This window comes from Dendropsophus ebraccatus, chromosome 1, assembly GCF_027789765.1.
Source record: "Dendropsophus ebraccatus isolate aDenEbr1 chromosome 1, aDenEbr1.pat, whole genome shotgun sequence".
Taxonomy (NCBI): Eukaryota; Metazoa; Chordata; class Amphibia; order Anura; family Hylidae; genus Dendropsophus; species Dendropsophus ebraccatus.
In genome coordinates this window covers 140,890,306-141,034,484 of record NC_091454.1, presented here as the reverse complement: position 1 = coordinate 141,034,484, position 144,179 = coordinate 140,890,306, and the positions used below count along the sequence as shown (strand labels likewise).

The window sequence follows — 144,179 nt, the reverse complement described above, 5'->3', positions numbered from 1 at the left end:
AGGTTCCCAGGATTGGATTTTGGTCATGTGATCAAGTCAATGGCATCAATGTGTTTGTAATCCAGGAATAGCTTGTACACTGTGGCCACTTTGGATGGTCACTGTCAGACACCAAGAGAAATCCAGGGCTCACTGCCCTATTATAAGGACTAACAGTGGCTCTAAGAATTTCATCCCAATACCTGACAGGGGTTATGGTACCACTATTAATTGGAAGTATGTGTGGCCCTCTGAAGATAAGCTTCCCCAGACCAGACTGTCCCATCACCAAACCAGTCATGCTAGACTATGTTGCAGGCAGTAAAAAGTTCACCACACCATCTCCAGACTCTTTGAAATCTGTCACATGTGCTCAGTGAACCTGCTGTCATCTGTGAAGAGAAAGGGGTGCCAATGGTGGACCTGCTATTTCTACAATTCTCTAGCAAATGCTGCATTTTGCGGTGGGCACAGAATCCCAACAGAGGATGTTGGGTCCCCATGTCACCCTCATGGAGTCTGTTTCTGACAGTTTGCACAGAAAATGCACACCAGTAGCCAACTGAAGGCAATTCTACATGGCTCCATCAGTGCTTCTCCTGTTCCTCCATGCACAATAGATCAGATACAATGATCCCTCAAGTTACAATGTAGTGGCCTGTGTCAAGGTATTTGTTCCACGCTCTTGAGACTGTGCCCGAAAACACAGCAAAACTTCTTGCGACAGCATGTATGGATGTAGCTGGAATACCTGTGCAACCTTAAAGAGTTGCATATACTACCTTATGCTAGCAGTAACAAGGACACTAGTAAAACACAAAACTAGATGACTAGACTACCATGTCAAGATTACAGAAAATTCTGAAAGAAGTGAAAAACATTTGTTCAAAACAATGAATCAAAAAGCATTACAAAGCCATATTCTAAGACTGCACCCAAATAATCACAGAATCTGAGAACACAAAAGATTTAGAATTAGTACTGAATTTGTACATGGGAGAGTATTAGAACTGACACTACAGCTTTCCAAGAGTAACATCAATGCTTGTCTCGCGTGAAAAACACCTGAATGTTTTCTAAGTCATTCTAGATACTTTCCATGAACAAAATAATAATACTTAGAAAAAAAGGCACTAAAATGTAAAAGTATTTCTTAGATTCCTTCTAATTCACATTATATCCAGTATCACAAATGGAAATAGCAGGAGATATTCACAAATACTAATTCTTAGTGTATATTTAATTATTAACAATAATTCTTTATCTTATATATGGTTGTACATATTGTTCTACATCTCCACTGGTATTGTACGGGTTACATTCTATGTTTTGATGCATCCTCTAGAGTATACCAGCTGCACCTGTAGCATGATATCCTAGTTCTTTCATGCATATTACGTACTCACATACACCTGCGCACTATAAACAAATTGCCACCTTGGACAATGGAGGGTTAAGTCCTGCATACAGTGTAAACACGTGTGTTACTCCTCACAAGCCTGCTGCCCCCCTCCCAGAGCACCTACTATATAAAGTGACTGAGAGTGAGGGCAGAGAAGAGAGATCAGTACACACATCCCTCAGACGCACACATCTCCACAGAACGCAAAGCACAGACATGTCTGCAGTTCCTCTCACCAGAATCCTGCCCATCGGGTTCCTTGCTCACCTACTTCTCTTCTCTTTTGTGTCACTCACGGTCTGCGTGGAGTTCACTGAAGAAACTGGCAAACTAGGCAAAATTAACGTACTTCAGAGAGGAGGCAACCAGTGGGCAATTGGTAAGTAGAACTTTTACAATTTGCAGATGTAAAGCTCACCAGTAATGAATTGTTCTTTAGGTTATAGGGTCAGTACCATGTAGGAGAAGTGCATTGACAGCGAGGTCTTACAATTTTTTTTGTTAAGAGCTAATAAAGTGAAACGAGTTCTATCTTAAAAAACAGATCTATAGACATGCAAATAACCTAATAACAATGACCTATTCTGTGGCCTTGTAAGAAAATGGTGTTGAGATAACATGGTATCCAGACAAAAAAAGAGAGTCCCTGCGGTGTGCTTACAGAGATGGATTGCCACTTCTTAAGGACTGTATTGTGTAGCATTAAATGGTCCAAATAACAGGCAAATGAGTAGTGTAAAAGGTTAATGTCTTCCATAGGGTGATAATGCAGTAATGACACAAATTATGTAACGAAGGGGGGGGGAGGGCTGTTAGGAAAATTAGTAATCTTAGGGAGAACCAAAAAATATGTAAATTGAACCATAAATCCTATCAGAAAAGACTTAAGGATTTGAATCTGTTTTGATTGGAAGAAAGAAGGGAAAGGGGGACATGACCGAAACCTTTATATGTTAAAAGGCTTAAAAAGGTTCAAGAGGGAAGTGTTTTTAATAAATAAAAAAAATACTGAACTTAGAAACAAGAGGACACAGTGAAAGGTTAGTTGGTGGAAAGAACAGAAGCAACATGAGAAAATATTGCTTTATTGAAAGAGTAGTAGATGGTTGGAATACTCTTCCAGCAGATGTGGTAGGTAAATCTACAATAACAGACTTGAAACATGCCTGGGATAAACATATATCTATCCTAAGATAATAAGAAAGGAAATAATATAAGGGCAGACTAGATGGACCAGATGGTCTTTATCTTCTATGGTTCTAAATGAATATAAGATTAAATACTCTTAGTACTCTGTACATTTATGCATGACACATTATACTTGAACCTTGTGGGGCCAGAACTCTGAAACAGCTGTCTACAGGCAGGTGATTCTTCCTTCTGGAGGAGACTCTAGTTTGGCTTGTATGAGTCTTTCTTCTGAAGGAGAGCCAATGTGCACACATTAAGATATACAATCTGATACATGAACATAAGGAGCTCATGTTCCCCTATACCATTGATTCCATATACTGCTTACAATCATACATCCCCTGGGTAAATGAGACTTGCATGCTATACACTGTAACCTATAAAGAGGCATAGCTTGAAGAGAAGGCTTTATTTTAAGCACTGATGCTAACTTGGATTAGAAATGCTGTTCTGACAACTTAGGATGAGCATTGGTGATAAGCCTGTAATAAATATGACTATAATAATGAAACTGTTGTTCCATTGGCTGGTTCCAGAGTTGAAACTATTTATTGGTAACTGATCATAAATACTACACGTGAACCCTTTAATAAAGACCACCATGTGAACAATGCTTGCAAAAGTTGTTTTCCATGTGGAAAGTCTTCTCTTTTAATGATCTCAAAAAATGTTGGACCGCTGTTCAGGTCAGGTTTTTTACTTCTATAACTTTCTTTACTTGTGTTGTATGTTGTGTACATTTTATCAGTATGGCACATTAAAAAACTGTATTCCTGAAAAAAAAGGAAGAAAACTTGTTGTAGAAAGAGGCTGACCGATTGCAATTTTATTGTTTACTCAATTCAGAAAACATGAAACATGAAAACTATGATTACATACAAAATGATATTTTCACACAGTTCATAAGCCTTTAATACAGATATTTGTGGGAGAAAAGGAGGGCAGTGGGGTAAGTGAGGGCAAGGTAAAGATATTCATATCACCCACCGCCAACCAAACCATCCATCTAAAGACAGACTCATAATACACATTAATGTATGTATAGGCATGGCATCAGGTGAGATCTATATAAAATAAAACTGATCTGGCTGGAACTGATATATGTGAACTCAGACTAAGCCCTTTCCGATGAGCTGGAAAGTACATTTTCATTATGTGCCATGAGGTCTATAATAAAATTGCTACAATGGTTTCTTAAAAATCCTTTGGTTTAAAGGGTTATTTTGCTTCAATTTTTTCTTTAGATTTTGCAAGGGCTGCTGGGAAAAACCTACTCCCATTTTCTGCAGCTCTCATTGCAGATCCTTCTGTTCCCCTGCTAATTGTCTTTTCTCCCTGCTCCTGAGATGTGAAGCAGGAAGACCTAACAGCTCAGCCAAGTGTTGGCCACATTTGTGTCTTGTCAGTGCTTGGCTGAGCAGGAAGGTCCTGGTCCAACCTTTCGTCTCAAAACAGACAGACTATGTGAGCAGAGGGGAGCCGAAGGAGGGGCAATGGAAGCTCTGGGGGACTGGGGTAGGTAAGTATGGCTTCTTTTTTTTTACAGCAGTTACAGCAAAATATATTTTTTTTACTTTGCCAAAAATACCCTGTTAACCATAGATATAATTCTAATGCTTTAGGTTTCAACAACTTCATCCCTTGAAGATATAATCAATAAGCTATATTGCCCAAAATATGTAGCTGTCAGGTAACCCGAGGAGCTATCAGTGACTATAAATTATTCAATGAGTATTTTTAATGCTTACATATATTATTTATGTATCTTTATAGATACTGAACAGTTTATGAACTGACTTGCATTACTTTTAGTGGCATGACACACATGGCTCTACAGCTTTTGGCATGACATGATAGCCTGTGGTTTCATCATATGCTGGGGCACCATTTTCCCTATAGCTAGAAAGTTAAAGGTTGCATTGCACGTATGAAAATATGTAGGGCATATTAACTACCATGTGTGCTCATTACATCCCATACATACCTTATTATTCTTCAAAATACTGATTAAGGCTATGTTCACATTACTTGAACACCGGCCGTTCCATGACTTAAGTACCGGCCGGGTGATCTTTCTGGCCGCGGAGCTCTGATACGCCCGCATCAGAGCTTCCCATAGCACACACTGAAGCAAGCGTCCCGAGCTGCTTGCTTCACTGTGTGAACTGACAGGTCTTTCTGCGGCCGGAATTCACTGAATTCCGGCTGGAGAAAACTGACATGTCAGTTTTTTCCGGCGCCGCATGGGATCCCGGCCGGAGCGCATACGATGTGTGTACGCTCCGGCCGGGATCCGATTGAAAAAAAGGCTATGTTACACACCGCAAAATTACGGCCGTAGTTCTGCGGCGAGAACTACGGCCGTAGTTTTACGTAGTGTGAACATAGCCTAAATGAGATTGAGATTATGGACTATATGCACGAGTCAGATGTCCATGACTTCAAGAGAAGATTGATAAGACATTATGTGAATCTTTGTTTTAGGAAATGTTGTATTTTGCTCCTTTAAAAACTACATTGGAAATGGCGGTGTATACTCTGCAAGGCAATCACTATCTAGAACTCTGCAGTCATGTAGAAAGCCGCCACCAAATAAAGCAATTTGTGTGCATTGTCCAATAGCTGCCTGATGTCACCACAACATGTGTAATATCAGGCAGTGATTGAACAATGCACACAACATGCACCCATCCCCTCTTGTCTTGGAAATTATCATATGAAACGGTCGGAGGGAGGAAGTGCAGCGCTGGAGAGTAGAACAGGTAGAACCTTTTCTGCTCCCCAAATAACCCAATTAAAGAACATCTGTCACTTGATTCTCCAATGTTATAAATCTCTTATTTTTAGTATCCCATTGAGCAGTAAAGGGAGTCTAAAGGTTGGAGCTTTATTAAGGGTTTTCATAAATTATATTCTTGTGCTGTTAAGGCTATATTTAGGGAATATACTACCCTTGAATTGTAATGTGCCCAGTCTATTTCTCACCAACATATCATAAAGTGGTAACAACCATCAGGGCCGATTCTAGGTTTTATGCTGAGGCGAAACCCAAAATGGAGCCCTTCAATGCCCACGCCACCCCATCCCCCCCATCCCCAAGCCTATAGAAAATCATAAGCAGCTAAGTTATGTGTGCAGAAAACCTGCAGCTTATAATAATAAGTGCACACACAATCCAGCACTTGGTGAGGACAAAACAGAAAAAAAATTGAAAGTTTCTAATTCTTTGTGTGTGTAAACAATTCTTCAATCTTTATTGTGTCTCCAAGAATAAAAGCACCAGACATATACAAGAGTCAATGCATTGTGACTACTCCTGGTGTTCTTATTCATGCTTATATCACCATTACACCTTGTGCTCCATATATAGGGGTAGTGATCACTTGTAGGGTAGTGATGTCTGAAGCTTATAACAATACCTGCAGAGTGTTTCCAGTCCTGACTTCCTTGCATTCTGTGTCTATGTCCAGCTATCATTTACAGATCATGAGGTCAATGACGTCTGTTGTATGTAGCAGACAGTATAATTTATAGCCATTACATAAAATCTAATATAAAGCTGCCACCTGAGCAACTAATTTCGCCTCATGGCAGAAACGGCCCTGACAACCATGTATAATAGGGTAAATGGGATGCAAACCATTGGCCACCTAGTATAATGACATATTCATGAAGTCATCTTACACTGAAGATAAATACAAAACTTTCCAAAAATTTCCTATTTGTGGTTACCTAATGTTTTTGCTTGGTCCGTGTCTTTGAGTTTTCATGACCTGAATATAATTGTCCCACATTTACTATTTCTATCCAGACAGTTTAGTGTTGGCATTTGCTATATACATTTGGTGTACTTTGCTATACATTTTTGCTATACACAAATTGTGACAACCCAATCAATCCCACAAATTGCATTTGTAGCCTGATAAGGTTGTTGTATTCTCAGGTTCTTCTACAGATTTATTATTGAAACACACATAAAAATGCAATTCCTTTAAACCCTAATTGAAGTAAGATGCCAAATGTGTCAGGGACATGCATTAGTAAATCTGGTAAAAAAAAGACGAGTCTGATAGAATAAAAAACAAACAAAAAACTAAAGACCTGCAACAGTAATGCTATGTCCACACACAGTCAAAATGGGGGTAGTCTTTATTAGACAGCAATTAGCCTTTAAATGATGGCCATCCAATAAAAAAAGCCGTCATTTTGACAGCATAGCCTAAATCTGGGCTATTATGTGACTTTGGCTTGGTAGTAGCCAGCTCTAAAGGCCTTTTCACATGGGTCATTTCTTGGTCAAATAAGCATTGCTCAGAACATGCCCTATAATTGGTTGATGTAAGGCTGTGTTCACACATTGCGATACTGTTGCAGGCTGCATGACTGATTGAGCCTTGTGCTGATCAGCACTCGTCATCTGCAGCCCACCAATTTTATTTTGATTCAAATGAAGACTGAGGCTATGTTCACACACTGTCAAAATGATGGCCGTTTTTATTGGACGGACGTCATTTAACAGAAAAATATGTTTGTTATTTTTATAATAATGGCCGTTATTTGCCGTTAAACAATGGCCGGTCAATAAAAGCAGCCATCATTTTGACAGTGTGTGAACATAGCCTCAGTCTTCATTTGAATCACAACAATAAAACTAGTGTTTAAAACAGAAAGGATTCCTTTGGGTGAATTTTCAGAATCAGCTGTTTTGTGAGCACATAAATAGTTTTTCAACAGTTTCCTCTCTGCCATTCCTAATTCTCATTTGTCAGTTTTTCCTGAGCCAAGTATATCTCCCTAAAGCCCCCTTCACAAGTCAGGAAAATAGATTTCCTGACCCACAGGGTTCAATTGGGCCCAGACACCCTTTAGTATTTTTCATGAAGGCTGTCTGTTCTGGAAAATGTCAGGCAATTATAGAACCTGTTCTATTTTCATCCTAATTCCATCAAAGATGCCTCTATAGAAGTCTATGGGAGTGTCCTGAATTACGGACAATACAACACATTTTATTTTTCCTGATCAGGAAATCCTGAAAGCACTCCTGGTGGTTTCCTGACTGTGAATACTGTTTACTGTCAAGGAAATACTAATTGTTTCTTGAAGCCTCCTGATCAGGATTTCCTAACAGTAAAAATCTTTACCTGATTGCGGTGCAGTCGCTCCTGACACTGGATGATCAGGTTACTTCAGATATACTTATGCTGGGGGAGTTCTTTTTACGATCCCTATTAAATCAGAACAGGGCTTGTGCACGAAACTCACCCGGTGTGGTCATATCCATAGTAACCTGATCTTCCAGCGGCAAGACCAACTGCTTGTGGATTGGGTAAAGATTCATAATGACAGGTACCCTTTTAAGGTACGTGTTTTATACTCTTAGAGCCCTATTATACAGACCGATAATTAGCCGGATCTGCTACCGCCTGGACCAGGAAGCTGCAAAGCACAGGAGAGACCAGAAGCGGGGAGAGGTAAGTTATCAGGTGTTTGGGCAAGGGCTCATGGATATCACTAACGATGTCCATGCAGCCCTTAATACCCGATTATCGGGCCATCTAAAAGGTCCAGTAAATTAATATCTAATAGGTCCAGTTTACTAAAATGATTGGGCCATAGACGGCCCGTGTAATAGGACCCTTGGCCTATTCAGCGGCCACCTCCAGCCAGCACAGCCAGGCTGGATGGTGTCATGGGGCATTATTGTCATGATATTTGGGGTCTTCAGAGAGACGACATGCCATAAATGTCTGTGATGGAAATATACCTTTAAAGCAGGTGTTGTTTTAACAGAAAGTGGAAAATAGGGGCTAAAAATTCTTTACATTTCTCTAAAATTGCATTTACCTATCTAATATAAGATAATGATCAGTTACGCTGTCTTAGATCTTCCTTTGCACCCATAGCAAACCAATAATAAAATATTTCATAAATAATAAGATTGTTACAGGGTTAAAAATCATACGTAAGACGTGAGAATAATCTTGTGCTGGGAATTTGTTATTAATGCTCACCACATCATGTACAATGTGAAACTTGTGTTTCATGCAGAACATTATAAAGGTGTCTGCCCTGCCTTATTAGTCAGTCCAGTGCCAGCCCTGAACTATTTCACACATTTGAGCTAAACAGAGTTTTTAATCACAGTAATTGTTGAGTACCACTGGAATACACATGAATTATTTATCATACAATTCCTTCAGCTAGAAAAGACATCCCAAACTGCTTATAGAGCTATGTAAGTAGAGATTCTATGCATACCTTAATTGTAGTCGTGTGAGGCTGCAATCACCTAAAAAAAGATTTTTATATTACTGCTCTTCAGTGCCATAGAGGTGTGGCCAAACGTAAAGTGCAATAAATATCCCTGGCCACACCTCTAAGACACTTCAGAGCTGCAAAAAGCATTCTGTACATTCTAACATATTGTTGGCCGTTCTTCCACTTTAAACATTGCACAGCACTAATTTAAATACACTACTTGGTGACATGCTGAAGGACAAAGAGGACAGCTGTGCAGATGTATTGTGGTTTAAACATATTTAAAGAAACAAAACAAAAGTTTAACAGTTTAAAAATTAGTGCTTAAAAGGGTGGCAGCTAGGAGAAGAATAAATACCTTTCCTTGACAAGCCTCACCAGAGAGACATTGTTAGGTTAATGAACTTGTCAAATAATGTAAAGGTTAGAAATGTACAGTAAATCTCTCTTCTGCCACCTCTGTCTGTGTGAGGAACTGTCCATAGCAGTAGTAAGTCCCCATTGAAAATCTCTACTGCTCTGGACAGTGTCTGTCACGGTCCAAAGTGGCAGCAAAAAGCACTGTGTCAGACTTCCTGCAAGACATACAGCAGCTGATAAGTAATGGAGGACTTGATATTTTTAAATAGTTATTTACAAATCTGTATAACAATCTGGTACCAGTTAATAAAAAAGAAATTTTCTCTGGAGTATCCCTTTAAAGTTTATTTATAAATCTATAAATGCAGGTCACAAAATGTCTCTCTACAAAAAACTGTGACATGTTTTTCCACATGAATTAATGCACGAATAAAGATGGTCTACTATACGGTGAGTGCCCACAGCCTTTCTTTTTTCTTTTGCCAAAAAACTGTGATCTTATGCACGTCCCTTCTCGCAGTCTATCTTCAATAGTTGATGGCCGAACACATTCTGCCAGCAGCAATTTCTCCTGAATTCCTCATAGACATAAATGCTCCGCTCAGCTGCATGTTCATGTGTTTGCAGTAAGCAGCAGGATATCTCTATTATCTATTCAACCTGCCCAATTATTCTCTTCTCAGATCATCTGTCATTCAGAGTCCTCCATACACATTAGACAGCCAGTCCCAGCAAAATCTATGACTTTTCACTTATATCTATAGGGGCATTATGTTGTGAATGGATATGCCAAGGATTTTAACATATGTGTGCCGTAAACAGTTGCAATTGTAATCACATCATGTAGGGCCCTATTACACCAGCAGATTATCTGACAGGTTTTTTTTGAGCCAAAGCCAGGAATGGACTATAAACAGAGATCAGGTAACAAATGAAAGACTGGGAGTTCTCTTTTTTTCAAATCCATTCCTGGCTTTGGCTTCAATGATCTGTCAAATAATCTGTTGGTATGATAGGGCCCTTATTCTGCTGATTACACAATGATGTTATCACACAAGACAAAACTTTATGACCATATGTTTATATGTCTACAATTTTATTATTTAGATCCTGCATATGTGTAAGTCATCATATAAAGTACTATGTGATATTATTGACGGCTAGGTGTTGGGTTCAAGTAAGTAATTCCTTATTGTAAACTATGTATGAAATGCAGAAGTCAGATGTAATTGTGAGACTATTTAGTTTTATAACATGAATCTATATATGTATCTATATAAATGTTCTATATATAAAAAGCATGTAGCTCATCTGGGCTTGAGAAGGGTGCGCAACTAATCTCTAATATTTTGAACAAAGAAAGGCTATTTTCAAACGTTTTCTATGCTCCGTTTAAAACTACGTCCGTTATTTTGAGTCTAAAATAACGGATGTTATTTAGCAGCCTGGCCTCCCCTTAGTGCAATGACTGGTGTTTGTACATTATTCTAGTTTGTGATTACTAATTGCTATTTGTGTATAGCTCAATTGAAAAGTCCTTTGAATGTAATAGTAAAAACGGAAAAAGAACGGTGACAACTGTATTTGAACAACTAATAAAAAACGTCCGCTGTTTGCAAAAGACGTCCGAAAATGATCATGTTCATTATTTTGCCGTCCGCGGTAAAAACGTCCGTTATTCAATAAATTGTGAGCATTGGACGTCTGTCTTCCCATTTACTTCAATGCATTGCCATTACAGTCAGTAAAATCGTGGCAAAAACAGGCGCTTTTTTTTTTCTTTATTTTTGACGGTGTGTGAACATAGCCAAAAAGTCCTTTAGCCACCTCTCCAATAAAATATTTACTTTAATTTATTAATCCTTAAAACCTTTACATAAATAAATATGTATTTTTCTATTATACATGGGTTACCCATCTGTTAGGATGCCCGTCTGGCAGAACCAACTGGGACCATTTTCAGCCATGGTTGGTTGGAGTTCAGATGGTGAATACATCGAGAGGACATCTGACATGTTTACCTCACCTGTAAAAAATGCTAACTTAATGAATAGAGGAGCATGATCAGTAAGCAAGCAGCTCTCATGGATTCGAGTAAACCAGCTAATACTGTGACAAGATGGGAAATCATTGTATATAAACAGAGATATGCAAACTACATGGTATATAAAACTGGCAAGTCGCTGAGCTGAAAGCGGACTTTTGTTCTATAATCACTGCTTTAAAGCGACTCTGTACCCACACTCTGTCCCCCCCCAAACCACTTGTACCTTCGGATAGCTGCTTTTAATCCAAGATCTGTCCTAGGGTCCGTTCGGCAGGTGCCTCCCCACCCTCTTCATCATTAGGAATGCTCCAGGCAGATTGCCTCCTATTCCCCACCTGTGTCAGCACGGCACATGGGCTGGATCATTAAGGATCTGTGCAATGTTCAGCATGGAGAAAATGTTCCAGTGGCATTCCTAATGATGAAGAGGGTGGGGAGGAGGGACGGAGGGGTGGTGCAAAGTTAGGGCACAGATACTCCCGTTTGGCACAGGCTTTAAGTTTAAAAGTATTTTTTTTAAGACAATAACTGCATCACCTGCCGAACGGACCACAGGACAGATCTTGGATTAAAAGCAGCTATACAAAAGGTACAAGTGGTTTGGGAGGGGTCAGATTGTGGGTACAGAGTCACTTTAAAGGGGAACTCCAGGTAGAGGTTAAAAAATGAAATTTCTGCAGAAGCATATAGCATTGCTTACCTGTCTATCGCAGTTTTGAAACTATCAAAAATCCATTTGTTTGTTTTTTTTTTGTTCTGTATTGTGTTTCTTTCTGGTTGAGCAGTTCCCAGAATGCAATGCTTTCCCTCAGCTGATCATCACAGTCCCCCACCCATTACAATCAGTAAAATTAGTGCAGCAGCTGCTTCTAGTAATTCAGAGATCTTGGATCACTCAGGGGATTGGGCGATCCAGCCAAGCCCCCTGTGACATCACGCCCTGCCCCCTGTCTGCATCATCCGCCTGTGCTCAGCAAACACACACAATGTGAGACAGAGGCATGGAATATTTGTCTCCTAAGGGGGCATAGCAGAAGGAGCAGGAGACAATGTGATTAGGCACAGAGGCCATTTTTTTTCACTTCCTGGATCAGCTACCAGTGTGGCAGAACCGCACAGATACGGTAATACATTGTATAGACACATCTATATAACTTTTAATGTACTTTTAATAGAAAACAAGTTTTTCTTATCCTGAGTTCCCCTTTAATGTCATATTTTTATACTGGTTGTGTTTTAGAGCTTAAATTCCCACTGATCTCTCGATATGGCTGGGATTAGCGCAATTCATTCCCGGGCATTTATGAAATCTGTATCCTGCAATAATCCACAGATCCAAACTTTTAACATATCTGTGTTAACATGTCAAATGTTTTTATAGTAATGCTTAAATAGTAATGCTTAAAAAGACAGTAATGCTTAAAGAGCTCTTACACCGCAGAAGCAATGCAAAAAATGACAAATGTAATATAATGATGTAGTAAGAATATAAAGTCATAACAAAAGGCCAGCTGCCTGTTCACTGCCATTGGATTTAAAATACAAAATGAAGAATGAACTTTGCAAACAGTCAATTAAATCTCCTACTGTTCTGTGTCCACCTCGACTACTGAAGGCGGGCATTATTACTAAGTGTGGGGGCTGTACACAGCCGGTGGCAGTATTACAGTGGGTGGGGGCTGTACACAACAGGGGGCAGTATTACTATCCTTCAGCGGTGCATAGCAGTGGACATTATAACTATGTAGACAAGACAAAGGAGAGATATCCGATGCTACTTGTGACACAGTCAATGGTGTATAAACCTCTATGGCTATGGCAGGTCAATATGCAGTACTGACTTATGGTGCTCAGCAAGAAGCAACAGTCCGAAATCAAATCCAAAGCACAAAAGATAAATATAATGTGCCACTCACCAGTACTTCTAGTCTTCTTTATTCACAAAACCACATAAAACCGAGGAGAGGGAGGATGGATGCTCAGTCTATTGCAGCGACGATCGTTTCGTGCACAAACTTCATCTGGCTGTTAAACTAATGAGTGAGTGGACCTTAGTGACCACCCACTATAATCACATAATGCAAACAATGCAAGAAATAAAAACATTACAGCAAATCATTCAATTCATTCCTATTGTTGAGACCTAGCGGGCCTACCGCATCAAAATGAGAAATTAGAGCGGCTTCTTTTTCCTAAAGGCTTTAGGAGAAATACCACTATAGGGCAGCTTAACAAAGGTACTTCTACTAATAATAGGACTTGGTTTACAGCGTCCCCAGGTTACAAAAAATGTAATCAGTGCCCACAATGCAAATATAATGCAGTGGTACAACTTATAAAAATAGGGGGAAAAGAATGGAAGATTAAACACTATTACTTGTAAATCCTCATATGCCGCCTATATGATCTTCTGTACCTGTGGGCGCTATTATACAGGCAGAACAATGCTCCGTATAAATGTTAGAAAACATTTAGAAAACAATGTGCATCCATAAAATCAGGAAGATTTATAAGCCATAAGAGAGAGGAACATAACATGCAGAAAGGAGGTAGAGCAAGGCATAGAACTTTATTGCAAAAAGAAGCTGCTCTAATTTCCCATTGATGCAGTAGCCCCCACTAGTTCGCAAGGAATGAATTGAATGCCTTCCTGTAATAGTTTTATTTCTTTTAACATTGTTTGCATTATGTGATTTTAGTGGGAGGTCACTAAGGTCTGCTCATTCATAAGATGCATCTGGGTGTCTCAGTTTCCTTAAAGCCAGGTGAAGTGCGCGTTTGTGCATGAAACGCACTCTCTGCAATAGACTGAGCGCCCATCCTCCCTCACCTTGGTTGTGTGTATCTGCGCCTCTTTCTGCTCAGAACACGTGACTGTTCAGCTTAGCCATATTCAGGGATTGGGGGCTATTGAAGGGCACCTCAAGACAACTGGGTTCCTACAGACTGACTGTCAGTTAGAAAGATGTGGTTAGTAGGTGGTATATACCTAGCAAGTTGACTACAGTCAAGGCACGTAATTCACCAGAAAACAAGACAACGTTCATTAGCGAGACAACATCAATAATGCAGGTATTTGTGAATGAGTATCTGGGCCCATGTGGCTGTCTGCTACGTGTGGTTTATTCATCATTTACAACAGACATATTAAAAAGCATGAATCTGAGAAGTACAAAGTCATGTCAATGCCTCTGGTTATGTGCTAATGTGCTCCCTTCATTTCCCAGTACACACCATGACCTTTCTCTTTTTTTGATTTCTTGTTCAAAATCAAGCAGTCTGACAAGGATCAATGCCATGTTACATAAACAGTGCTTCTAGACAAATCTTCTTTTTTAACATTTCTTTTTTCTACCTGTTACATAAATATATTACTATAGTGCATGAACAAAATATTTTATACTCTAGCCTCTCCTTTGTCAAAATCATTTTACCTACATTGCACCTTATACTAAAATGAACAAAGAGAAACCACTTCCTTGTAAATAACTAATGCCTGATGTACATTACTACCATGTTTTTCTACAAATAAGACAGGGTCCTATATTATTTTTTTCTTTGAAAAACAGGGCTAGGACTTATTTTTGGGTAGGTCTTAGGTAGCCCAACTCTATACGGTAGTTGGTCACCATACTGTATGTTCCACCCAGGGTCAGGGATCTGGTCAACTGACTGTAACTCTGGCTTATTTTTGGATTAAGGTCTTATTTCCCGTTGCGTATTTTATGGATGTATGGACAGGGAAGCCCTGAAATGTAGTGTTTTCCCGCTTGGCATGATGTATCAGTATCATTCCGGGAGCGGGGAAACTGTTTAAATCTCCGAGGCACTGTAATAACAGAGCCAAATGGTTCTGTCACTACAGTGCCATGGAGATTCAAACAGTTTTAATCATGTGATTTAATTACTATCTACAGATACCTGGTTGAAAAAGGTCAATGTGGGGTATACTTACAGCCTGTGAAAGGATTATGTACCAACCTATGTAAGATGTGCATGGATGGTGTAAGTAGCAGGATCTCTGGAGTCGTGTGCGGATGATACATTGATATATCATTTCTCTCACCAGGACACTTTATGGGTAAGAAGAGCCTTCAGGACACATATAGACTTAGTGAACAAGATTTGGAGGAATCTGCTATCTTCCCTCCACGCACAATGGAGAGCATGAGAGCTAGTCTCTTACAAGAGCAACGCAGAGCATTGTCACCCATTCAACTTCAGGGAGCACAGGTATGAAAAACAAACTATGGGTGTACCCATGTAAAACAACACAAGGGTCCATTGTGGTTATGCCATGGTATACATTAGCATACTGCTCTTCTAACATGCTGATACATTCTCCAAACATAAACCACTTTATTATTGTAGCTGCCCTCCTTATAGCTGCCCTCTGTCAGAGGTGCATTAAAATCTATGAAAACTCTAAGAGAAACAGGTGCGGTTTGCAATTCAGCTCGATTCACTTCAATGGAACTGAGCTAAAAAACCTGCATCCAAACTGGAGACAAAAGCGGTGCTGTCTCTGCAAGAAAGTGGCCATGTTTTTCTAATGTCGGATAACCCCTTAAAAAGAAATTGAATTTTGAAATATAAAACTAGCTGAATTCTTAATTATGATCGAAATTACAATCAAATTAGGATTGAAAATTAGGATTTGTAGAATTAAACCAAATAAACAATGTGTTTTTCAGCTAACATTACAGTCATATCTGATCTTTGAAGGCCTAGGAAAGTTTCAGTACTGTATTTCTCTCTAGATGTACAACGTGTTTCTGGTCGTCTTGTGCTAATCATGTTCTTTTTATTTTCCAGCGAATACTAAGGAAACTCCTGGAGCAGTATTTTAAAATGTCCCAGAAGTAGAGAAGATATTTATTTTCTTGTACATAGAAAACATATATATATATATTTGTGCCTGAGATACCGAACTTATTTCAGACATTCCAAAGGCTATTGTTTACAAATAAAAAGAAAATCCTAATGAAAATGCGAGTGTGTTCATTCACAACCTGACATTTCAGTTCTTTATGTGAAGTGATAACAAGTAGTTATTTTCATGTTAAGCATATGTATAGTCTATTTTCTGCCATTTTACACAGTGTTCTATCTAAGCAAAACTGTAAATAAAAGGCATTCTTTGCACACAAAGTAGAACATCATTCTCTCTGTACTAATGGAATATTATGATGTATTACACATTTAAGCACTTTAGGAGGATAACACATGGGAATACAACAAAGAAGTGAATCAATAATTAAACTGTATAATTCATACATACTTATGTTGTACTAGGAAGGCTTAAGTATGGAAAAACTGCCTTAAACTTTGGCCCAGGTTTATCAATGCTATCTATGACTTAGAAGTCAGGTTTATCAATGCTATCTACGACTTAGATGTCAGGTTTGTCAATGCTATCTACGACTTTAGTGTAAACTATAACTAGACAATCTGGAACTAGACAAACTAGACAATGTGGCTCATCCCTAGATGGATTGTGTATTCTATTTGAGCCACGTCCATTTATGATGAAGCCATGGTCCTCCCCATTAAGCCACACGCCCGCCGCACGAGTCACAGAGTGTCTGAAATACTAATTTTGGTACAAAGTCGAGGACAACACACATTAGTAAAATAACAATAAAATCAGTTGTATCAGTTGTATGTTATTGAATAGGTCAACATCCCATGACAGCTATAGGAAATTACATTTTTGCACTTAAGATTTTCTATCCAGTACCTAGTGCTGGCGTCATTGAAATTGTTCTAGCTAAAGTGATTTCATAGTAAAATGTGAGCTCAGAATAGGACTTAAAAATGCATCCTTCTAACCTGGCTATACACACAGGCTTCTAACCTGGCTATACACACAGGCTTCTAACCTGGCTATACACACAGGCTTCCAACCTGGCTATACACACAGGCTTCTCACCTGGCTATACACACAGGCTTCTCACCTGGCTATACACACAGGCTTCTAACCTGGCTATAAACACAGGCTTCTAACCTGGCTATACACACAGGCTTCCAACCTGGCTATACACACAGGCTTCTAACCTGGCTATACACACAGGCTTCTAACCTGGCTATACACACAGGCTTCTAACCTGGCTATACACACAGGCTTCTAACCTGGCTATACACACAGGCTTCTCACCTGGCTATACACAGAGGCTTCTCACCTGGCTATACACAGAGGCTTCTCACCTGGCTATACACACAGGCTTCTAACCTGGCTATACACACAGGCTTCTAACCTGGCTATAAACACAGGCTTCTAACCTGGCTATACACACAGGCTTCTAACCTGGCTATAAACACAGGCTTCTAACCTGGCTATACACACAGGCTTCTAACCTGGCTATACACACAGGCTTCTAACCTGGCTATACACACAGGCTTCTAACCTGGCTATACACACAGGCTTCTAACCTGGCTATACACACAGGCTTCTCACCTGGCTATACACACAGGCTTCTAACCTGGCTATACACACAGGCTTCTAACCTGGCTATACACACAGGCTTCTCACCTGGCTATACACAGAGGCTTCTCACCTGGCTATACACACAGGCTTCTAACCTGGCTATACACACAGGCTTCTAACCTGGCTATACACACAGGCTTCCAACCTGGCTATACACACAGGCTTCTAACCTGGCTATACACACAGGCTTCTCACCTGGCTATACACACAGGCTTCTAACCTGGCTATACACACAGGCTTCTAACCTGGCTACACACACAGGCTTCTAACCTGGCTATACACACAGTCTTCTAACCTGGCTACACACACAGGCTTCTAACCTGGCTATACACACAGGCTAGCTGCCAGCTGAGATTCTAGCAATCTTTCATGGCTCGCCCGCAAACATGCATGCTGAGATATGCAAAGGGCATTTATTTATTTTAATATGGAGAATGGAAAAGCTACTTCTACAGACCCCCGGAAGCAGCTTATTTACCAGGGAACTATTGGCATGTTGAAAACCAACAAGCCCGAATTCTTTTGATCTCAGATAAAACAATGAGTTGCCCCAGTCAATGGGTATAGCTGGCAGACAGGGATACAATGCCATCCTCTCCTCACTGGCCCGCTCACAGACTGACATCTAGTCATGATACACTGGTCTTGCTTCATATACTCCAAGTAAAGATCAGTTAACCATGAGTCTTTAACACAACAGACTAATTTAGTTTTTTATGCTCCCTCTTAACAACTTTAAACACTTTTATTTGGAAAGTGAAAGGAAAGTGGAATAGCTAGCGAGATGATATTTCAGACAGGCATTCATACTCTAATACTATTTGGCTAGATTAACACTAAAAACTAGTCGTATGATTGTGGTATATGTTGGCAAAATGTAAAAGTTGTACACTTGCCACATTTTGAGTTTACACTGGGGGGGGGGGGGGTCTCCATATTAAAATACGTCTGTGCTTTTTGGTCTCACAAAAAAACATATGCTCAAACGGTTGGGTTTGCCATGGCTGCAGCTATAAAACAATGGCTATGAAATTATGTAGGCCAAGTAATAGTACATAACTGCATAAAGCCACAGAATGATATTAAAAGGTAATGTCCACTCACATGTATATATACAATCCTAAGAAATCAAACAGCAGTGCCCATAAAGTTGAACTTGTAAAGCATTATCCATGCAACCATGCAATAGCAGAACAAAGAAATTCTATTACATAGTAGTGTTTGGCATTTGACTCCTAGTGGCTCAAGAAGTAGGATAAAGCCCTAGGGAGTCCTCAAAAACATGGATACAGTCTTAGGCTACGTTCACACAACATATTTTTTCGTATTTATACGGCCATTGTTGGCGATTACAATAACGGGCGTAGTTAATACGAGAAAATACGTTGGCTGGGACCCCTAGCGGCACTGCAAACAACTGACATGTCAGTTTTCTGCGTCCGCTATTCAGTGAATAGTGGCCGTAGGAAACCATGTCAGTGCACACTATGAAGCGAGTGGCTGCGGCCGCAAGCTTCATAGTGTGCTGTGGGGAGTTCTGATGTAGGCGCGCACGGATGCGCCCGCATCAGAACTCTGCGGCTTGAAAGATCATCCGGCCGGGCCAAAATGATCTTTGCAGAGACCGGCCGCTCAGTGACCCGGCTGGGTCACGGAACGGCCGGTCTCTTACGCCATGTGAACATGGCCTTAGGCTATGTTCTTACTACATACTAACAATGGCCGTTCTTTAGAGAACGGCTGTTGTTTAAGGCTAAACCACAGCCGTTGTTGTAAAACTACGGCCGTTATAAATTATCCTGAACATTAATTCCAGACATGGTTCAACAACAACGGTCGCTGTTTGCGTTCATCTGTATGTAGTGGGAACATGGTTATAGGCCGTATCCATGTTTTCCTGGCAGCCCTAGGGCTGCATCCAACTTCTCCAGCCAACGGGAATCAACGGGAATCAAATGCCAAATTTTCGGGTTCAGACAAACCCAAATATTCTGCAATTTGGCTCATCAATACTTACAATATGTTTTTAGTCATTTATCTTTACCCATTAATAATGTCCATAAATAGCAACAGCCTTTTGGTAAAACCCATTCCAAAGGTCGCTTGCATGTTACTCTTTGCCAATTTCTATCATTAGAGATTGCCTCTAAGGCTGGTTTCACACTGTCTAAACTTTTTTGGCTCTGTGTATTTTCCAAAATGTAGCAAGGTTAGGGTTTGGCGTTTTTTTCTGCAAACTGTGGTGCTTCTCTCCCATAGAGTTCAATGACATTTCTTCTATTTGTCTCAAGAAAGCAAAAGGCACCTAAAGTCAAAAACACCAAAATAATCTTTGGCAGTTTTTCTGGCAGTTTTTTTTTAAGACCAGAAAAACGCCATTTAAAAGCTTAGTTGTCTGTGTACCCGAAGTGGTTGACTGAGAAATTTCTGTATTCTGCATTGTGTTTCCTCACTCCAGGACACCACAAAAGACTATCACTTTATCTTACAGACATTTGGGCCATGAGCATACGTAGCATATGTAGAAAGGTCTGCATGGGATTAACTATTTTACATAATTGCAATTTACATAAAAGCAAAACTTTGAAGAGAATTTCATGTAATTTTTTTTGTAATACATAAACATTATAATCTGTTCCTAAATTATAATTAAATAAAAAATATGGCTTCCTGTTCTTCTCTATTAAGAGTCTTAAAATAAAAAAAGAAACAAGAAAAAAACAGATGCCACATTAACACTTCTCTCTGACATTTGCGAGTTTTTAAATAGCTTCTGAATACGTACTTGTATCGGAAGCATGCTGTGAATCACCTTACTTTCCCTTCTTTTTCACCATCTGTTTTTTCCTACTAAGATCTTAAAGTAACTTGTCTTTGCTCCTTTAGGCTATGTTCACACACAGTATAATAACGGTCATTGCTAAGCAGTGACCGTTGTTATACTGGCTGAACACTGTCCGGTGTTTAGCATGTTCCTGCATCCGTCAGAGCCCTTTTGGGGTATATATGTAAATCAATTAAGCATTGATTTCCATACACACCATGGATGACCAGATTGCATGCGTGTGTGCATGGAAGGTTATTAACGTCCGCTGTTGGTGCGGCATTGATTTCAAAGCAATGCCTCCCAGGCTGAAAAGAACATTGTGTGAACATACTCTAAGGGTGCCTTCACACACACTGGATCTGCAGCATATTTCACACTGCGAATTCGCATTGAAATCCGCTGCAGATCCAGTGTCAGTGCATCCCTGTGAGAATACATACTCGCAGCGGGATTGACATCCCACTGCGTGTATGTAAGTTAACCACCCAGCGGCCAGAGCATACATCCCCTCCTCCGCGCTCCGGTTTGCTTCGGGGGTTCCCGGCGTCTGCTCATCCCGCTCAGCCAATCGGTGCACTGCCCCGCCGCAGTGCACTGATTGGCTGAGCGGGACGTCCAGCCGAGAACCCCCGAAGAAAGCCGGAGCGGGGAGGAGGTGATGTATGCTCCACCTGCCGGGGGTTAACTAACATACACGCAGTGGGATGTCAATCCCGCTGCGAGTATGTATTCTCACAGGGATGCACTGACACTGAATCTGCAGCGGATTTCAATGCGAATCCGCACTGCCGGATTAAAAGTCGTTTTTAAAATAATAACTGCATCACCTGCCGAACGAACCCCAGGACAGATCTTGAATTAAAAGCAGCTATCCGAAGTGGTTTGGGGGGGACAGATTGTGGGTACAGAGTCGCTTTAAGAGTGTGTTCCACAGTGGGAACATACCCTACTGGGTTCACACTACGTATATTTCAGTCAGTATATGTATATTTCAGTCAGTATTGCAACCAAAACCAGGAGTGGATTGAAAACACAGAAAGGCTCTGTTCACACAATGTTGTAATTGAGTGGATGGCCGCCATTTAATGGCAAATATTTGCTGTTATTTTAAAACAACGGCTGTTATAATGAAATAATGGCAGTTATTTACTGTTATATGGCGGCCATCCACTCAATTTCACCATTGTGTGAACAGAGCCTTTCTGTGTTTTTAATCTACTCCTGGTTTTGGTTGCAATATGAGGACCACAATACAGCTGCATGTTTTTTGATATCCAGATTTATCAATCTGTCTGAGAAAGAAATCTCACACATTTTTGCCTTAAATAGCAACTAATGATTGATGCTTGATATGATTGATAGTGATGAATGTTATGAGTGAATTAAAGCCCTTTTACATGGCCCGATTATCAGCAAGATGTGTTACCAGAAATGCTTCTTCGGTTGATGACCGTCTCTGATGTTAAAGTGTAAATAATACGCCCGATCCTCGGCTGATCGCATCTTTTCAGCTGCCCTTAAAATCGTAGTTTACAGCCTGCACATCTTCCTGTGTAAACAGTAGATGTGTGGCCGATAATTATTAATTAAAAATGCCCACATGAACGATACAGGCCACTTGTTTAGTTGTGCCATGAGAAGGCAATGCAAGCAAGTGCTGATCTTGCATATTTGTGGCCGTGGATTTATGCCCGGTTTGACTGATGAAAATTGATGCATCTGAAAGGACCCTTACATAGGATAGCAAAGCTGCAGTTTACCCGGGGTAAATCTCTGGGTTATTCCAGTAGCAGCCAAGTGGATAAGATATTACAAATCACATCCATACATTTAAATTCTGCTTATAAAGAATGCTGTGGATTTTTAAATCTTTAAAACTTCTTTTTGATTTAGATTGTTTTAACCTCTGTCAATAAAGCATAAATGAAATCCTCACCTGTCAGACAAGTTAATTTTCTGACAGGTGGGGAAAAAATATTCATCATTGTCCTTTCCTAAGTTTATACCATAAGTTCAGGCCAATGCACTATACAGAAACACACTAGAAAGGGACAGTTTTCCTCTGGATTTCTTTGGATTGTGTTTATGGCGTATCTTCCTCTCTAATTAGAAGGTATCAGACAAGCTAAGTAGAAAGAAAAACCATGCGGCACTCACCAAATATGAATATATCTTTGATGCTTTTATTTCTCCATACATGCACAGGGTAGAGAGGTGTGGAGGGGACCGGATTATTCTTCTTTCTACTTCGCTTGTGGTGTTATGGACTGTGTTCATTAGTTATGAGAACTGACTAATTCATCCTATGGCTATGTTCACACACTGTCTTTTTTTGGCCATTTGACCACTGCCTGTTTGGACAGCCATCATCATGAGTCCAAATAATGAATGTAATTGTACAAATACTTGAACTGACTTATTCAGCTTCAGAGGTGTCAAGCCCTAAGCATGACACTTTAAAGAGGTGAGTGTGATGTTCCTGTACTGTGTGTCCAATGTGTTTTTGTGCACTATCCTCTCTCTTCTTTGGCTGCTGTCAGAGTGACACGTGTTTTTTCTCTCACTATTGCATTATTTCAACTATGTTAACTGGGGCCCCTTTTTTTGGGGGGAGGCAGTGGCAGTTTTTTCAATATGTTGCAAACCATGGCTGAGGTGTTTCTCTCTCATAGACCTCTATAGGTTAAAAAAAACACCTAGAAAAAAATTGCATATACTAAGGCACACTATTTTGGGGTAAAAAAAGAAAACACCACAAAAGTAATATCATGAAGCATGTGAAAAAGTCCAGGTTTTTGTGGCATTTATTGAAGGTGAAGAATTGCTATAAAAATATAAAAAATGCAAATGTATGTGAAGAAAGCCTTTGTTGTCCTACTATTTCTCCAGACAAACATTAGTATGCTATCCGATGTACGGACCCTGCCTTCTCCAGCATCGCCTTTTCACAAGGTCATTGCTGCAACTCCCAATATCATGCAAAGAAAATAGCTAAATCATAAATATGCATCTAAAAGTAACAAATTATGTTTATGTTTAAAAGCCAAAAGTAAAGGAAAATCAAATTATATCAATGTGCACAAATTGTACATAATAAGGAACAAATTATTTGCCTGTGCAGCTTGCCCTGACATTAAGATAAAAGTGCTGCAGGTTTTCATATTAAGCTGCTTTATTACATTATAATGTTCTGTGGTCTGAAATGACGGATTTCAGGAACAGAATATTTTAAGATCCTTGTAAAAGTTTGGTGTTTACAGATGCCTTTCTGGGAAGGTCAAGGACATATAATTGGGGGAAATTGCAACAATTTAGCCGCATAAAGCCATTATGATCAAAACATGAGATGGCAGGTAGCTCTCATCACACATTATTTCAGGTAAATGCAGGGCTGGATTAGGGTTGGCAGAGGCTCCTAGGCGGAAATCTGCCCCCCCCCCTCCAACAGACAATAGTGAGTTTTTAACTTACAATTTACATTTAAAATATACAAAACAAAAAATATATACATACTAATATGTTGGTGAATATAATTGCATCTTACATGGTGACAGATTCAGCTCTGCTTCATTTGCTTTAGCCACAACATTAAAACTTAAAGGGGTACTGTTTCTTGTTGTTTTGGTTTTTTTTTGCTAATATATTCCTTTAATAAATTTATATTTATTTTGTACTATAGCTTTATTTAAAAAAAAAGGATTTTTTTACCTATATATCCACTTCCATTGAGTGGCAGCAGTAAGGGCTGACATGGCCCCCTCTGCTGCCACCAGTGTAGTAGGGTACAGTGGTACCTTGGTTTAAGAGTAACTTGGTTTAAGAGCATTTTGGTTTAAGAGCTCACAGTTTTTCAAAATTGTGACTTGGTTTAAGAGCATTGCTTTGGTTTAAGAGCTCCCTGTGCTGGGTGGGGGCGCGAGTAGAGGAGGGGCATGGTCTGCATAGTGGGGTCTACAGCTCTGTACTCTGACCCAGGAAGTCTCCCCCACCTTCCAAATCCTAGCAGATCCACTTCAGGCTGAGGCTTAAATCCGGGGACAGGACTGTGGGGGATAATCTCTTCATAGCTGTAACCCCTCTCTCCCAGGACAGAGACCGCTGCTATACTGTGCCCACATCTGTCCTGCTCATTCCCTTATGCTCCCTGCAGTCTCTGTCCGCCCTTGTGTTTTCCATCCTCTCCATTACTGTACAGTAACTTATAATATCACATATTCTGATGTTTCTGAATGTTTGTTTCATCTGTTTTACACTACCGTTCAAAAGTTTGGGGTCACATTGAAATGTCCTTATTTTTGAAGGAAAAGCACTGTACTTTTCAATGAAGATAACTTTAAAGTAGTCCTAACTTTAAAGAAATACACTCTATACATTGCTAATGTGGTAAATGACTATTCTAGCTGCAAATATCTGGTTTTTGGTGCAATATCTACATAGGTGTATAGAGGCCCATTTCCAGCAACTATCACTCCAGTGTTCTAATGGTACAATGTGTTTGCTCATTGGCTCAGAAGGCTAATTGATGATTAGAAAACCCTTGTGCAATCATGTTCACACATCTGAAAACAGTCTAGCTCGTTACAGAAGACACAAAACTGACCTTCCTTTGAGCAGATTGTGTTTCTGGAGCATCACATTTGTAGGGTCAATTAAACGCTCAAAATGGCCAGAAAAAGAAAACTTTCATCTGAAACTCGACAGTCTATTCTTGTTCTTAGAAATTAAGGCTATTCCATGCGAGAAATTGCTAAGATATTGAAGATTTCCTACAACGGTGTGTACTACTGCCTTCAGAGGACAGCACAAACAGGCTCTAACCAGAGTAGAAAAAGAAGTGAGAGGCCACGTTGCACAACTAAGCAAGAAGATAAGCACATTAGAGTCTCTAGTTAGAGAAACAGACGCCTCACAGGTCCCCAACTGGCATCTTCATTAAATAGTACCCGCAAAACACCAGTGTCAACATCTACAGTGAAGAGGCGGCTGCGGGATTTTGGGCTTCAGGGCACAGTGGCAAAGAAAAAGCCATATCTGAGACTGGCCAATAAAAGAAAAAGATTAAGATGGGCAAAAGAACACAGATATTGGACAGAGGAAGACTGGAAAAAAGTGTTGTGGACGGATGAATCCAAGTTTGAGGTGTTTGGATCACAAAGAAGAACGTTTGTGAGACGCAGAACAAATGAAAAGATGCTGGAAGAATGCCTGACGCCATCTGTTAAGCATGATGGAGGTAATGTGATGGTCTGGGGTTGCTTTGGTGCTGGTAAGGTGGGAGATTTGTACAGGGTAAAAGGGATTCTGAATAAGGAAGGCTATCCCTCAATTTTGCAACGCCATACCCAGTGGACAGCGCTTGATTGGAGCCAATTTCATCCTACAACAGGACAATGACCCTAAACACACCTCCAAATTGTGCAAGAACTATTTACAGCAGAAGCAGGCAGCTGGTATTCTATCGGTAATGGAGTGGCCAGCGCAGTCACCAGATCTGAACCCTATTGAGCTGTTGTGGGAGCAGCTTGACCGTATGGTACGCCAGAAGTGCCCATCCAACCAATCCAACTTGTGGGAGCTGCTTCTATAAGCGTGAGGTGCAATTTCTCCAGCTTACCTCAACAGATTAATAGCTAGAATGCCAAAGGTGTGCAATGCTGTAATTGCTGCAAAAGGTGGATTCTTTGACGAAAGCAAAGTTTGATGTAAAAACAATGTTATTTCAAATACAAATCATTATTTCTAACCTTGTCAATGTCTTGACTCTATTTTCTACTCATTTCACAATGTATGGTGGTGAAGAAGTGTGACTTTTCATGGAAAACACAAAATTGTTTGGGTGACCCCAAACTTTTGAACGGTAGTGTACATGTACATGTAGTGTACATGTTAGTGTACAGAATAATAAAACATTAATTTTGGGGTGTGGAACCAATTGTCTGCGTTTCTATGATTTCTTATGGGAAAATTTGGTTTAAGAGTGTATTTGGATTACAAGCACGGTCCCGGAACCAATTATGCTTCGTATTCCAAGGCACCACTGTACTTGGTAAGTGTAAAAGTAACACCCACATTAATAGCAGGACCCAAGGATTTTCAGCAGAACGTTGCCCCAAGTAAGCCACACACACACACACACACACAAGTTGTTTACAAAAATGTGACTCACCAGACCTTTCCACCTTTGCTTGCTCCAGGGTTCAGTTCTGATGCTCACATTCCCATTGTCAGGTTATTTGGTCACTCAGTATGGACTGAGATTTACTTAAATCATGCACTGGAATTGGATGCCATTATTTTCTGTCCATTAGGTACCCAATCAGATCAGGTAAATGTTTATAATTCATGCTGGTGTCACAGGCTTACTTGTCCATGCTTCCTCGTTATCTCCCACATGGGAGACAGGATACCATTTTTAGGGACATTCGGCCTTCACAAGGCATCCAGTCGGCCTCCAGGGGCGTGCTAGACTGACTGCGCTGAGTGAAGTTGTGGGCCAGCAGCATATTAGGAAGTCCAGAGCATTGAGACAATCACAGACAGCCCATTACTCTGAAATGACAGCATGTGGGAAATTTAAAGGGGCAGCTATGTCTCATAGCTACCTATAATTGTTATGCTGATTTTACACATAGCAGGTTTTTTTTTTAAAGAAATGAACCAAAATTGTTGTTGTCCTACTATTTCTACAGACAAACATTAGTATGCTAACCTGTGTACGGACCTGCCTTCTCCAGCATCCCCTCTACAGGAGATCAGTGCTACAACTCCCAATATCATGCAAAGAAAATAGCTAAATCATAAATATGCATCTTAAAGTTACAAATTACTGTGTTTATGTTCAAAAGCCAAAAGGAATCACGGAATGAATCATGGTTAATGCTGAATCAGTTTAAGGCCCTATTCCCACGTTCCTTGTTTCACGGATGACACAGTCATGGAAGACCTGTAGTGGAATACCCCCCACCCCATTTCCAATATGATGCTAAGAGCAGGGAAACTGTATGAATATCCGCACCACTGTAATGAAGCAGCCGCGCGGCTGTGTCATTATAGTGTCGCACATTTTCATACAGTTTTCACGCTCCTAGCATCATATTAGAAATGCTGCCATGCGGGGGGGGCGGAGGGATTCCACTACAGGCCTTCCATGTCTGTACCATCCGTGAAACACAGAATGTGGGAATAGGGCCTAAGGGGGAGATTTATCAAAGGGTGAAAAATTTAGACTGGTGCAAACTGCCCACAGCAACCAATCACAGCTCAGCTTTCCTTTCAGCACTGCCTAAAGCTGATCTGTGATTGGTTGCTGTGGGTAGTTTGCACCAGTCTAAATTTTACACCCTTTGATAAATCTCCCCCTAAATCTTTACCCAACAACCCTGACACAGCTGCTCTGTGTTGAACCTCTAACAGGCCTCTTTGCCCGTCAATCTCCTTTGCAGAGCGCATTGACGGACAGAGAGCCATGACTAGCCAGATGACTATTTCACGTCTTTCCACCTGCACATGCCCTGGATTAAGCAACATTTTACCAGGATATAATGCTACCAAGAAACGAGCACCAGATATGGTAGGAGATCTGCCAGCAACATCTGTGCAGTGTTGCTGGGAGCTTAATCAGCACAACTGGACTGATTGGTTCCCTTTAAATACAAGTAACTAATGAATTTGTATAACTTTCTGCCACCAGGACACTCTTTGTAAAGAGCTGGAAACCAATAGAGTTAAGCTTTCATTTCTCATATTCCCCTAGTAAAATCTTTGCCACGGCCCAGGGGGACAAAGAGACCGGACAACAGGGCCCTAAAGCTAGTATCCGCGGCATGCACACACACACACACACACACACACACACACACACACACACACACACACACACACACATCAAGCCGGCTCCCTCCCTGCTGTGATCGCACATGATGTAGCAGAGCTGAGCAGACTTAGTGAGTGGTACCTGAGAGGAGGGGGGCGGAGGGTACAATTGCATTAAGGTTGCAGCTGTCCTGTCATTTGTGTGCTAGGGGTGGAGGCGGTGGCTTCGCAAAAGCACCAGGGAGGAAGCCGGCCTGACATGTGTGCAGGCAGGGGGTGCAATCGCAGCACAGCATGAGGGGGGCTGGGGGGTACAATTGCAGTAGCGAGGGAGCCAGCCTGATGTGCGATGCGCATATGATGTAGCAGAGCCAATCATGTGCACCAGTCATGGGTGCATCGTCTCTGCTACATCATCTAGTATGGAATACATATTAGGGTGATGCAAACTCTGTGAAAAAACAGTCCTGTGTTTACTGTGCAATATTAGTGACAGTAGTGGGCAGGAAAGAAAGCTAAGGGGGCGGGTATGCAAACGGACCAATCAGGGAGAAGCATGATGGGAAATGTAGTTTCCTGGCCGACACCATCTTGTAACTCAGGAACAGCAGCAGCTAAAAAGCTCAAAATAATCAGAGGGTGAATAAGAGCAGCTAGGTTTGGGAGAATTTAATTTTTTTAGCTCTTGGGTGGAATACCCCTTAAAAGATCAGGAAACCAGAAACAGTGAATGCAAGACAAAATGCTAGTTCAGGGACTGAGCAATTCTCGCTAAATTGTTGAAGAAAGATTTCTGTTTGACATTCCTCTCCTATTCTGCTCTGGCTGAATAGGAGAATTTGAGCGGACTGCAAGCAGAATTTCGAATATAATTTACGCCCCATTGACTTATATAGGATTCCTCTAGTGGAATCTGCCCAAAGAATTGACAAGTCAATTCTTTGGGCAGAACGCGGAATCCAGACAGAAATGTCCTCTTTGTGCATTAACACCTGGGTGACCTGGGACGTGCCGGAGGTCTCTTACCTTAATCCGTGTGGTCTGATCGGCTTGCTGCTCATTGAGTCTGACACAGGCAGGCTCAATGAGCAGAATGCCTATAACACTGATCAATGCTGTGCCTATGGCATAGCAATGATCAGTGTATGCAATCAAAGTATTGCATGTAAAAGTCCCCCAAGGGGACTTAAAATGAGCGTTTTTATAAATACCCCAAAGCCCCTCCCCTAAATTAAAGTTAAAATCACCCCCCTTTCCCATTATATAAATAAAACATATAAAAACATACCATAAACATATTATATACCGTAGCGTGCGTAGTTGTCCGATCTATTAAAATATAACAAGCGTCATCACTAACGACGAACGGCGTAAACGAAAAGAGCGAAAAAAGTGCCAGGATTACCTATTTTTTGTAACATTATATATAAACAAAAATGTATTAAAAAGTGATCAAAATGTCCGAGCTACACAATTATGGTATCAGTAAAAACTAGAGATCATGGTGGAAAAAATTACACCCCATACAGCCCCATAAGTGAAAAACTAAAACCATTCTAAGAGTCACAAGAGGACTATTTTATAAATAATTTATTGCAAAAAAAAAGGATTTATAGCGACTCACAATCTGACCCCCCACAACCACTTGTACCTTCGGATAGCTGCTTTTAATCCAAGATCTGTGCAGGGGATGCAGTTATTGTCCTTAAAAACAACTTTTAAACTTGCAGCCCGTGCCAAATGGGAGTATCTGTGCCCTAACTTTGCACCACCTCTCCATCCCTCCTCCCCACCCTCTTCATCCTTAGGAATGCCACTGGAACATTTTCTCCATGCTGAACACTGCACAGGTCCTTAACAATCCAGCCCATGTGCTGTGCTCACACAGCTGACGAATAGGAGGCAATCTGCCTGGAGCATTCCTAATGATGAGGAGGGCGGGAAGGAGGGAAAGAGAGGTTGTGCCAGCCTAATGCATACACAATCTAAGCCCCGGCCATTAGGCTCAGGGCTGCAAGTTTAAGAGTTGTCTTTTAGGACAATAACTGCATCACCTGCCGAACGGACCCCAGGACAGATCTTGGATTAAAAGCAGCTATCTGAAGGTACAAGCGGTTTGGAGGGGTCAGATTGTGGGTGCAGAGTCACTTTAAGGGTGCTAACACACACGACCGATGAACAGCAGATAAGCAGCAGATCCGCAGCAGAAAATTCACTGCGATACGGTGTGTGTGAAGCTATCCTAATTAAAAAAAAAATACCATTTGAGAATCTGTGTAACCTGCATATGGTTGTGTTCGGACTGACCTATAGAATAATGGTATCATGTCGCTTTTACCATATAGTGCATTACGTAGACACAGGAACCCCCCAAACGTTACCATATTGCATTCTTTTTTACAATCTCACCAATTTATATCTTCATAAACAATAATTTTGGGGTTCCATCATACATGGTATGGTAGAATGAAAGATGCCAATACAAAGTACAACTATTCCTGTAACAAACAAGCACTTACATGGCCTTGTAGATAAAAAACTGAAAGTGCTAGAGCTCTTAGAAGGGGAGGAGGAAAAAACGAAACCGTAAAAATGAAAATTTGTGTGATCCACTGGGTCATTTTGGGCTTGGTCTTTAAAGGGTTAAAAGTGTTCACCAGCGAAAATCTTTTTCTTTCAAATCAACTGATATCAGAAAGTTATATAGATGTGTAATTTACTTCTATTAAAAAATCCATACTTATCACCTGATGTATGTCCTACAGGAAATGTTTTCTTTTCGGTCTGACACAGTGCTCTTTGCTGACATCTCTGTCCGAGACAGGAACTCCGTCTCGGTTTTCTAAGAATCCCCATAGAAAACCTCTCCTTCTCTGGACAGTTCCTGTCTTGACCAGAGATGTCAGCAGAGAGCACTGTGTCAGACTTAAAATAAAACATTTCCTACAGGACATAAAGCAGCTAATAAGTATGAGAAGACTGAAGATCTTTAATAGAAGTAAATTACAAATCTATATAACTTTTTGACACCAGTTGATCTAAAAGAAAAATATTTTCGCTGTACAACCCCTTTAACCCCTAGACGACCAAGGACGTACCTATACGCCTTGGATGCCTGTCCCCAGACGACCCTAGGTGTACAGGTATGTCCTGTGTTATGAAGCGCGCTCCAGAGCGGAGCACGCTTCATAGGAGGTGGGGGCCGGCTGCAATCAGCAGCCGGGCCCTTACTGTTAATGGCAGGCTGCAATGTTCACGCTGCAGCCTGTCATTAACCCCTTAAACGGCGCAGCGTTTAAGTGTAAGGGGCAGCTTCAGTCACTTTGTGACTTCGGGGTCTCGTTCGCTGTGTCGGACCGCCGGAGGTTTCTTACCTTCCTCAGTGCGGTCCGATCGGCGATTTGCCGCAGGCTCAATGAGCAGAGCGCCTATTACACAGATCAATGCTATGCCTATGGCATAGCAATGATCAGTGTATGCAATATAATGATTGCATGTAAAAGTCCCCCAGGGGGACTTAAAGTGTGTAAAAAAAAAAGTAAAAATGTTTAAAAAAAAAAAAAAAAAATACCCCAAAGCCCCTCCCCCAATAAAAGTCACCCCCCCTATCCCATAATATAAAAAAAAAAACATTTAAAAATAATTAAATAGATAAACATAATATATACCGTAGAGTGCATAATTGTCCCAACTATTAAATTATATCAATCGCTATCTTGTACGGTGAACGGCATTAACAAAAAGCAGGAAAAAAGTCCCAGGATTACCGATTTTTTGTTACATTATACATATAACAAAAATTAATAAAAAGTGATCAAAACATCCAATCTACACAAATATGGTATTAATAAAAAGTAGAGATAATGGCGCAAAAAATTTTCATAAAAAAAAAATAAAACACAAGAAAATCTGTATAAACCTACATATGGTTGTGTTCAGACTGATCTATAGAATAATGGTATCATGTCGGTTTTACCGTATAGTGCAGTCATGTCAATCTCTATCCTGTGGGCCAAATCTGGCCAGCAGTGCCATTATTTTTCGCCCGCTGAGCTTTTCCTGCTGTATTAAATCTGGCCCGTCTGACATTGCAGCAGATTATAAGAGACTATTGGGGAGGGCTGGCTACTGTATAAGACACTTTTGGGGAGGGCTGGCTTCTACATAAGAGACTATTGGGAGATCTGGCTACTTTTAAGACTATTGGAGAGAGCTGTCTATTATATAAAACTATGGGCGAGGAGTGGTTTTGTATAAGAGACTATTTTAGGGACTGGCTTCTATATAACAGACTATTGGGGAGGGCTGGCTACTATATTAGAGACTATTTTAGGGACTGGCTTCTATATAAGACACTATTGGGGAGGGCTAGCTACTATATAAGAGACTATTGGGAGGGCTTGCAACTATATTGGGCACTATTGAAAGGGCTGGCTACTATATAAGACACTATTGGAAGGCCTGGCTACTATATAAGACACTATTGGAAGGCCTGGCTACTATGTGGGGCTCTAATAGTAGGCCTGCCTAGTATGTGGGGCACTATTGAAATGGCTGGCTACTAGGGCTGGGCGGTATACCACAAAAATACCGATACCGTCACTGGCATCGGATAACCGACCTCAACCTAGCCAGGACGGTAACTGCGGTAATTTTGTATTTTTATCTCCCAGAGTGCCCTCTCCTGTCTCCTCAGAGCGCTCCTGCACCCAAACTCGCGGCTCGGCGTTTTCGCTGCGGCAGAGTCCAGGGGAGAATATGCCTAAATGCATAGCCCTTCCCCGGCACCAATCCCGTCTGAGCGCCCACCCTCCCCATCTGTCTGTTCCGAGGCCCGTCCCGCCGCACCTGTCCCGTCCTGCGTCCCTGCATACATAGGACATTAAATGAGCAGCGCTCGGCGGCGGGGATGGGGAGGGGCGCTCGGACGGGACTAGTGCCGGTATCCCCCCCACCCCACCGGCACCAGTCCAGTCCAAGCGATCCCCCCCCCCCCACACCCGGCCGCCGAGCGCTGCACATCAATGTCTTGTGTAGGCAGGAACACCGGCATGTGAGAGCTGAAGGTGGAGAAGCAGCATTAGGGGGCGGCTGTGGCTGACCTGTACTTCCCTAAGTAACAGTACAGGACTGTAACATAGGAGGAATAATGGGCTGCAGCAGGCAGGATAAGTTATTGCTGTGTGTGGCATCCTGCCTGCTGCAGCCCATCCATTCCTCCTATGTTACAGCCCTGTACTGTTACAGAGGGAACTACAGTTCCCAGCATGCAGCTTCCTGTATAGTAATACACCCCTGCCCGCCCACCTATATAGCAATACACCCCTGTCCGCCCCTCCTGCAGTCATACACCCGTCTGCCCCCCCTGTAGTCATACACCCCTGTCCGCCCCCCCTGTATACTAATACACCCCTGTCCGCCCCCCCCCCCGTAGTCATACACCCCTGTCTGCCCCCCGTATACTCATACAACCCTGTCCTCCCCCCCGTATACTCATACACCCCTGTCCGCCCCCCGTATACTCATACACCCCTGTCCGCTCAGTGAGCTTTTACTTTTTTGAATCAAAATATCACCAGTTTTGCATGGTAAGCGGGTGTGATTTGCAAAAAGGGGCGTGTCATATTAATCGTTCAATTATCGTTACCGCGGCTATATGTGCGATGAACCGCGATATTGATTTAGGCCATTATCGCCCCGGACCTACTGGCTACTATATAAGACACTATTGGGAGGGCTGGCTACTATATGAGACACTATTGGGAGGGCTGGCTACTATATAAGACACTATTGGGAGGGCTGGCTACTATATAAGACATTATTGGAAGGGCTGGCTACTATGCGGGGCTCTAATAGTGGGCCTGCCTAGTATGTGGGACACTATTGGGGGGGGGGATACTACATGGGCCACAATTATGGGATTAACTACTGCTTGAGGGATATAATGGGTAACTACCATGTGGGGACAATTAATTTAGGATAGGCAGTGCCAGGAACGCCGCTCTGACAGTGCCAGAAACGCAGCATGCACTCTTTATTAAATATTAAGGTTGCCCTGCGACTTTCTCCAATTTTTTTTATTTTGGCCCACTGTGTATTTGAGTTTGACACCCCTGGTATAGTGCATTACGTAGACACAGGAACCCCCCAAAAGTTACCATATTGCATTTTTTTCCGGTTTCACCAATTTATATCTTCATAAATAATAATTTTGGGGTTCCAAAAACTCAAACTGAAACGGACTAAGCTAGTCAAAGCTATCAAGAGCACTGGATAGAAGGAAGGAAAATTCCTTTATGGGAAACCGAGTCCCGGGCACAAATCATATAGGTCCAGGCAGAGAAACACAGCAGACACAATTAGTAGCAAGGCAAGAGCAAAGGTAAGTGCAGGGAGAACTGAAAAATATGGAACGGACAACTGAAACAAAGAGGAAAGCAAGTAACACACAGAACAAACACAAATTCACAGGCAAAAGCGCAGTCTCGGTCGCACCTTAAGGAAAGAGGACCCCGCAAAGGTCCCAACAGGCACAGTCATAACACTGTTCTTTACGATTATTGCCACGTGGTTCAGTGTGAGAAAGTTTACATTTCCCCTAAGTACAAACACACACGACTTATACGCTGCGTATTTACTGCTGCGATACGCAGCAGATTAGATCTAAATAACTGAACACAGTATCAAATCTGCTGCGTATTTGCTGCGTATCTGCTGAGTGAGTTTGTACCCTAAGAGCACAAACCCACACACCGTATACGCAGCGTATTTACTGCTGCGATACGCAGCAAATACGCAACAGATTAGATCTAAATAACTGAACACAGCATCAAATCTGCTGCGTATTTGCTGCGTATCTGCTGAGTGTGTTTGTACCCTAAGGGTACAAACCCACACACCGTATACGCAGCAAATACGCAGCAGATCTGCAGCAGATTTGATGGTGCAGATTTGATGCTGTGTTTAGTTATTTAGATCTAATCTGCTGTGTATCTGCTGCGTATTTGCTGCGTATCGCAGCAGTAAATACGCTGTGTATACGGTGTGTGTGTGTTTGTACCCTCATGCATTATTTATCCTACATGCTAAAGTGTGGAAGAGGATGTGCTAACAAGCTTTGGGGCACTCTGGTAATATGAGATGATGACATTTGTGTGACCTCTGACATCTTATTCTGACCTCATCCCCTAAGATCTACCATGTACGCCTGGATTGCCCCGTTATATCCTTATCATGCCACTTCATATCCTTCCTAATGGTATATGTTATTTACCCTGATGATATACATATGCTTCATCCCACTGCATATAGTGGGTAACCCCATGCAGAACTGTACATACTCTCCTGCCTAGCACCATCTATATACCTGACTGACAGGCAGCTCTCCCCATAGCGCACAGTGGCTGCAGGCGTGCTATTAGCCCCGCCCCGCTCCGCCTCTACTGGTCGCTGTCTCCTCCGATCACATAGGTATCACTACAATGACAATTCATCACGTGCTCCATCCCAGCCGCTCACGTGATCCCTCTCCTCCTATCACCTTCCTCGCTGAGCTTTGGCTTCCTGTTTCTCCCATGTGCCGCTGGTTATGGTCAGACAGTCTTCTTACGCGTTACAGTCGGGTATGTCTGCTCCCTTGCTGCTGTCTTCTTAGTTCTCCACTGTTCCACATGGCCATGTTGTAGCAAGTCTCTACTGCAGACTAATATGCTGCATTGTAGATTATGTAGTAGTAGCTGCAAGCCATTGTGTTCTGATGACTATTGGTATACAGTATCTGTATAATTATATATACTCTTTTAGCTGGCTGCTACTGATTATAGGTGGACACCACCACTTAGTAGTTCCTATTTATTCTCATATGTGTTACTTTAGTGTCTCCCTTGTGCTTCAGATGATGGGACGGTGCAGCATATGTACAGCTGTCATTCATTTATTCCTACAATGTGTAGTGGTCTCCTGCTCTTCCATTGTGAAAAACCATGATGGAACCCACTTTTTAGGTGGAAAGAATTGATAAATATGTCAGGAAATCTGGAAGATGCCTCCCCTTTTTCGTGTTTTCCATGCAATCTGGTGGCTTGTCATTCTGGCGCAGTCACATTGCGCCAAAGTCTATGTACAGTTGGGATGTTTTACAGTCTGGTAGTAAATTGGGGCCATTATTTTCACCCTTGAACTAGCAGTGTGTGTAGAAGTCCTCGGATTTGTGGTATACGGGACATACTAAAAAACATGAAGATTATTTCCGATGGGGAAAGATGTAAAGTAAGGTTTTAATTGTTTTTATGAGTTAGAAAGACCCAGAATGAACAGGATATATCTGTAGTGCACAGTGGGTCTATCTTGCACAAGGTGCTGCACCTCTTTTTCTATGGAATATGCCCTCATTTCACTATAGATCATATTCATTCCAGGTATATCTTGTACAGGTAAGGTATTACACATCGGTATCTATGGTATATACGCTCATTCCACTGTGCACTACAGATATATCCTGTTCATTCTGTGTCTATCTTGCACGGGGAAAGCACTACACCTTTTTTTCTATGGAATACACCCTCATTTCACTATATATGGTATTCATTCCAGGTGTATCTGGGGCAGGTGAGGTATTACACATTGGTTTCTATGGTATATAAACTCATTCCATTGTGCATTACAGATATAACCTATTCATTCTAGGTGTATCTTGCACGAATAAGGTATTACACATTGTTTTCTATGGCATATACGCTCATTCCACTGTGCACTGCAGATAAATCCTGTTCGTTCCGGGTCTATCTTGCACGAATAAGGTATTACACATTGTTTTCTATGGTATATACGCTCATTCCACTGTGCACTACATTTATATCCTGTTTATTCTGGGTCTAGCTAACTCATAAAAACAATTAAAACCTCATTTTACATCTTTCCCCATTGGAAATAATGTTCATTTTTTTTTGTTCATGCTTTTTAGTATGTCCCATGGCAAACACTACATTGACCAAGAAGTTGGGCACATGGGTTGGATTTTTATAAAGTCCTTTCTACTCCAGGTGAGTGAGGGGCAGCAGTATTTTGAGGAGGTTTAGGGTAAATTCACACGGGCGGATCCGCTGGGAGTCTCACACACGAAATCCACAGCTAATGCGCAGCTAATCAGCACTACACATATTAAAGGGAACCATTCACCCCGTGGCCCCCGGCAGAAACTGACATACAGTGACATAAAGGTCAATATACTTACCACATCGCTCCCGGTCCCGTCCCGGATCCCGTTGTTGACACGGAGAAACCGACGATTCTTCTTCTCCCGCCCATTATGATAATGAGCTGAGATGAGTCCAACCTCCATAGGAAACGACGGACGAGTCCAACTTATTCATGAGGTCCTCTTCTCGTCGCCGCCCATCCACGCCTCCTGGAACTTGATTGACGTCTTCAGTCTTCTGACGAATTCCCGCGCAGGCGCCGTTGCGATGGTCTCGTCACCTCTTCTGCGCATGCGCGGTAAACAGGATACGTGTTCGAGACAATCGGCGCACACGCAGTAAACAGTGAAGCTGCGGAGTGGCTTCAATTGTGAACTGCGCATGCGCTGAAAACGACTGTCACGGCGCCTGCGCGGGATCCGTCGAGAAGAAAGAAGACTAGGAGGAAGAGGACCCGGCGTCAATCAAGTGTCGGAGGCGGGGAGAAGGCTGGACTTCAGACCCGGCGGCGCTCATTACCATAATGGGCGCGAGAAGAAGAATCGCCAATTTCTCCGTATCAACAACTGGATCCGGGACGGGACCGGGAGCGATGTGGTAAGTATATTGACCTTTATGTCACTGTATGTCAGTTTCTGCCGGGGGCCATGGGGTGAATGGTTCCCTTTAATAGTGATAAGAATAATATGTGTATTGCGGATTTCGTGCGTGAGACTCCCGGCGGATCCACCCGTGTGAATTTACCCTTAAAGTGACTGTACCACCAGGCCCAGGCTGAAGCACTGGAGGCCGGCCGACCCACCCTTAGTGGGAAGAAACTCCAGCCCCTCCATGACGTGACTCCATTAGAATCAATGGAACCCTATCATAGAGGGGCTAGGGTTTCCTCCCAGTAAGGGTGAGTCGGCTCGCCTCCAGTGCTTCAGCCTGAGCCTGGTGGTACAGTCACTTTAATAAGAAATTGACATAAACTGGATCTGACATCTACATTGGCTTGTAACTGATGTATATCTCTGTGGCATTCAGATGCTACTTGTTTATTAAGAGCCTGCTATTAAATTTGTCACATATGCTTCAATGTATATTTCCTCTAGATCGACACAGAAAATTTCAGTCTTAAGTAAATCCCCTCTATTGTACATTAGAAAAGTTGCAAATCTTATTATTCATATAGTCATTATGCAGTATTGACCAGTATAATAATGTGACCTATGCTGAGGACATAGGTAACGTGACATGGAAAGGTCACATGTAGTAGAAATTCTGTGGAATTTATTATTTAGTATACAATATGTCAATGCTAGACGGATCTGAATGTAGGTTGTGTTTTTACAGTACTGTACATGTGGCTCCCTTAGTTTCTCTTAAAAAAAAAATAGAAATATTCATTTTAAACTGATCTGTTTAATAAGAACCATAAAGTACATCTAAAATGCTCAGGTTTGAGCTTGTTAAGTATTGCCTTTGCTCTGATAGTTTGATGTGTTTATTCCAGCAGGCTGATTCTAACAATGCCACTTGTTGTGATGTGCGGATTCCCTTGCAGCGGAAAGAGTCGTAGAGCATTAGAGCTGAAGGAACACTTGGAGCAGAAGGGAAGAAAAGTTTATATTGCTGGAGACCATGTTCTAGGAGTAGATAGGAATTCTGTTTATGCAGGTGGGTACAATTTATATAGGGGATTGTCCAGGAATACAATTTATTTCAAAATAGAGGGTAAAGTTGGCTTTGAAAAGAAATACCCACCTGTACATCCCCTCTCCCTGTCATAACAAGGATGAAATGCAGTGACACACGTCAACTATTGATTAGCTGAGTGGTCAGTAAGGCAAGATAGAGACAAGAAAGTGAGTCGTAACGACAGTGGCAGGTGAGTAACCTGTTATAAGGCTGATTGTAGCTTCAATACTACCTAAGACGAAAAATGAAATGCCCTCCCCCATTTACAATTAAAAGTAAAGCTTCTTGTTTAGAAAATCTGCAATATATAACAGAACCAGCCAACTGAACTGTATATAATAATTCCAGCTAGTTATATGGGTGCAATTGGGGTCAATACTGGAGGAAGGTACTGTTGTTGGCAATATTGGCAAATCCAGTTCAGGGACCCGCATGTATTTTTAGTTTGAGGGCTTCTCGAGTTACATGGAGTTATAGTCAATGGAAGTTACGCAAATTGTTGAGCTCATTGGCTTCAGCTGTTCTTGGCTTTCCAACCACCTCCGATGCAACAGGACAGAGGGGGTTGGGAAATCCTTGATCTGAAGACAGAGACCTTTATCTAGGGGACATTATTCAAGTTGAAAGCAGGAAGGCCATGTTCACACAACATATGTTTTACATAAATTACAGCTGTTGTTGTAATTTGCAACAACGGCCATGATTTATGCAAAACATATGTTGCATTTGAATGACATTTAAATACACATAGTTTGTGCTCCGGCTGGAATTCCATCCGGCCTCACAAAAAAACAGACATGTCAGTTTTCTGCGGCCGCTATTCATTAAATAGCGGCCCCAGAGAACCTGTCAGCTCACACAATAGAGTGCTGCTGCGGCTGCATGCTCCATTGTGTGCAGCGGTGAATTGGGATGTAGGTGCACGCGGGGACGCCCGCTTCCCAATTCATCAGAAATCAAGATCATCCGGCCAGTACTGCAGTACCGGCCGAGATCATCTTCTCTGACACCGGCTGTTCTGTGACCCGGCCAGTGTCTTACCCCATGTGAACATGGCTTAAAGCGAATGTACCACTTGGCGTATGGAAAAAAAATTACTTATCACTTGGTCGGTGCCAGTGTGATTCATTTTTCAAACCACTTGGCTCCTCCATCCGCTCCGATATCTCCCATCTGCAGTTATTGCCAATGGGAATGCTGGGCCTGCATCCAGTGCACCGAGGGGGCCTGATTGCAGATGGCGGGAACTGGGCAGGGGTGTGAAAAATGGACAGTGCTGCCACCGACCAGGTCATTTGAGAAACAAATTTTTTGTAAGCTAAGTGGTATTTTCACTTTAGGTCCTGTCCCTTGTCACTTCTGTATTGCACAGTGCTATTTAGGAGCACCACAAGGCGACTTCTCCCGCTACTGGTTCACCATGTAGGTATCAGTGCCTCCTCTCAGGGACCCTGCAATCTGCTACCTGAGGCAAGATGCCCATTCCACCTCATGACAGATAAGGCCCCGCCCCATTAATAAAGTAATACACTTGCTGCTAGGTTTCTGTGGAAATTACCGCTCATCAGTAGGGGTCACAGCAGGCTCTTAGTTTCTGAGCAATGTCATCTGGGATTCTGTCTGCAGTGTGAAGAGAGTGACGTGGCTAGGTAGCATGTATAGATTTCCGCCAATATACTGTACATCTGTGCCTATATTTCTGAAGCTGTGTTCCTCTGCATTCAGGGTTCACTATAATATACTGACTGTACTAGTAAGTTGGAGCATTTTATGTCCTTCCTTCACTTATTATCTGCCAATAACATTCTTTTTCTGAAGTGATTCTAGCTTGTTTTCTTGGTGGTATTGTCTTCATGCTGGAGGTAGTGGAAGGTCTGGATATATTTTTGGAATAGAGCTGTCAAGTCAGTTCAGGTTGACTACTCTGCTCATTGGTTCATGGTGCTGACTATGATGTCACTAGGGGCTCCAATATGACAGATGAGTCAGGTTCTTAAGCACTGCAGTACAATAAAGATCTCGGACCATATCTAAAAACCTTTTGGAGAGATGAAATCTCTCTTGTAGTGTGCGCCACCAAAACTCTGTGACACAAGCACAATAAGATATGAATGATAAGAATATTAGAAGTCACTGAGGATTTCCATGACTATGAAAGCGGGAGGGTTCGGGCTGAGAGCATTTATACTAATGTTTTTTATGATTTATATAGTAAGTGGCACATTATTTCTTATAATATATACCTCTGCTCCTGCAGAACTTCTTTTTAAAGACTAAAGAGTTTTTTTTTCTCTACAGCAGCAGAGACACAGGACTGAATTTTAGTTTTGTTTCAGTTTTGTTAAATGCCCCCAAAGTCCGCAGTGGGATGAGCCAGTGAAAAATCTTTTTCGTAATAAATTTAGTAGCCAAAGAGACCCCCCCTCCCCATCTTTTCTTTAGGTAGTTTGTGTGAGTGACATAGCTGGTCCCCATGCAGTCAGGTTGTGAGCTCAGGGAAAACTGACTTACAAACGTAGGCCTTGTTCTGTGTGTAGTGTAGTGCTGTCCATGGCCGCTGACCTGTAGCTTCAGACAGCACCAGAGATGTGCATCCATAACCGGCCACATTAGCACTGGGAATGGGTAGGACACAATGGTTTGCCTGTGTGAAAGGGGCCTGAGTCTGCAGATAGGGGGAAACTGCAAATAAATGAAGGATACAAGTCATATAAAGGTTCGATATACTGTTATTCCTGTATACACACAACAGCTTATACTGATTCTTCTGACAACAGAATCAATGGCAACAGTGTGAATACAGACCTATATGAATGGTGCATTCTGATGTCTGACTACCCAGCTTTGCTTGTATTAGCTGGCTGTATAGGTATCAGAGCGGACATTGGGTAGCTATAGTTGCTAGGAGACTTGGTAAGTGTGAAATGTTATTAATGCAGGTAAAAAGCTTGGCATGAAAACCTGTGTTACTGACGGCCGTCTGTACAAGTAGTAATTGCTGTTTCCTGGATATATTCATTGTGGTAGGGTGCTGTAAATGTATTTGTTATTTAGAAAAATGGGACTAGACAATGACATTAAATAGAAAACTTTTTTGGTGTGTGTTAAGGGTTCATTCATACTTAAAGGATCTCCTGCAGATGTTAATGTAACTAAGTGATAGAACACAGCATCAGATCTGCAACACATCCTGCATGTGTGAATGGACTTTAAAACAAACAAAAAAAAAAAGAAATAACAAATAGTTGATAAATTATACTTATTTCCATTGCAAGATTTTTTTTTAGATCTACATTGCCTAGCTATTGTGATTCTAATATGAGGAGAAAAGAAGATGAAATCTTTGTATTACAGATTCCCGAAAAGAGAAGGATCTACGTGGAGCATTAAGGGCTGAAGTTGAAAGGTGATAAAATCATTTACTTTGTGGGTCATGTTGGTGATTATAACAATTCATGTTCTTCTTTATGATGGTTTTCTTCTTTGTTTTGGTTAATTGTGTCACCATTTTACATATAAGGAAAAGCATTAAAATATTGTTCTTGCCCCATGTGTTCGTGTTTATTCTATGCCTTATTTCCCCTAATTGCTTAGATACCACCTAAGGCTACATTCACACGTCCCATTAAATTTTAGGGACCATTAAAGTAAATGCAGCCATTCACGTGATCCGTGCCGCGACCCGCACTGCTAAAAAATAGGACATGTCCTAGTGTGGATCGCGGCACGTTTCCCCCACCCTTTCCCTGTGCTCTCCTGTCATTGCATCTAATACTCACCTATTCCCCCGTGCTGACTGGCATACATGTTAACTGGAAGGGGCCTGGACTATGATGCTTGTTATATACTGTTTACATACAGTTTACAAGTCAGTAGGAGTTATGCAAATTGCATAAAACAGCCAGTTTGTGAAAAGAATGAAAAGTTGCCAGCTATTTTGTGTTGTTGTACGTGAGGATTTTGCCTATGCGTTTCATGTCATCTTTGTCACAATCTATAGCCCTTGCGTTATGTTGCATTCCGTGGATATCCAGGTGTGGGGTAATGGTCCTGAAGCAACATTGTGCAGCAGTGTTGAAATGTCCTAATAAAATACATTTTTGTTCAAGGCCTTTTGGATGGGTTACATGCAGTGATATGATTATGGTAACACACAAGCAATTGTAGGCATTGGTTTCATTATCAGTATTGGCTATATGAGAACACAAAGGTTCATAGCAAACCATGAATATTTGTATTTTTGGAAACAAATATTTTATCTCTCTAGTTCTCCAAAAAGGAATAGCATGATGTGCATTTAGCTAATACACTACAAGTGGAAAGCACTGTTACTGTTTGGAAATGTACAGAATTCTAATAAAATTATTACAGCTTTCGATGAGATTTCTGCCCAAATCCCGTCTTCTTGCATACAGGAGAATATAATTATATATTGTATTTGAGAAGTTTTATAATAGGTTTACTGGTAGGAAGCCACCACTTAATATTGCAAATTATTAATTACTTTTGTAATGTCTTAACCCTCTATGTTTCCTTCACCAGTGCTCTTACTACGGAACAAATCAAATTTGTTGGTGTTCATTGTCTGGGGATTGAGCTGGATTAGATTGTGAAGAATTTTATTCTCCTTTCCTAAAATATATTATGGTTTTCTGCTATTTTAGGAAATTAAATAAAGAAGATGTTGTCATTCTGGATTCCCTCAACTATATTAAAGGTGACTTCTTATCTTTCAGTGCCTTCTGCATAAAGGAAACAAATGTATTTTTTACTAATTAAATCCAGATACTGCTACCTATTTTTTTTTCTTTTTATCTTTCTTCTTTTTATTTTATAATACAAATACCTTTTTAAATTCTATTATCTGTACATGATTCTATGTACACCCTTAGTAAATCTGGAAGGTTCTTCACAGGACAAAACCAAAACCCAACCATCCTGCCACAGTAGAAGTGGCAGATTTTTAGAATAGAAAATTTTGTAAGAAAAAAAACTTTCTTTAATAAATCTGTTTGTTTCAGTGGGTGTTTAAACGACATGTGGTGGGTTTTTGGACAAAAATGACAGATTTGTTGGGTTAACCTGGTAGAAAAACACCACTTAATATTGCAGATGACACACCCACTACAAGTCCACTTGGCGGGTTTTTGGACAATTGTAAATATATTGGAACAAAAAGCCGACAGGGAACATGTTAGTAAATCAGCCCTATTGCATTCTGAGGCAGAGTTTTCTAGGCATGCACTCTGACCTGTGCAAAGAGGGGGAGGAGTCACCTTTTGTGAATTCGTGATATCTAATATAGGTTAAATTTCAACTTAGTCCTGCTTTTAATGATAATGAGGAAACAGCTAAAACAGCTTCTTTACAGAAGGGGCAGCAAGTGTCAGATTTAAACAGTAGGTCTTACGACACATTCCCTTCAAACAATAACAATAGGATGTGTAGGATAGATAAATGACCTGCCCCTGATCACTATCCTGTACCCATAGACTTTGACTAGAGGGGCACTTGGTTCATGCTTGGTCATCGCTCCATTCAAACTCCTCCTCGCTGCAGTGAGAAGAAGTGATAGACTAGGGAGAAAACTGTAGTGATTGCTGGGGAGAGAACACAGACACGTCACTATAACACTTTTTTTTTTTTTTTTTTTTTTGTAGTCTAACCTCTAAACTAGTCTAAGCAGCATATGCTATCGGTAAATGTAGCCAAGCCGAAGATCATATGACAGACCGCAGATGGTAACTACATATTTAAGAGTGATGGGTGTAGATAATGAGTCCAGCTTATTACATGACCAATTACAATAAAACATTCTGTCTGAAGTATGGAGGAATGACCTTTGTTCTAGTTGCTATAATGATAATGTAATAACCAAATCATTACAGACTTTAGATATTCTATCATGTTCACCCCATGTATAACACCTGTTCTGTTTCATAGCTGTCAGTCCCGGACTAGTCTCTCTTTTAATACACTAAGGCAGGGTTTATATTCCCTTTCAAAGAGATGCCAATCTATACTGCGACCTAAGTTAGCGGGTCAATTCAGTTTTTTATTGGCCTAAACATAGCCAACTAGTGGCATATGGGACACTTTGCATGTGTGTAGATTAAAATACTCCATAATAATTTATAATGGTCATGTAAAGAAATTATAGATGTCAGATTTTTTTATTTTTTTTTTTGGGGGGGGGGTCAATTTATCACTCAAGTGTTTTGAAAGCTCACATAATGGTGTCCCCAATGGCCATCTTAGTTGTCCCTGCTTATGAGATGTAGGTTCCACCAGAGACTTTCTTTCTCTTATCTAGTAGTAGTCAAGGAGGCATCAAGCAAAGCAACTAAATTGTTAGGGACTATACTGGGAATACGGTTTTTATATGCTGGCATGAGGATGGTGAAAGCATATAACCTTATCTCAGTTCCTAGACTCATGTAACACTGAAACTAGGTAAGTGTGAACTTGAGGTTACGCATATATTGAGTTATAAAACTGTGACATTACGTAAAATGGCTATTGGGTCACAACATTACAGCATCTACAGACCTGTCAGTATAAATCATACATACACCATTGAAGTTTCTGGCAGCCTGAAGCCAAGAGCTAAATAATTAAAATGCTGCACTGTCATACATAATAATTCAAAAGCGAGATTTGTGAGATTTCTGTAAAGTAGTTAAGATTGCCATTGTTAAACTTAAAGGGAATTTGTCATGCTAAAAATGCAGTCCAATCTGCAGGTGTAATGTTACAGAGCTGGAGGAGCTGAGCTGATTGATTTATAGGTGTGTGGGAAAAGATCTAGGATAACTGGGTAAAGTAGTCCATGCACTGTCTATGCATCCTTATCCACAGATAGCTGCCAACCTAGCCAAGAGTGATTGGAAATTTACATTTATCAATGGTAAGTCAAACTGGAACTTCTTCCACAAAACTGTGGGAGGGGATTTATTAAGAATGGTGTCTCTATGCCACTTTTAAAGAGGATGTACCATCAGGTACATTCTCTTTAATCTGACCCACGGATAGAACGGCGCCATCGCGGGAAAGCCGGCGCTGGTTCTTATTTTACATTGGTGGGGATCCGGTACACTTTCAACGGGACAGGTGTGGGAAAGGGGTCAATTTGTCTTGTTAGTTTGCAGTACCATGTGTTCCTTTTGATCATTGGTGGTCACTGTCATTTCTGTCCCTGTAACCTTCTCCTCACCACCATCCAGTGCTGAAATCTATGCCCATTGTGATGTTGCAGGAGTTGCGGGATGATACAGATGTGCCACAAGTGCCATTTTTTCCTCTCTGTGGAGCAGGCGCAGTATGGCAGTGAAGTCTGTTTACCTTCTCTCACCAGGCCTGGGCCATAGAGGCAGAAATCCAATCACCCCACCACCCCCAGCTCCTTCAACATCACAAGGGCCATAGATTTCAGCAGCAGATTTGGAGTGGCCGGAAAATATACCCTATTGACACCCCCCTCCCCCCCATATCTTCTGATATTTAACACAGATGCAGTTTGTAAAAAGAGGGTCCATTCCTCAGTTTCAGTAGTATAGTGGTCAGCAAGCTGTAGGAGGTTTCCTGGGCTGATGCAGGCTGGCGGCGCTGTCCCTCGCGAGGGAGAAGAGCTGGGAGGTGCAGCTTTTTGAATTTGGCAGCGGGGGGCTGAGGGAGTCTTCCCAGGGCCCTGTCCCAGAGTGTCTTCAGCGGTGGCTAATTGAACTTGGCGCTCCCACTGACAGAGGATGAGCTGGGGGAGGCCTGCAGGGGCAGGCCGGGAGCAGTGTACCCTGCCTCCCGGAGAGCAGGCATCTGTAGACAATTGAATTCTGCAGTGGCTGGCGCTGGAGGAGGCTGGGCCACGTTGGCAGTGATGTCCCCCACAGTGGGCAGAAGCAAGAGCTGCATTTGGTAATTTTCTTACATGAGTTGATCTGAATGCATTTTTTTCTCCAGAGTACCCCTTTAAGAGGTGCACACGGCTTAATAAATTTCAGTGCAGAGCTACATACATTTACACTACAATTTACGCCTACTACGGTAACGCCAGGTCCCTCTAGCAGTGAAGCTCAGATCAGTTTTCCGACTCTTGATCTGTGCCAGGTGCAAGAGTTAATACCCCCTCCAATGTATATATCTGTCTGAAGATTGGGCTTCATTTTCAGTGTGACAGGTCCCCTCAAATGTTGATAAACCTATCGTTTCATGGAATTGGGGGAAGTTAGCCTGTAGACGTTATAGTCGTGCATAGAAACTTTCCAGCAGTCTTAACTTTGACGGAACAAGCCCACAAATAATGGTATTTATGCAATCCTTACCCAAAAGTGAGATGTATTGGCGACATTCTAGAGAGTGTGCTTATATGTAATACAGAATCAATCATTTCTACACATACACCAGTGCTTTAATTTGTACCTGTATTCAGCTGTCACTAAGGATAACACATACTGTATAGGAAGAATAACAATTGCTCTATACACTGTCTACCTAATAACAGTGAAAGGAAATTGTAAAGGCAATTCTAATTTCCAGCCCTATGATCTATCTGGGCTAGTGCAAATTAAAAACAGTTTGCCGGCTAAGGCAAATAAGCAATGTTGTGTTAAATCACAATTTGCAGCTTAATTTCCAAGCCATCTATTATTTACGCAACCACTAGTGGGTTCTGTGATTGTTACACAAGATCCTCAGACTACTTCAATGTCTTACAGTAATTATAGTGTCTAGTAGATGATTGACTCCCAGTCACAGGATGCCTCACTAATGTATGCAGTGTATGGCTGTATCTATGTTTTCCTGGACTCCCTAGGGCTGCATCCAACTTCATCCACCGGCATTCAAATGCTAAACGATCAGACTGGAGATTAGTATAGAACCTGCATATAGCCACTCCTTTTAGGTAAATAGTCAGCCATGTGATGCATGAAGAGCCTGGGTCTGTCGACACAGAAGCTGCTATCAGTTTTGGCAGCACCCATATAAAGGACCCCCCTCTAAGTAATCAAACTAAAAATAAATACAAGACATTCCCTTTAACATTTCTCTACAAGTATGACATTCTGATAATTTTGCAGCATGCATTATAAAAGGTATGCAAATAAAGGAACTAGATCTGTTCAGCATGGAAACTCATTCATATCTTATTAGCTCTTGTGTTGCAGGTTTGAGTTTACAATGTCCTCTTGTCTAAACGTTTCCTGTACTTGTGAACCTTGCCCTGTAAGATGGTCAGAAGACTGCCTGTTATAAATAAGTGTGTAATGTTAATGCTAGGTTTACATCTGTGTGTTGTGTTGCTCGGCTGGATTGCCCACACCTTGTCTGTGAATCTTATTATAGCTTTCTTTTGAATAAAGCCTGGATTTTAGTTTGACGTTTTGCTGGAATATCTTTCTTTTTGGACGTATAAAAGAACCCTTAGTCTAAAGGAGCTCTGCATGTTCCCGAAACGGTATTGCAGAGAACACAGGTTTTACATTTCTCTGGACAACCTCCATTTGTGACTGACATAACCCTAGGGATGTTTCTTAGTGTTACTGTCATTATATCTTTTAACATTTAAATCAACAGGGAATGTGACACAAAGCAAGTTTGCAATTTACATTCAATATTTTTTCTTTTTTTAGTTATCCTTTAAAGTAAAGCTATACTTACCAGAAATCCAGGTCCAGTCTCCTTAAGGCAGATTTTTTGTCTTGTGCTGGTTGAAAAAAGGGGACCAAACACAGGAAGTCCTGGTCATTTGATTGATGGATGCATTGAGCCTATGGCACTCTGTACTGTTCGGGACTTCCTGCGTTTCGTCTTTTTTCTTCAACCAACACAAGACTACTGTCTTAACAGCTCTGTCATAGTGTACCGCCCCATCACTGATCTTACCCCAGTACAGGGCCGGGTAAGAATACTTTGTTTAATATTTTAACGCACCACCCTGGCTTTATCCCTTCTTTAAAGCCAGCATTTGTAAGCTTTACTTAATAAAGGCATACAGGTACGGCATGGGTTATCTGGTGTCAGGCACCCATGTTGTACCTTTATGGCATGGGTCATCTAGGTGTTAAAAACATTTTTTTTTTTTTTTTAAGTTTTCATTTTTTTAAAAGCAGTCAAATAAAATAAGTTATGTAGATTGCCTATTTGTATAAATAGATAAAGTGACTCTGTACCCACAATGTGAACCCCCCCCCCCCCCCCCCAAACCACTTGTACCTTCGGATAGCTGCTTTTAATCCAACAAGATCTGTCCTGGGGTCCGTTCAGCAGGTGATGCAGTTATTGTCCTAAAAAACAACTTTTAAACTTGCAGCCCTGTGCCCAATGGCCAGGGCCTACAGTATCTGTGCCCTAACTTTGCACCCCCCCCCCCCCCTCTGTCCCTCCTTCCCACCCTCTTCATCATTATGAATGCCACTGGAACATTTTTTCCTGTCTGAACATTGCACAGTTGCCTTAATGATCCAGCCCATGTGCTGTGCTGACACAGCTGATGAATAGGAGACAATCTTCTTGGAGCATTCCTAATGATGAGGAGGGCAGGGAGGAGGGACAGAGAGGTTGTGCCAGCCTAATGCATACACAATCTAAGCCACGGCTGTTGGGCACGGGGCTGCCAGTTTAAAAGTAGTTTTTTTCTAGGAACATAACTGCATCACTTGCCAAATGGACCCCAGGACAGATCTTGGATTAAAAGCAGCTATCTGAAGGTACAAGTGGTTTGGGGGGGGGTCAGATTGTGGGTACAGAGTTGCTTTAACATGTCAGGCTTTCCACAAAGTGAACAGGAAAAGGAAATAGTGGTGAGTGGCGAATTTTACACTTATGCTCTTCATATTGTCTTGACACTTGTTTTGGTTTGGAGCACCCTACTGTAACCTTTGTAATATAGCCTTATTAAAATTAAATGTATAGTTTTTTTATTTACATATGCACAGTTCCTGATACAAATGATGATCGCAGCAGAGGGGTCCAAGTCATCCCTTACTGCTGCCAGTCAATGTAAGTGCAAATGTTAATTTAAAAAAAAATGCATTTACTTTAATAAACTTATATTACAAAGTAATTTAACTTTATTAAAGCAAGGTATTGGAAAATAAAAAAAAAATCTTCTCCAGAGTACCCCTTTAAGTAATAAAATTGTGATCTTTTTTTTATCATGTAATAGAGTACAGCAAGTAAATTTTTTCCTCTTTCTTTTCCAGGTTATAGGTATGAGCTGTTTTGTCTTATCAAACATGTACAGACCCCACACTGCCTGGTATGAGATGATACTACTTTTATTAGTATTTTTTCCTTTTTGAGCCAGTTATCAGATAATTATTCTATACTGAGTTTGTATTTCATATGTGTAATAATAATAATAAATAAAATGTATGATGCTGTAATGGAGCACCTACATTTATAGCATACCACAAGTCCATGTCAGTTTTTTACATTTGGGAAATCATCTGATGAAGTCTTCCCTGAGCTTCCATAAACTTCTATGGGCCATCCATTCAGCAAATCCTGATGAAGACATGTTCTATAATTTCTTGAACAGGCGCCCTTTAGGAAAAATCTTGAAGGGTTTCAGTGTTCAATGCAGCCCTATGGGGCAGGAATTCCTCATAAGAAAAACTGAAGATTTTTCTGAAGTGTAAAGGGGACTTACATGGGTTCTTCAGAAAAATCGGTGAGAAAACAGATTCTGGATTCTGTTTCCTGTTGGGAATCAATGCGTTACGGTCCAGGTGTTTTTTTTTTTTTCTGGCATGGATATGAAAGCCAGATCACAGAAAAAAGGGATGTCACTTCCTTGATGTAGAATTCATATGGATTCCAAGTTGGGAAGCCTGGACTTGGCTGAATCAGTAGGGGACGCACTCAGATTTCAGCTTTTTTTGGCTGTTTGATGGGAAAATTTTTATTTTAACTGTCATCATTTGCATAATAACAGACAATATCTGGCCACAAACTGCCAAAAAAGGGCTGTGGGGGAACATACTTTATTATTTTGAGCCATGAAACTGTTTTACTGCTGCAAAAATGGCCTAAATAATGGACCAAAAGCAAACAACGTCTGAAAAAACTGTGTGAGAACATAACCTAAAGGTACTTTCCTCCAAAATAAAGAGTAAAATGATTTTATCATCAAGATGTTTTATTAATTTAAGTGTGTCTGTCATTAAAATGTCATCAGGCATGTGAAAGGTTATTCATCACAGCGGGTCTTACTGCTGAGACCCACTGTAATCAGGAGAAATAGCCAGGGAGATAGCATGTCAGCAGCTCTCCTGAGCAGCTAATTCCGGCAATGTAAGTCTATGAGACCACATTGTCTGAATTAGCGAGCAGCCTGGGAGTCGATCATTCAGATGCTGAGATTGCTTCCCAGCCATATCCCCTGATCTCCTTAGTAGTTGAGACCCCCTGCGATCAATAACTTTTGATATGCCTGATGACATTTTAGTGACAGGTAGGTACTCTTTAAATGAATAAAACTTTTTGTTTGTGTCTTTTGTTTAATAGGATAAAATATATCACATTTTAGATTTCTTGTTGCTGTAGGCCAATTTGATTGTAAAGTAGGAGTCTAAAAGCTACACTTAAAACTTAAAGCAGCTGTACAATAACAATGGGAATGCAAAACTGCAACACTTCAATCCTGTACTTGTCGGTGTATTAAAGAATTGTCCTCTTGGTTAGCCATATTTATCTTGGGCATTCTGCTTGGCAGCGTGAATTTAATGGGTCTTCTATATACCAGTGTCCTGCAATGTTATCTTGTCTGTTATATTCTCGATATTCTCCTAAGTCTAGGTTCCAAATACATTTTTGCAATTCATTTTTTTCATCTGTTGTTTTTTTTTTTTTTTTTGCAAATAACGGATGAAAAAAAAGGATGCAGTTGTGTGCATCCGTTTTTTCATTGACTTCCTGGGTCCGTTTTTTTAATGTACACAAAAACAGTCAACCTCATTTTGTGTCCGTTAAAAAAAACTGATCTGATTTGATCAGTGTTGTTTTTTTTATTTTTTTTAAATAATGGAAGTCAATGGAAAAACGGATCAAAACAGATGCACACAAATGCATCTGTTTTTTCATCTTTTTTTTTTTTTTTTTTTTTGCAAAAAATAGATGGTAAAAACTGATTGCAAAAATGTAGTGTGAACCCAGCCTAAGTAGGGTCTACTCTGTGGTTCTTAACCTAGGGACAAAGTCCCAGGGCGCCATAAAAAATGATAATGAAATACTCTTGTGTTATTGCAGATTCATTGTCTAACATCTCCAGACCTCAGCTCCAGCTGGAACCAGGACAGGCAGCCAGATGACCAATATACACAAGCAGTGTAAGTAATAGAAGCCTATACATTGAAAAGACAGAACTGAGACATGTATAGCAAAAGAAAGACCCCTCAAACTAGCTCAACAGCAAAGATAGAGTTAAAAACTTTCCATTATCATTATTCCACAGTGAAGAAGCTGTCTATTTACAATACGTTTTTTGCCTGCAAATAGTAAAATCAGCTACTCATATTCCTTTCTCTGGATTGGGCTACTTTCGCCGTTTGTTTTTCAAGACCGATAAAAAAAAATATAATTTAGCCTTGAAGGCAAACAGAGAATAATTCATTAGAATCGGGCTTGAAATGCGTGGTAGCGTGAGCCTCTCTCTAGGGGGTTGTAGAGATTTCTGAATTGGTTAGTTCAAAGCCGCCATCAACGGCTGCTGGAATTCTTGTACGTCTTTTATTTTAACATGGAACTCTTTGAATTGCAGATGAGGAAGACTGATTTTCAGATGTTTAAGGATTAGTCTTGGGCATCCAGAATCTCAAGTCATTTTTAATTTAAAGTAACTTGTTCTGAAAAACAATTATATCACTTTTCTACTTCTTAATATTTAATACATTTATGGTAACTGCTTTATTACAGAAGGCACTGAGGATAAAAAAGGCTGAAAAAAGTATCAGCCACTTTATGGTCAGATTAATAGTCTGGTTTATATTATTACTCTGCTTGTTTTTATTCTCTATACAGATTTTGGGTTGGCATGAAGCCTATTACTTTTAATATTTCACTTTGTGTCCAAAGATGTCTCAAAGTGCCTAAAGAGACATTATGTGTGCAGAGCCAAAGCAGCGTCCACGTAATGTAGGATTGATTTGTATTTCAGATAGAATGTAATTAGCTTCACCCTATGGGACTGTCCTTCCAATAAATGCAAAGTCCCAAATAATGACAGGAAAACTCATTAAATGTAGTATATCCTAGGATTGGACAGGAATTGATTTTGTGTGCTCTTTGAGTCTGTTGTATTAGGCACCAGCTCAATTTCCTTCTGAGCAATTTATTTGGGTTCAGCATGCTTGTCCTTGGGATACTCTTGAATACATATGATCTTGTGTAATAGTTCATTCTTTTGCCAGCTTGTGTAGTTTAGTTTGTCCCATTTGTTTGTTTTAGGATTAAATGTTTTGGCATGCATACTTTCACACTAAGGCCTCAGTAGCATCTTATGTGCCATGACATTTTATTTAGCTGAATTGGGTTTGGAGGTCTGTTAGTGGATGTCCTGGATTACATCATGGCTGTCATATAATTTAAAGACTCTATACCCACAATCTGCCCTCTCCCCCAAACCACTTGTACCTTCGGATAGCTGCTTTTAATCCAAGATCTGTCCTGTGGTTCATTCGGCAGGTGATGCAGTTACTGTCCTAAAAAAATACTTTTAAACGTGAAGCCCCGTGCCAAACGGGAGTATCTGTGCCCTAACCTTGCACCACCCCTCAGTCCCTCCTCCCCACCCTCTTCGTCATTAGGAATGCCACTGAAACATTTTCTCCATGCTGAACATTGCACAGGTCCTTAACAACCAGACCATGTTCCGGGCTGCCACAGGTGGGGAATAGGAAGGAATGCTCCAGGCAGATTGCCAATGATGAAGAGGATGGGGAGATGGGATGGAGGGGTGTTGCAAAGTTAGGGCACAAAAGCTCCCGTTTGGCACGGGCTTCAAGTTTAAGTTTAAGTATTTTTTTAGGACAATAACTGCATCACCTGCCGAATGGACCCCAGGACAGATCTTGGATTAAAAGCACCTATCCGAAGGTACAAGTGGTTTGGGGGGTCAGATTGTGGGTACGGAGTCGCTTTAATGCTCTCAGTCATCAGTGTCACACAGACATGGCTTCATTATTTGAACTATCCTTTGACAGGTTTGATGCTTTGGTGCAGAGGTTTGAGGCTCCAGATTCTCGTAATCGCTGGGACAGCCCTCTCTTTACTGTACATAAGGATGATGTGCTTCCCCTAGAACAGATCGGTAATGCTATCTTCCAAAGGAAAGCACCTCCACCCAACCAGTCTACACAAACGGTGTGTAATTCATATTTGCTTATCATTTAGTTGTAAAGTGTAAAGGTGAACCTTAATCAGTATCAAAATAGTGGTTTTATAGTCAGGCTGTGGCTGTTTTTTGTATGTATGTATATATATATAAATATATATATGTGTATATATATATATATATGTGTATGTATGTACACACTACCGTTCAAAAGTTTGGGGTCACCCAAACAATTTTGTGTTTTCCATGAAAAGTCACACGTATTCACCACCATACATTGTGAAATGAATAGAAAATAGAGTCAAGACATTGACAAGGTTAGAAATAATGATTTGTATTTGAAATAACATTGTTTTACATCAAACTTTGCTTTCGTCAAAGAATCCTCCTTTTGCAGCAATTACAGCATTGCACACCTTTGGCATTCTAGCTGTTAATCTGTTGAGGTAAGCTGGAGAACTTGCACCCCACACTTCTAGAAGCAGCTCCCACAAGTTGGATTGGTTGGATGGGCACTTCTGGCGTACCATACGGTCAAGCTGCTCCCACAACAGCTCAATGGGGTTCAGATCTGGTGACTGCGCTGGCCACTCCATTACCGATAGAATACCAGCTGCCTGCTTCTGCTGTAAATAGTTCTTGCACAATTTGGAGGTGTGTTTAGGGTCATTGTCCTGTTGTAGGATGAAATTGGCTCCAATCAAGCGCTGTCCACTGGGTATGGCGTTGCAAAATTGAGTGATAGCCTTATTCAGAATCCCTTTTGCCCTGTACAAATCTCCCACCTTACCAGCACCAAAGCAACCCCAGACCATCACATTACCTCCATCATGCTTAACAGATGGCGTCAGGCATTCTTCCAGCATCTTTTCATTTGTTCTGCGTCTCACAAACGTTCTTCTTTGTGATCCAAACACCTCAAACTTGGATTCATCCGTCCACAACACTTTTTTCCAGTCTTCCTCTGTCCATTGTCTGTGTTCTTTTGCCCATCTTAATCTTTTTCTTTTATTGGCCAGTCTCAGATATGGCTTTTTCTTTGCCACTCTGCCCTGAAGCCCAAAATCCCGCAGCCGCCTCTTCACTGTAGATGTTGACACTGGTGTTTTGCGGGTACTATTTAATGAAGATGCCAGTTGGGGACCTGTGAGGCGTCTGTTTCTCAAACTAGAGACTCTAATGTGCTTATCTTCTTGCTTAGTTGTGCAACGCGGCCTCCCACTTCTTTTTCTACTCTGGTTAGAGCCTGTTTGTGCTGTCCTCTGAAGGGAGTAGTACACACCGTTGTAGGAAATCTTCAATATCTTAGCAATTTCACGCATGGAATAGCCTTCATTTCTAAGAACAAGAATAGACTGTCGAGTTTCAGATGAAAGTTCTTTTTTTCTGGCCATTTTGAGCGTTTAATTGACCCCACAAATGTGATGCTCCAGAAACACAATCTGCTGAAAGGAAGGTCAGTTTTGTAGCTTCTGTAACGAGCTAGACTGTTTTCAGATGTGTGAACATGAGCCAATGAGCAAACACATTGTACCATTAGAACACTGGAGTGATAGTTGCTGGAAATGGGCCTCTATACACCTATGTAGATATTGCACCAAAAAACAGACATTTGCAGCTAGAATAGTCATTTACCACATTAGCAATGTATAGAGTGTATTTGTTTAAAGTTAGGACTAGTTTAAAGTTATCTTCATTGAAAAGTACAGTGCTATTCCTTCAAAAATAAGGACATTTCAATGTGACCCCAAACTTTTGAACACTAGTGTGTATGTATATGTACGTATGTATGTATATGTGTGTGTGTGTGTGTATGTGTGTATATATATATTATATATATATATATATATAATCATTTGATTAGCTGGGGCTGCTAAATTGGATAAAACCCTAAGGTTGTCTGGAAAACATGGATACAGCCAATGACTATATCCATGATTTCCGCATAGCCTTAGGGCTTTATCCAACTTCAGCAGCCACCGCTAATCAAATGCCGAAAGTTCGGGTTCGGATCGACTAGAACATGCTCGAGGTTCGCACATCTCTAACATATATATATGTGTGTGTGTGTGTATGTGTGTGTATATATATATATATATATATATATATATATATATATATATATATATATATATATATATATATATATATATATATACACATATATACACACACAGTGGTGCCTTGGATTACGAGCATAATTCGTTCCGGGACTGTGCTTGTAATCCAAATCCACTCTTAAAGCAAAGCAAATTTTCCCATAAGAATTCATAGAAATGCAGACAATTGGTTCCACACCCCAAAATAATGATTTATTATTCTGAATAACATGTAAAACTAATGAAACAGCAGAAACATTCAGAAACAGCAGAATATGTGATATTATAAGTTACTGTACAGTAATGGAGAAGATGGAAAACACAAGGGCTGAGAAAGACTGCAGGGAGTATGAAGGAATGAGCAAGGCAGATATGGGCACAGTATAGCAGCACTCTGTCCAGGGAGAGAGGGGTTACAGCTATGCAGAGATTACCCCCACAGTCCTGTCCCCTGATGCAAGCCCCAGCCTGAAGCGGATCTGCTATGATTTGGAAGGTGAGGGAGACTTCTTGGGTCAGAGTACAGGGCTGTAGACCCCGCTATGCAGGCCATGCCCCTCCTCCATTCGCGCTCCCAACCAGTACAGGGAGCTTTTAAACCAAAGCAATGCTCCTAAACCAAGTCACAATTTAGAAAAACTGTGAGCTCTTAAACCAAAACGCTCTTAAACCAAGTTAACTCTTAAACCAAGGTACCACTGTGTATATATATATATATATATATATATATATATATATATATATATATATATAAGACCTTGTTCCTTCCATGTAAATATACATGCACAGAAAGACATAAAAAGTAGTCAATGTCTTTTATGCTGAGACACACAGGCTTACGACATGATTTTCTAATGTATAGCTCATTTGGGGAGATTTATCAAACATGGTGTAAAGTGATTCCAACTTTCATTCCTCACAGATTCTTTGGAAAATGAAAGGTGGAATCTGAATGGTTGCTAGGGGCAACTAAGACAATTCTACTTTACACCACTTTGATAAATCTCCCCCATTGTCTTTAGGGTAAAAATTATCTGTATATGTTTACTGTTAAGGTGCGTTTACAAAGACAGATTTATCTGACAGATTTTTTAAGCTAAAGCCAGGATGAGACTATAAACAGCGATCAGGTCGTAAAAGAAGACTGAGATTTCTCCTCTTCTCAAATCCATTCCTGGCTTTGGCTTAAAAAAAATCTGTCAGATAAATATCTCTGTGTAAACACACCATTAAGATGCATGATTTAATTAACTTTACCTATTATTTTCCCCCTTAACAGCAACCTTTGTCCTCAACAAACTTTCTACATGAGTTGGACAAGGTGACACAGGACGTTGTTACTGTAAGTGTAATCTGCTACTAAAAGTAACTGTTTGTTTTTGTGAGAGAGAGAGAATGTGAGGTTTTTTTTTAGACAATTTTCTAAATATTGAAGTTTTTTGAAGTTTTATTGAAAAGTCTAAGGAGAACAACATCTGCTATATGCTGTGTTTTGATAAAAAAAAAAACAACAATAATCACAAAATAGCATTGAAAGCCCACAAATCAAACGCTATATAATGTTGCTATAAGCTTGCAACAAGTATCTGGCTTTAAAAATGCTTTAAACATGAATGTATTCTGGAAAAGAAGAAGGATTTCTGAAACAGATGGTTCAAGAAAGTCCTATAGATTAGTAAATTACTTCTTTTTGAAAACTTTCAGACATTCCAGTACTTATTACTTGCTGTATGTCCTGCAGAAAATTGTGTAGTCTATTCTATTCTGACATTCAGTTCACTCTGCTGCTACCTATATGTTGGGTACTGTCCAGAACCAAGGAAATATTTTTTTTTTTATAAAAGTAATTTTCTGGCATCAGATGATTTAGAAATTTTTGCTCATGTTTAAAGGGTCATAGTGTTTTCTTTTAGCTACAGACCCATATCAAGTTTTTTTTTTTTTTTTCCGGTATCACCAGAACAACAACAGTCCACAAAACAGATAAGTTATTGTATGTACTTCCAAATTGTGCTATTAAAAGATACAGATTGTGCTGCAGAAAATGGGCTCTGATAGCCAAGTAAGAGGGCAAATAAAAAGCCTTAAAGGACAAGTGCCATGAAAAACGTTTTCCCAGTAATTGAAGCACATTACAAAGTTATATAACTCTGTAATGTGCTTCAATCACCTATCTGCCCCCCTTCCCTGCCTTTTCCCCCCTCCACCCCCCACCAGGAAGTGTAAGAAACTCATTCATACCTAATTACTGTCGTCACTGTCACCAGGCAGCTCCTTCTTGTGAGGATGAGTCATCAGCAGGAGGGCTGCTCTAGGTCCTGTTACACCAGCCTCCCCCTCCCCCTCCTTGTCAGGTGACTCTGCTTGCTCAGCTTATCTTCTCTAGTGACATGACTCCTTCACTGAGTCCACGGCACCAGGAGAGAGGGTATGAGGGGAGGGGGGAGCTGCCTATGTGCCGGAGTCAGTCTGAGGGAAGATAAGCAAGTGAGATGTGACAAGTGATGGCTTGCAGTTGTTCAGCCAATGGGAGCTGAGCAAGCCTGTCACCTGACAAGGCAGGGGAGGGGGGGAGGCTAGTGTAACAGGAGAAGGAGCTGAGAGAAGAGCTTGGTGACGGTGACGACAGTAATCAGGTCTGTGTGAGTCAGGACACTTCCTGGTGGGGGGTGGAGGGGGGAAAAGACAGGGAAGGGAGGCAGATAGGTGATTGAAGCATATTACAGAGTTATATAACTTTGTAATGTGCTTCAATTACTGGGAAAAAGTTTTTCATGGCACTTGTCCTTTAAGGCTACGTTCACACAATGTAAAAATAAGTTCTAATAACAATCATTAATGTTCAAGTTCATTAAAAGTAGTTCACCAAAAAATGTTTTCTTCCTAATCAACTGGTGCCAGAGTTTTGTAATTTACGTCTTTTAAAAAAAATCTACTCGTCCAATACTTATCAGCTGCTGTATGTCCTGCAGGAAGTGGTGTATTTTTTCCAGTCTGACACAGTGCTCCCTGCTGACGCCTCTGTCCATGTCAGGAACTGTGCAGAGCAGTAGTAAATCCCAATAGAAAACCACTCCTGCTCTCTAGACTGAAAGGAATACCACTTCCTGTACAACATTTAGCAGCTGATAAATACTGAAAGACTTGAGATTCTTTAATACGAGTATATTACTAATCATAATTTTTTTTGGTGAATAACTTTAATAACGGCTGTTGATTTACACTTATTTTTACATTGTATGAACATAGCCTCAGAATCAAGAAATGGAAAAGAAAAACAGCGTTGACCTTGGAACCCCAAATAGGCCATGTCCGTAAGGCGTTAATTAGAAGAAAGAAAAAAAAAGGAAACCAAACAGGACAGAATTTTATGTTCATTGTTTTACAGTTTTTTTTTTATATTTATAGTATATATTTTTTTGGTTTTAACAGGCTATTCTAAGTGCCCAGAAGACCAGTGTTCCGGGAGATATCATTATGGTGCCAGGAGCAACTGAGAAAATATCCTTTGAAAAAACTGTGACTCTTAAAGACTATGGCACTAGTGAAGCTATTGCCAAATATGTGTAAAGTACTGTGTGAATCAGGCTTTTCTGGTTAGGTTATTTCCAGTTATGCTGTATGCAGTCCTTAATGGATATGCTATATTCCTTTAGAGGGCATGCTTTACGGCAGGGGCAACTGTAGATTGGCAATGATGCTGTCTACAGATAAGGGGCTGTTCAGATTACCCCTTTAGATTCAGTAAATATGTCAGTATCCTATCAAAAGGGCATGTCAATGCCTGACTGGGTATAATGGCCACTATCACCTTAGTGGTCTGAACATAGTTGGCTAGTAACAAAGTTTGGAAAATTTCCTGCACTTAAATGTTTACTAAGGCAAAGTAGCATAAGAAGAAAAAGCAGGCCCCTGTAAGTGCACTTTCTGTCAGTCAGTGCCTTACCATAAACATTACTCGAGTTTTACGTAATGTGTGTAAAGGTGGCCAGCCCCTTAAAAGGGTTTGTGTCATTAAAGGGGTACTCCACTTAATGAAGATTTAACCCTGTTCAATCCCCACCCATAATTCAAGCTGGTTTATTGTAGGTTTCTATTACATGAATCGGGCTTGTCTGCAGCACATCGTGACTGACACCCTATGTTCACACTACGTAAGTTTCATATTTATCACGGCCCTTGTTGCCGATTTGCAACAATGTCTGTGATTAATATGAAACTAACATTGTGCTGCCGTCCATGGAATTACAAGTGGCCACGCAAAACACTCACATGTCAGTTTTGTGCGGCCTCTATTCATTGAGAACTTGTCAGCTCACACAATGTAGCGTGCACCAGTGAATTCGGATGAGGGTGCACACAGCAACTAGCAGAAGTGAAGATCATCCGGCCACTACTGCAGTACAGCTGGGATGATCCTCAGTAACGCCTGGGTCACAGAATTGCCAGTGTTATATATAGTGTGAACATGGCCTAAGGCTATGTTACCATACAGTATTTTTGCTCAGTATTTTGCAACCAAAACCAGGAGTGGATTGAAAACACAGAAAGGCTATGTTCACACACTGTTGAAATTTAGTGGATGGCTGCCATTTAATGGCAAATAACAGACATTGTTTTAAAAAAAACTCAATTTCAACAGAGTGTGAACATGGTCTTTTCTGTGTTTTGAGTCCGCTTCTATTTTTGGTTGCTAAATTCTGTACTAAAATACTGTGTAGGAACATAGCCTAAAGCTGCAGAAAATCCTTATTTCCTGGTCCACTCTGGGTCCTCTCTCCTCCCCCTCCCTTCTGAGACAGAGATCACATGATCTCTCTCATGTTGCCAGACAAGCTGTAAAACTTCATCTGTAAACCCGCCCACTACTGACATTACTCCAGAACAGAACAGTGACAGTCTCCTGAGCAGTATATGGAAAAGGAAACACAGTTTCATCTCTCTTTCTAATCTATCTAGATGGATGGATGGATGGATAGATAGATATTTTGTTTACACTGTAAAGCAGAAGTTGATTGAGCCAGTGATGGGCAGATACTACAAGATGAGATGGATGTTGGCTCTGAGGTGCAGAGCATGCTAGGAGGGAAGTGTCCAGGCCCGGGACACTATTTCTCAGATAAATTGGGGAGAAAAACACTACCGTTATTTAAGTACTTTACAAAAAAAACAATTTTTTAATACTTTTTACATATATGTATATGGTATACATCCTTTTTATCATGTATGCTTCATGCTACAACACCTTTAAGTGTTGTTATTTCTACTAACAATTGTTGCTAGCAATTATCATGGGCCAGTTAATAGCAGCACATGATTTATCTGCTTCCATGAAAAGAACTACAGAAATAGTGCACAAATTGGTTTCCAAAGAACCTTGACTACATCTCATTTACGTCTGTAGTTTTCAACAAGTCTTTAATATTTATAGTGTGCTCCTTAATAATCCCACATGCAGCTTCCACGCATCCTAAATATGTCCGAGCTGAGGAGGCTTCGTCAACAGTTCATCAGTTACACCAAACTTCATCCCAATGAGAACATCTCACAACTTGCAAATATGTTTGTACAGTACCTGAACCAAAGCATCCGCTGAAGGGACAGCAGGCAGAAGCTGTTGATGTCACAAAGGCCGATGTTGTTTACAGTGTTTAGGTGGATTTTAAACTAAAAGTTTTATTGACAGACATGACACTTTAATTTTCCGGTTTTTAATAATGTATGCAAAGTTTCTACAGTAAAAATCTCAGCTTTTATTTATGTGGACAAAGGGACAAAGTGGGGTGGTTGCTTTTTTCACTATGTAGAAGGGGTTCTATCATAAAGGAAATAAAAAAACAAACATAAAAGAAGTCATGATCCATTTTGTATAAAGTCTGAAGTAGAATCCATTTTGGTGGGGTTTTTTTTTGTTTTTGTTTTCCCCTTCTTTCATTCCTAATACATGAGCAGAGACAAAAGAAAGAACAGAGATGTGACAGAAGCTGCTTATGTATATGGACTGTATAAGCAGTTTATCCCAAACAATAAGTGGCACATAGTGTGCAGTATATTTCTCATCACTTAACGATTTAATGATGCAATCAGATTTTCAAAAACAAGAATAACAGTCACAAATACGGGAACACATTCAAAATATAAGACTCTTAAAGGGTAATAATTTAAGACTCTTAAAAGTTAAAAACATAGGAGGGTGCTGCGGAATCGGCCTGAAAATCCGTGGGAATTCCTCAGTGTGAACCCATCCTTATGCCCCTATTCCACGAGTCGTTTGGAGGAGCAAACGAGCGCTATTAGGGGGGGCGGCGGGGGGCTGCCCGGGGGATCGCTGATCGTCCGGGCAGCCCATAGGAGCGACGGCAGCAGATCGCTGCAATATCAGTCGCTTGTTTTTCAACATGTTGAAAAACAAGCGACTGCAACGATCAGCCGACATGAACGATGTCGGCTGATCGTTGCACTCTATTCCACGGGACGAATATCGTTCATATCGGCCGAATACGAACGATATTGCTCCTCTAAACGACCCGTGGAATAGGGTCTTTAGTCCCTAGTACACTGTGCTGGTAGTGATGCATGCAAGATAAAGATGCAACACAAAGAATAAGGATTTGCAAGGATAACCAAGAAGCCACAGTGCCATCCTCCTCCTTTCCACTGCCCTTGAACTAGCTGTTGCTGCTGAGATACGGCGAGATTAGGCTATCAAACATGACAGTGGTAGGGGGGGTCGGAAATGGTAAATCACGGCCAACCCCTCTGTCCAGTCAGCGATAAGGTGCAGTGAAAGTGATCTCGCTACAGCTTACCTCTCTCCTCTCCATAGCAACATTTGGTGCCAAAAAATGCATTCTGTAGCCTGGACACAGATTATGCCCTTTGACAGTTTACTTTACTTTTAGGGTAGCTTCACACATACCGTACTGCAGCGGATTTTCTGCAGCTGATTTGATCTAAATAAAGATATAAGATTTGCAAAATTGGGGATGAGTACAAGCAGTCTTAGTACCTAATACACTGTGCAGGTAGTGATGCATGCAAGATAAAGATGCAAAACAAGGAACAAGGACTTGCCAGGATAACCAAGAAGCCACAGCGCCAGCCTCCTCCTCGCCACTGCTCCTGAACTAGCTGGTGCTGCTGAGATACGGCTGTCAAACACCGCAGTTAATTGTGGGGACTCTTAAAGGGGTACTGTGGTGAAAATGTTTTTCTTTTAGATCTCCTGTTTTTGGAAAGTAATACTGATTGGAGGGTTACTTCTATCTAAAAATTCTCCAGTCTTCCAGTACTTATCAGCTGCTGTATATTCTGCAGAAAGTGGTTTATTCTCTCCAGACTCAATCACTAAACCTTACTTATAGCTATGAAGAAGCAATAGCATATGGTAACAATAGTATTATATCTGAAAACGTAGTATTTCCCCATCTAAATGTATTTACCTTTTAAAAAAATAATGTGTCCTTATTGGTACCAACTATTTAGTTTTTTGCTTAACATCCATTTGTACTACCTAATAGAGTTTATATATAATGCAATCTTCCGAATGTATATTCATTATACCATGTTTATATGTTTGTGCACTTTTATAAAAACATTTTTGATAAAAGTCTAATAAAAATACTTAGACAGAAAACCTCTAATTCCCTGCACAGTTCCTATCGACAAAAAAACTCCTTCCCACTAGGGTTTGTTCGGGCGCAGGTATAAAAAAAGGTACACAGGATCAATGGTTAAAAATGTATTATAAAAACCATTCATGGCAACACAACGCATATCTAAATCGATCCGGTTTCTTTCTCAAGTGTCATGAGATGATACTTGAGAAAGAAACCGGATCAGTTTAGAAACCCGTTGTGTCGCAATGAATGTTTTTATAATAAATTTTTAACCATTGATCCTGTGTACCTTTTTGGACCTGCGCCTGAACAAACCCTAGTCGGAGGGAGTTTTTTTGTCGATATTGCTATCCATTTCTGTGGTGACTCTGGGGAGCGGCTGCTGTCCCGATACATGCTATTGTTGAGTGTTGTGCCTCCCCTTGCACAACCCCACCAGGTGAGAGCTTCTCAATTATTGCTCTTACCTACCAGTGTGCTCTGATCTGTGTTATGGAGAGCTGTTCTATTTTCTCTTACTGGACAGTTCCTGACACAAACAGAGGTGGCAGCAGAGAGCACCGTGTCAGACTGGAAAGAATACCCTACATTCTGTAGCACATACAGCAGCTGATAAGTACTAGAAGACTTGAGATTTTTAAATAGAATTAAATTACAAATCTATATAACTTTCTGACACCAGTTGATATGAAAAACAAATTCCCCTGAGTACATCTTTAAGGTTCCCATTAGAGATGAGCGAATCTCGAGCATGCTCGAGTCCATCTCAACCCGATCATTCGGCATTTGATTAGCGGTGGCTGCTGAAGTTGGATAAAGCCCTAAGGCTATGTGGAAATCATGGATATAGTCATTGGCTGTATCCATGTTTTCCAGACAGCCTTGGAGCTTTATCCAACTTTAGCAGCCACCGCTAATCAAATGCCGAACGATCGGGCTCGGATGGACTTGAGCATGCTCGAGGTTCACTCATCTCTAGTCCCCATACACATACAGTTGGTTTTGATAGCGGTTGGAAATGGTAAATCACGGTCTACCCCTCTGTTCAGTCAGAGATAAAGAGCAGTGAGAGTGATCCTCTTCCCTCTCCACAGGAACATTTGCGTCATAAAATGCATTCTGTAGCCTGGACCGTGGACAAGGATTATGCCCTTTGACAGTTTGCTTCCTGCACTATATAAATAATTCCCCAATTTTACTTTAAAAATAAAAGGATGCTGTTTTGCAGCAGATTTCAGCATGTAAGATGTGTGGATTCTGTACTGAAATAAGCGTGAGATTATGCTGTGTGAACAGGGTCTTGGTGCCTCCAACCTGCTAAATGTTGCTATATCAGATTGTTCAGTTATTTTGGGACCAAATTTGGATCAGTGATGTCCTGGAGAAACCATCCGTATGGCCTCGGTGATGCATTTGTTTTTGTGAATCTGCAGAAACTGATATGAGGGTAATAAAAAGCCACAGGGTAGAGCTTGAAATACATACAGCACACGGATGGTGCATTCATGTTACTAACATCCCTTTGGTGACCGCTCGATCTGAGCGAACTTCAAGCATGCTCGAGTTTGTGTGAACCCAAACAAAACATGGATACAGCCAAAGGGTATATTCACGCAACGATTTTCAAAGGCCGTTATTTGATATTCAAAATGACAGCCATTATTTCAATAAAAGAGGGGTTAAAAACAAGACCCATTGACTTCTATGGGAGCCTTATGCTGCGTTTACACAGATTTATCTGACAGATTTTGGAAGCCAAAGCCAGGAATGGATTTGAATAGAGGAGAAATCTCAGTCTTTCCTTTATGACCTGATCCCTGTTTACAGTCTGTTCCTGGTTTGGGCTTCAAACATCTGTCTGATAAATCTGTCTGTGTAAACGCACCATTAGTTCTGCACAAATGGATGTAGAAATGCAGGTCCTGCTTTTTTGTGGAACGGATCAGCGGGAACACCTGTGGACGACCCCATAAATTTTAATGTCCTAATTCCAATGCGGTTTGTTGGATTTCAGCCTGATGTCCAGTTAGGATATGTGCACACTATGGAATACATCGGAGACTGCAAGCGGATTCCGCTGTGTGGCCTATGCTTAAAGTTTCGCCTGTCCCTTAGATTCAATGATATTCGACAGTGAATTTTGCTGTCCGCCCATAGAATGTCAATAAGTTTATGGGTCAGGCGGAACTTAAAGTGAAGACTGCGCGTGTGTATTCTGTAGTGTGCACATACCCTCATTTGACCTTGTAGACCTCTGTTGTGTGGTCAGATTCTGCTAAATAACACCCTGGCTGGCTGCGGTGGCATGTGTGGTGCTGGTGAATGTGCTGCTATAGATATAGGGACTAGTGGAATGGATGTAGCATGTGTTTTCCTTCATACTGTGCACTCCACAACTTCTATAGGACAGGGAGCAGCGCGCAGCCTACAGGTCACACACAGGAACCAAGGGCGGCTGCGCGCATATACGCGGAAGTTAATTGTAAAGCACAAGGTTGCTGCGGGGGACTGGTTTCCTTGCTGTACCAGTGAGCAGGTGGGTGACAATAGCTGCTTATAGCCCGGGACTAGAAGAACACGTCTGTCAGACTCGCAGCCAGTGACACAGACACGGAGGAGGAGTGTTTGCACAGACAGCTACAGCTGCGGGGTTTATCACTGAGGGAGGCCTGCAGCTCCGGGGACTGGCCGCCATACACACAGGGGCAGGGACAGACATAGCAGGGGGCTCCTAATGGGGTGAGCGGGGAGGCTTCGCTATAGTGACAGTGTGACCCGGCAGACACAGCAAAGACTGCAGCGGCGGCTCCTCAGGTGTATACCGGCGGGCTGAGGGCCTGGTATACAGCGCTGTACAAGATGTTGGTGCCTATGATAGATATATATATATATATATATCTCAATAGCCTACAAGACTAGCCCTACACAGCCATAAACGTCCCATAAAACATGGATACATATATACATAAAAGTAGTATCACACGTGGATGTGATGCCAGCACAGGAGCGGTTACATAACCAGGGAACCTGTCAGGATGCCAGGCTTGCCATGTCAGTCATCTGTCCTTTATGCCAACTTATAAGGGGAGGTTTATCAAGCTGCCTCATGGTGCGTTCACACCTACAGGATCTGCAGCTGATTTTATTTAAATAACTGGACACAGCATCAAATCTGCTGCAGATCCTGTAGGTGTGAACGCACCCTCATAGTAAGATTCTCTGTTTCCCATAGACGGCAATAAATCTCCCCATAGAGTAATTTAGCAGAACTAAGGGCCCTATAACACACACAGATATCTGACAGCTCATTGAAGCCAAAGCCAGGAACAGACTATAAATAGGTCATAAAGGAAAGACTGAGATTTCTCCTCTTTTTTTTTTTTTTAAATCCATTCCTGGCTTTTGCTTTAATAATCTGTCAGATATGTGTGTGTGTGTAAAAGGACCCTTACATTCAGAAACCTGCAGCAAAGCCCGGCGTAAAAAGTATTGATGTCACTGAGGGGTTAAAGGGCATCTGTGAGGTCCCTAGGAGGAACAGAGCTGCAGATACAGGCAGATGGCTGTGTAGGACCTTAGCATCCGATTAAAAAGCAGTTTTATAACTTGGCAAATGGCCATCAGCAAAGACAAAGGTATAATTTGTTTTATCTCTGTCACTTGTGTCTGCAGCTCTGTAACTGCTATGGACCTGGCAGATTCCCTTTCGGGGTATGTTCACACAGCAAAAACAGCAGAATTCACTGCAGAATCCCACCGTGCTCGGTGTCCCGATGTGAGTTAATGAGAGGGCGCGCGCTCCTCCACTGCCGCCGCTGCTCTCCACTCAAAGAAGTGGCATGTCACTTCTTTGAGCGGAAAGCAGCGGCTGCGGAGGAGCGCGCACTCTTCCATAGACGGGCTATGGGACACTGAGCACAGCGGGATTCCGCGGCGGAAAGTTTAGTCTGTTTTTCTCAGTGTGAACATACTCTAAAAGGTTGACATACTATAATTACAGGGGTTAGGAGTTAAAAGCACCTTTACAACCATACTTTTAGGTTTATGATGTTCTGATACACTGTGGGTGCTAAAAATCATAGTTTTATAAAGCTGCTGTGAAATAGAGACGTAATTATCGGGGGTCCCCGTTGCTGATGAGCCATCCTCCTCCCCAGCTTCAGTTTCTTCCTGTGTCTGTATAGGGAGAGACCCGTCACTTAATGGGGTCATCCGATGATGAAACCTGGTTTCAACTGTCTAATAAATGAACATTTATTTGTAACTAAAGTTATTTTACCTTTCTATGGTCTTTCATGCTTTTCTTCTGCTTTTGATGCCAACTGTGTGCACTGCATTGCCTTTGGTCTACGTTTCTGTCTGGTGTACATCCTATAACAGACTTCCTTTCCTGTGTAAGAGACACTGTAACTAGGAGTTTAGCCAATGCAGTCTCTTTCTCACTACACTTTAACATTTTAGACATAGTGGGAAGGAGATATAGTGTTGGCTGAACTCCAGGATAGAGTGTCCTGTACACAGGAACAGGAAGTCTGTTACAGGATATACACCATAAAGGCAGAAAGAAAGCATGAAATACCCCAGAAAGGCGGTAAAATTACATTATTTACCAATGCTTATTAATTTATTGGATAGTTAAAAATACGCTTACTTTTTGACAACCCCTTTAAGACCAATAAGATGGGGAGCAGAAACTGGGGACCACCCTCTTTGGCTCTTCTTACTGTATAATAAAAGCCTTTTTCTATGTTCTGGAATCACAGACATATATGTGAAAGGTATCTTGACCTAGCAGCTTTCTAACTGTGTCTGCAGTTTGAGGGTATAAACCCACACACCGTATACGCAGCAGATACGGTGTGTGGGTTTATACCCTTAAACCTGAATTACAGCTGAAAAATTCCCTTTAATTCAATCACAGAAGCAAGCCCTCTTCAATCAATAGTACACATAATGGGGCACTACCACCTTTTGCAATTTATATACCCAGATACCTCTATAGTATAGCATACATCACCTGCCAGTAAATTATTTTAGTGTCCCATACACATCCCATACAAATGTGTGATTTTAATATTTTATATATGAATTTACTAACATATATAATACAGTAGTTAATAGAAAGGAAATTACGGACCAGGAATAAGAATACATTATGCCCCTGATTTTGGTAACCTGCACTTCCCTCTCTTGAAAGGCCGTTCATCTTTCTAGCCATTAGCACACATTAGCACTTTGTGCATGACCTCTCACCTAAGATGTGCAATCTCCAGCTAAGAAGTGCAAAAGAAATATGTAAACGTTCATCAGCTGCTTCTGTGGGAGTCTCCTCTTCTCAGGTCCATAAGGATTGTTTAAAATTGTGTAATAATGAGAAGAGCGTGGCCTGTGAGTCATAAGGCAGAGTTACTGAAGTGTCACTGTCGTCTGGAAAAACTTTTGACATGTCATAGAGACGTGTCAAAGGTTTTTATCGGTCTGGGTCTGAGCATTTATGAGAACTAACCGTGAGGAGACGATCCTCTCCTAGCCCTGTGTCACGTGATAAGTCAGGCTCCTAATGTAACTCTATGGAGCCCAACACCTTCTCTGGTACATATTGGGGAGAGGACGCACCGCTGCACAGGTTCGAACACTCAGACCCGAAACGATCAAAACTTTTGACATTTCTCTATGACATTTCAAAAGTTTTTTCAAATGATAGGTACACTTTAAAGAGTAGCATTTAGTTTTAGAGCACCATATTGGTTTACGATAAGGGTTATTCTGTTTTGTTTTGTTTTTGAAATTTTTTTTATTATTTTTCCAACAACAACAGAAGCGAAGCAAAAACTTCACCCTAAAGAGTAAAACAAAAGATATAGTAAGAACAGAGGACCAAAGAACAGTTCCTTGAATACGGCATCCATAGGCTGAGGCACATAAGCTGGCAAGTTAATCATGAAACCCAGCTAGAGATCTTTCATGGGCCTCGGAAAAAAGGGTGTATGTCAAACAATATCAAACACTAACAAACCCCTCCTCCCACTCCCCACCCTTGCTTACGTCCATATCTGTCTCGTCGGTCATCCACAATCTAGAGTGTCAAAGGCGTCTCAGAGCCTACTTAAACTCTCAGCCGTCCGGGCTATTCTGTTTAAAGCGTAACTGTCATTTCAGGGTAATTTTTTTGAAAACATTAAATATCAATAGTACAAGCGATTTTAAGAAACTCTGTAATAGGTTTTATAAACCAAAAGAGTTTTCTTCTGGACTGAAAAAGCAATCTCCCAGCCTCCCCCCTCACTGCAGAAGAAGCAGGATTTCTGTCTCCATTATGTGGCTATGGAGAGGGGAGGGGCTGTGCACGGAGCAGTCTTGCAAAGCACAACACCCTGCAATCTTCTCTCAGTAAGTTCATAGATAAGCACTGACCTTTCTGACCCCTGAATCCTGCGGTTTAGGTGCCCAGAGAGTCTACAAACAGCTGACCTTCATGTCACCTCTTCCTGCTCCCTCATCTCCCTCAGCCCCTCCCCCCTTCATAGGCTTACAATGGAGAGAGCAGAGCCCGTCTTCACTGGCTTCTTTGTAATGAAGACGTGTTTGCCTGATAATGCACAGATAAGAAGTCAGGGGGGGAGGCTGGGAGATTGCTTCTTGAGTACAGAAAGAGGCTTTATTGGCTGATAAAACCTATTACAGAGTTTCTTAAAATCGCTTATACTACTGATTTCTGCAATAAAAAAAAATATGACAGTTACGCTTTAAGAATGATCATTTATTCAAATGGTATACAAAACCATTAAATACTATCCAACATCTTGCCAGGGTTCTGTCAAGGCTTCTGTCTTTTGACAGTAAGACAAGTGCTGCATGCTGCCTTCTTGACAGAACTATATATAGATCGCAGAATTGTTGAAATTGGTGTAATCCAACAAAAACATAGGATTCGAAAATTCGAAATACATATTACAGAGTCATATCACAATTAACATATCACATACCACTGATAATGGTTGGTGTATGGGTTGGAAAAGTACATGCATCTAATCCTCAACATGTATCAACCCTTGATGGGAGTATATACAAATACTTAATTAAAGTCTGGTGAAAATTTTTATTAAAGTATTGTATTGCCCCCCAAAAGTCATACAAATCCCAATATACACTTATTACGGGAAATGCACATTAAGTGCTTTTTTCCCTGCACTTACTACTGCATCAAGGCTTCACTTCCTGGATAACATGGTGATGTCACGACCCGACTAACAGAGCTGTGCGGGCTGTGGCTGCTGGAGAGGATGATGGCAGAGGGATGCTCAGTGTCCCTCCAGTGCCCTGTGTCCCTCAGTGCCCCCTGCCATCTTCCTCTCCAGCAGCAACAGCCCGCACAGCTCTGGGAGTCGGGTCATGACATCACCATTTTATCCAGGAAGTGAAGCCTTGATGTAGTAGTAAGTGCAGGGAAAAAGCTCTTTATAAGGATTTCCCGTAATAAGTGTATATTGGGGATTTGTATAACTTTTGGGGGGCAATACAATACTTTAATAAAAATTTTCGCCGGACATCTCCTTTTAAAGCAAAAAAACTCAACCACAAATAAATAGATAAACTGACGCGTTACCTGTGATTATCCCCCTTGGTTCGTCAGGGAATAGTGGTCAAATAAATAAGAGATAACACTAAAATTTTCTCAATAACTCCATTAAGAGCTTCTCTGATTCTTTGGTTATCCTACTAATTCAGCCTCATGCACCTTACATATTAATAGGTGAAACTGTATCTTAAATAGAGTTGGGGTATATGTACACTGAGTAAATGGGGAGTCTATGGCACGGGCGGAGATGCGAGTGGTGGCCGAGCAACGGAATCCACGGCGGGTTACTTGCCCGGATTCCATAGTGTGAACACACCCTTACTAAGAAATTATTGTATTATCACAGTTATTTATTTGACCACTCTTCCCTGATGAACTGTGGTGGACAGTCACAGGGAAACGTGTCGGGTTTTTTGCTATGCTTGATTCGTATATACTTTCCATCAAGGGTTGATAGATGTTGAGGATTAGATATATGTTCTTGACAGAAACACTGATGGAAATATTGTAGATGGAAACAGAACCTTGACAGTTATCACTTACTTTGTTAATCATTTTTATTACATCTATGGCCAGTATAGCTAATGGTTGTCAGCTATGTTGCTTAACACATTGAAGACTGATGAACTTATAGTAACAAAGCAATATTGTATGATTTACCTTAGGTTGCTTTTCCTGTGTGTTCTTCTATACGATAATGGCTGAAAGTGAAGTACAAAGTACAGAGATACCTTCTCTCCCAAAGAAAGACGCTGTTCCAAGTCAGACACAACATGCTCAGCAGCCTCGCTTGTGCAGGTTTTATTCTCAGGGACGTTACTGCCAATTTGGACGGAGATGCCGCTTTCTACACCAACGTATAGATGACAAGCGTCCTGAAAAAAATGATAATGCAGTCTTACCAAATGATATTGTGGAGCAGAAAAAAGATCTAGAACTACTAGTTACTCATAGTAAGGATGAGCAAAACCTTGTCCCACCAATGAATCATACCAAACCACCACACAGGCGATATCAGAACAGAAAGCTATGTCGTTACTTCGCTTCTGGATACTGCTCTATGGATCAAAACTGCAGGTTTTGGCACCCTCAGAAGTCTCCAGCGGTACATGATGACTTCTCTGAAAACAAGAAACCACCTTGTAGACCTAAGGTGGAACGAACTGCGGTTATTCCAGAAGAGATAAGGACATCAAATCTAACTACAGAGTTGGCCACTAAGCTTAGGGAGACGGAAATTTCCCAACTTTTAAAGCGGATTCCTAAGGACAAAATGATCATCCAAGAGAGAGAGGATGGAAAAGTTACATATTATAGAGTAACTGTGGAGCCAACAGATCCAGACTGGGTGAGTTGTGAGCCCTGGCCTAGTTACAGCATGTTGTAGTTGTGTTTATGAGTGACTATAAAGGGCACCTTTAACCAATCTTAATTTTAATAATGGGAGTGGCGATTAGGTAATGGGCAAGATGCATATTGTCAGGCATATGTATCAGGCATACAGGTACATGTATTAGGCAGTGTTAAAGATTCACATCCCCTAATTGCATAGTCACGTTCATTATAAGAATTAAGTTCCAGTGTGCGCCTGTCTCTCAGATTATGATATACTGTATTTGTGTTCTCTAAGACATCTGAAACCATGCCCCCTTTGGGTTCTATAATTTCAGTGTGGCGTTGCCAATAACCCTGGCAACATTGTGCGGCTACTGGCGAGTGCAAAGAGGCATGGTATCAAGTGCATGCGTGTGGAAACACAGAGCAAATGAGGAATATGCTGCAGCTGCTAGATGACGCCAAGCTGTGGTACACAGTTCATCCTAAAAAAACACATAACCCTCAACAGAAAAAGTGACATTATTGATAAATATGCTTTTCATCTTAAGCACCATTTCTTTTAATGCAGATACTAAAGAATTGGCATCATTGCACTGATAAATGTCCCTTACTGTGTCATTAAACTGATTTGCATTGTGAGCAATGTTGTACAAGAGCGCACATGATGAGGACTCTGCCATCACATCAGTGTGAAAAATGTGAAGCCTATATTGTTGTATAGTGATTAGAGTAAGTCAGGTTACAAAAAAAAATCATTAAGAAATTCATAGGGAAGTCACTTATTCTAATGACGGCTGTACCATTTCATGGAGCATGCTCGGGAAATAATGTTGTTGATTTACAGACACCCACTGAGCATGTAGTGTTTATGTTGAGAAGTGCTTATATACTGCAGTAAGCTGCACAGGCTCTATTCCTATTCTCATGGATACAATTGTTTTTATTAACATTTGTTACGCCTCATAAATATCATTTGACACAGTTCAATAGGCACAGTAGACACATTTCCACGTCATGGCTGGTGTACATGTAAACCATGAAATTTTCCATGATTATATATATCATTTAACGCTTCTTTTTAGTAATCTAATACTTTTCAGAATTAATAAAGTGAGTGTAAAAGTATTAAAAGCACACAATAAATGTTTGTCACCATGCCGTTTCATCACTTTTTTATGGTCCTACAGAATGTGTTTACACCTGGTATTGTACTGACTTTTCTTGTTTTACTTCTATAGTTTTGTTTTCACTTTGCTATTCTTCTCCATTGTAAGTCCAGTCCTCATCCAGACACTGGGGCTTCATCTATCATGTGGATCTATTATCTTTTACTAATCACTAGGATCATGAAGTAATGCATTCATTTATTTCTTCTACAGCCATTTGACCTAAAGGAAATAGAGATTTTGCTGGAGTTCCCAGAAGACTATCCCATGCAGGTATTTGTTTCCAGAAAGCATTTTGAAGACTAAGTTTTAATACCAAACCAATGGCCCCTTACCTTATTTACCACATTTCATTCATGCGCAAACAGTGCATGGCTATTAGGCAGAAGTTTCTTTTAAACTGCTCGGGGTGTCAGGAAAAAGTAAGAAAACATGTACTCAAATACTGACAGTGCTGGTTTCTGCTGTTATACCTTCCTGCCTGTGTAGCCCATCTCTGATTGGATACTTCCAACATTATATGTCAGAACGGAGAACAGAATTTTCAGGTGAGTACAGGATTCTTTTTTAGTTTGTTTTATTATTTTCTCCTGAAACCCTGAGCAGTTTTAAGGCTATGTTCACACGGCGTGCGAGACCGGCCGTTCCGTGACCCCGGCCGGGTCACGGAACGGCCGGTCTCAGCCCGGATCATCCCAGCCGGTACTTAAGTACCGTCCGGGTGATCTTTCCAGCCGCGGAGCTCTAATGCGGGCGCCACAGCGCGCGCCCGCATCAGAGCTTCCCATAGCCCACAGTGAAGCAAGCGGCCGGAGCCGCTTGCTTCACTGTGTGAACTGACAGGTCTTTCTGCGTCCGGAATTCACTGAATTCCGGCCGCAAAAAACTGACATGTCAGTTTTTTCCGTCGCCGCATGGGATCCCCGCCGGAGTGCATACGATGCGTGTACGCTCCGGCCGGGATCCCATTGAAAATAAGGCTATGTTCCACCCCTCAAAACTACAGCCGTAGTTCTGTGGCGAGAACTACGGCCGTAGTTTTACGTAGTGTGAACATAGCCTAAGAGTACAAATATTTCTTCAGAATACACCTTTTAAACTTTGCCATTGTGGGTGGAAGATTTATTTCACCTGTTGGGCTTTTTAAGGGGTTAAGTAGTCCACTTTTGTATTTTTGCAAAACATGAATTCTTCTATCTCGGGATGCCTTCATGATTGTCTGTATCACTCTTTCATCTTCCTCATGCAGAGAGCTGGGATCATTCTAACAACTTTGTTCAGTTCAATTAATTCCACCTCCCTCCCCTCCATTCCTTTTTTTTACAAGACTACATTGAGGAGATTAAAGCTGTCCCAACACTGTCTCCCAAAGAGGATTTAATAAGATCTTTGTTGGCTTTGAGATGACGTTTGATGTATTTTCATCACTTTGTACGTCTCAGCAGCCCTCTTTGTTGAATTATAAAAATGTAGTGATTGACAGGAGATTTATTAAGTATCACCTCCTCGATACCCCCTTCCTTATGAAATGTACAATCGACCTATGTTCCTGTCCCACTTTAAGCAAGCTAAAATGTCCCTATATGTCATAGGTAGTTGTAAGGATCTTTCCTTAATGTATCTGTACCTCTGTTTTTTTGGCAGTACTGAATAACAATATGGTAATAATGTTCAGATCTGAAGGCTAGTGTCGCTTCCAGGCATCACTTTACATGAGAACAAGAAGCACATAGCGGCAGGTTTCATCCAACCACATTCAAGCAGGGGTTTTTCATAGGATTGCTTGTTAAGGTGGCTATAGCTATTATTCTGGCCATGTGCTTTGGATAACCAATGTCTGCCAACATGTATGACCTAATCAGGCTAACATCAATGTCATTGGTATAGGGAATGGAGGCAGCAGCCACACTTGTGTATCTTTCGGGGAGTAGGTGATCAGGCATGTAAAAATCTAAAATGTTAACACCTTATATCCCCCAGATAGCAGCACATAATTTAAGTATAGTTGGATTTAGATTTTTTTAGCAGATTCCACTAGGATTTTCAACCTAAGTCACGCCAAAGACCTGTTTTCCCCACCTGCTTTCATGGAGATATTAAATTAAAAACTGTTTTGCTTTTTATTTTTAAGGGCTACTCATTTACTTTAGCTATTATTAAATTCAGAGACTATTTCAGGCTTGTCACTACTCTAGGCAAAGGTGTATTTATTCATTTTATTTCACAATTTAGGTTTTCACAATTCAGATTCCTGAAGATCAAGATCTACCCTCCGTTATGTGCAGGTAAAGTAACCGCTATTCAGTAAGTGAAAACCATTGTTTCTATATACATTATGAATGTTTTTGAGTGAATAACTAGCCCCACAATGACACATGTACTCAATGAGGCACATAATCTAATTTTCTCTAAACGTACACATACAGAGCAGAGTGTAAAAGGCAAGAGATAAACATAGGAAGTACATACAAACTCGCTGCAGATGGGACAACCCATAACAACAAAATAAATAAAAATCAACACTTTTACTATTGTTTTGAATCAGAGTGCACTTTATGGAAAAAAATTAGTGACATGACTCTCCTTTGAGGGAGGATCAGTATCTCTATGCAAATTAGCCTCATCATTGAGACCACCCGACATCCACAATTTCATCCAGGTGTGCACCATACAAGCTGTTAATATGCAACAGCAATCTGAAATTATGCCTGGATATTCTAATGGTAAAGAATAGAGATGAGCGAACCCCGAGCATGCTCGAGTCGATCCGAACCCGAACTTTCGGCATTTGATTAGCGGTGGCTGCTGAACTTGGATAAAGCCCTAAGGCTATGTGGAAATCATGGATATAGTCATTGGCTGTATCCACTATTATGGGGTCTGTTAAATATGCCAGAAATTTGGTATACTTAAAGGAGAAGTCCCACAAAATTTTTTATTAAAGTATTGTATTGCCAAAAGTTATACAAATCACCAATATACACTTATTATGGGAAATGCTTATAAAGTGCTTTTTTTCCCTGCACTTACTACTGCATCAAGGCTTCACTTCCTGGATAACATGGTGATGTCACGACCCAACTCCGAATGTGTAGGCTGTGGCTGCTGGAGAGGATGATGGCAGAGGGATGCTCAGTGTCCCTCCAGTGCCCTATGTCCCTCAGTGTCCCCCTGCCATCATCCTCTTCAGCAGCCACAGCCCGCACAGCTCTGGGAGTCGGGTCGTGACATCACCATTTTATCCAGGAAGTGAAGCCTTGATGCAGTAGTAAGTGCAGGGAAAAAAAGCACTTTATAAGCATTTCCCGTAATAAGTGTATTGGTGATCTGTATAACTTTTGGGGCGCAATACAATACTTTAATAAAAAATTTTCGCCAGAATTCTCCTTTAAGGGCAAAAATATCATCAGAGCTGTTAAAAACATTGGGAACTCTGATGGAAATCGAATCATGTAAACAGGGGCTATTATTATGTTTTGTTTTTTTTTGTTTTGTTTTTTACAGGTATGTGTGTGAAGCTTCAAAGGCATGGCTAGAAGCAAAGCATGCAACCAATCAGTTGGTTGGAAAAGTGGAACTTCTGTTTAGACCTTTTCTGCACTGGTTAGATCGCAACCTGGAGCGCTTGTATACAGAAGGAGCTCGTCTGGTAACAGTGCTTTAATTTTCTGGCAGCATACCATAATACGGGAATTAATGTTTTGCAAGCTATCAGTAATTGTGTATTTTTCCTATCGTTTAGTTGAAAAGAGACATTGAAGCAGAGAAAGCTGGGTTAGAGTTTGTGCCATACCAGCAGTTGCAAGCAGCAGTGACAGTAAAATCTAGTGAGGAAGAACATGTTGAAGATAATGAACAACATGAAACTGAAATCCAAGAGGATTTAGAAGAAGATGACTCAGATAGCTGGATAAGCTGTGATGAAGATGATGACGATGACTTAGAACAAGGCATTGGTGATGGCATGAGAATTGTGGAAGGAGGAAGAGCAGAAGGTCCTCGAAAGGGAACCGAAATACAGTTCTTGGGATTAAAATTGGGTTGCGGAGTGGGCACTTTGACTGCGCATAACATTGTAGTGTCTCTGGAGTGCAGCAGGTGAGAAAAGGGAGTCACAATTTAGCTTTTAAATGTTCAGTAAATACAATGTACCATGCTGACACAATCACATATAGTGTAGTCTCTGCAAATTAGATGGCAGTATATTCTGCACATTCCAGTGAGAGGGCAGCCTGTCAAAATAATTGTTTAAAAATTCCTGAACATGCAAACAGTTTAGTTTCCAGGAACATGCAGTACCTGGATCCAAGGGCCACAGTATAGAAAAATCCAGAGAAACTGTAGCACTCCGTAGATAAGTGGAAAAAGAAAACTGGTGTTTTGTTACATCAGGTGCCAAAAAGACTGTGGTAGGCAGCTGAATTGTCATCTGATGCAATAAAACACCAGTTTTTTTTCACTTCTCTATGGAGTGCTGCGGTTTCTCTCTCTCTCTCTCTCTCTCTCTATCTATAGATTTTTAATCAAATAAGCAGACTGCTTGAGGAAAAAAAAAAAAGAAAGTCTTAACTACCCAGTTGCTGCCGTTCCAATACTGGTTCTTAGTCTCAATACACTTCTTTTTTTTTTTAGGTGTAAAGTAATAGCAGACTTGCCACTCACTGGAAAGCAGCCATGTACAGCACAGTGTGAAAAATGTAATAGTCGCATCTCTGGCATCTTCCACCCTAGTATCCTACATCAATACTCAACAGTGCTGGGGTATGTCGATATACAAGGAGCCACTGCCAGAGATATGGTTTTGCTGGAGTGTACATTTGTGATCAGCTGCCTAAATTGTTCTCACGAAGAGCCAGTAAAGGTATGAGTAACATATATTAAGAAAGGGAATCTTAGATGCATTTATAATAATAAGTCAGTTAATATTTTTGCCTGTTGTCTCTTTCCTGTTCTCTCATTCTGCAGAGTCTCTCCTATGGCAGCACTAAAGACTTGAATTGTATTCAGTGTCACAGCAAGCTCAGCATTTTTAGTGAAGCATCCAGATTTCAAAAGATTCAACGTTTCCCTGGGAAAGATAGTGGTACGGTGCAAACCATTGTATGTAATTGTGGGGTCTTTGTATAGAGGAGCTGGGATAGAAGTAGGTGTGTAAGTATATTCTGATCACCCATAACATGATAAACACTGATAGATAATGGGAAATACATTAATTACATTGTTCCAGTGAAACCTGTCCATGATGTTGCATCGACTGTGCAGTAGTTCTACACAGCGGAGAACTACTCAGAAAAATCACATGCCTTTTACCCAAATTTTGTGGCAGCTACAGATGAAGCATAAGGTTCTTATGTGCTTCATCTGTACTTGCCACAATACTGCAACATTTCACGAGACTGGGTTCATACTGTTTTTGGCCTCTGTTGAACATACACACCAAGTAAAGCACCCAAAATATATATGGAGTGGAGGCTGCGGCAGATGCAGTGGCAGTGGCGTCCATCACCCACAGATTTTTACAGGATCCATTTAACCTCTTAAGGACATAGGACGTATGCGTACGTCATATGTCCTCACTTGCACTTCAAAGCGGGGCCGCGCGGCGGCCCCGCTTTGAAGTGCCGCGATCCCGGGTGCCGCGAGTAGCCCGGGACCGCTGCTATTAGCGGGCACGGTCTGATCGCCGTGCCCGCTAATTAGCTAATCGGAGGCAGCTGTCAAAGTTGACAGCTGCCTCCGATTACCGGAGGCAACGTTTCCCTGGGGTCTAGTGGGGGAGATCGCTCCTCCGGGACCTTGTCCCGGAGGAGCGATCTCCGTTACTGATGCTGGCCGGGGACGCGTCCAAGATGGCGCCGTCCTCGGCTCGGCACTCGTTCGTTTTCGGCTGCAGCAGCCGAAAGCAAGCGAGTGCCGATCTCATGGATCTCTGCAGCATATCTATGCTGCAGAGATCTCAATGAGAGATCCAAGTGTATGTACTAGAAGTCCCCTAGGGGGGCTTCTAGTATATGTGTAAAAAAAAAAAAAAAAAGTTGTTAATAGTAAAAAGCCCCCTCCCCTAATAAAAGTCTGAATCACCCCCCTTTTCCCAGGTTTTAAATAAAAGTAAACAAATAAATAAATAAACATGTTTGCTATCGCCGCGTGCGTAATCGCCCGAACTATTAATTAATCACATTCCTGATCTCGTACGGTAAACGGCGTCAGCGCAAAAAAATCCCAAAGTGCAAAATTGCGCATTTTTGGTCGCATCAAATCCAGAAAAAATGTAATATAAAGCGATCAAAAAGTCGTATATGGGCAATCAAGGTACCGATAGAAAGATCACATCATGGCGCAAAAAATGACACCTCGCACAGCCCCATAGACCAAAGGATAAAAGTGCTATAAGCCTGGGAATGGAGCGATTTTAAGGAACGTATATTGGTTAACAACGGTTTGAATTTTTTACAGGCCATCAGATACAATATAAGTTATACATGTTATATATCGTTTTAATCGTAACGACTTGAGGAACATGCATAACAAGTCAGTTTTACCCCAGGGCGAATGGCGTAAAAACACATTTCCCCCAAATAAAAGAAATGCGTTTTTTTTTTTCAATTTCACCACACTTTGAATTTTTTTTCTGGTTTCGCAGTGTACTTTATGCAAAAATTCAGCCTGTAATTGCAAAGTACAATTAGTGACGCAAAAAATAAGGGGTCATGTGGGTTTCTAGGTGGAAAAATGCAAGTGCTATGACCTTTTAAACACAAGGAGGAAAAACCGAAAACGTAAAAACGAAAATGGGCCATGTCCTTAAAGGGTTAAAGTGTCACTGTCGTGAATTTTTTTTTCTTCCAGAAATCAATAGTCCAGGCGATTTTAAGAAACTTTGTAATTGGGTTTATTAGCCAAAAAATGCATTTTTATCATGAAAAAGCAGTTTGAAGCTCTCCCCTCTGTCTTTATTGTTCTCCTATGGAGAAAGCTAAATAAAAGACCAAAACAGGACAACAAAGAGTTAATCTACAAATACATCACAGTCTATCTCCTCTGACAGTCAGCTCTGACCTCTCTGACCTCTGAATACAGCGTTCACCCAGCTCCATGCCTGTAATCCTCTGTTATCTGCTTTCTGCTGTCGGCTAACTCCCTCTTTCCTCCTCCCCCCTCCCCTCTCTATAGGAACAGACTGGGTATGTCTGATGCAACAAGTCACAATTTCCTGATTTTTTTTGCAGTGGATGGAAAAGAGGAGGGAGGTGGGGGGGCCTGGGAAAAGGCTTTTAACCCTTTGAGGACCGCGCAAATTTTGATCTTTGCGCTTTCGTTTTTCCCTCCTCCCCTTCTAAGAGCTCTAGCACTTTCAGTTTTCTATCTACTAGGCCGTGTAAGGGCTTGTTTGTTACAGGAATAGTTGTACTTTGTAATTGCTTCTTTCATTTTACCATAACATGTATGATGGAATTCCAAATATATTATTTATGAAGATATAAATAGGTGAAATCGTAAAAAAGAATGCAATATGGTAACGTTTGGGGGGTTCCTGTGTCTACGTAATGTACTATATAGTAAAAGCGACATGATACCATTATTTACCATACCATATTTGTGAAGATCGGACGTTTTGATCACTTTTTATAAAACATTTTTATATATAATGTAACATAAAATCGATAATCCGTGCACTTTTTTTCCTCTTTTCGTGTACGCCGTTCGCAATGCCACTTGTTATATTTTATTAGATCGGACAATTATGCACGCTACGGTATATTATATGTTTATTTATTTTTATATGTTTTATTTATATAGTGGTAAATGGGGGTGATTTATACTTTTATTGGGTGAGGGGTTTTGGGGCAGTGTAATAGTGATTTTTACTTTTTTTTTTTTTTTTTATACATTTAAAGTCCCTTACCTTTTTTTTTTTTTTTTTTTTTATACATTTTAAGTCCCTTTCATCACTTTCATTTTACACACTGATCATTGCTATGCCATAGGCATAGCATTGATCAGTGTTATCGGCGTTCTGCTCATTAAGCCTGCCTGTGCAGGCTCAGTGACCAGAGCGCCGATCGGACCGCACGGAGGCAGGTGAGAGACCTCCGGTGGTCCGTTTTAACGATCGGGACCCCCGCAGTCACACTGCGGGGGTCCCGATCGGTAAGTGACAGGGGACTCCCCCTGTCACTTACACTTAAACGCTGCGGCGTTTAAGGAGTTAATGTCACGCTGCAGCGTGTCATTAACGGTGAGGTGCCGGCTGCTTATTGCAGCCGGCCCCCACCTGCTATGAAGCGCGCTCCGCTCCAGAGTATGCTTCATAGCTCAGGATGTACTGGTAGGTCCAGGGTCATCTGGGGACAGACTTCCAGGACGTACCGGTACGTCCTAGGTCGTCTAGGGGTTAAAATGCAATAAACCCGATTAAAAAGTTTCTTAAAATCGGCTGGACTATTGATTTCTAAAAAAAAAAACCGACAGTGCCACTTTAAAGGACACATTCTAACATATGGCCCATCTGTTAAATGGAAGCCAATAGGCTTGTGAGTGATGGTTGCCACAGTTAGGCATTTGTTTAACACACTCATCTGCCTTAAACACTAATAACATCCATTTAATGGATACTTTATGAAAAATAATCAAATGTTTATGGTGTCGCTGATAGATGTCGGTGATGAATGCCAAATCTTTCATGGCCAAATAATGATGGCTATATTAGTTGATACCAAGAGTCTTCTAGGGCAGTGTGTTTGAGACCAACAGAAGTAATGTGATTCTTTGAGCAATGTTCTGCTGGGAAACTTTGGCTCCTGAAGGTTACTTGACACACACCATGTACCTATACTTTGCCGCAGACCATGTACACCTTTTTATTTCAACAGTGTTCTCTAATAGAAATGACCTTTCTTAGCAGCATGATGCACCCTCCCATACTGCAAAAAATATCCAGGAATGCTTTGAGGAACATAACAAAGAGCTAAAAGAGTTGACTTGACCCCTAAATTTCTTTTATCTGTAATTGAGCGTGTGGGGTATATGTTAATAAAACAAGTACGATTTGTAAATGCTCCACCTCACAGTAAAAATACCTGCTGCTAACATCTTGCTGCCAGATACCACAAGATACCAGATACATTAAGAGTTCTTGTGGAGTCTAATAATAACAATAATAATCTTTTTTTATTTATATAGCGCCAACAGATTCCGCAGCACTTTACAATTCTGGGGGTACATACATAGACAGAAATCAGACATAACACAGATACACATGTAATTATCAAGCTGTACCTAAGAAGTAAGGTCCCTGCTCGCATGCATGAGCTTACAGGCTGTGAGGAGGGGGTTGGAGACAAAATGGCAGAGGGGCAAAGTGCTTCATTGTTACTATGGTCTGGCCATCTTTATAAATAGGGCAGTGCAGGTAAGGGTGGGTGAACCAGTCACCAACCAATGCTTGCATGCTACAGGTATTGGTGCTGAAGTGCTTGGTGTGTGGGTATATGGGTGGGTGGGAGGGTAGAAGGGGGTTAGCGGTCAAATTAAGGAACCTGATAGGCCTGCTTGAACAGATGAGTTTTGAGGGCACAATTGAAGCTTTGTGTATTGGAGGTAAGCCTGACAGTCTTAGGTAATGCGTTCCATAGAACTGGTGCAGCTCGGGTGAATTCCTGAAGACGAGAGTGCGAGGTGCGGATTAAGGTGGATGTTGGGCTTACGTCATTAGTGGCGCTTAACCCCTTAACGACATCGGGTGTAAACTTACGCCCTCGCGCCCTGGTACTTAGCGCATCAGGGCGTAAATTTATGCCCGATGTTTCCCCGATCGCTGCGTGTTCGCACACAGCGATCGGGGAAGATGGCCTGCTATAAATCATAGCAGGCCATCATAGCTTCTCGGCACGGGGGGTGGTTAACACCCCCCGTGCTTACGATCGCCGCTATAGGCTGATCAATTCAGATCAGCCAATAGCGGCGATCAGAACCTGTCCGGGAAAAAATGGCGGTCGGTGCTGTCCGAGGACGGCACCGACCGCCATTACTGTAAAAAGTAATGGTGGTTCTACGTAAGTGACTGTCACCAGTGGGGTCCATATCCTCACTGCACCCCTTGTTAGATTCCTTATGGGGTGTAGTTTCCAGAATGGGGTCACTTGTGGGGGGTTTCTACTGTCCTGGCAGCACAGGAGCTTTGTAATTGCGACATGGCCTCCATCCTCCATTCCAGCTTCTAAATGGCGCTCTGTCCCTTTGGTGGCTTGCCCTGTGCCCATAAGGCACATTATGCCCACATATGGGGTATTTTCGTACTCAGGGGAAACTACCCTACACGTTTTGTGTTCATTTTCGTTTTTAACCCCTTGTGGAAATGGAAAAAATCAAGGCTAGACCAACATTTAGTGTAATTTTTGTAAAATTTTTACTCTAAATCATTAATCTTGTCATGATTTTTTTCATTTTCACAAGGGCTAAAAGATAAAAAAAAACAATAAATGTGTAGAGCAATTTCCCCTGAGTACGGAAATACCCCACATGTGGACATAAAGCGCCATGCGGGTGCAGGGTAAGCCTCCGAAGGGAAGGAGCGCCATTTGGTTTTTGAAGGCTGGATTTGGATGGAATGGATTTCGAGGGGCCATGTTGCATTCAAAAGGCCTCTGTGTTGCCAAGACAGTTGAAACCCCCCACAAGTGACCCCATTATGGAAACTACACCCCTCAAGGAATGTAACAAGGGGTGTAGTGAGCGTATGGACCCCACTGGTGACTGGCACAAATGTGGAACAATGTGGCGTGAAAATGAAATATTACATTTTTTACACTATAATGTTGGTTTAGCCTTGAATTTATCATTTTCACAAGGGGTTAAAAGAGAAAAAAAACACACAATATGTGTAGAGCAATTTCCCCCGAGTCCGTTAATACCCCACATGTGGACATAAAGCGCCATGTGGGCGCAGGGCAAGCCTCCGAAGGAAAGGAGCGCCATTTGGATTTTGGAGGTTGGATTTGGCTAGAATGGATGATGAACGCCATGTCGCATTTACAGAGCCCTCGTGCTGCCAAAACACTGGAAACCCCCCACAAATGACCCCATTCTGGAAACTGCACCCCTCAAGGAATCTAACAAGGGGTGCAGTGAGGATATGGACCCCTTGATGACGGGCACATTTGTGCCATGAAAGTGAAAAAATGAAATTTTTTACTTTTACGTCACATTGCTCCACATTTGTGCCCGTCACCAGTGGGGTCCATATGCTCACTGTGCCCCTTGTTAGATTCCTTGAGGGGTGTAGTTTCCAGAATGGAGTCACTTGTGGGGGGTTTCCAGTGTCTTGGCAGCACGAGGGCTCTGTAAATGCGACATGGCCCTTGAAATCCTTTCCAGTGAAATTCAGCTTCCAAAAGCCAATTGGCACTCCTTCCCTTTGGAGGCTCGTCCTGCGCCCCCTTGGCACTTTATCGCCACATGTGGGGTATTTCCGTACTCGGGAGAAACTGCGCTACATATTTTGTGTCTTTTTTTTCCTCTTATCCCTTTAAGAAAATGAAAAATTGAAGGCTAGAACAACGTTTTAGTGTAAAAAATAAATTTTTCTTTTTTCACTCCATATTGTTCGGAAAAGCTGTGAAGCACCTGTGGGGTCCAAATGCTCACCGCACCCCTTGTTACATTCCTTGAGAGGTGTAGTTTTCTAAATGGTGTCCCTTTAGGGGTGTTTTTTAGGTTTTGGCACCCCAGAGCCTCTGCCAACCTGAAGTGGTACAGTCAGAAATGACCAAATATAATGGAGGCGTTGAAATTCACTAGGCGCTCCTTTGTATCTGAGGCTTGTGGTTGCGTCAAATAGCGCAATATGGCCACATATGGGGTATTTCTATAAACTTCAGAAACGGGGCAATAATTATTGGGGTGCATAATTATGAAAAATATTGGATTACAATAAAATCTCTGCACAGAAAATTAAAATTTTCAAATTTCTTACACACTTAGCTTTTATTTCTGTGACTCCCCTAAAGGGTTAAAACACTTTCTGGATGTGCATTTGCAGAGTGTGGGGGGTGCAGTTTCTGAAATGGGGTGCTTTGTGGGGCTTTCTAACATACAGGCCCCTCAAATACACTTTAAACCTGAACAGGTCCCTAAAAATATCTGATTTTGAAATTTTACTGAAAATTTGGAAATTTGCTGCTAATGTTTTAAGCTTCCTATTGTCTAAAAAAAATGAAAGATCGTTTAATAAATGCCGCCAACATAAAGTAGACATGTTGCTAATGCTATTTAATATATAATTTATGTGGCATAACCATTTTCTGTATACGCAAAAAAGTTTCAAAGTTGGAAAAATGCAGTTTTTCACATTATTTCACATTATTTGGGGTTTTTTCATAAAGATTCGTTATGAGTATCGACTCCAATTTACCAGAAATGTAAAGTACAATATGTCACGAAAAAACAATCTCAGAATCAGCCGGATAGGTAAAAGCATCCCGAAGTTATTAATGAATAAAGTGACACAGGTCATATTCATAAAATTTGTCTCTGTCATTAAGGCCATTTCAGGCTCTGTCCTTAAGGGGTTAAGGCACAGAAAGGACGGTAGACAGAGATGAGGGAGGAGATGTATGGAGACTGGAGAGGGGAGAGTTTAGAGGAAGGAAGGCCGATTTATAAGGAATTGCAGTAGTCTAGATGGGAATGAATCAGAGTGACAATGAGTGTTTTCGCAGATTCGACAGTGAGGAAGGGACGGATTTTAGAGATGGACAGATTAAAGTCAAACATAACCCCAGACAGTCAGTTACTGGTGTTTTGTAGGAGTGCAGGGATGATATCACAGCAGGAGGTATAGAATTGGGTATCATCACCATAGAGATGGTACTGAAAACAAAACTTGCTGATGATTTGTCCTATGGGTAAAGTGAGAAAAGGAGAGGACCCAGGACTGATCCCTGAAGAACCCCAACAGTAAGGGGGAGAGTAGACAAGGTGGAGCCAGCAAATGATATGCTAAAGGAGCGGTCAGAGAGATAGGAGGAAAACCAGGAAAGAGCAGAGTCCTTGAGGCCGACAGAGCGGAGCATGGAGAGGAGGAGCTGGTGGTCTACAGTGTCAAATGCTGCAGATAGATCCAGGAGAATGAGCAGAGAATGGTCATCTTTAGATTTGTCCGTGAGGAGATCATTAGAGACTTTAGTAAGGGCAGTTTCTGTAGAGTGGTGAGGACGGAAACCAGACTGAAGGGGGTCAAGAAGAGAGTTTTCAGAGAGGTAGCGGGTAAGACTGGAATAGACCAGACTTTCCAAGAGTTTAGAGATAAAAGGAAGATTGGAGACAGGTCGATACTTGGCGGTACAGGAGGGGTCTAGAGAAGGTAATGATCTCCTGACTGATTTTGTCCTTGAAATAAGAGGCTAGATCTTCCATGCAGAGGTCAGTGATGATGTCTGGACTTTGGGTTTAAAGAGAGAGTTGAGGATCTCAATCATTACTTTTGTTTCAGGTAACAAAGATCCAAGTTTAAGAAAGAAGACAATAAGAAATCCTTCTATACAGCCAGGGAAACCTCTTCCCGACCAAGGCACTTGTAAACATTACAGGAAAAGCTGCCGTTGGCTAAGGTGAGCCTCGACATTACTTTTGCATACCTCCTAAAAAGAATAGTCCCGTACAGCATTGTCCATATACCTAGGCATATGTCTACATGCACATATCTTCATGGAACCATGAGAAAGACCAAAAATCTTACTTTGAGATGGAGATTTGAAAGGGGTATTCCAGTATTAAACATAGATTTATTTATTTCTGGGTATTACCTACACCAGCCACTTCTGTTGCAGTTTCTTCTGGTCCCAAACTGCTCATCTGTTCTTCCTGCTTCCAAGACATGATGTTGGAGCAGCACCTGCACACTCAGCCAATCAATGGGCAGTGACTATATAGGTATATAATTTTCCATCTCCCTATATAATCTGCAGCCCTAATCAATAATCTTGAATCCCTAAACCTATTGTAATGTGTAAACAAGACTGCTGTAAGGTGGAAGCAAAATGGGTGCTGTATTTGCGGAAATAACGGCTGTTATACAAATAATGGCCATTGTTTGAGCAAATACGGCCGTTGTTATGAAATACGGCCGCGTTTTTTACGCAATGTGAACCCAGCCTAAGGCTGTGTTTTGCATTTGCATTTGTGAAATGCTTCCTTTTTTGAAAACTTGTGGAATTTACAAGCATGTTTTTTGTGCGTTTACAAGCAATCACACACACACACACACATACCACACACACACACATACACAGGCTATGTTCACACAACGTCCAAAAAAGGAAAAAGGCATCTACTTTTTGTGTTTAAAAAGACGTCCGTTATTGCATCATTTTAAGTGACAAATAAAATACATTGAAGTCTATGGAAAAACAGATGTCTTTTTCACACAATCTATAGAATGACTGACGTCTTTTGAGGCAGGCTCATTCAATACAGAGTGTGAAAAAGACGTCAATTATTCCATAGACTTCAATACATTTTATTTAAGTCACTTAAAATGTTGCAATAACTGACATCTTTTTAAACACAAAAAGCAGACGCCTTTTTAGTTTTTTGGACATTGTGTGAACATAACCACACACAGAGTTTAGGTTCTAATTACGTACACAAAGAATTGCAACAAAAATGCAACACAAATGTGAATGTGGACACAACATTTGAACTTCCTGTGGCTCATGAGTATCATAGCCTTGGTTCTGATGAACTGCAATGTGTTTGGATGTCGTGTGCATAATACAAGTCCAGAAAATTACTCATATTACCACCATCGCAGAGTGGCCAAATACTAAAAGCAGTTCCTTTATGGCACCAGTCTGTGGGTGAACATTTGTTCTTTTCCCGATGGAAATCTTTTCCATCTGTCAGAAATCTTATGCTATAACATTCCCCTAAAGAAGAGGCCATTGAATCTTACACTGAAGATTCGGTATGAACAGAATAAGGACAATGTTACATATGTAAACTTAATAGATATTTGCTTGTGCTAAGTCGGAGTGTTTGGTGCGACCTATCTGACACAATGAACCGCTAGTAAATGTGTAGGTCATGGTCAGGGTAATTGTGTCCATAATAGGCTTAAGTCCTAAACAAGATGTGCGCTGAATAACAATGTATTTAATGGCCGGACAAACGATACAGTGATTAATAGTGCCTTGTAAAAGCACTGCAGGCACACACCAATCTTGCATTTCGGTCCATCTGAAAGGACCCATAGTCAAGGCTGATTGTTGGTTGAAATAGGGGTCATAGGAACACTTCTTTTGTGCAGCCAACAACGATGAAATTAAAAGGGCCGCACAAACAATCCAGTGAAGCAATCTGGGCAGCATCTGATTGAGCTGTTGTAGAGGCTCAATATATATCAGCACTGAACAAAAGTGCTACCCTGGACTGGTGTTAGAGGGCCCTTAGACACACAGGAGAAATAAGGTGAGAAAATTTTCACCTCTCTAAATTCACAAACAAGAAGCAATCAAAATTTTATATTATCCCCGCCCCTCAGGGTGATAAACAGTCATATAGAGAAAAGAGGACTGTAGATCAAACATCTTCCTCCTCTATCGCTGCATCTATCATGTGGCCATCTATCATGTGGCCATTTAAAAGGATTGTTATCAGCTTACCATTCCCTGTTTAGACAAAAAATGGCTGTCCACCCACAGACTTCATCCAACCTAACAGAGGTAAACATAATGTACAGTGAATGGCAAAAACATCCCCCACATCCAAGATTTCCTACTTCATTTTTTTACCCTAACCAAGGCAACAGGTGCATTTGAAAAGACACGACCGGGGGAGGACTTACTTTCATCAAATGGACAGTACCAGCGGTTTGGTGGGGGGGGGGGGGGGGGGGGGTGGATGCCTTCAAGGCTAAAATCACTGTCCCCAAAAAGAATGTTCTGGTCTGAATCTGAATATGTCAATTCAATATTTTTTATCTATCATTTTCAGTAAACTAGCAAAGATTTCTAACATTTTCAAAGTATTGAGTGCAGCACAATGGGGTGAAAACTTTTTTTTTAACAAGGCTGGAACATAAAATGTGCAAAAGTGAAAACTTTGTGTAATGTCAGAAATGACCACATTCTCTCAATTTTTTTTTCTCATTTGTTAGGTTCCCATGCTGTGGGAAAGCCTACCCATGTGATTCTTGCCATGATGAAGCTGAAAATCATGAAATGGAGCTGGCTTCACGGATGTTATGTGGTTTTTGTGCAAAGGAACAGGTGAGGCTTTGTGTATTTCTTATGGCCTGTAGTTTCTTTTATCTTTAGTATTTATCTTTTGTTAAAGAGGGGTATTCCCATTTTGTTAAATGAACCGCTAAAGATTCTTCTATCAATAACAAGGATATTTGTAATAAGGTGTATTTACCATCTGTTTAGTGTTCCTGAGATCTCAGGGGCAGCATAGTTGTCATGCTGTCTACTGGGTAAGATCCATGCTTGCGGAGTGTCTACCCACTCTTCTACTGTACATTAACTTTTATATGTATGAATAAGGATTTAGATGTAAACTGTCTGTATTTGGCAGGCTCTGCACAACGTAGCTGTTGGTCAAACACTTTATCATGATGCATGGCAATAATTATCTTTTGGGGAAACCATTATGTTCAAAGCAAGCATTGTTGTCCCTTCTGTGTCCCATTTATCAACTGTGCGGCTTCCTCCATTAGTTCTTCTTTATTTTTAAATTTTATTTTTTTACTTCAGAAAAGTTTTATTTGAAACAAGATACAGGAGTAAAGAACATCATATAGTATAGTAGATCTTATATGGTACTTGAACATGTCATTACAATGAAAACGGGTGGGTATGAGAAACACATGCATGTTGTTTTTGCAGAGTAGAGGGAAGTATGTCCCGTAGAAGCATCAGAATAACGTTGAAATGGTGAACTGTACCTGTAGCAATAAAATTAACATAACAACAAAGTGATAATGTTGTCAAATAAAATAACACTTAGCTCACAGTCTGGTAGTCATAGCTGTAACTACTGTTGACAACTCATTGGACCACTGAGCTATAACATTCATCCAGTTATGGGGAACCAGTTTTCTTGTTTTTTAGCATAATTTGCTGTGAGGAGGAGGATTGATCTGGGGCAGACATTTAAGCGAATAGACCACTGGGGTCAGTGGAACAGGTGTTCCCATAAGGTCATTTGGAAAGCGGTTTATTTGACTCAAGTAGCCCTGGATGTATAGACACTGCCGTGTCTCGTGTCTTATACATGGTCGTATCTCATGCCTTATATTTCCTGTTTATTCTTTTGTCTGTTTCATGCAGCCTTACACTAATGGAAAGCCCTGCATTTCGTGTGGTAACATGATGAATAAGAACATCAATTCAATACACTGGGAAGGAGGGAAGGGCTGCAGAAATAAAGTGAAGATGGCCAGGTATATTTCATTACCAGGAACCCATATATGCAAACACCACCATGTACAAATCATTAAAGTGTCACTGTTAATTTTTTTTTATTACAGAAATCAATACTAAAGGCGATTTTAAGAAACTTTGTGATAGGGTTTATTAGCCGAAAAATGCATTTTTATCATGAAAAAGCAGTTTGAAGCTCCCCCCCACTTTCTTCATGGCTCTCTTATGGAGAGGGGAGGGGTGAAGGGAGATGAGGCATCATAACAGGACAACAAAGAGTTAATTTACAGCTACATCACCTGGCTATCTCCTCTGAAGTCAGCACTGACCTCTCTGATCTCTGAATACCGGCTTTCACACAGCTCCCACTATGTAACCCTTTGTTCTCTGCTGCCGACTTATCTCCCTCCTCCCCCCTCCCCTCTCCATACAACAGAGAGGGCCATGTCTGATGCAACAAGACGTAATTTCCTGATAATGAGCAATGAATAAAAGAGGGGAAGGAGGGGCCTGGGAAAAGTCTTTTTGAATGCAGATAATGACATATTTGCCTAATAAACCCTATTACAAAGTTTCTTAAAATCGCCTGGAGTATTGATTTCTGCAAAAATAAAAACAAAAAATATGACAGTGACACTTTAAGTGTTATAGAAGCAATGCTGAGTTGCAGCCTGCATGCCTCCCTAACACCCTCCGTGTCCTGCATGATTGATGTACGAGACTTTGCTCAAAGCCAAACTCTCTACATAAGTCAAGCAGGGTAGGGTTTGTCTTTTGCAGCTCCATGCCGCCACTATGACACTTGCTAAGAATAAGGTATAATTAGTTTTGTCTCCTAGTCGGCTATCTTACAGCTTTAGGCTGGGTTCACACTATGTATATTTCAGGCTGTATTTGGTCCTCATGTCAGGTCCTCATAGCAACCAAAACCAGGAGTGGATTGAAAACCCAGAAAGGATCTGTTCACACAATGTTGAAATTGAGTGGATGGCCGCCATATAACGGTAAATAACTTCCATTATTTCAATATAACAGCCGTTGTTTTAAAATAACAGCAAATATTTGCCATTAAATGACGGCCATCCACTCAATTACAACATTATGTGAACATAGCCTTTCTGTGTTTTTAATCCACTCCTGGTTTTGGTTGCTATACAGCCTCAAACATACAGCCTCAAATATACGTAGTGTGAACCCAGCCTTAGGCTGCATTCACACTACGTATATTTCAGTCAGTATATGTATATTTCAGTCAGTATATTTCAGTCAGTATTGCAACCAAAACCAGGAGTGGATTAAAAACACAGAAAGGATCTGTTCACACAATGGTGAAATTGAGTGGATGGCCGCCATTTAATGGCAAATATTTGCTGTTATTTTAGAACAACGGCTGTTATATTGAAATAATGGCCGTTATTTACTGTTATATGGCGGCCATCCACTCAATTTCAACATTGTGTGAACAGATCCTTTCTGTGTTTTTAATCCACTCCTGGTTTTGGTTGCAATACTGACTGAAATATACTGACTGAAATATACGTAGTGTGAACGCAGCCTTAAGCATATAGAGCTTACAGATTCACTTTAGGAGATCAGATCCTTGGAAGCCATCATTCTGTGAATACTGTTTTTGTGTTTTTGTGTGGATTATTTCCAACCTTTGGACTTCTTACTCACAGAAAAGACAAGCAGAAATATGCGAACATTTCAAAGACTGTGTCACGGAAAAGTGTAAGCAAGAAGTAGCTTTCTTCTATACCCATTTACACATATGTAAGTATACTGAAGAAATGTATTTACTTGCTTTTTAGTCATGCATTTACTTACTCCTCATGTTTGTTTTTTTTTGTTTTTTAAAACCTATAATATATAATACCTTGGATTACGAGCATAATTCGTTCCAGGACTGTGCTTGTAATCCAAATGTACTCTTAAACCAAAGCAAATTTTCCCATAAAAAATCATAGAAATGCAGACAATTGGTTCCACACCCCAAAATAATGATTTATTCTGAATAACATGTAAAACAGATGAAACAAACATTCAGAAACAGCAGAATATGTGATATTATCAGCTACTGTAATGGAGAGGATGTAAAACACAAGGGCTGACAGAGACTGCAAGGAGCATGAAGGAATGAGCAGGGCAGATGTAGGCACAGTATAACATCACTCTCTGTCTGGGGAGAGAGGGGTTACAGCTATGAAGAGATTACCTCCACAGTCCTGTCCCCTGATGTAAGCCCCAGCCTTAAGTGGATCTGCTATGATTTGGAAGGTGAGGGAGACTTCCTGGGTCAGAGTACAGTGCTGTAGACCCTGCTATACAGACCATGCCCCTCCCCCACTCGTGCTTCCACCCAGTACAGGGAGCTCTTACACCAAAGCAATGCTCTTAAACCAATTCACAATTTAGAAAAACTGTGAGCTCTTAGGTTACAAACACACTTGCCGGATCCGCAGCGAGTCCCCTTGCTGCGTATTTGCAGCGAGACTCGCTGCGGATCCGGCCCCTATTCTTTCAATGGAAGACAAAATCGCAGAAGGGATGTACATCCCTGCTGCAATTTTGTCTGCAGCCCGCCCCATTAACCCCCCGGCCGCCGGACATTATACATTACCGGGTCCCCGTTCCTGCTTGCTTCGGGGCTCCCGATGTCTTCACGGCCCGCTCGATCAATTAGTGCGCTGCGGCGTGGCAGCGCACTGATTGGCCGGGTGGAACGTTTCGGGAGCCGCCGAAGCAAGCAGGAGCCGGGATCAGGTAATGTATATCCTGCCCGCCCCCCTGCAGCCCCCGGCCGCACGATCGCCCCCAGCACCGCAGCGCACTGATTGGCCGGGTGGGCCGTGAAGACACCGGGAGCCCCGAAGCAAGCAGGAACGGGGACCCGGTAATGTATAATGTCCGGCGGCCGGGGGGTTAATGGGGCGGGCTGCAGACAAAATTGCAGCAGGGATGTACATCCCTGCTGCGAGTTTCTCTGCTATTGAAAGTATAGGGCCGGATTTTTGCAGCGAGACTTGCTGCAGATCCGGCAAGTGGGTTTGTACCCTTAAACCAAAATGCTCTTAAACCAAGTTACTTTTAAACCAAGGTGCCACTGTATAATAAAAATGCACTGCGCAGTTGTTTCCTTTTCCCTTCTAACATTCTCAATCCTTGTAGAAAATCATATTATATTGCATGAAATCACAATGTAAAATCTTGTGAGTGATTTGATGTATTTAATGATGCATTACATACAATAAATATCCATAGAGACTTACCTTAAAATGAACCTTGACAAAACGGAAAATGCTTAGTCTAGTCAACTATAAAGTGCCAGTTCAGACCTGTGTATTTTATCTATTTTCCAAGCAGTTTTGAATGATTATCTTTATTACCTGTTTTCCTTGTCTTTTAGCTAGATATGTTACACTTTCTTCTTTCAGGTTCTTAGATTTATTATTTGTGTCAGTCGGAGGTTTGCCCAGTGGTTGGCATTGGTATGAAAAAGTTATATGCTACTTAATCACTCCACCAGTACCAATTCCTCAACTCAACACATGGGCACAAACAACCAACCATAACCACATAGACAACCAGATGATGTGAACTGGCAGTTTATTCTTGCAACGCGTTTTGGCTCTAATATACTGCAGAACCTTCATCAGGCATCAGATGCCCAATGAAGGCCGTGCAGTATATTCGAGCCAAAGCGCGGTTGTCTATGCAGTTATGGTCGGTTGGTTGCGCCCATGTGTTGAATTGAGGAATTGAATTCTCCATTACTGGTTGAGTGGTTAAGTGGCTTATCGTTGCACTTCCAGCTGTGTAAACACTGGCAGTGATCCTCAAGGTGCTGCAGCAACCCATTTATTGCAAGCGCCCAAATCTTGCACAACTCTATAAGGTGAGTGAAACCAAGTAGCTGAGCAATATTGGTGATACTCAGGGAGCATGTATTTTGCAATAATACACCAAAAAGCACCCCTCGTTTTTCTTTTTCTTAAAGTTATGTGCTCTAAGACAATAGTTGTGTGCTCTAAGACAATAGTTGTGTGCTTCAACGCACTCCAGGCACCCACATTTGTAGTCAATCACTGGCTTTTATTGTCATTCTTTCTTATGGATTGAATGACAACCTATTTTAGGCTGGATTCATCTTGCATTTTGTGTTTATGTTTTATTGGGTTTTGCTGTATACGGCAAGAAATCTATATTTTGTAATATGTTTTTTTTTTTTTTTAATAATGTAAGCCAATGGGGAATGGATTGTGCTATATGGGATACAGCAGAATCAACTTGTAGCATCCCATAACACATACATTTTTATCCTTTCCAAGTGTATAAAACGTTTACATATACTGTGTGTATAGTGTTTCTATTCTCATTGTGGTGGATAGGATATAAATAGCTTTTCCAGGAAAACCCCTTTAAACCTAAACAAAAACACTATGGGGGAAATTTATCAAACATGGTATAAAGTGAAACTGGCTCAGTTGCCCCTAGCAACCAATCAGATTCCACCTTTCATTTTCCAAAGAGACTGTGAGGAATGACAGGTGGAATCTGATTGGTTGCTAGGGGCAACTGAGCCAGTGTCACTTTACACCATGTTTGATAAATCTCCCCCAATATATTGATTTATGGATTTAAAGAATAAGGATACATTTTATGGTTTATATTTGCATTGTAGCCAATTCTATCACTTCCAGCATGTGTCTATATAACTGCTGTTATGTGGTAGTTGTCTGATCTTTGTTTCATTTTTCTTATGTCTCCTAATCTTGTTTCATCCTCCAGTGTCATTAGAAGTTTCACATCCCATTCTGAGGAAAAGTACGATCCGAAATCAAGACGTCAGAATGTATAACAAAGAACATGGGGCTCTTTTTTCATTAGTATGAACATTATTCAACGCATTGCTTCTGTGCTGTTGCCTTAAAAGCGTCCTAAACATGTTAAAGGCTGCTTAGTTATACATCAATGAATTTAATAAAATATCATTTTCTGTTTTCTGCAGTTACCAATTCTCAGAATGCAGACATGTGTGAAATAATGCATCTTTTATTCTGGTTGCTTTTGCTAGGTCTAGGTTTGTGTGTGTGTGTATATATGTATATTTTTAAATGCACTTTCCCTCCATGTCTGTACATGATATGGTAATGACTATTTTTGTTAAGGCCTCATGCACACATCCATGTCATTTTTTAGCTGTCCAGAAATACTGATCAGGAGGATTCAGGAAATCATCAGTATTTCCTGACAGTGATAAGTATTTACAGTCAGGAGTCCATCAGGAGTGGTTTCAGGATTTCCTAATCAGGAAAAAAAAATTATTGTAGCCTCAGGAATTACAGACAGTGAGCATCAGGAAATCTTCTGGAATTCTGGACAATCCCATAAACAAAATAGAACAGTCAGGCAAAAATAGAACAGGCAATGAATAAATAGAGGAGGTGGGCACCACTAATACAGGTGAATAAAGTAGGGGGCTACTCATGCTCAATAAACATGATAAAGCAAAAAAAGAATACATTTGGTGTGCACTTGCTTATTATATGCTCTAGCTTCCCTTTTCTTTTGGCTTTAGAAATATAACAGGTTCTATAATTTCCAGACCTATTTTCTGAAATGGTCAACCTTCAGGAAAAAATCTCAAGGGACTCTGCGCATTACAATCCTATGGATTTCTTGTTAGGAAATCTGGATAAATTTAACAGACGTGTGCATGAGGCTTAAAGGGAAAATATCAGCAGGTTAGATGAATCTAACCTGCTGATACCTTCATCCTCAGTGCCCTGTGCGCACTAGGGAGCTATGTCTCTCACCTTCATCCTTGGTGCCGTTCGCATGCAAGTTAAATGAAGTGCTCCATACGTTAAGGCCATTTAGAGCAATGCCCACCCCCAGAGTGCTGATCCATCCTGCCCCTGGCCGGCCTGCCGCTCTGGGGGCAGGGCAGTGCTCCAAGCGGCCTTAGCGTACGGAGCACTCCATCAAAACTGCATGAGATCAGTGTCAAAGGTCAAGGAAAGAGACTTAACTTCATCCTCAGTGCCTTGTGCACTATAGGGAGCTCTCAGCAGGGTATATAACTTTGGAATGTGTGTTAGTGACCTGTCTAGAGCCGTTTCACCTCTTTTCCTGCCCCGGATGGTATAGGGTCTGTGTCTGTTTGTTTATTTATTTATTTTTTTCCCTGATGCCGGAGTTGTCCTTTAAGCATACAAAATATTTTCCTATTAAAAAATTTAAATAGAAGAAACACTTACAGTACAGACAAGTAGAACCCTGCATGTAGTTATTTCAACCAGAATGAAAACATGCATTGTTAGCACTTTTCTGAATGCAGCAGGCAATGTCAGGTGCTTATATGACATGTGATATTTTTATTTTATAGCTTTATGCTTTATAAAATCGGTTTAGAAGCTTTCTATTCAAGGGTTTATTTCTGTTATACACTTTTTTAATGGTTGTTTTCCTGCTTCCTCTGAAACTTTATTTCTGCAGGAAATGCCCAGAAATAACCCTTTTAATATTACCATGGCAGAATCTGCTATTAAGCTCCTAATGAGGAGGTATCTAATGCCCGGTAAGGTTGGCACAGGTCATCCCTGGATTTTCCTCTGGGAATTTGAGGGGTGTGTTCTGGTGAGGGTTAGTTGTTACACACATCGTGGACCTGCCCCATTATTGTTTTCTACAAACAGTGACACATGCCTCTCTTTATAAATCTTCTTAGAAGAACTTTTTAAGGGATACGTATAGTTTTTACAAACTACTGACGTGATTATACTAAAACAAAGGGCAGAAGTGCTATGGCCTTTGCACGTTGCCCCTTTATTTCTGAGCAGCTTTGCTTGGCCTTCCCTAGAGAGCCAAGTGAATATTGTACGTGTTCTTAGAAAGTCTGTATAAATTTCTATGAATCTGTAAACTTCGCACTTGACTTTAGGAGAAAATCTGAGCACAGTGCTAAGCAGTGTTCATCTGCTTTTCATTTTAGCAGTCAGTCCATGTCTAAGAGCCTGGTCCCGACCAATTAAAACTATGACATCTTAAAAGTTTGTAAAAAGGTGTACCTAAAAAAAGATTATCCCTGAAAGAATACATAAGTCTTTGTTCAAAAGCTATTCCAAAGAAACACATTTATTTTTTTTTGTCTTTTTGGTCTTATAAAACATACAAAAGAAGGCCTGTGGGTTGTTATTAAAAATAAATAAATAAATTACATGGGCTTGGTGAGGACAATTTATTTAATCCATGAAGGTTAAAGCTAAGAGGCATACTATATTACTGCAAATTACCAAGTAGAGTATGTGCTTTTACCACAAGATGGCACTGCAGCCCTTTCTAAGTAAATTATCTTAGCTTCGCTGCATGGGGGCATCTGAATAGTCTTAAACTCCTCTAATACATTTTAAATCTGCATGTTAAAAAGCTGTTAAAAACGATACAGATCTGTCTAATAAAACAGTATCAATGATTTTATCCATGAGGCAAGAAATCAAATGTAACAATATTGGAAAATTCTTAAATTATTCAGCAAAACTTTACAGATAGCTAAAGCTAAATCTCAGATACCAGTATTTTTGTTGTTTTTGTAAATGATAGAGATTCTCCGCATTAGCCCCTATTAACCTATTACTAAGGGCCCTATTACACCAACAGATTTCTGACCAATTTATCTGACAGATTTTTGAAGCCAAAGCCAAGAATGGATTTGAAAAGAGGAGAAATCTCAGTCTTTCCTTTATGACTTGTTCTCTGTTTATAGTCCATTTCTGGTTTTGGCTTCAAAAATCTGTCAGATAAATTGGGCAGAAATCTGTTGGTGTAATAGGGCCCTAACATTGAGGCTGGGTTCACACTACGGAACCAAAGCGAACGCCTCTCCGCCCGTGCCATAGACACCATTCTATGCACGGGTGGATTCTGCATTCCTCCCAAAGAATTGACATGTCAATTCTTTTGGTGGATAGCGGAATAGAATGGTGTCTATAGAGCCGGCGGAGAGGCGGGTGAATGCGTACGCGCTATGGAATCCATCTCAAATTCTCCACTTAGGTCCTGTAGTGGGAACCCAGCCTTTTATTATAGATTGGGTGAGAAAGCCGCTCCTGCATCATACCGGCCATGTGCCAGCTGCTATCTGTAGGTGGTATTTCTCTGTAATGATCAGTGCTGCTCATTTAATGGTAAACATTTTTTACCTGTGTCAATGGCCTGTGGCAGAATATACCAACAGAGCGTCTATCTAACAGACCAGCATAATGCATATCTGTGTAAGCAATCAAATGATTGCTTGACTTGTGCCCTAGAGGGACATTTTCCACTCACATGTACAGAATCTGCAGCAGATTTGGTGTTCCAAATGTTATGCATAATCCCATCATTTAGTTACATTGATATCTGCAGCTCCACATCTGCAACATCAAATTTGTTGCAGATCCTGGACGTGGGAATGGACCTTAAAAGTATTTTTTTTAATCTTTTAGGTATGGGAATACAGGTGGGTTGGGTGTTATTGTTGCACTAATAGTATATTTTATGTATTCAGCTTGCACATACATTGTCAGTTCCATCATAGGATTATAAAAACAAAAATGACAGTGTCAGATCTGTCACACAGCAAACACTATTGGCACCTGACAAACCTCACTTACTTATAATAAAGTCCATCAGGTCCTGTCGTGGTATTTGTCATTTTGATGGAAGGAATAGTGCTGTGTATCTCTAATTTTGTCCCTATGATATGGTATAGTGACAGATCTGCCCTAAATGCAGATGCAGTTATGGCACTCATGACTTGTTTATAGTCACATTTCCAGAGTATTGTTACCGGTACCTAGTGTGTAAATTAATAAAATTGAGAACAATAAATAATTAAAAATATATTATGATTTGCAGATACTTTAGTCAGAATTCTAGAATATTAGACTAAATCTTGTAAAATGCTTCTTCCTTAACTAATACTGTTGTTGCAAAAATGTTTTTGTTTTCATAGAATACTAGTAAAGGAAACAGTGCTCACTGATGTATACACTGTAAAGCAGTAGCTAATCACTGCAGGGCTGACACCTGCCAGAGCCACAGTGCCTAGATATAACATAGTTTATGGAGCCACAAGCCTCAGCTCTATACACTATGTAATGATTATCAATCAGTTTTGCCAGGTAAACCCCTTTTAAGTAGGTAGGAGACCAAGGGACCACTGTGTTGCCTTTCCCATTCCATCACATGTTAATACACTGTGTATTCTAGAACATTCTGACACAATTGCTCAATGAATCTCTCATGCAACAAGCCCATTTATTGAGGACCAGAATGAAAAATATCAATGTACAATGCATTTACTGATTAAAGAAATGTAATTGATTATGAACTTACTAGACAATTTGAAATTTGTTAAATATTGTTTACACGGAATAAAACGAGTTGCCTCTTGGTTTCCGTCTCTTTTTTAACTGAGAAGTAAATTCCCAATGAATGTAATGTGTCAATACTTATACATGACGCATAACAATACTAATGCACATCATAAACTAGGCAACAAATCTATGTTTGGTTTTAGAACTAAACAATTATGGAAACATTGAGGGGATTTTTCCCTCCAAAAATTCCTTGTGAGATCTGTATCTGAGCTGTGCTAAATCTGACACAATTACAATTATTATAAGCAAGAGTCATACACATTAGTGTCAGTTTGCACAGAATTTTATTATTTACAGTAATATACACTATGGGGAGAATGAAGGAATGGCAACAAAGTTGAAAGTTTTTGTGCAAACTTAGTTTGCATAAATATGTAATAACTTTTTGCTGCCAAGCTTTGCAGGGGCGTGGCCTCCTCATTCACACAGGCGTTTGTAGATGGTTTAGATCTTTGCCATACTGCACACAGAGGTTTATAAGACACATTTCACTTGAGAACAGTGTATGAAGGGACTTTCTCACAAAATCACCCCAATATGGACAAAAGCATTGAGGCACCACTCTTAAAGGGGTATTCAAAGTTGGAACTTATCCCCTAGCCGCAGGCTTGGGGATAAGTGTTAAGGCCCTATAACAGATTATTGGCCATATTCGGCCGATACCGACCATTACTGACGTTAATCGCTTAGTGTAATAGAAGACAACGATCAGCCAACATGCACAATGTCTGCTGATCGTTGTCTTTCAACTATGTTGAAATATGAACAATCCAGATAGCATCGATTATGCTGCCGTTGCTCCCTGTAACAGGAGTGGTAGCAGCAGACCACCGCTATCTTCTATGGGCTACCCGTTTGATCTAGCAATCACCCGGGGAGTGCCCCTGCGGCCCCCCTGTTCTTACCCACTCGCTGCCGATGCATGTAATAGTGGCGTCAGCTGGAGGTGAATGAGGAGCAAACGAGCGCCAACCTGTGCACCGCCCTGTGTAATAGGGGCTCAAGATTGTGGAGGTCTGACCACTGGGACATCCTGTGACCTTAAGAACAAATGTTTTAAGTTTAATGTCTGTAGAGCTGCTTTAAAGACATTGAATGGAGTGGCAGTGTGCTTTGCTGGCTCCTTTCAAAACTAGGATTTGGGGCCCCGTTTCCCAGATCACAGGGTCCCAGTAGTCAGACCATTCACAGTCCCACACTTATCCCCTATCCACAGGATAAGTGTTTCAATTTGAAGTTCCCTTTTAATCAGTGTTTTGATCTAGCACACCTACCAATGCAGTGAAATTTTGCAAACACTTGTGAAAAAATGGTTCATTCTTAAGAGCTCATTGATTTCCAGCATGGATCTGTAACAGAATGGCACTGTTTTGACAAGTCACTTTGTGAAATTTTTTTCTTCGTAGATCTTCTACGATCAATATAAGTAGTATGAGTAAAAGGTGGAAGCATGCAGCAGCCACAGCAACTCGGCCACAAACTGGAAACCACACAAAATTACAGAGCGGGGCCACCAAGTGTTCCAAACCCCACATGACATTGAAATCAGCACAAACCTATGTACCAGGAGCTTCATGGCATTGGGTTCCATGGCAAAACAGCTGCATGCAAACCCTACATCACCAAGCGCAATGCAAGCATTGGATGGAAGGTGTAAAGCATGCTGTCACTAGACTCTAGAGCAATGGGAATGTGTTCTGTGGAGTAATAAATCACACTTTTCTATCTGCCAATCTGTTTTAGAATTCTCAGTTTGGTGAAAGCCAGGAGAATGTTATCTACCTCACTGATTGGTGCCAATTGTAAGGCTTGGTGGAGAGAGGAAAATGATTTTGAGAGGTCGACCTAGGCCCTAGTTCCGGTGATAGGAAATCTTCACACTTTAGCATAACGAGACATTTTGAACAATTGTATGCCTCCAACTTGTAGAGAACACGTTTGTAAAAGACTCTTTCAGCATGACTACCTTAGTGCACAAAGTAAGGTTCTTTTTTTTTTTTTTTTTAAACTTGTTTTTTTTTTAAAGTTAACAGGCATCGTACATATACACAAATCATATGTTCGCCTACAGAACAAAAATCAACTTGAAAGAAAACTTTAAAGTGTGTGATCCATTACAAAGTAAGGTTCTTAAAGACATGGTTGACTTTGGTGTGGAAAAAACTCAACTAGCAGCACAGTGCCCTGACCTCAACCCTATTGAACATCTTTGGGATATACTAAAACAGGGTTGAGCCAGGCCTACTTTTCCAACATCGATGTCTAACCTCACAAATGCTCTTATGGATAATTTGGCAAAAATTCTCACAGACACACAACCAAACCTAGAACTCTGCATTATGCTATTCTTCTTTTATTTCTCCTGGAAAATTATAGAGATGAGCAAAATTACAGTAAGTTCGGGTTTGCATAAACCTGAACACTTGGCATTTGAACCCCACCATGGAAACTTCCATACATGGATACTGCCATAGGAGACTATAAATGTGAATATTGCACATTGTAATATACATGGGCAGCATGACAAATTCCAGTATCTATACCAACCCCAAATGATGTCACACACCACACAAAATATGTGGACAGATTAAAAACAACACAGGCAAATTTTTCCCCCTGAAGGAAGGGTTCTCCCTTTAGGTAGTTTGCTCCCCTAATAGGTAGGATCCCCTGTAAACAAAACCCCTGAATATAGTTTGCCTCCCACTCCATAGGTAGTACCCATAGTAGGCTAGACCCCCTAAAAGTAGTTTGTTCACTGTAAGTAGGACCCCCTGAAGATAGTTTGCCCCCTGTAGGTATTTTTCCTGCTGCATTTAGTTAGTACCGCCTGAAGGCAGTTTACCATCTTAAGACTAGACTCCCCCATCCCCATAAAGGAGTTTATCCCCATAGGTAGTTTGCATCCTGTAGTTAGGGCATCTTTGCTAAATTAAAAAAATATATATACAATCAGCGCCGTGTTCTGCTCTTGCTTCTAGACTTCTTTTCCAACCACAATGCTGACATTGTGTTTTGTGGCAAGGTGTATTACACCAGTGCTTTTAAATACGTTGAACAGTCCACTGCGAAACTTCAGAAAATCCAGCAAATTCCCTCACCGTATGGCCATGGGCACAGCCAAACACGATTGCCCCTTTTTGCCACTCTGTCCACATCCTTACATTTACCCAGGTTAACGTACAATTACTACTTTACTACTAATTACTAAACTGTCTGATCGCTACTGCCTTATGATCACATAGAAGCAGTCCGTGCCCAGTTGAGCATGTAATTCAACCATCTGCACAGACTTAACGATTCATCTGTGCTTGCGCACTAGGGTGACTAATTTTTTGTCCGGTGAGCTCATTTAGGTGTATCATCTTTTTTAATTCATGCAAAATTAAAATATTATTTTTCATGATCTGTAAAATAAATATAATATTTACTAATTTACCCTTTAAGCTGGATGCGTTACTTTACACTGGTTGCCAAAAGTTGTTTGCATTGAAGATATCAAATAAATAAATCCTTGAAACAAATCATTATACAGATAAACAATGAGACATTTTAGCTTTCCTCCTCCAAGATTTACTGGATTTTTCTGGTAATCTTGGGGTTATGGATTCCACATGCCACTCTTCAGATTTAAAACCCTATGTACAGCTGTAATGATTTCTACACAAGGCAGCCCATTCTATGTAACCTTGTTTTCCCCTTTTGATCCAGGAGCTAATTACACAAAGTTAACTAACAGAGAAGTAATTGTATTTATTCCAAATTAATTAGAGCCATCTGTGTTCTGAGAAGTAATTGTTGTGTGGCCAATAAATGTTATTGCATTCAAATTACTATGAAAGATGAATAAATTGCAATATTATATGTAATTGAGTAAGGGCGCTATTACACCAGCAGATTATCTGACAGATTTTTTGAGCCAAAGCCAGGAATGGACTATAAACAGAGAACAGGTAATAAAGGGAAGACTGAGTTTTTTCCTCTTTTCAAAACCATCCGTGACTTTGGTTTAAAAAAAAAATCTGTCAGATAATCTGTTGGTGTAATAGGGGCCTAAGAATACAGAAATAACGGTATTTAAAAATATATCCATATTCAAGGGAGAATTCTTGATTTGTACATAACTGGCTTAATGGATATATGGTCTAAGATAAATTAAATAAACTGAATGTAAGCAATGCTCCAGAACCTGTTGTGTTACACCCAAGTATTCTAAGGGAACTCAGTTCTGTAAGTTCTGTACCCTAATATGAAATATTCAAACATTCTTTGGCGACTGGTATTGTGCCGAGGAACAGGCGTAAGGCAAATGTAATGCCAATCTTCAAAAAGCGCTCTAGGTATTCCCCAGGGAATTATAGACCTGAAGTTTAGAAAGTTTCGTTTGCAACTGGATGGAAAACTGGCTTACCCAGACAGCAGGAGAGTGATTCCTACTCTGAATCATCCCCCGTTATAATTAGTGTATTTCAAGGTTTAGTACTGAACCCCCTTCTGTTCAACTTATTTATTAATTACATAGAAGATGGAATTAACAACACTGTTTCTATCTTTGCATTTGACACCAAGTTTTGTAATACAGTACAGTCTACTTTCTGTAAGCGAGCGCCAATCTCCTAGATCAGCGCTCACTTACTGAGCCCATACACTGCCCAATAATTGGGCAGCAAGGGATGAGCGGACAATGTTAGTGATGTTCGTGCAGCCCTTGTAAAAAAAATAAACTCCTACATACCTGTCTACACTGTCCCAGCGATTGGCTGAGCGGCCTGTCACTTCAGACAGTGTGCCAGGAGCAGGCTGAAGCTAGCAGGACGTCAGGGAGCGTGGACAAGTATGTAGTTTTTTTTTGTTTTTTTTTACATTCAGCAGCCGTCAGCCACGCATTGCTATTACACGTAGCAATGTGTGCCAGTTGCCCGAAGATTTTAGGCCTGGACCTAAAGAAACGATCATCTAATGATTGTTTCATTGGCTGATCGTTGTCTCTATTAGACGGGACGATATTCATCCGAAACGGCCTGATTTGGCCAATTATCGCTCCGTGTAATAGGGCCCTAAGCCGCTCAGTGTTTGGGCATCCTCTTGGCAAATGAGTTCAGTATGGTTAAATGTAAATTTATGCACCTGGGTACTAATAACTCTAGGGCAATGATGGAGAACCTTTTAGAGGCTGAGTGCCCAAACTGCAACCCAAAACCCACTAATTTCTTGCAAAGTGTCAACATGGCAATTTAACATTAATACCGCTAAGAGCATTGACTCCTATCATTATGATGGGAATCTGGGCTTCACCATAGTACACACCAGTGCTCTATGCTCCATGCACTGCTGCACGTGCCCACAGGAAGTAAGTGGTGATGATAGCCAGCACTATTTATGTCCTTGCTTAGGTATGAAAAATAAACAATAACACCAGTATATAAAGAACAAATATTATTACCATACATATTACTGCCATACTGTCACTTATATCAAATCCTGTATACCGAAACCAGTATTGCCAAAAATACCAGTATAAAAAGGGCAAATTTTACCACCCCACCATGACCACTACCACTACAATTATCACCATACTGATCCTGACAAAATCCAGTATACTAAAATGAATAATGCCAAAAGTACCAGATTAGAAGGGACAAATATTATCACCACATACTGACTAATACCCTCACTTTGCCACTAAATATAATCCACTGTACAAAGAACATCTCATACAGTCACCATTGAGAGGGAGATCAAGTTCTACACAGGTTCTGCAGACCATACAAGTGATTACAGTGCAGTTATATCCAATGACTCACAGGAGACATCTTCTCTGAGTGACTCTAATCAGAGTTTGTCCCTCTTCCTTTTCTTCTCCATCCTGGGCCATCATGAAGACTTTCCCAGGCATGACTTGAGGCTACAGAATCTGCCAAACATTTTAAGATCCTCACTCTCACAACCTTCTCTTCTCTATACAAATTTCCCATATGTATTGTCCACTCTGTGTCCTATATTGTATTAGATGCCCCTCACCCCTGCTCCTATATATCATATAGCCCCCATAGAGTAGACCCCCCCTTGTGTTGCTCCAGTATAATAAATGACCCCCATAATGTAGACAGTGTCGGACTGGGCCACCAGAGGACCAGAGGATCCTCCGGTGGGCCCCTCCTCTACTCCCACTGACTGTCCAGCAGCTGGGGTCCAGCATCGGACGTGCTACAGCAGCATAAATATATGGTTTTGCCATCGACAAAACTATGTCCCGGATGTGTCCCAGGAAGCTCCGCCGCCATCACGGGAAGCCCCACCCCCTTCCAAGGTTATCGATCTCACTCAAGCAGAGGAGGGACAGGAGTCCCTGGGGGACTAGAGGAACCATACAGGTGAGGTAAGTATAGCTTTTTTTGTTTTAAATACAGATGGAGGGGCAGGAGAATGATGAAGGAGGCTGTAGTATGGTGATGAGGGGTACTACTATGATGATGGAGGGGCAGGAGGATGAAGGGGGTAGTAGTATGATGGGGTAGGAGGATGATGGATGAGTAGTAATATGATGAAGGGGCAGGAAGATGAAGGGGGTAGTAGTATGATGATAAAGGGCGTACTATTATGATGATGGAGGAGCATAAGGATAAATGGGTAGTAGTATGATGATGATGAAAGGGTAGTAGTATGATCTTGGAGGTGCAGGAGAATGAAGGAGGTAGTATGATGATGGAGATGCAGGAGGTAGTAGTATGATGATGGACGATTTGGTCAGTAACAGTGTGATGGTATGTTGAGAGGTACAGTATGGTGATAATATTTATATTAGTGCTTTTCTGAGGTCACTTCCACACACTGAGCCCCCACATAACTATGTATTCTGATCTCCCACAAAGCATCTAGTGCACAATGTACCTAAGACTCTCCAACTACAATAGCTGTAGGCACTACAACTCTTACTGCATTTACTGATAGTCTGTATCCCTCAGTATAGGCTGGGAGTTGTAGTACATATGAGCTGCCACTGTAGAGACATACAGTGCTGGACCATGAGGGCTGATGAATGTAACAGATTACGGCCACCAGAAGCTTCTGCACAACAATCAATTATTAAAGGTTTGTTATCTCTGAAACTACAACTCCCAACATACCCTTCATTAAAGCTTCATAAGTGTAGTGTATTCTGAGAGTTATAGTTTGACTGAAAACCTTTCATTCACAAGGGAGTTGTCGCAGATTCAGATGAATCCAGGATAGGGCCGGGTCAGTATGTCGCTTTTTACCAATTCTTCTTTGGTGGGCCCCAAGGATAATTTCCTCTGGTGGGCCCCAGGTATCCCAGTCCGACACTGAATATAGATCCCCCATCTGTGCTGCTTACATATAGTAGATGACCCCATAAAGTACAGTAGATCCTCCCCCCTCCCTGTGTCGCTCCCATATAATAGATGGCCTCCATACCATAGAGCCCCCCATTTCCCCCTATTTGCTGCTTTCATATAATAGATGGCCACCATAATGTAGATTCCCCCCTCTGTGCTGTTAGAGACGCTGCCTGTGCTGGAAGTCCAGGCCACCTGTGTTTAGTCAATTGTGTGTGCGTCTTAAAGGCATAGATGCAATTGAATGGTGTGGTCACCTGGGAATCTGGGACAGGTGTTCTGGATTCCTGGAAGAAAGCTGCAAAGCCATCAGGGCAATACTGGTGCATGTGCCAGCAAGGAAGGATCTGAGTGCCACCTCTGGCATGTGTGCCATAGGTTCGACACCATGGTCCCAGGTGAAGTTACACTGGGAGAATCACTGGTATGGAAGGATCTGTGTGTACTCATAGATTACAGAAGGGCATATAATGTCTATCAGCTGCTTCTATGGCCAGCAGGATACTTTGATGTAGTAATACAGGCATGGACTCTCGGGACAAGGATATAATAGTACTGCTTTATAAAGCTTTGGTGCTGCCTCTTTTGGGGTATACTGGTCAGTTTTGAGCCCTGATTCATAAGGATTAATGGATGCCAAAGAGCTGGAAAAGGTAGAAAAGTGGTCAAGTAAACTAGTAAGGGACATGGAGCTTCTTAAGTTATAAGAAAAGATTTAGGCTATGTTCACACAACGTGAGAGACCGGCCGTTCCATGACCCTGGCCGGGCCACAGAGCAGCCGGTCTCTGCACAGATCATCCCAGCCGGATGATCTTTTGGCTGTAGTGTTCTGATGCGGGCGCATCAGCACGCGCCCACATCAGAATTTTCCATAGGGCACAATAAAACAAGCAGCCGGAGCCACTCGCTTTATTGTGTGAACTGACAGGGTTTCCTACGGCGGCAATTCAATGAAAACTGATATGTCAGTTATTTGCGGCCCCGTACGGGATCCCACAGAAGGTAATGGGCCTATTACACCGGTCGTTTAGAGGAGCAAACGAGCGCTCTCAGCGCTCGTTTTCTCCTCGTTCCCCGCTCGCTGCCGCCGCTATTCAACGCGGCTGCAGCGAGCGGGTGAGTGCGGGAGGGGGCGGCGGGGAGCTGCGGGGGGCTGCCCGGGGGATCGCTGATCGTCCGGGCAGCCCATAGGATATAGCAGCATCTGCTGCCGACGCTCCTATTCAATGGAGTGACGGCAGCAGATCGCTGCTATATCAGTCGCTTGTTTTTCAACATGTTGAAAAACAAGCGACTGCAACGATCACCCGACATGAACGATGTCGGCTGATCGTTGCACTCTATTCCACGGGACGATTATCGTCCGCAGCGGCCGATATCGGCCGAATACGAACGATAATCGTTCCGTGGAATAGGGCCTTAAGGCTATGTCCACACCGCACAAAGTGTGAACATAGCCTAAAAGAATTTAATTTGTTTAGTCTTGAGAAGAGGGGCGAAATGATCCACTTATTTAAATATATAAATGGCATGTACAAGAAATATGGTGCAAAGATATGCCAGGTAAAACCCCCTGAAAAGACAAAAGGACACTCCCCGCCTGGAGAAAGAAAAAAGTTCAGTCTCTGAAAGCATAACATTAATGTGTATGTATAGAATATAGAATTTATCTAACATCTCCCTTCCCTTCATCCATCACTTCCCCTGGTTGAACTTGATTAACGTGTCTTTTTTCAACTGTACTAACTATATAACATGTAACTCTTTACAGTTGAACATAGTCCATGTGAATCTGCCCTGCAAACTACTTTTTGTGTGCTTTTCTTTTTATCTACAGCCTGTGTACTCTGCCATCCAAGCATTCTCTCTGTTTAGTCCACTCTTTCAGCTGGTGAGTAAACCCCATCCCCTTTCCCTGCAGCAGGGAGCATTTTTAGGTACATAAACTATTCTAAATTTTTGGCTTAGTGGGGCCAAACCAGTTGCACATTACAGTATGCTCAGATCATGGACCCCTCTGGGCAATTATCTGCTGTGCAAGTGATGCTCCTCCAATTGAGACATCAGAGTGATTATCAGGATGCACCTCGGAACCGCAATGGGCGCGAAATGAGCGCCGGTTTTCGCTAATTTATATATGGGGATGTTCGAGCGAGAATTTATTTATGGGAGTCGTTTTAATAAATTTATTAATTTTGATGGGAGATTCATAGTCAATTTATTAATTATATGGAGTGGAACAGACAATGATCTTAAAGATTTTATGATTTTTATTAATGATAATTTATGGGGTCTTAAATTTAGTGAAAATGTAAGTCAGGAGGAAATAGCCTTTTTAGATTTGTCAATTTATATTAAAAATGGTGATATTAATACTAAAACTTTTTTTAAACCGATTGACGCGAATGGGTACCTATACTTTAGCAGCAAACATCTGAAGACATGGAAAGAAAATATTCCCTTCGGACAAATGGCTAGAATAAAAAGGAAATGTACAGAAGAAGATATATTAGAGGAACAAACAAAAATTCTAGAAAAAAGGTTTTTACAGAAAAAATTCCCTAAAAAAAATCATAGAGGGGGCTAGAAAGAAAGCTAGTGGACTAAACAGAAAAATGTATATGAAAGAGAAACGAGATGAAGAAAAGAGAGGAAATACAAGAAAAAAGGAAAAATAATGTTAATTTCATCACCAAATACTCAAGCAATCATACAGCCATAAAAAATATTTTAAAGAAAAATTGGTCGATTTTAATGAGGGATCCGTTCTTGAGTGAGGTAATCGGTGAGGGTCCCAGCATGATTTTTAGAAGAGCACGAACAATTGGACAACAGATAGCACCATCATACCCAAGATTAAAATCAGGAAAAAGAAAAAAAGAAAGTATGGGGGAGAAAGTAGGAATATATATAAATGTAGGAAAAAAATGTGTAAAACATGTCCTTATATTACAGAAGGCACTAAAGTGGTAAAAGGTGAAAGATCAGAAGAGGAGATAATTATAAAAGATCATCTAAATTGTGGTTCAGATTTTGTTATTTACGTACTGGAGTGCCCGTGTGGCGTCCAGTATGTGGAAAGAACCACTCAATCTCTACGACGGAGAGTCAATACACACAGATTCAATATTAAACATAGATTCCCCAAACATAGTGTTTCCCGTCATTTTTCACAATTTCACAATGGAGATGATAGTGGATTAAAAGTATTTCCAATAGAAAGGATAAATTTTCAGCTGCATAGATTTAATAGGTTATGCAAAAGAGAGCTTTTGGATATTCAAATTAGACACTTTGGTACCCAATGGACTTAATGAGATGATAGAAAGGGTATAAATTTTATTGATATATATATATATATATAAGTGTTTGTTGTCTAATAGAGTTGAGATATTTATGTATATGTGTGTTTTTATAAATGTATGTTATATGAATTAGATTGCAAATTTTGCCCCGGCAGTAATGTAAAGGGGAGGAGGAATAAGGAGCTAGTGGGATTTTTAAAGTGTATGTCAGTTATTTGCTACTATGTTCCTGATGAAGGAATTGGGTATTCCGATACGAGTTGGACAAAGAATAAATTTGTTGTTTTAATATTATCACCGAATTTATCTTCAAATCACTGTGATCAAGGAATTTGCTCCGGTCCTAGCTGTAAAGCACGATAGAAGACTCAATAGGCTGTGCATAGAAGATCTGGGGAGAAATCCTGTCCTTCACTGAGAAGTGCAACATCGACTGGCTGTATTGCGGCTACGAGATTTCCTGGCGGCGGGGGGGAGTTTGACCAATCTCCCCGCCGAGACGTGAGTAACCCACTTACTTCAAGGATATCAAGGTTAAATGTTGGTTGCTAGAGAATAGATCGCTCCCCAATTTTTCTTTTATGCCTTTCCAGGATGTCCTAATGAAATTTATGCATACATTTCTGCCCATCTCTCCTACTGTTCTGCGGCACATCAAGTCACAGAGGCTGCAGCAAGTTCTGTTCTTCAGAGTTCAGACTACGGTGCTTTAGGTGTCCAATTGCTATTACTTCCACATTACAATGGTAACCCTAAGTGCTACCATTGCTTCCTTAACCAATGTGCGTTCCACTTTGTGTTGCAAGGGCACAAATTCCCAACAGAGCAGTCCAGAGTTTTCTATGTCTCTGTTTTTTGGTAGAGCTCGGGGTAATCCTCTATGGCAAAAGTAGCAGTTCAGAGACCACAAACCTGCAAACCTTTTTTGGGCAACTTCTGGACAGTCTTTAACCCCTTAAGGACAGAGCCTGAAATGGCCTTAATGACAGAGACAAATTTTATGAATATGACCAGTGTCACTTTATTCATTAATAACTTCGGGATGCTTTTACCTATCCGGCTGATTCTGAGATTGTTTTCTCGTGACATATTGTACTTTACATTTCTGGTGAATTGGAGTCGATACTCATAACAAATCTTTACGAAAAAAAAAACAAATAATGTGAAAGAATGCATTTTTCCAACTTTGAAACTTTTTTGCATATACAGAAATTATATATTAAATAGCATTAGCAACATGTCTACTTTATGTTGGCGGCATTTATTAAACTATCTTTCATTTTTTTTAGACGATAGGAAGCTTAAAACATTAGCAGCAAATTTCCAAATTTTCAGTAAAATTTCAAAATCAGATATTTTTAGGGACCTGTTCAGGTTTAAAGTGTATTTGAGGGGCCTGTATGTTAGAAAGCCCCACAAAGCACCCCATTTCAGAAACTGCACCCCCCAAACTCTGCAAAAGCATATCCAGAAAGTGTTTTAACCCTTTAGGGGAGTCACAGAAATAAAAGCTAAGTGTGTAAGGAATTTGAAAATTTTAATTTTCTGTGCAGAGATTTTATTGTAATCCAATATTTTTCATAATTATAAACCTATTACCAGAGAAATGCACCCCAATAATTATTGTCCCGTTTCTGCAGTTTATAGAAATACCCCATATGTGACCCTATTGCGCTATTTGACGCAACCACAAGCCTCAGATATAAGGGAGCGCCTAGTGAATTTCAACGCCTCCGTTATATTTGGTCATTTTTGACTGTACCACTTCAGGTTGGCAGAGGCTCTGGGGTGCCAAAACCTAAAAAACACCCCTAAAGGGACACCATTTAGAAAACTACACCGCTCAAGTAATGTAACAAGGGGTGTGGTGAGCATCTGGACCCCACAGGTGCTTCACAGATTTTCCGAACAATATGGCGTGAAAAAAGAAAAATTTATTTTTTACACTAAAACGTTGTTCTAGCCTTCAATTTTTCATTTTCTTAAAGCGATAAGAGGCAAAAAAAGACACAAAATGTGTAGCGCAGTTTCTCCCGAGTACGGAAATACCCCACATGTGGCGATAAAGTGCCAAGGGGGCGCAGGACGAGCCTCCAAAGGGAAGGAGCGCCAATTGGCTTTTGGAAGCTGAATTTCACTGAAAAGGATTTCAAGGGCCATGTCGCATTTACAAAGCCCTCGTGCTGCCAAAACACTGGAAAGCCCCCACAAGTGACCCCATTCTGGAAACTACACCCCTCAAGGAATCTAACAAGGGGGGCAGTGAGCATATGGACCCCACTGGTGACGGGCACAAATGTGGAACAATGTGACGTAAAAGTAAAAAATTTCATTTTTTCACTTTCACAAATGTGCCCGTCATCAAGGGGTCCATATCCTCACTGCACCCCTTGTTAGATTCCCTGAGGGGTGCAGTTTCCAGAATGGGGTCACTTGTGGAGGGTTTCCAGTGTGTTGGCAGCACAAGGGCTCTGTAAATGCGACATGGCGTTCATCATCCATTCTAGCCAAATCCAACCTCCAAAATCCAAATGGCGCTCCTTCCCTTCGGAGGCTTGCCCTGCACCCACATGGTGCTTTATGTCCACATGTGGGGTATTTACGGACTCGGGGGAAATTGCTCTACACATTTTGGTTTTTTTTCCTCTTTTAACCCCTTGTGAAAATGATCAATTCAAGGCTAAACCAACATTATAGTGTAAAAAATGTAATATTTCATTTTCACGCCACATTGTTCCACATTTGTGCCCATCACCAGTGGGGTCCATATGCTCACTACACCCCTTGTTACATTCCTTGAGGGGTGCAGTTTCCATAATGGGGTCACTTGTGGGGGGTTTCAACTGTCTTGGCAACACAGGGGCCTTTTGAATGCAACATGGCCCCTCGAAATCCATTCCATCCAAATCCAGCCTTCAAAACCCAAATGGCGCTCCGTCCCTTCGGAGGCTTACCCTGCACCCGAATGGCGCTTTATGTACACATGTGGGGTATTTCCGTACTCAGGGGAAATTGCGCTACACATTAAATGTTTTTTTTTTATCTTTTAACCCCTTGTGAAAATGAAAAAATCATGACAAGATTAATGATTTAGAGTAAAAATTTTACAAAAATTACACTAAATGTTGGTCTAGCCTTGATTTTTTTCCATTTCCACAAGGGGTTAAAAAAGAAAATGAACACAAAACGTGTAGGGTAGTTTCCCCTGAGTACAAAAATACCCCACATGTGGGCATAATGTGCCATATGGGCACAGGGCAAGCCACCAAAGGGACAGAGCGCCATTTAGAGGCTGGAATGGAGGATGGAGGCCATGTCGCAATTACAAAGCTCCTGTGCTGCCAGGACAGTAGAAACCCCCGACAAGTGACCCCATTCTGGAAACTACACCCCATAAGGAATCTAACAAGGGGTGCAGTGAGCATATGGACCCCACTGGTGACGGGCACTTACGTAGAACATGTGCCGAGAAGATAAAAAATACAATTTTTTTCATTTTCACGTCCCAAATGTGGCCGTCACCAGGGGGCCATATCCCCGCTGCCCCCCTTGTTAGATTCCTTATCGGGTGTAGTTTCCAGAATGGGGTCACTTGTGGGGGGTTTCTACTGTCCTGGCCGCACAGAGGCTTTGTAATTGCATCATGGCCTCCTCTAATGGGAATGGCGGCCATACCTACTTAGCTAGGAAAAGGGACAATTCTAATTTATTTGGGGGTATTAGGCCAACTATTGGTTTATAAGGTTGAAAATGACAGGTGTCCATCAAACTCAACCTGTGTTGATCCAGAGGAAGGCAAAAACCCCTCGTGAGGCAGACGACAGTAGCCTCATCACAGGGGAAAAATTCCTTCCCGACTCCATAATGGCGATCAGAATAATCCCCAGATCAACGTGACCCCTGAAATAGGAATAAGGGACAGAATTTAGATAATGTAGAACTCCAATGACGTGTGGTGCGCCTTGAAGCGATCCAGTATGCAGAGGCCGGGGGGATCAGGACAGGTGTCACACTGGTAAATGGTGTCCTTCCTGATCCCCCTGTTACGCCACACTCTGCACTTCCTCTGGGGTCTCCTGTTCTCCAGTGTGGGGGACGTCACCTGGAAAATGTTGTCCTGGTGCGATACGGGGTCCTTCATATCCAGAAGCGCTGGGTCCACTCCATGGCTGCTAAATATTATGGCTTTATTACTGCTTCTGATATTTTCGGATCGTGCCGCAAGCTACAGTAGCTCGGGCAGCGAGGGACCGGAAGAGGGGGTGCTGGTATAAAAGTTATCCCCGTACAGGTGGTGGCCTTTATCCAGCAGTGGGAAGATCAGGTCCCAAACTATCTCCCCACTAACTACGAGGATTGGGGGTGGGGGGCATCTGGGGGCTGGATTCGGGTGTCCCTTCCTACATACACTCTAAGGGTACGTGCACACTGCGGAATCGCGACAGATAACCCTTCGTGCATTCCGCAGTTGGCACCCGCCGGCGGACTGATGCAGGCGCACGTCTCCACACGTGTCATAGACTCCATTCTATGCACGGGCGGATTCCGCTCTCCGTCCAACGTGTTCATTCTTTTGATGGACGACGGATTCCGCCCGTGCATAGAATGGAGTCTATGACACGGGTAGAGACATGCGCCCGCATCAGTCCGCCGGCGGGTGCCAGCTGCGGAATGCACGAAGAGTTATCCTTCGCCATTCCGCAGTGTGCACGTACCCTAAATCTGTAAGTGTACCCTGAGGTACTCTCACAGAGTTTGTAGAATTTCACGCCATACCATCATCTCTTATTGGGACGGTACTGGCGGAAAAGACGTGTCTGGGGGGCAGCGTACGCTACGCTACCCCCAGACACGTCACTGGATGATGAGGATGATGAGGATGAATGGAGGAAAGAAGGATCCCCCCATTCATCCTCACTGGCTGTTTCGGTGTCGGAGGCAATAATAACGTATTCCTCTGACGCCGAAAACACCCTGGGGGTCATCTTTATACGGGGATTGGTATATGGGGTATGTAGTGGTGTAGTGTCAAACTTTATTCAATGTAGTGTGGTGTAATGTAGTGTTTTTTACGTGTTTTTTTACAGTAAGTATAAAAAAAAAAACCTACGCCAACAAAGGCGTTGCTGATAAATGCCGCACTTATGTGCGGCACTTATAAGCAGACCGTGGCAGTAGAATATAGAAAAAAACACCCTACGCCAAAAAGGAGGAGTTGCTGATTAGCAGCGCACTTTCGTGCGATGCTGATCAACACTCAGCGGCGATAGGGTGCGGAAAATAGAAAAAAAAAAAATTTTTAAAAAAAACCAAAAACTTTTTCTACATTCTGAACATCCCTGTAGCTACTGATAAGTGTATTACACATATCAGCCGCTAGAGGGCAGCAGAGCGCAAAATACGGAAAAAGCCGACGCTGGAGCCTAAAATAGCCGAGAGAAGCTGAACGTGACGTCACGGAGGAAGCCGAAGACCCGAACGAACACGAGGACGCCGCGAACCCGGAAGACGCCGATCAGGAGCCCGGGACAGGTGAGTAATGTACAAATACCTGCTCTGGACCCCTCGGCTACCTAGCTGAGGGGTCTAGGGCAGGTATTTACTATTTTGTGGGACTCTGATCGCCGTGCCACCGGCCCGATCGCCGTGAACGGCCGGCCGGTACCGGACAGCCGTTCACGGCGATCGGGCCGGTGGCACGGTGACCACCATTACTTTTTACAGTAATGGCGGTCGGTGCCGTCCTCGGACTGCACTGACCGCCATTTTTTTCTGGGTCATCGGGTCACCGATGACCCGGAAAGGTTCCGATCGCCGCTATTGGCTGATCTGAATTGATCAGCCTATAGCGGCGATCGTAAGCACGGGGGGTGTTAACCACCCCCCGTGCCGTGAAGCTAAGATGGCCTGCTATGATTTATAGCAGGCCATCTTCCCCGATCGCTGTGTGCGAACACGCAGCGATCGGGGAAACATTGGGCGTAAATTTACGCCCTGATGCGCCAAGTACCAGGGCGCGAGGGCGTAAGTTTACGCCCGATGTCGTTAAGGGGTTAAAGAACTAGGCCATACATCCTCAGCTGCCTTGATTCTGTTGCTTTTAAACCTTTTGCAAGTTGAGCACCTTAGACTGACAGACCAAGAACATCAATATCAACAAGCCAAAATCTGTGTCTACGCTGTGGAAGCAAGGCCCACTAAGAAGGCCTAACTGCCTGCTGAGGTCAGAAAACCTCCAATACTTAGGACTAATGGGAGAGATAGTCCTAGGTAGAGAAGGCCTTTCTTCAAAGTAATGTGTTCCTGTGACTCTTTTTCTTATGAGAGTCTCAACATATCAGCACCTGCATTTGTGAGCTCAGGGTTGGCTGATAACTGTTTTTAGCAAGGCCTTGTTTGTCAGTGCAGGCTTCTCCTTCGTACATCTTTGCAGCAGCATGATGGATAAGATGGATGGATAAGATTTTATAAGAAATAAAAAACCATTTAAAGATTGACTTCAATAGGGGAATAAAAAAAAACTATTAAACAAAACAATAAATCCACAGTGTTGCAGTTTTTGATGCGGAAACAGTGCAGATCCACAGTGAAATCTGATATTGCTGATATTTAACACCGAGAGGTAATATTATCAGAAATATTTGAAAGAAAAAACTAATAGCTAATAGCAACAATGGCAGGCCTGGATTGACAGTCTGCCCAAGTGGGCATATTTCTGGTGTGCGTTTTCCTTCATGACACAGTGGTCTGCAGTGAGTCGCTTATGCTGGTTACCCTTTTGGAGTGTCTGTATATGCCACCCTCATGAATCGTGCTCCTCCAGCAAATGTACAGTGTACTGTACCTGGTGTCCCCTCCTCTGCAAGCAGCCAGCTTCCTTGGGCCATTTGCAGCCAATGTGAAGCAGTGCAGGAGATCAGAGATATTAGGAGATATGGGTTAGAGGTCAGTGTAACATACAGGGAAGGGGAACCAGCTCTGTACAGATATTGGGGGGTGGTCATCGCCAGCCTGAGGGTATGTGCACACTGATGAGGAATTGAAGAAGAATCCGCTCTTCATTTCCGCTTGAAATTCCTCCTGTAAAATATGAACAGAGCAATACTCTATTGTGTTGAAAGGAATTTCTGCTCTGTTGTTCACAGCAGAATTTCCAAGCAGAATTTTCTGCCACAGATTCGCTTTCCACCCAAAGAATTGACATTGACATTGCTAGAGGAATCCTATAGAAGTCAATGGGGGGGTTAAATTCTGCTTGAATTCTGCTTGTATTCCGCTCAACTTCTGCTCCTATTCTGCAGGAGCTGAATAGGGGTATGTGCACACGGAGCAATTCTCGCGGAATTCCGCCCGAATTCCGCCATAAAAAGCGGGCGAAATCCGCGTGGAATTCCGCCCGTGTAAATGCAACATTGCTCTTTCCATAGAGAACAATGGGATTTCCGACTGCCTGTGCACACAGAGTAAATTTCCGTCCGGAATTCCGCGCAGAATCCGCATTCCGCCCGAAGAATGTACATGTCAATTCTTTGGGGAATTTCAAGTAGAAAACTTTCCTCTTCAATTCTTTGCTGAATACTCGCCTATTCCTCAGTGTGAACATACTCTAAGGCCTAGTTCACACTGACCAAAAACGGCATCAATTCTTTGAGCGCAGAGAGGCAGGAGCGGAGACGTGCATACCCTCCCATTCAGACACTGCAGGACACTGAGCACGGCTCTCCGCCGCGGAATTCCAACATTTTTGCTTAGTGTGAACTGGGCCTTACAGTGTGTAGACTAAGACTAGTGGCTGCCTTGACCACTATTAATATGGCATCTTTAGGAGGTGATTATCAGCCACAGATATTATAACATCTCTGGTCATATCAACCCCAACAGATATCGTTTTTGCATAGAGGTGAGTGGCTGATATGATCTTTGTAGAGGCTAAGAGCCTTGTAGGGGCTGATTAGACCCAGACTGGTATTCTGCCATTTGATGCCTGTAAGGACTATCTTCTATAGGTAACTTTAGGAGAGGCTACAGGAGACATGGCTTTGATTTACAACCCAGCAGTTGATTGCATTGTATCAACATCCCTACAACATTGCATCCCTGGGTCTGTATATTTTTAGGGAGTCAGTTATAAGAAAGAAATTCTGCAGTCATTAAGAAAATGTTGGTCCAAGCAGGGATGAGAAGAAAAGGAAGAGAACAGCTCCAAGTAGAGTAGATGTCACCTGTGAGTCACTGGTGACCTGTTATAGTAAATCCGATTACACATGAGATAATTAATTAATATTAATTATTTTAGTAATTTATATTACAGTTCAGAGGAATGCATTGCGTTGTGTGCAATCTTATGGACTTGATCTGTCACTCAAAAGCAAAAAAAAAAATAATAAAAGCCTAATTAACAACTAGGTATTACTCTTCCCCTTGTGTATATGATCTGTTCCTAAAAAGTCTGATACTGTCAACAATAGGTGGACACTGTCAGACTGCATAGGGAAGGACCCCTTTGACAAGAATACATTGCTAGAAACGACCGAGAAAAAAAAGTATTGCATCCCCTGGATTGTTAGCATTCCCTGAGACCTTTCACAATAAAAGGGATTTAGGTAGTGCTGCAGGTTCACGTCAGGAAACAAATTCTTGCCTTGCCCTGGGTGCTGGCAAGTCACGTTGCTGCATTTAACAATGCACTGTGCACCCGTCATGCACTTCATATACTGTACATACACAGATACTGGCTGGGTCACTGGCTTATGCATCTTTATGGGTATTACAGAAGAGAAGAAGCAGCTAAGTAAGTCCTAGAAGGAGGAGGTAATGGGTGCGGCTTGCTGGACACTTACATCTCCCCTCTGCATTATCGCATTTGGTAATTATTATTCTTTTCATGTATTTTTCTTTATTCCACATTGTACAACTGGTAGTGTCTTCTAAGATTACACATCAGTATAGAGGTTATACATATTTTTTTTTAATACTGTTGGAGGGGGGGTTGTAGTTATTATACTAGGTTTCAGTCTCTGGGACTTGCCACAACATAGCAGTCCATGTCTTTAAGGGAGTTTTTTTTGTTAATGTTTTCATTCATGTTATGTTTGTGTTGTAATATTGTAATAAATAAAGATTTTTTGGATTTTACTCTTTTGGTGAGTCGGTCATTCAATGTGACATACAACTTGCACTTTTTCTATATCTCTTTTTGGCTTTTGTATGTCTATACTGTGCACCTAAGTTTGTGAATACAAATAAAACAGAGGGCAACCAGGTATCCTGCTTCTCCCAAGTTCTGAGAACCCTCAACAAATAAGGTATCACCTCTGACTCAACAAATAAGGTATCACCTCTGACTCTCAGAGATGTAAAAAAAAAAAAAAAATCAGTTGTTATGCAGCTACACAAACAGCTTTTGAGTGGATGTATCCCTTTGAAGTGCCAGCATGTGATTCAGATAGCTGTGCTGCTTTATTGTAGGAGCCAGGATGAGTTCCTGAGCTTATTTTCCATCGCAATATTGTAATTGCCAGTCATAGTCTCGATAGAATGCAGTACAAAAAAAAAATCATCTTTTTGTGTACTTAAACAATTTGGTACCCACAATTATGTATTTATTGTGTAGGTATATATGACAAATATGTCCTTAGAACAATGAGTGATGAATGAGATAGAACAAATTCAGACTCATAATGATTCATAGGAAAAAAGAGCAGGAAGGGATTGATGAACAAAAATGTTCATTTTTTGTTATAGCTGCAAAAAAAATGTTATTAAACGCTTGTTTATTGCTTTTAGATGTAACTAAATAGAAACATGTCATCATTCGCTATCAAGATCAATGCATTCCTTCTAGTTCCTGTCTTTAGCATTTTTTTTTATCAGCTTTTATTTAGAAACTAATCTGGAAACGAAACAATTGTGCATTTTGTCATTACATAATGAGATTGTTCCACCTAAAAAAAAAGTCTTTTAGAAAAAAAAAATAGCTTTAGCACATCATGTGTCTTGGTTTATGGATTAGTGTTCAGATAAATTTGGCAGAGAATGCCTCTGAAGGCAAATTTCAGAATGAACTCATCTACCAACAACTACTTGGTTCTGCAGCCACTTTGGGATTACATACTTGCAGAATTTGGTGGCTCAGTGAATAGCCCCATTTTCCCAGTCTTGCTTGCCTTCTCTGGCTATCTGTGCTTCAGTTTACCATTTGTTATTATAGACATGCTTGGAGAACGATGCCAATTTTTTTATCAATACAAAATTCAGAAGAACAAGTGTCCAACGATAAGTATGATGATTTGCTGTGTGTGGACGGCTGTGTTTAACCATGTGATATATGTCTTTCCTACTGTATTTCTTAATTGGCTCTGGATGCAACCTGTATCCTTGCCAGTAAGAGCTCCTTCCATTTGTACTCTTCTTGAAGAGGTCTTAGGATGTCTGATTCTATTTGACTTACAGTATTTTATATGGCATGTACTGCACCACAAAAACCACTGGTTATACAAGAAAGTCCATGCTGTTCACCACAATTATGCTGCACCATTTTCATTGTCTAGTCAGAACCTCAGCGGCATTGAGCTGATGACTGTTGGCTTTTGGAGTATAATGAATCCCATCCAATTAGGATGTCACCCGTTAACATCATGGATTTGTAATCTACTTAGTGTTTGGATGTCTGTGGACGATCACATAGGCTACAACTTTCCCTGGTCCCTTCACAATACCTTTCCCTTTCGCTTATATGGAGGAGCTCTTGCTCACGACTTGCATCACCAGAAACCTGGAACAAACTTTGCCCCATTTTTTCGTCACTGGGACTTAATTTTTGGAACTGCTTGCTCTATTAATGAAAATGCCTAATCTTCAAGCTTCCATTGTAGAAAAAAAATATGAAGGGAAAATAAAATATAAAAGTTGTAAAATGCTGAAGATCCCTGATGTTGATCCAAAAATTAAAACGTGTTTATACATCCATGTGTTGTACTGTGCGTTTCATTCAAATCCACCCACACAGATACATACACAGCATCATCTGTGCAGTCTAGTTTCTGTGTTATAACAGGCTAGTTAATATAGTCACATTTGGTTATATATATATATATATATATATATATATATATATATATATATATATATCATAAACCATCACTAAATAATGAAACCTTTGATATTTCATAGGAATATTGCCTCTAAATGGCAGGTTAGTAGTTATTTTAGACCTGCTAAGCACCTAGCACTAAAAGAGTCAATAATCCAAGCTTGACTATATATCTTATCAGAGTTGTTATTTAATTGTTAATAGTAATAGTTGTGGCAATATGCTGTTCATAATGATGTCTGTAGCATGAAGTCCAGTCTGATGTTTCAGTGCTCTGTTTCAGTGAATAATTCAACAGTAATATAATACCAATTTCGTCCGGTGTCTCCAAAGCAATGGGGTTAAACTGAAGAAGGTATTTTCTCTACAGTGACAATTCCTTTAATAATCTTAAATGGTCTGTATCTATGTGCATTATGTTGCAGATGTAATATCACTTATCTGTTCGCTGCTGTATCTAAATGCTCCTGTTTGTCAATTGTGGCCCCTTTAAAGCAGTCACATTATCCTCCTGGAGCCAGGCTGTGTTGTCAGGGAGCTGGAAAGGGTCTGAATTGTTGGGTTTGTGAAAGCTGCTGAATGGGAGGGGGAGTCAGCTCAGCGCCATCCAAATGAATAATAAAAAGGAAGATCCTAGGCAGCATTTCTCTTGAAGATTATAGCTAAGCAGGTGCTGATGATGGAAGCCCTCTCCTGTCTGTCCCATGCATTGGACACATACCTCCATGGCAGGTCACTTCTGCAGCCATTGTGGGACTACCTGCGGCTTCATTATTCTGATACTCTTAGGTCTCCACTTTTTCCTGTAGTCCTTACTGTGTCATGCTACGTTATCTCCTGCATACCTTACCTGGTTTTCAACATCATGGGCAGAAGGTGGCCTTTCATTCACAAGTATAAGATCCAACAAGACAGAAACCCAACTGGACCAATGATTCTTCACTGCCTTGGAGTGACTCTATACAACCACCTGTTCTTTATTTTCCCAGCTTCTGTTGCCCAGTGGTACTGGAGACCTCCCTGCCCATTGCCAGAAGAGGCTCCAAGCATTTTGGATGTAGTGTTTGGTGTGATGGCAAGTCTTCTACTATTTGATTTTCAATATTTTATTTGGCACATGATCCATCACAAGAACAGGTGGCTTTACAAGACATTCCATGCCATTCATCATGAATACATGGCTCCTTTTTCCTTAGCCACTCAGTGTCTTGGGGGCTGGGAGCTGGTGACTGTTGGATTCTGGACTACAATAAACCCTATAATCTTCAGGTGTCATATTCTCACAACTTGGATATTTATGGTATACCATGTATATATCTCTGTGGAAGATCACTGTGGTTATGATTTCCCCTGGTCCACTTCACATCTCATACCATTTGGGATCTATGGAGGGCCTATAAAACATGATCTACATCACCAGAAACCCATGAGCAACTATGCCCCTCATTTTACACATTTGGACAAAATCTTTGGCACACATGCAGACTTCACTTCTGTCAAAGGCGTACTGGAGGTAGCCACTCCGAATAAAACTTGCTGTGCTAGCAAACAGGAGGATAATCTTTATGATGAAAGTGTCTCACCAACAGATAGGGTTGCTGAAGAAAGGAGTATTTAAATTATATGTGAAATATAAAGAGCTACACATGTCTATACATCTTTTGATGTCTATGTGTCTATTGTTATTTTTTCAATAAGAATTTTTTAGGCTGTAAGTAAGAAAACAGCTACATGATAACAGATCATTTATGGCTTGTAAAGTTTTTATTAACCTGTCAGAAACCTATGACGTGCACTGTGTCCTAAGTTTTGGCTACTGAATAATCCCAGAAGTGTCTTCTCTTTTATGGTTCTGCCTGGTCAGTGCCCTTATTTATTTGGAAAGAGGATGTAAGAAACTGGTTTACATAATGTTTTCAGACATATATATATATATATATATATATATATATATATTAATAGAAAATCAATATAGTGTAGACAATGCCATGTGTTTTTATTGCCTAACATTGTGGTGACCACAGAGAAGTAGTAAGTTTGAAACGTCTGATTATTGTTATTGACAAAACTTATAACTAACTTACCGAGTCAGTCGGTTTCAGCCAGTGTAAATCAGAAAACTTATCATTGTTTTTGCCTATTTATGGTGAATGCTACAAATCCAGTATCTATTTTATTCCAAACCAAAAAAAAAAGATATAATGTGATAGCTCCTGTGGCACAAACAACTTTTCATTCAGACGATCATTCACATTAGGGCAGATTTCTTTTCACCTATGAGAGTAGTAACAACATCAGGTCAAAAGGTTTCACAGCCAAAACCGCAGAACTAAACTATATTCAAGATGTAACTATATAATGACTAAGAATATATAGTTTGTACACACTTTCTAAATAAATCTGTAAAGTATTATTATTCTGTGTATTAAAGGGGTAGTTCACAAAAACAATTTATTCCGAATCAACTGTTGCCAAAAAGTTCCAGAGATTTGTAATTTACTTCTATTAAAAAAATCTCAAGTCTTCCAGTACTTATCAGCTGCTGTATGTCCTGCAGGAAGGGGTATTCTTTCCAGTCCGGAGAGCAGGAGAGGTTTTCTATGGGTATTTGCTACTGCTCTGGACACTTCCTGACATTGACAGAGGTGGCAGCAGAGAACACTGTGTCAGACTGGAAAAATACACCACTTCCTGCAGGACATACAGCAGCTGATAAGTAATGGGATACTTAAGACTTTTTTTTTTAATAGAAGTAAATTACTGTTCTCTGGCACTTGCTGGGACCAGTTGATTTGAAAGAGCACATTTTTACCCTTTTAATGAGAGGTGAGGTAAGTGACTGGGAATATATGCATTTAGCTGCAAAATAACATAGTAACTTTTATTAATTGGAGCCTTTTATGAATCAGTAATTTTATAAGAAACAGTTATGTTAGATGAATTTTTTCATTGATACTGCAGCATGTTCCAAAATATCCAACATTTCCTTTCTCACATTGCAGAACAAATCTAACACATTACGCAGTGAATATGATGCTATGTAACCTCTCTGTGATTTTTGCTGGCTAGAAGCTGCCGGCTGATATAATCAGACGTTCAGATATTATTTTATGGACTCTGCTTTTACATGACATGATTTATGTTTTATGGCATGGATTGTCAAACTCCGAATAAGAGAAATGAAGAATGTAAAGTATTTATACACATTTTCTGTCTATACTCTTCACAGGCTGAAGAGAAATAACTGAGTCTGCTTGTCTAAATAGTTTATGTCAGGTCTCATCTGGTCTAGTGCTGCGTTTACGCGTAACCATTATCGTGCGAATTTGCGCGATAACGATCGAATTTGAACGATAATCGTACGTGTAAACGCATCGAACGATCAAACGGCGAGCGAGATCATTTTGATCTATGAACATGTTCTCAAATCGTCGTTGATCGTTCGCAAAAAAATTGCAGATCATTCCGTGTGAACAGTCGTTCACCAATTGAACCAATGTGCCAGATAGGCTTAAGCGATCGCAAAACGAATTTTCCGTACGATATATTGTACCATCTAAACACTAATCGTTATGAAAAAAAAAATCGTTACTCCGACATTGTTAATCATACGATCGGGCCAATTATCGTTTCGTGTAAATGCAGCATAGGTGTCAGGGACCGGTGACACCAGACACACAGAGACAGTGAGCCCTAAGCTCAGCCCCGCCCACTGACTCTACCTACTTGCCCCCCTAGGCTAAACCCTAGGGCAGCAACTGGGCGGCGGTCCCTGTACTGACTTGGTGGGACAAAAAGACAAGACAGACAGACAAAACACAATAAAGAATGGTCAGCAGTCTGGGTCACAACAGTCTGGCAGCAAAGGTACAAAATCAGGATCCAAAAGAGTAGTCAGAAAACAGGCAATATGGTCGGGGGCAGGCAAGGGAGGTCAAAAGATACTAAGCAGGAGTCAGGAGAAACCAGAAAACAGAACACACAAGCAGGCAGAGACTAAGGGTGGTATTACACGAAGCGATTATTTTCAATTAACGATTAACGATAAACGATCTCCAACGATCGCAATAGCGGTTGCCTAATAATCGTTCGTTTTACTACACGGAAAGATTATCGGTTATATTGGAGCAACAAAATTCAAGAACACTCCCCTTTCAATTTGCGAATGAACAGGGAACGGCTAACGACATCTTATTCAAACGAACGATGTGCGAACGATGTGTAAAAGACAAACGATAAAAATAGATCCAAAACCTATTAAACGACCAACGACCAATCGTTCGTCGTTTAATCGTTGTCTACTATTACACTTAAAGATAATCGTTCAAATACGACCGATTGAACGATTATTCGAACGATAATCGCTTCGTGTAATACCACCCTAAGTCAATAACCGGCCAGGCACAGGCAGAAGCTGAAATCTTAAATAGGAGACCAGGAACCGAGTCCAGAAGATGATAGGAGGGACCAGCTGTCAATCACTGAGGCAAGGCAGGTTAACTGTTACATGACCAGAGGAAACTTAGAACAGACACGGGTGGGGCAGGGAAAACAATTAGCAGACCAGAAGGAATAAGACACAGTTCAGACAGGGCAAAAACAAGGCAAACAAAACACAGAATAAATGGAAGATTATGGCCAAAATCGCAGTCTTTGGCGCAGAGGTCGAATCTTCGCAGCAGAGGGTGGCACTGATGCCTTTTCAGGCGCGATCATGACAATAGGGCACTATGGTAATTATTATAAAGTGCACCTGTAAGGAGAATTTCCTGCCTGTTCATGAGATCAGACACAGAAAGACGCTTGCCAACATTAGTCTACACAGTTGTTGAGGATAACAAGCTGATTGGTGGGTCACAGTATTTGCACCATGACCTGTAGTTCTTACAAAAAAATCAGCAATCGAGGAAAATTTTCCACCATGCAGGATAAAATACATTGTATTTTAACAGATTGGGCAATTATGCCATACCTCATTGGAAAAAGGGGGATGGTTTCAATTTTTAAAGTTTTTAAAAAAATATTTATAAAAGCTTATGTATATATTTTTGTTATATAAAAGGGGACAAATGTTTATAAAGGGGACAATTACAAGCAACCATCAGATTGCTTATACTAGTTAATGCTATTCTATTGCATATCATTGATCAGTGATATAGGTAAATCAATGAATGTATGTATTTGCAAAAATATACTTTTCATTTACGCTGTTCACAGATTGGACAATTCTGCATATATATTTTTAATATTTTTATTTGTATAATGGGAAAGGGGGTAATAAATCTTTACTGGGGCATTTTTATTAGTGTTTTTTTTTTAATTATGTTTTAAAACTTATTTTTTTATTTTTTTTTTACATTTTGCATTGGATATATAAGTTCCTTAAGGGACTTATCTATGCAATGCTCTGATTGCATATACTGAGGAATGCTATGCCATAGCATAGCATTCATCAGTATGTTTGGCGATCTGTACATGGAGTCTGCCTGAAAGCAGACTCTATGAACAGATCAACGATCCAACAGAACAGAGGTAAGTGGCTTACCCCAGCCTGTCGGTGCCCCCCTGTGCTGCGAGGGACCCAATTAGTCAGAGACAGGACCAGAGACAGGACCATTTTAAACACAGCGATTGCTGTGCATCATGGCGTTTAAGGGGGTTAACGACAGGCAGCTGCAGGACCGCATCTGCCTGTAAAGTTGCGTTTACACAGACAGATCTTTTAAGCCAAAGCTAGTAACAGACTAAAAACAGAGAACAGGTCAAAAAGGAAAGACTTAAATTTCTCCTTTTTTCAAATCCATTCCGCACTTTGGCTTCAAAAATCTGTCAGATAACTTTTAAAATCACAAGGTGTGCTATGCCATACATTGGGGCTATGTTTACACACTGTAAAATAAAATAAAAGTATGGCTGTATTTTCAATGTAAGGCTGGGTTCACACTACGTATAGTTTAGTCAGTATTGTGGTCCTCATATTGCAACCAAAACCAGGAGTGGATCAAAAACACAGAAAGGCTCTGTTCACACAATGTTGAAATTGAGCGGATGGCCGCCATTTAATGGCAAATATTTGCTGTTATTTTAAAACAACGGCTGTTATATTGAAATAATGGCCGTTATTTACCGTTATATGGCGGCCATCCACTCAATTTCAACATTGTGTGAACAGAGCCTTTCTGTGTTTGTAATCCACTCCTGGTTTTGGTTGCAATATGAGGACCACAATACTGACTGAAATATACGTAGTGTAAACCCAGCCTAATAATGCGCTCTATTGAAGTCAATGGGAATGGGCTAGGAAAGCACACACCGTATAGATTAACAATCCTAAATGATCACAAACATCCAAATAATGAACATGCTTGTTATTTACTACCTCCCTCCTTTTTTGCAAAATACAGCCTTTTTCATGCGTTTACACATTGTTTAATTTTTAATTATGGAAATATTTAGCTTTTATTTTATTGTGTGTTTTTGGACAGCTGTCATTTTGAAGCAGAAATATAGACGTATTATGAAACTACTGCCATAATTAACATAATACCGAAGTATTTTCACTTAAAAAAGGCAGCCAAAATATGGCCAAAAAAAGTTGTATAAAACATAGCCTAAAAAGGTATACATTAACAGCTTCTGATACTGCTGTGTTTTATACAACAGAATTTGTTTCCCATTTACAACATTTACTTTTTATGTGGGTGGATGAATGCATTTTTTAAACAGCAAAATAAATGTAACTGAACCCGAATCCTTATCACACCTTAAAGAATTTTTAATGAGTATTTTTAAAAAAATATTTAGTCATTTTCTGTTATGATAAACAGCCTTTTAAAGTATAGGCAGTGATGGATATAAATCCTTACATAAGAGACCCTGCTAATAGAGAGAGCTGGTGCAGTGATCTCAGTTCACTGCTTACATACAGGGTTATTGAACACTCTAAACACACATCAGGCATTGACGGAGGATCACAGCACTGTACATTAAAGAAGCGTTTGTCTAGTCTATCTTTGCTTGCTTCTTAAGCTCTGGTATCCATTAACTGTGACAATTATTAGAACTACACTGCTCAAACAATAAAGGGAACACCCAAATAACACGTCCTAGATGTGAATAAATGAATTAAATATTCTCATTGAATACTTTGTTCAGTACAAAAGTGAATGTGCTGACAGCAAAATCACACAAATACCATCAATGGAAATCACATTTATTAACCAATGGCGGCCTGGATTTGAAGTCACACACAAAATTAAAGTGGGAAAACAGACTACAGGCTGACCCAACTGATGTAATGTCCTTAAAACAAGTCAGAATGAGGCTCAGTGTTGTGTGCGGCCTCCACGTGCCTGTATGACCTCCCTACAACACCTGGCCATGCTCCTGATGAGGTGGCTGATGGTCTTCTGAGGAATCTCCCCCAAGACCTGGACTAAGGGTGCCTTCACACCTAACGGATCCGCAGCAGATTTTCATGCTGCGAGTTTGCAGAGAAATCAACTGCGGATCCTGTACTGTGAAGCTCAATGGGTCCCGGATCAGCTGCCTGCATGGGACCCGGCCCCTTTAAACCCTGCGCTGCCGCCGGCCGCCCGCAGCTTACAGCCCCGGCCCCCTTAAGCCCCCCCACCGCTCGCACACCCGATCACCGCCCCGGCCCCTCCGCACGCCCGATCGCAGCCCCGGCCCCGAGCAGATCATCTGCTCGGGCCGTGGCTGTGTGATGTATGCCCGGGGCCGGGGCTGCGATCGGACGTGCAGAGGAGGGGGGGTGCCGATCGGGCGTTCAGGCGGTGCGGGGGGTTAAGGGGGCCGGGGCTGCAAGCTGCGGGCGGGAGGCGGCGGCACAGGGGTTAAAGGGGCCGGGTCCCGTGCAGGCTGTGTGTATGGGACCCATTGAGCTTCACAGTACAGGATCCAATTTAAGCTCACTCCCAGCAGCTCCCCCGCACCACTCCAGCCATAGACGAACCATGGCACTCGGACTCATCGTATATAGATCCCGGTTGCTGGAGGTGCTCACAATAAAAGTGTAGATAATCTTGTATAACAGTCAACAAAGAAGCAAAGATAGGAGCACTCTTCTTACTGCAACCACAAGTGATTTATTCAGCCGGCTAGCTGGTCATCGGATGCAGACAGATAACAGGCAACAGCTGTTTCACACGACGCAGGGTGCTTTGTCACAGCACAGTACAGGATCCGCAGCTGATTTCGCTGCAAACTCGCAGCATGAAAATCCGCTGCGGATCCTGTAGGTGTGAACGCACCCTAAAGCATCCGCCAACTCCTGGACAGTCTGTGGTGCAACTGTTGGTGGATGAAGCAAGACATGATGTCCCAGATGTGCTCAATCAGATTCAGGTCTGGGGAACGGGCGGGCTAGACCATAACTTCAGTGCCCTCCTCTTGCAGGAACTGCTGACACACTCCAGCCAGATGAGGTCTAGCATTTTTCTGCATTAGGAGGAACCCAGGGCCAACCGCACCAGCATATGGTCTCAGGGGGCTTTAGAATCTCATTTCAGTACCTAATGGCAATCAGGCTACCTCTGGCGAGCACATGGAGGGCTGTGGGGGCCTCCAAAGAAATACCACCCCACACAATTATTAACCCACTGCCAAACCTGTCATGCTAAAGGATGTTGAAGGCAACAGATCACTCTCCATGGTGTCTCCAGACTTTGTCACGTCTGTCACATCTGCTCGGAGTGTACCTGCATTTATCTGTGAAGAGCACAGGGCGCCAGTGGTGAACTTGCCAATCCTGTTGTTCTCTGACAACTGCCAAGCATTCTGCACTGTGTTGGGCTGTGAGCACAACCCCCATCTGTGGATGTCGGGCCCTCATACCATCCTCATGGAGATGGTTTCTAACCGTTTGTGCAGACACATGTACATTAGTGGCCTGCTGGCAGTGGCCTCTGGCAGTGCTCCTCCTGTTCTTTGCAAAAAGGTGGAGGTAGCTGTCATGTTGCTGGGTTGTTTCCCTCCTACAGCCTCCTTCACATCTTGTGTACTGGCCTGTCTCCTGGTAGTGCCTTCAGCCTCTGGACACTACGCTGACACACAAAGCAAAACTTCTTGATGTGCCATCCTGGATGAGCTGCACTACCTGAGCCACTTGTGTGGGTTGTAGAGTCCGTCTCATGCTATCACGTGTGTGAAAGCACCACCAACATTAAAAAGTGACCAAAACATCAGCTAGAAAGCATAGGTACTAAGAAGTGGTCTGTAGTCCCCACCTGCAGAACCGCTCCTTTATTGAGTGCGTCTTGCTAATTGCATGGGAAATTGATTGTCAATCAGTGTTGCTTCCTAAGCAGACAATTTTATTTTACAGAAGTCCGTAGCGAGTTTCTTGCTGGGTCTCGCTGCGGATCCCAGCCCTGTACAATCTATGGGCAGACAAACTTGCAGCAGGATGTATATTCCACTGCGAGTTTGTCCGCAGCCCGCCCCGTTAACCCCCGGCTGCCAGAGCCTCTACTACACTTGTTCCCTGCTCCGGTTTTGAACCTGCGGCCCTCCAGCTGTTACATAACTACAGTTCCCATTATGCCTGGCCAGCTAAAGCTTTGGCTGTCCAGGCATGAAGGGAATTGTAGTTTTGTAACAACTGAGGGGCTGGAGTGTCATTAGTGAAACGTCATATATAGAAAGATAGAAACTAGAGATGAGCGAACCTCAAACATGCTCGAGTCCATCCGAACCCGAACTTTCGGCATTTGATTAGCGGTGGCTGCTGAACTTGGATAAAGCCCTAAGGCTATGTGGAAAACATGGATATAGTCATTGGCTGTATCCATGTTTTCCAGACAACCTTAGAGCTTTATCCAAGTTCAGCAGCCCCAGCTAATCAAATGCCGAAAGTTCGGGTTCGCTCATCTCTAATAGAAACATAGAACAATGTCGGCAGAAAAAAGACCACTGGGTCCATCTAGTTTGCCCTTTTAGTATTTCCCTTCTTATTATCTTAGGATAGATATATGTTTATCCCAGGCATGTTTAAATTCTATTACTGTAGATTTACCAACTACCTCTGCTGGAAGTTTGTTCCAAGCATCTACTACTCTTTCAGTAAAGTAATATTTTCTCGTGTTGCTTTCCCCAACTAACCTTTCACTGTGTCCTCTTGTTCTTGAGTTATTTTTTTTTCCTTAAAAACACTTCCCTCCTGAACCTTATTTAGTCCTTTAACCCTTTCACGACCTGGGATAATTAATGCCTTAATGCCCAGGTCTGATCCCATAATGATCCCATAAGCTGATGTCCAGGTGTCTGTCCCCTCTCCTATGTCCCCTGCCGCTGTCATAATCTTGTGACAGCAGCAGGGGAGAGAGGGGAGGGGGCAGAGCGCACGGCCGCGCCCAGCGCGCGTGATGCCTTTCTTCCCCCCACCGGCCACCATAGCTAGAAACTGGAAGCCTGAGGCTTCCGGTTTCTATGGCTACCATTGGGGCTCTGCGATCAGTTCGCAGAGCCCCGATGGACACCGGAGAGACAATTCTCCCTCTGTAGAGGGAGAATTGTCTCTCTGGAGCCCTATAGATGCTGCGGTCGTGCTGAGAGTTGCGGCGGGTCCCCGGCTATCACTGATAGCTGGGACGGGTGCGGATGACACAAGCGCAGCTCCTACCCCTGTGTCGTCTTGTGCAGTAAATTAACGTCACTGCAGCACCAGGCATAGGCAATTCAAATTGTTAAAAAAAATTTTGGGCCATTCCATCCTAACTGAGCCTTACCACCATTTTTTAAAATGATAAATTTTATAACTTTACCCTCACTGATTAAAAGTTAAATCTACATATATATATATATATATATATATATATATATACATGACAGATATCTGAAAAAAAAAAAATTTGGGGGGTGTCTAAAGAGCAAGACTCTAGTGATAATGAATCATATGTTTGTTTTGGGTTATTTCCAACTTACTGTTGTGGTTATTTAACAACGGTTTATTGTTCTGCAATTTAGGGGGAAAGTAGACTTAACATTGTTATAACACCTATATACTTTATCTAGCTGGAAATTTTTAATACTTTCTTTATTATTATACTTCTACTAATGCTGTGTTTATGCTGTAATCTAACAAAACTGTTTTGTACAAAACCCTTTGGTGAAAGTAAGCCTATGGAAATGCCAGTTAACAACATTTAATTGTTTAAGGTTTTTGAAATTTCTTTCATCCTTAATTTAGTGTTACGGGTGTTACACATTTGATGTTACGGGTGTTACCATTCACACTCTTAACACTCGTAACATAAACATGCATATGTTTAAAGCCATTCTTCTTCTGTTGGGGTAGTATTTTATGGATATTTTTATTCAACACAATCACCATTGTTTTCAGCAGTGGTCATTTATAATTTTTAAAGCAAAATGTGATGGTTTTGCTCCACAACATTTTCATTTTCCAAGGCTTCGCTTGAGGAAAATGATATGTTAAATTGATGTTTACGCTTGCTAAGGTTAAATTTCAGGTTTCATGCAGAAGTTGGCAAATTCAGTGTTTAAAATTATTTTTTTTCAATTGGCCTTTATTAAGTGTCAAAATGCAAATAACATAAGGTCACACAGGCCCTTAAAAGTGCAATAAATAAAAAATAAACTTTATGTGCCACCGCAGAATCCTGCCTGCCTCAGTGTCCCATAGTTTGTCTATGAGATGGCTCATGCGCCTCCGCTCCAGCCACTCTCTGCACAAAGATTTAACATGTCAATTCTTTGCCTGAATGGAATGGAGACGTGCGAGCCCTCTCATAAACTATGGGACACTGAGGCAGGCGGGATTTTGCAGCAGAGAGTTACGCCGCGGAATTCCGCCACATTTACTCAAGAGAAGTATGAGATCTTAACTTCAACCAGTAAAAGAAACCTACAAATAATTAGCAGAGTTTGGAGCTTTTCTTACTCCTGTCAGGATGCTAGGTCTTTTTTTTTGTAACACCCGTAACACCCAGTTAAACAATTGTTTTTTTAACAGCTATTTAAAAAAAAAAACTGCAATTTCACCACATAAGCTAAAAATATACATTAAGACGCATCTGTATACACTTTCATAAATTTCGGTCACTTTTTTTGTGACCAGATGTGTTTGTCAGAGGATTTTAGACAATGGTTTTGTAAGTAGATTGCCTACATAAGTACATAAAGGAAAAAATCCCACATATCCATTTTTTTAGAATACAAGTCCTCACCCTGCTGCCACCAGTTCTCTTTTCCAATCCAACTAAGTAACCAATTAATAAACCTGCAATAATTATGTGACCAGCAGGTGGCAATATCGATCAGCAATTGTATAGGGATTTTGGCATGTGGCTCACTCTGTACATGGGAAGGAATGTTGCTGTTACTATCATTTTCACACAAAAAATATTGCTGCATACAACAATATTTCTGTCAGAAACAACAGAATTTGTGGCACAGGCTCATGATGGAACCTCCAACATGAATTCCAAAATAGCCTTGAGCAGCAAAATGTGGACCTCTAGTTTTTTACTAATTGTAGGGCACACCTCTGAAAACATCTTTAATAGTAATAGAGTTGCAAATTAAGGCTATGTTCACATTTAGTATAACATCGTCCAATGCATAGCATTGGACGGTGTTATACTGCCGGACACCAGGGGGGGGGGGGGGCGTTCGGCATCTTCCTGCAGCCGATATTGCTTTATCAGCTGCAGGGACATTACCTTTTTACTGTTAAATTAAGGGCAGTGTTGGATGCGCCTGTAATTCAATTAACCATTGACTACAGTGTAAAGTATGGCCGGCGGCCGTGCTGCGCAGGGGTCAAATTTGGGGACCTATTATCTTAAATATATTTATTAATAACCCTGTAGAGGGTTTGTACAGTGAGGTGTCAATTTTGCAGATGATACTATACTGTGTGAAGCAATCAATACTAAAGGGGCCAGTGCATTGTTTCAATGGATCTAGATAGATTGGAGACTTGGGCTGAGAAATAGCAGATGAGTTTCAACACCTCATTAAGGCCGGGTTCACACAACGTATGAAACCGGCCGTTCTGTGACACGGTCATGTCACAGAACGGCCAGTGACATTAAAGTTTGTTTCTTTTGTATTGACATGGTCGGTGTCAATGAACTTCTTTTTTTTTTTTAATTGGGGGCATTCGGGTGTGCCGGCATTCCAATTAACCAGAGCTGCACTTTACATTGTCTGCTGTGTCAGTCTTGTGCAGCCACTATTCATTGAATAGCAGCCGCACAAAACAGACATGTCAGTTTTTTCTGCAGCCACAAGGAATCTCCGTTGGAATGTATACAATTGCTTGTACCACCGGATAGCTGCCTTTAATCCAAGATCTGTCCTGGGGTCAGTTTGGCAGGGGATGGAATTATTCTCCTAAAAAGCATCTTTGAATCTAGCTGCGCTATGTCAAAGAAGCGCGACTTAGAGCACCCATGCAGTAGGCCGGCAACGCCTCTCCATTCCTCCTCCCTGCGCTCCTCATGACTAGGAACACCCCGAAGGGGGGGGCCTCTATGCCTCTTTGCTGAAGTGACCCCAGGACAGATCTTGGATTAATGGCAGCTAACCGATGGTAAGCGGTTTGAAGGGGGGTGCACTGTAAGTAAATATTCACTTTAAACTTGCATTCAACTGCTTACTAATTTGAATTGCTCTTTTATCCCTTGCTTTCACTAAAGCTTCCCCTTCTGACCACAACTACTTCTCTCTGCAGATGTTTTCCTGGTCTTTGTATACTTGCCACCCACCCACCCCCGGACAAACAGCACTGCGCTTGAGGAAGGGATGAGTGTGAGTGAAGGTGCGACAGGGCCGTTTCTAGGGCCAGGCGAGCCGGGCCCGCACCCCCTGCATCATCAGGGCTTGCCCGGGGATCTGGAATCTAAGTTCCAGATCCCCTGGCAAACCTTTAGCTAAAGTGAACAGCGCAGGGGCAGAGACACAGAGGCTTCCTGTGCAGGCGGCCTCTGTATGACAGACTGGCTGCCTGCACCGGAAGCCAGAAGAGGATGGACTTACCATGAAGAGGAGCGGTGAAGAGCAGGGTGAGTAGCTGGTGGGGGATAATGAGGAGGGGGTGGGGGAATCCTGCCCAGAGGAAGCCCCGGATATGTCTAGATAATCCTGCGCCCCCCTGCAGTGATAAGCCCTGCCCCCGTGATGATAAGCTTCGCCCCCGGCGCCACAGGTCACCCAGCTTTCTCAACATCCTGTATGGCAGTGTAATGGAGGTGACCCAGCTTTCCCAGCATCCTGTATGGCAGTGTAATGGAGGTGACCCAGCTTTCCTAGCATGCTGTATGGCAATGTAATGGAGGTGACCCAGCTTTCCCAGCATCCTGTATGGCAGTGTAATGGAGGTGACCCAGCTTTCCCAGCATCCTGTATGGCAGTGTAATGAAGGTGACCCAGCTTTTCCAGCATCCTGTATGTCAGTGTAATGGAGGTCACACAGCTTTCCCAGCATCCTGTATGTCAGTGTAATGGAGGTCACACAGCTTTCCCAGCATCCTGTATGGCAGTGTAATAGAGGTCACGCAGCTCTTCCAGCAACCTGTATGTCAGTGTATAATGGAGGTCACGCAGCTCTCCCAGCATCCTGTATGTCAGTGTAATGGAGATCACACAGCTCTCTAAGCATCCTATATGTCAGTGTAATGGAGGTCACACCATGCAGACTTTACTGCACCAAGCAGCAGAATTACTACAGTTTGGGACCTTATAGGAGGCGAAAGGGGAAGGAAGTTGCTGGAAGTGCGGAGCTGCAACAAACCGTCATGGCGGCCTGGGCCAGATGGAGAGGAAAAGGAAAGTGATGCCTCAGATCAAAGAAGACGTCATCTGTGAGTCCCTGAATAATGTTTTTGTATTCAGTAGAACATTATTTGGTACGAGTGCTGCACTGTTCTATGCCGCAATACACACACTGCTTCTTCCTTGTAACCCCAATCTTGATAAAAAGGGGGGGGGGGGGGGGGGGAGGGGCGCTTTTATAAAGATTCGCCCTGTTGCCAAAATGACCTAGAAACTGCCCTGGGGTGCGACAAAGGTAGGCCAGAGTCCAGCACTTAACCAGTAACACGGTTTACTTGTAGACTTTAGTGCAATACAAGGTATTAATCAATATCTTATAAACTCCAGTGCAATATACAGTAATAGTAACTTGAAGACTTTAGGATTCAGGTGCAAATAGATAATAGAAGAGATAGTAGTAGTAGTTGTAACTCAAAAGAGAAGTCTTTGGGGCCTTGACCAATGAAGTAATATGCTCTACCAGGGATAAGGTAGTAGAAGTAGTAGAAGAAGAATACTCGTACTCACATTTAGATAAGTGTATCTAACCACCTTATGTCCTAACTATTTCACAGAGTGCCAAGTAGTATGCGTAGTATGAACCCTAGGCCTTTGTCTCTAGGCGTAGCAGACTTTCCAAGGTTTCCCAGAAGAGCTGTTTGTTGCACGGTAGGATACGTCAGCTCTGTTTAAGCTATTTGTCCTACTTGGGTCAGTACCTATACTGTGGAGGCTACTGCCCTGCACCTTTCATAAATATTCCCAGCGTGGTCAAGGGGATCCTCAGAGGATGACTTTCCCCTTTGTAAGCTTCTAGCACTGCATGCTAGCTGTGGTCACTTGCATAGAGAATCTTTTTGCTTGTGAATCTCTTTCCACCTACACCTAACTAGAGAAGGACCCTCCCACCTCCTTTTTATAGGGTCATACTAAACTATATACTGTGATTGGTGGGGCCATGTTGTGTGCAAAAAGAACAGCTAGGATAGGAGAGAAAAAGGAAGGAAAGCACCTGCACCTGTAATAGGATGAGAATACACATGTGACATATAACAATTAACCCACCATTTAACAATTAAGACAGTGACACCTAGTGGGAAAAAATTCATAATACAGATTCCTTCATCCCCTTTTGTGCAATACCTGACAGAGGTAGTTTACTCAGGTGGATTAAGACTTTGGGGACACTACATACCAAGACATGATCAAGGAAACAGACCCCACCAGACATGTACCAACAATCATTCTCTTTGGCACTCTCTAAAATCTGGCATATTACACCACTATAGCAATCAAAGGTTTTACAACAGCACAAGCAATAACGCCTATGTGAAAATAGAGTTGTTCTAATTATATTTGGCTTCTTGTCAAATAGTTACTAGTAGTGTAAATGCAAGATGAAACCTAATAACCCTCATACTGTTATTGCAGTCTGTTATACTAATACATATTTTCTTATTATTCTATTGCGTCTGTTTGTAAAATATATACCTATCAGATAACATTTCCTGTATTTTATAACAAACACGAATAAGGCAATTTGACTAAAAGCTAACACAACCTGTAAGGTCCAAATTTTGAATGTAGGTTGAAATCCCACACATTACTTAAGTAGAATAAAGACATGAGGTGGGTGCACTTGCCAAGAAAATCCTGATGAATAAGCTTCTGTAACACACTGAGACTTCTTTACTTGCATCTGCATGAGCAAATGGAGGAACCAATCATCAACATATCTATAGTGTTTTTGTGCTAAACAGTAACCCACACAAATTATAGTGTACATCACAGAAGAAAATGTCATGAAAGAGGTTTAGTTTGTGTGAATGAATCACACAAGCAGCCATTTTTCTTTAGCTTTTCTGCTTATATTCACAGTGAAGGAAATAAGACCCAGCACATTATTAGAAAGCACAAATAATATTAACACAAGCAAAGGCTACAATTTATATTGTCAGTACAGTATACAAATGTGCCTATTTGCTTCTTAATGTCAGATGCTAAGATTTATATAAACATACTATTCTGATTTTCAAAAGAATATATGTTTCCATATATAGGGAAGTAGATACATACATTATAAGTATGCAGAGTTAAAGGGGTACCCCAGTGAAAATCTTTTTCTTTCAAATCAACTGTTACACAAAAAGCAAATGAATAGCCAGCACTCCACTCACACTTGATCACACTTTGCAGGTTGCACGCTGCCGTGGCTAACAAACAGACAAAAATAGAAAATTGTATCAGGACCATATATACTCCCCCCAAAGTACACACAATAAAAACCTGTGCTAAATATACTATATATATACACTACCGTTCAAAAGTTTGGGGTCACGTTGAAATGTCCTTATTTTTGAAGGAAAAGCACTGTACTTTTCAATGAAGATAACTTTAAACTAGTCCCAACTTTGAACAAATACACTCTATACATTGCTAATGTGGTAAATGACTATTCTAGCTGCAAATGTCTGGTTTTTGGTGCAATATCTTCATAGGTGTATAGAGGCCCATTTCCAGCAACTATCACTCCAGTGTTCTAATGGTACAATGTGTTTGCTCATTGGCTCAGAGGGCTAATTGATGATTAGAAAACCCTTGTGCAATCATGTTCACACATCTGAAAACAGTCTAGCTCGTTACAGAAGCTACAAAACTGACCTTCCTTTGAGCAGATTGTGTTTCTGGAGCATCACATTTGTGGGGTCAATTAAACGCTCAAAATGGCCAGAAAAAGAGAACTTTCATCTGAAACTCAACAGTCTATTTTTGTTCTTAGAAATGAAGGCTATTCCATGCGTGAAATTGCTAAGAAATTGAAGATTTCCTACAACGGTGTGTACTACTCCCTTCAGATGACAGCACAAACAGGCTCTAACCAGAGTAGAAAAAGAAGTGGCAGGCCGTGTTGCACAACTAAGCAAGAAGATAAGCACATTAGAGTCTCTGGTTTGAGAAACAGACGCCTCACAGGTCCCCAACTGGCATCTTCATTAAATAGTACCCGCAAAACACCAGTGTCAACATCTACAGTGAAGAGGCGGCTGCAGGTTTTTGGCCTTCAGGGCAGAGTGGCAAAGAAAAAGCCATATCTGAGACTGGCCAATAAAAGAAAAAGATTAAGATGGGCAAAAGAACACAGACATTGGACAGAGGAAGACTGGAAAAAAGTGTTGTGGACGGATGAATCCAAGTTTGAGGTGTTTGGATCACAAAGAAGAACGTTTGTGAGACGCAGAACAAATGAAAAGATGCTGGAAGAATGCCTGACGCCATCTGTTAAGCATAGTGGAGGTAATGTGATGGTCTGGGGTTGCTTTGGTGCTAGTAAGGTGGGAGATTTGTACAGGGTAAAGCTGCGTTCACACTACGTATATTTCAGTCAGTATATGTATATTTCAGTCAGTATATGTATATTTCAGTCAGTATTTTTCAGTCAGTTTTGCAACCAAAACCAGGAGTGGATTAAAAACACAGAAAGGCTCTGTTCACACAATGTTGTAATTGAGTGGATGGCTGCCATTTAATGGCAAATATTTGCTGTTACTTTAAAACAACGGCTGTTATATTGAAATAATGGCCGTTATTTACTGTTATATGGCGGCCATCCACTCAATTTCACCATTGTGTGAACAGATCCTTTCTGTGTTTTTAATCCACTCCTGGTTTTGGTTGCAATACTGACTGAAATATACTGACTGAAATATATGTAGTGTGAACCCAGCCTAAAAGGGATTCTGAATAAGGCTATCACTCAATTTTGCAACGCCATGCTATACCCAGTGGACAGCGCTTGATTGGAGCCAATTTCATCCTACAACAGGACAATGACCCTAAACACACCTCCAAATTGTGCAAGAACTATTTACAGCAGAAGCAGGCAGCTGGTATTCTATCGGTAATAGAGTGGCCAGCGCAGTCACCAGATCTGAACCCCATTGAGCTGTTGTGGGAGCAGCTTGACCGTATGGTACGCTAGTAGTGCCCATCCAACCAATCCAACTTGTGGGAGCTGCTTCTAGAAGCGTGGGGGGCAATTTCTCCAGCTTACCTCAACAGATTAACAGCTAGAATGCCAAAGGTGTGCAATGCTGTAATTGCTGCAAAAGGAGGAATCTTTGACGAAAGCAAAGTTTGATGTAAAAACAATGTTATTTCAAATACAAATCATTATTTCTAACCTTGTCAATGTCTTGTCTATTTTCTATTCATTTCACAATGTATGGTGGTGAATAAGTGTGACTTTTCATGGAAAACACAAAATTGTTTGGGTGACCCCAAACTTTTAAACGGTAGTGTGTATATATATATATATATATATATATATATATATATATATATACACACACACACACAGTGGTACCTTGGCTTAAGAGTAACTTGGTTTAAGAGCGTTTTGGTTTAAGAGCTCACATAAGAGCTGCATAGCGGGGGCTACAGCACTGTACTCTGACCCTGGAAGTCTCCCTCACCTTCCAAATCATAGCAGATCCACTTCAGGCTGAGGCTTGTACCAGGGGACAGGACTATGGAGGTAATCTCTTCATAGCTGTAACCCCTCTCTCCCCGGACAGAGAGCGTTGTTATACTGTGCTCATTCCTTCATGCTCCCTGCAGTCTCTGTCAGTCCTTGTGTTTCCCATTCTTTCCATTACTGTACAGTAACTTATATCACATATTCTGCTGTTTCTGAATGTTTGTTTCATTAGTTTTACATGTTATTCAGAATAATAAATCATTATTTTTGGGGTGTGGAACCAATTGTCTGCATTTCTATGATTTTTTATGGGAAAATTTTGTTTGTGGTTTAAAAGTGGATTTGGATTACAAACACAGTCCCGGTACAAATTATGCTCATAATCCAAGGCACCACTATATATATATATATATATATATATATATATATATATATATATTTATTTAGGTTCTTAGCAAACCATTTGTTATGCTGGGGGGAGTACAGGGAGTCCTGCAACAAGCAGTTTGCTGCAGCAATTTTTTTTTTTGTCTGTTTGTTAGTCACGGCAGCGTGCAACCTGCAAAGTGTGAACAAGTGTCAGTGGAGTGCTGGCTATTCGTTTGCTTTTTCTGTCACATGTGGGAGGTTTTGGATATTGCCTGTGACAGAATACCTGTGTTTCCCCAATAGTTAAAACGTAACTTTTATTAGAATGACTTAAGATAAATCACCAGGTGTGTGACATATATTACAGTGCTCAATTAAAATAGGTGTGTAGCTGCTATCTTCCTTAAGAGTATCACGTAGTGCTAATTCGACTGAGCTGTTATACTTGCGGTCATATCCTTGTATTGTAGATCGGCTGGCACTTGCCGATATCTACTCAGGATTGCAAGTTATGCGCAGTTGGTGTATTGCGGTAACGCCGCTATAGTGATTGTTGGTGATACACCATACTGCACTCACATTGATTATCCGGCGTTCTGTCCGGTATGACTTAGTGTGTGAGTGAACGGTCTTTAACAAGTGCGCAGGGTCTCTGCGGTATCGCCGCAGTGATGAGACCCGTGTTGCACCTGTATGCACCGTTCGTACGTACAGTAGGTATAGCTCAGTATGCTAGCACCAGGTAAGGGTGCGATCGTACCATGCGTGGATGAGCACTCGTAGGACCACTGTCCTGAATACTGTGCTCGATCGCCCCTAGGTAACTCGCTCTGGCTAGTATCTCCGTACGATTCTAAGCTCAGTCTATTAGATATCAGCAGATTTGGTAGGCTACAACACCTAATCTAAAAATGCCATGCCGTTCCTCCTGACTAGTTTCGTCAGATCCCTGACGTTATCAAAGTACATTGGCAATGTACTCTGATAACGTCAGGGATCTGACCGTTCACTCACACACTAAGTCATACCGGACAGAACGCCGGATAATCAATGTGAGTGCAGTATGGTGTATCACCAACAATCACTATAGCGGCGTTACCGCAATACACCAACTGCGCATAACTTGCAATCCCGAGTAGATATCGGCAAGTGCCAGCCGATCTACAATACAAGGATAACGATCGCAAGTATAACAGCTCAGTCAAATTAGCACTACGTGATACTCTTAAGGAAGATAGCAGCTACACACCTATTTTAATTGAGCACTGTAATATATGTCACACACCTGGTGATTTATCTTAAGTCATTCTAATAAAAGTTACGTTTTAACTATTGGGGAAACACAGGTATTCTGCCACAGGCAATATCCACTACCTTGATCAATACCTCCCAATAGGTAGGGATCACCACCCCGAACATGTGGGAGGTTTGGCCACCTCCTTTTAGCCATGCACTTCAACCAGCTCCTGTGGGTGTTTTACACAGAATTTATTTGACCCTGTATGTCCAGTTTTGTAGACTTATAGTCCAAGAGGGGCAGTTAGCTAAGTATAGGGTGCAACT

The 144,179-nt window shown here is 41.4% G+C and overlaps 5 protein-coding genes across 8 annotated transcripts; all 5 read left to right on the top strand.

The window, feature by feature from the left end:
• The first annotated feature begins 1,552 nt into the window (after positions 1 to 1,552).
• Positions 1,553 to 16,335, top strand: NMB (neuromedin B). Its single transcript, XM_069956333.1, has 3 exons — positions 1,553 to 1,760; positions 15,307 to 15,470; positions 16,053 to 16,335. Exons 1-3 carry the CDS (start codon positions 1,598 to 1,600, stop codon positions 16,101 to 16,103), a joined length of 378 nt encoding a protein of 125 aa, XP_069812434.1. The 5' UTR covers positions 1,553 to 1,597; the 3' UTR covers positions 16,104 to 16,335.
• Positions 16,336 to 35,899: 19,564 nt separating this feature from the next.
• KTI12 (KTI12 chromatin associated homolog) lies at positions 35,900 to 62,519 on the top strand. 4 transcript variants are annotated; one of them, XM_069980292.1, is made up of 11 exons: positions 35,926 to 35,985; positions 37,326 to 37,404; positions 39,059 to 39,219; positions 42,595 to 42,646; positions 43,905 to 43,957; positions 50,439 to 50,494; positions 52,486 to 52,565; positions 54,438 to 54,597; positions 57,947 to 58,009; positions 60,100 to 60,170; positions 62,122 to 62,519. In XM_069980292.1, the coding sequence occupies exons 3-11, from the start codon at positions 39,072 to 39,074 to the stop codon at positions 62,261 to 62,263; spliced, it is 825 nt and encodes a 274-aa protein (XP_069836393.1). In that variant the 5' UTR covers positions 35,926 to 35,985; positions 37,326 to 37,404; positions 39,059 to 39,071; the 3' UTR covers positions 62,264 to 62,519. The 4 variants fall into 4 exon arrangements, with proteins under 4 accessions (XP_069836402.1, XP_069836384.1, XP_069836393.1 ...); XM_069980274.1 differs by having other exon boundaries at positions 39,056 to 39,219; XM_069980301.1 differs by lacking the exon at positions 37,326 to 37,404 and having other exon boundaries at positions 35,900 to 35,985; positions 39,056 to 39,219.
• A 4,216-nt stretch (positions 62,520 to 66,735) lies between these two features.
• Positions 66,736 to 101,228, top strand: LOC138799294 (uncharacterized). Its single transcript, XM_069980261.1, has 13 exons — positions 66,736 to 66,822; positions 72,531 to 73,213; positions 74,583 to 74,642; positions 76,602 to 76,654; positions 77,874 to 78,018; positions 78,112 to 78,467; positions 79,002 to 79,230; positions 79,335 to 79,452; positions 87,862 to 87,979; positions 90,526 to 90,637; positions 91,700 to 91,812; positions 93,472 to 93,565; positions 96,581 to 101,228. Exons 2-12 carry the CDS (start codon positions 72,563 to 72,565, stop codon positions 93,536 to 93,538), a joined length of 2,022 nt encoding a protein of 673 aa, XP_069836362.1. The 5' UTR covers positions 66,736 to 66,822; positions 72,531 to 72,562; the 3' UTR covers positions 93,539 to 93,565; positions 96,581 to 101,228.
• Positions 101,229 to 121,938: 20,710 nt separating this feature from the next.
• Positions 121,939 to 122,733, top strand: LOC138783361 (cholesterol 25-hydroxylase-like protein 1, member 1). The gene has a single exon (XM_069957994.1). It carries the CDS (start codon positions 121,939 to 121,941, stop codon positions 122,731 to 122,733), a length of 795 nt encoding a protein of 264 aa, XP_069814095.1.
• A 917-nt stretch (positions 122,734 to 123,650) lies between these two features.
• LOC138783356 (cholesterol 25-hydroxylase-like protein 1, member 2) lies at positions 123,651 to 124,589 on the top strand. Its single transcript, XM_069957980.1, has one exon. It carries the CDS (start codon positions 123,651 to 123,653, stop codon positions 124,587 to 124,589), a length of 939 nt encoding a protein of 312 aa, XP_069814081.1.
• The last annotated feature ends 19,590 nt before the right edge of the window (positions 124,590 to 144,179 follow it).

What these genes read in the sequence shown, in the direction of transcription:
- NMB (XM_069956333.1), top strand. Translation starts at nt 1,598, where the DNA reads ATGTCTGCAGTTCCTCTCACCAGAATCCTGCCCATCGGGTTCCTTGCT. An exon ending in AGGCAACCAGTGGGCAATTG is followed by an intron (nt 1,761 to 15,306) that starts GTAAGTAGAACT and finishes TTCTCTCACCAG; the next exon opens with GACACTTTATGGGTAAGAAG. An exon ending in TTCAACTTCAGGGAGCACAG is followed by an intron (nt 15,471 to 16,052) that starts GTATGAAAAACA and finishes TTTATTTTCCAG; the next exon opens with CGAATACTAAGGAAACTCCT.
- KTI12 (XM_069980301.1), top strand. Translation starts at nt 39,072, where the DNA reads ATGCCACTTGTTGTGATGTGCGGATTCCCTTGCAGCGGAAAGAGTCGT. An exon ending in GACCAATATACACAAGCAGT is followed by an intron (nt 52,566 to 54,437) that starts GTAAGTAATAGA and finishes ATCCTTTGACAG; the next exon opens with GTTTGATGCTTTGGTGCAGA. An exon ending in CCAGGAGCAACTGAGAAAAT is followed by an intron (nt 60,171 to 62,121) that starts ATCCTTTGAAAA and finishes ATAATCCCACAT; the next exon opens with GCAGCTTCCACGCATCCTAA.
- LOC138799294 (XM_069980261.1), top strand. Translation starts at nt 72,563, where the DNA reads ATGGCTGAAAGTGAAGTACAAAGTACAGAGATACCTTCTCTCCCAAAG. An exon ending in CAGAAGACTATCCCATGCAG is followed by an intron (nt 74,643 to 76,601) that starts GTATTTGTTTCC and finishes TTCACAATTTAG; the next exon opens with GTTTTCACAATTCAGATTCC. An exon ending in AATAAAGTGAAGATGGCCAG is followed by an intron (nt 91,813 to 93,471) that starts GTATATTTCATT and finishes TCTTACTCACAG; the next exon opens with AAAAGACAAGCAGAAATATG.
- LOC138783361 (XM_069957994.1), top strand. Translation starts at nt 121,939, where the DNA reads ATGAACTCATCTACCAACAACTACTTGGTTCTGCAGCCACTTTGGGAT.
- LOC138783356 (XM_069957980.1), top strand. Translation starts at nt 123,651, where the DNA reads ATGGAAGCCCTCTCCTGTCTGTCCCATGCATTGGACACATACCTCCAT.